The sequence below is a fragment of the Panulirus ornatus genome, chromosome 20, assembly GCF_036320965.1.
Source record: "Panulirus ornatus isolate Po-2019 chromosome 20, ASM3632096v1, whole genome shotgun sequence".
In the NCBI taxonomy this organism is placed as follows: Eukaryota; Metazoa; Arthropoda; class Malacostraca; order Decapoda; family Palinuridae; genus Panulirus; species Panulirus ornatus.
In genome coordinates, this window is record NC_092243.1 from 42,571,091 (window position 1) to 42,715,269 (window position 144,179).

The 144,179-nt window shown below is 42.7% G+C and overlaps 2 protein-coding genes across 4 annotated transcripts in view; both read right to left on the bottom strand.

The window, feature by feature from the left end:
- Positions 1-3,875: 3,875 nt before the first annotated feature.
- Positions 3,876-85,548, bottom strand: Uch-L5 (ubiquitin carboxy-terminal hydrolase L5). Its single transcript, XM_071674804.1, has 7 exons — positions 85,371-85,548; positions 81,521-81,584; positions 62,649-62,754; positions 50,473-50,660; positions 32,660-32,857; positions 4,853-4,952; positions 3,876-4,690 (listed from the first exon to the last, which is right to left on the bottom strand). Exons 1-7 carry the CDS (start codon positions 85,447-85,449, stop codon positions 4,430-4,432), a joined length of 996 nt encoding a protein of 331 aa, XP_071530905.1. The 5' UTR covers positions 85,450-85,548; the 3' UTR covers positions 3,876-4,429.
- A 13,284-nt stretch (positions 85,549-98,832) lies between these two features.
- LOC139755968 (uncharacterized) overlaps positions 98,833-144,179 on the bottom strand; it is a 155,964-nt gene continuing 110,617 nt past the window's right edge. For 2 of the 3 annotated variants that reach the window (XM_071674812.1, XM_071674814.1), the window contains exons 3-6: positions 117,465-117,623; positions 103,685-103,823; positions 102,823-102,912; positions 98,833-99,835 (exon numbers count right to left, since the gene is read on the bottom strand). In XM_071674812.1, coding sequence (XP_071530913.1) covers positions 99,615-99,835; positions 102,823-102,912; positions 103,685-103,823; positions 117,465-117,623 — 609 coding nt within the window. In that variant the 3' untranslated portion in view covers positions 98,833-99,614. The remainder of the gene's footprint in view (positions 99,836-102,822; positions 102,913-103,684; positions 103,824-117,464; positions 117,624-144,179) is intronic. The other variant, XM_071674815.1, reaches the window with a different exon arrangement.

The following is a 144,179-nucleotide window of genomic DNA, read 5'->3' on the forward strand; positions in this document are numbered from 1 at the left end:
ACACCAAATAGGAAGTGGAAAGATGGAGTGAAAAAGATTTTGAGTGATCGGGGCCTGAACATGCAGGAGGGTGAAAGGCGTGCAAAGAATAGAGTGAATTGGAATGATGTGGTATACCGGGGTCGACGTGCTGTCAATGAATTGAACCAGGGCATGTGAAGTGTCTGGGGTAAACCATGGAAAGTTCTGTGGGGCCTGGATGTAGAAAGGGAGCTGTGGTTTCAGAGCATTATACATGACAGCTAGAGACTGAGTGTGAACGAATGTGGCCTTTGTTGTCTTTTCCTAGTGCTACCTCGCGCACATGCAGGGGGAGGGGGTTGTTATTTCATGTGTGGTGGGGTGGCGATGGGAATGAATTAAGGCAGACTATGAATTATGTACATGTGTATATATGTATATGTCTGTGTGTGTATATATATGTATACGTTGAGATGTATGGGTATGTATATTTGCGTGTGTGGACGTATATGTATATACATGTGTATGTTGGTGGGTTCGGCCATTTTTTCATCAGTTTCCTTGCACTACCTCGCTAACGCAAGAGACAGTGACAAAGTAAAATGTATAAATAAATAAATAAATAAATAAACATATATTTTATATTATACTTTGTCGCTGTCTCCTGTGTCAGCGAGGAAGCGCAAGGAAACAGACAAAAGTATGGCCCAACCCACCCACATACACATGTATATACATATACGTCCACACACGCACATATACATACCTATACATCTCAGTGTATACATATACATACACACACACAGGCATATACATTTATACACATGTACATAATCTATAGTCTGCGCTTATTCATTCCTGTCGCCACCCCGCCACACATGAAATGCCAACCCTATCCCCCCGCATGTGCGCAAGGTAGCGCTAGGAAAAGACAACAAAGGCCACATTCCTTCACACTCAGTTTCTAGCTGTCATGTATAATGCACTGAAACCACAGCTTCCTTTCCACATCCAAGCCCTGCAATACTTTCCATGGTTTACCCCAGACGCTTCACATGCCCTGGTTCAATCCATTTACAGCACGTCGACCCCAGTATACCACATCATTCCAATTCACTCTATTCCTTGCACGCCTTTCACCCTCCCGCATGTTCAGGCCCTGATCACTCAAAATCTTTTTCACTCCATTTTTCCACCTCCAATTTGGTCTCCCACTTCTCCTCGTTCCTTGCACCTCTGACATATATATCCTCTTTGTCAATCTTTCCTCACTCATTCTCTCCATGTGACCAAACCATTTCAAAGCACCCTCTTCTGCTCTCAACTGCACATCTCTCTAACCCTTTCATTACTTACTCGATCAAACCACCTCACACCACATATTGTCCTCAAACATCTCATTTCCAGCACATCCACCCTCCTCCACACAACTCTATCTATAGCCCACGCCTCGCGACCATATAACATTGCTGGAACCACTATTCCCTCAAACATACCCATTTTTGCTTTCCAAGATAACGTTCTTGACTTCCACACATTTTTCCACGCTCCCAGAACTTTTGCCCCCTCCCCCACCCTATGATTCACTTCTGCTTCCATGGTTCCATCCGCTGCCAAATCCACTCCCAGATATCTAAAACACTTCACTTCCTCCAGTTTTTCTCCATTCAAACTTACCTCCCAGTTGACTTGTCCTCAACCCTACTGTACCTAATAACCTTGCTCTTATTCACATTTACTCTCAGCTTTCTTCTTTCACACACTTTACCGGACTCGGTCACCAGCTTCCACAGTTCCTCACCTGAATCAGCCACCAGTGCTGTATCATCAGCGAACAACAACTGACTCACTTCCCAAGCTCTCTCATGCACAACAGACTGCATACTTGCCTCTCTCTCCAAAACTCTTGCATTCACCTCCCAAACAACCCCATCCATAAACAAATGAAAAACCCATGGAGACATCATGCACCCCTGCCACAAACCAACATTCACTGAGAACCAATCACTTTCCTCTCTTCCTTCTCATACACATGCCTCACATTCTCGATAAAAACTTTTCACTGCTTCTAACAACTTGCCTCCCACACCATATATCCTTAATACCTTCCACAGAGCATCTCTATCAACTCGTATCATATGCTTTCTCCAGATCCATAAATGCTACATACAAATCCATTTGCTTTTCTAAGTATTTCTCACATACATTCTTCAAAGCAAACACCTGATCCAGGTGTACATGCCTTCACTCTCTCAATCAATACCCTCCTATAAAATTTCCCAGGAAAACTCAATATACTTATACCTCTGTAATTTAGCACTCACCTTAATCTCCTTTGCCTTTGTACAATGGCACTATGCAAGCATTCCACCAATCCCCAGGCACCTCACTATGAGTCATACATACATTAAATAACCTTACCAACCAGTCAACAACACAGTCACCCCCTTTTTTTAATAAATTCCATTGCAATACCATCCAAACCCGCTGCCTTTCCGGCTTTCATCTTCCGCAAAGCTTTCACAACCTCTTCTCTTTTTACCAAATCATTCTCCCTAACCCTGTCACTTTGCACACCACCCCGACTAAAACACCCTATATCTGCCACTCTATCATCAAACACATTCAACAAACCTTCAAAATACTCACTCCATCTCCTCACATCACCACTACTTGTTATTACCTCCCCATTAGCCCCCTTCACTGATGTTCCCATTTGTTCCCTTCTTACCTTCTTCCAAAACATCTTTTTATTCTCCCTAAAATTTAATGATACTCTCTCACCCCAACTCTCATTTGCCCTTTTTTCACCTCTTGCACCTTTCTCTTGACCTCCTGCCTCTTTCTTTTATACATCTCCCACTCATTTGCATTATTTCCCTGCAAAAATCATCCAAATGCCTCTCTCTTCTCTTTCACTAATAATCTTACTTCTTCATCCCACCACTCACTACCTTTTCTACTCTGCCCACCTCCCATGCTTCTCATGCCACAAGCATCTTTTGCGCAAGCCATCGCTGCTTCCCTGAATACATCCCATTCCAACCCCCCCACTCCCCTTACGTCCTTTGCTCTCACCTTTTTCCATTCTGCACTCAGTCTCTCCTGGTACTTCCTCACACAAGTCTCCTTCCCAAGCTCACTTACTCTCACCACTCTCTTCACCCCCAACATTCTCTCTTCTTTTCTGAAAACCTCTACAAATCTTCACCTTCGCCTCCACAAGATAATAATCAGACATCCCTCCAGTTGCACCTCTCAGCACAGTAACATCCATAAGTCTCTCTTTTGCACGCCTATCAAGTAACACGTAATCCAATAATGATCTCTGACCATCTTTCCTACTTACATACGTATACTTATGTATATCTCTCTTTTTAAACCAAGTATTCCCAATCACCAGTCCTTTTTCAGCACATAAATCTACAAGCTCTTCACCACTTACATTTACAACACTGATGATACTGATGATAAGCAAAGATCTTTAGAGGAAGCTCCATACATGAGAGTTAGATTGGGTAAATTTGTTATTGCAGACACCCCCCACCCCACCCCCCCATGACAAGGGTGTTAAAGACTTGCTTAACATTCTGCCATAACATATCTCCATGGACATAACATTTCATTATACTAAGGTCCCAGTAATAAGTTCTTGATTTTCTGTATCCCAACATTCCTCTTTGCCCTGGTATAATAACACATGAGAAGCGCCTCTCATATAAATTGTAGATAAATGAGCATAATTTTCACTACTGAATGCTTATTCAATGTGGAAATATCTTTGTAAAAGATTCTAAGCTCTTTTGTTGGGTTCCACTTTTCAAAAGTGATGTTGCATTGACAAAAATTCTCAGAAGATTGAGGAAGTAATACTATATTTCATAAAAGGATATGGCATAAATAACATGCATAGATGCACTTTTTCATTTATGAACTTCCACACATAAAATGTTAAAACAAATATATATGAAAGACAATAACCTGACAATTTTAGACCCAAATAGTGACTGCCTAAATATACATAAAAATAAAATATACATGGTTTTACTCAAGAACTGGCATGATTATCATTAAACAAGATATATGTCATTAGATATCAATAAAAAGTTATAAATTATCATGGTATGATACATTTGTACAGAAGGAAATCAATGTAACCCACCCAATTCACAGAAATACTTTTAAAGCAAAGGTAAATATCCTAAAAGAATGTATGTAGTTCTAAATTATAAACAATGACCTTTTAGTGTCTTTAAGAGAAATCGTAAATTTCTTAAGTATTCTAAATTTCCTGGTAGTGTCACTAAATCTCTCTTGGAAAGGTATTTCATAAAGGCAAATACATGCAAGCTTCCAATGTTCAGTATGCTTTGGACAGTTTATCACAATGATCAACACCTGTACACTCCATTTTCTGTACTTTATTCACACATTGCTCCCAGTTTAATTATAATTTGTGATGCTCCTGTCATGCACTACTTTTTTCCTTTGATTTTTCTTTAGATTTCTCATGACGTGCCCGAGCCTTTTCCCGAGCATTATGATATATAGGCAATAACTTTCCTTCCTCTGCCAATATTTTCATCATATTAACAATAAGTGGCAAGTAATTGTGTTTGCGGCGAATGTTCTCCACCTGCCATCGAGCTCGTTTATTTTCCTCAGACACAAGGGATGCTCGAAGACGTGTCAGTTCTTCCACTTCACCCGAAACATCCATTCCACCTTCCTTAAAATAGAGGTATCATCCATTACCTTCAAGAAAATGTTACATACATCATGATACCCTAAATCATATCAGGACATTTTCAAAGATCAATATTATTATCAATAACAATAGATTTATATCCATTCAAAGACAAGAATACAATCCACAATAGGGAAAACTTACTTCTATATCCCTCTGCAACTGTGCAATGTTCCTTTCAATAACCATCTTGCGGTCACTGACAAGAGCCATGAGATTAAAGTGAATTTCACCTTCACTATACCTGAAAAGTAAAGCATCACATTCTAACCATAAATGTTCATAACCTGCCAAAAACTTTTATACACAAATAATAATCTGAAATTAGTATGTAGCACTCATAGCTGTAGTCAAAATAATTATACAAATTGAAAAGAAAACCATCTATATCTCTGATGCCCATTCCCTCCGAAAACTCTCTCGAGGGGGTAGCTGCAGCAAAAGTCTCTCCAATCCTAGTGAACTCCAGTGTTGCTGCCTTAGCCTTTAAGGCTCCTGGTAGAGGTCAACTTTAGCAGTGTTTCCAGTCTCTCCTACCTAATGTTACAACCTACTACTACTATCTATTGCTCCTAACAAGGATAGAGCACAGTGCTCACCACAGGAAAATCTACATCTGTATTCAAGAACCATACAATGGGCAGTCAACTTTGCGAAGGCAACGAAGGTTCGTATTGTCATATTCAAGAATGTGATAATGCGACAGGTCTACGCTGATTGGCTGGCAGGTATGGTTCTGCAATGGAATTATTGGAACGTTATGAAGGTAGCCTTTGTAATGAGACTTTACAATGGAAAATAAGATCATGCTAAAGAGATGTGAATTCAAATAAAAGTTACAGGAAAATATTTTTTCAAGACTGGTGCGAGTCGTACTGCTACTTGAGAATATTCATATTTTGCCAATGCCTATGTTATGTAGTCTTTGATGTTTTGCCAAAAACATTCTCAAGTAGCGGTATGACTCAAACCAGTCTTGAAAAATGATCTTCCTGTAACTTTTATTTGAATTCCCATCTCTTTGGCATAAGATAGTAATATTTTTGAATGTGTTTATTGAATCAAGAGATTTCTTTGTTTTACTTTGTCGCTGTCTCCCACATTAGTGAGGTAGTGCAAGAAACAGACGAAAGAATGGCCCAACCCACCCACATACACATGTATATACATACACGTCCACACACACAAATATACTTACCTATACATCTTAACATATACATATATATACACACACAGACATATACATATATACACAAGTACATAATTCATACTGTCTGCCTTTATTAATTCCCATCGCCACCCCGCCACACATGAAATAACAACCCCCCTCCCCCCACATGTGCATGAGGTAGCGCCAGGAAAAGACAACAAAGGCCACATTCGTTCACACACAGTCTCTAGCTGTCATGTATAATGCACCAAAACCACAGCTCCCTTTCCACATCCAGGCCCCATAGAACTTTCCATGGTTTACCCCAGACACTTCACATGCCCTGGTTCCATCCTTTGACAGCACATCGACCCCGGTATACCATATTGTTCCAATTCACTTTATTCCTTGCATGCCTTTCACTCTCCTGCATGTTTAGGCCCTGATCACTCAATATCTTTTTCACTCCATCTTTCCATCTCCAATTTGGTCTCCCACTTCTCCTCGTTCCCTCCACCTCTGAGTCATATATCCTCTTGGTCAATCTTTCCTCACTCATTCTCTCCATGTGACCAAACCATTTCAAAACACCCTCTTCTGCTCTCTCAACCACACACATTTTAATTCCACACATCTCTCTTACCCTATTATTACTTACTCGATCAAACCACCTCACACCATATATTGTCCTTAAACATCTCATTTCCAGCACATCCACCCTCCTCTTCACAACGCTATCAATAGCCCATGCCTCGCAACCATATAACATTGTTGGAACCACCATCCCTTCAAACATACCCATTTTTGCCCTCCGAGATAATGTTCTCGACTTCCACACATTCTTCAATGCTCCCAGAAATTTTGCCCCCTCCCCCGCCCTATGATTCACTTCCACTTCCATGGTTCCATCCGCTGCCAGATCCACTCCCAGATATCTAAAACACTTCACTTCCTCCAGTTTTTCTCCATTCAAACTTACCTCCCAATTTACTCGTCCCTTAACCCTACTGTACCTGATAACCTTGCTCTAATTCACATTTACTCTCAGCTTTCTTCTTTCACACACTTTACCAAACTCAGTCACCAGCTTCTGCAGTTTCTCACACGACTCAGCCACCAGCATTGTATCATCAACAAACAACAACTGACTCACTTCCCAAGCTCTCTCATCCACAACAGACTGCATACTTGCCCCTCTTTCCAAAATTCTTGCATTCACCTCCCTAACAACCCCATCCATAAACAAATTAAACAACCATCCCTGCCGCAAACCAACATTCACTGAGAACCAATCACTTTCCTCTCTTCCTACATGTACACATGCCTTACATCCTCGATAAAAACTTTTCACTGCTTCTAACAACTTGCCTCCCATACCATATATTCTTAATACCTTCCACAGAGCATCTCTATCAACTCTATCATATGCCTTCTCCAGATCCATAAATGCTACATACAAATCCATTTGCTTTTCTAAGTATTTCTCACATACATTCTTCAAAGCAAACAACTGATCCACACATCCTCTACCACTTCTGAAACCACACTGCTCTTCCCCAGTCTGATGCTCTGTACATGCCTTCAACCTCTCAATCAATACCCTCCCATACAATTTCCCAGGAATACTGAACAAACTTATACCTCTGTAATTTGAGCACTCACTTTTATTCCCTTTGCCTTTGTACAATGGCACTATGCAAGCATTCCGCCAATCCTCAGGCACCTCACCATGCGTCATACATACATGAAATAACTTCACCAACCAGTCAACAATACAGTCATCCCCCTTTTTAATAAATTCCTCTGCAATACAATCCAAACCCGCTGCCTTGCTGGCTTTCATCTTCCGCAAAGCTTTTACTACCTCTTCTCTGTTTACCAAATCATTCTCCCAACCCTCTCACTTTGCACACCACCTCGACCAAAACACCCTATATCTGCCACTCTATCATCAAACACATTCAACAAACCTTCAAAATACTCACTCCATCTCCTTCTCGCATCACCACTACTTGTTATCACCTCCCCATTAGCCCCCTTCACTGAAGCTCCCATTTGTTCCCTTGTCTTAACGCACTTTATTTACTTCCTTCCAAGACATCTTTTTATTCAAGAGATAAAATATATAATTGTTAACAATTATTTTCTGTCGTAAAGTCTCATTGCAAGGGGGTACCCTTGCGAAGGCCACCACCTTTGCAACATCCCAATAATTCCATCGCATAGTCATACCAGCCAGTCAATCAACTTCAACCTGTGTCGCATTACCACATTCTTGAATACGATGATGTGAAGCTTCATCACCTTTGCAAAGTCAACCGCTCGTCATATAGTTCTTGAATACGGGCCCTAAGAGTTACATAGAGGAAGTTGTGTAAATTAAATGTTGTCAAATGTTATGTGTGACTAGGAGAGATTGTATACTTGTGGACAGAGTGCCAACAGTTCATGTGGCGGTGAGGCAGAATGAAAAGACAGCTACCTGGGTCTGAGAAATGCAACTTGACAACCACTGAAGTGTTGGCTCACTCAGCAGCCAGCAATGACCCTCCCGATACCTAGGCAGATAGTACTGGTAATATACCTCCCTGGTCAGTGGCTGCCTACCAACTACTATCTAGAAAGAAAACTGTCATCAAATAATTCTTACGTCAAAATAAGTCATGTATATCAAGTTGAACGTCTCTAAGCTGGTAACTCTGGGACATAAGTGATGTTGAATTATGGAATTATCTGGTGTCTTGTTCAGGTTAATTATGGTTAGAAAAAAAAAAAAAGTGTGGATGGAGATAACATCGTCTAGGATAGCAAAAATGGGCATTTGAAGGAATAGTAGTTCCAACAATGTTATATGGTTGCTAGACATGGGCCATTGATAGGATTGTACAGAGGAGGGTGGATGTGTTGGAAATGAAATGTTTGAGGACAATATGTGGTGTAAGGTGGTTTGATTAAGTAATGAAAGGGTAAGAGAGATGTGAGGAATTAAAAAAGAGTGTGGTTGAGAGAGCAGAATAGGGTGTGTCGCAATGGTTTGGACATATGGAGGGAATAAATGAGGAAAAATTAACAAAGAGGATATATGTGTCCGGGGTGGAGGCAACAAGAAGCGGGAGACCACACTGGAGGTGGAAGGATGGAGTGAAAAAGATTTTGAGCAATCGGGCCTGAATGTACAAGAGGGTGAGAGACGTGCAAGGAATAGAGTGAACTGTGACCATGTGGTATACCGGAGTCCAATTTGGTCTCCGACTTCTCTTTGTTCCCTCCACCTGACAAATATTATCTTATTTGTCAATCTCTCCTTACTCATTCTCTCCATGTGACCAAACCATTTCAATACACCCTCTTCTGCTCTCTCAACCACACTCTTTTCATAACCACACATCTCTCTTACCCTTTCATTACTTACTCGATCATACCACCTCACACCACATATTGTCTTCAAACATTTCATTTCCAAGACATCCATCCTCCTCCGCACAACCCTATCTATAGCCCATGCCTCACAACCATATAACATTGTTGGAACCACTATTCCTTCAAACATACCCATTTTCGCTCTCCAAGATAATATTCTCTCCAACACATTCTTCAACACTCCCAGAACCTTTGCCCCCTCCCCCACTCTGTGACTCATTTCCACTTCCATGGTTCCATCCGCTGCTAAATCCACTCCCATACATCTAAAACACTTCACTTCCTCCAGGTTTTCTCCATTCAAACTTACCTCCCAAACAGCTTGTCCCTCAACCCTATTGAACCTAATAACCTAACTCTTATTTACATTTACTCTCAGCTTTCTTCTTTCACACACGTTACCAAACTCAGCCAAAAACTTCTGAAGTTTCTCATCTGAATGTCACGAGCACTGTATCATCCGTGAACGAGAAATGACCCATTTCCCAAGGCCTCTCATCCACAACAGACTGCATACTTACCCCTCACTCCAAACTCTTGCATTCACCTCCATAACAACCCCATCCATACACAAATTAAATAACCATGGAGACATCACGCACCCCTGCTGCAAACCGACATTAACTGGGAACCAATCACTTTCCTCTCTTCCTACTCGTACACATGCCTTACATCCTTGATTAAAACTTTCGACTGCTTCTGACAACTTGCCTCCCACACCATATACTCTTAATACCTTCCACAAAGCATCTCTATCAACTCTATCATATGCCTTCTCCAGATCCATAAATGATACATACAAATCCATCTGTTTTTCTAAGTATTTCTCACATACATTCCTCAAAGCAAACACCTGATCCAAACATCCTCTACCACTTCTGAAGCCACACTGCTCTTCCCCAATCTGATGCTCTGTACATGCCTTTACCCTCTAAATCAATACCTTCCCATATAATTTCCCAGGAATACTCAACAAACTTATACCTCTGAAATTTGAACACTCACCTTTATCCCCTTTGCCTTTGTACAATGACACTATGCATGCATTCTGCCAATCCTCAGGCACTTCACCATGAACCATACTTACATACCAACCAGTCAGCAACACAGTCACCCCTTTTTTAATAAATTCCACTGCAATACCATATAAACCCGCCGCCTTGCCAGCTTTCATCTTCTGCAAAGCTTTCACTACCTCTTCTCTGTTTACCAAACCATTCTCCCTGACCCCTCTAACTTCACACACCACCTTGACCAAAACACCCTATACCTGCCACTCTATCATCTAACACATTCAACAAACCTTCGAAATACTCACTCCATCTCCATCTCACTTCACCACTACTTGTTATTACCTCCCCATTTGCCCCCTTCACCGATTTTCCCATTTGTTCTCTTGTCTTACGCACTTTATTTACCTCCTTGCAAAACATCTTTTATTCTCCATAAATTTAATGATACTCTCACACCCCAACTCTCACTTGCCCTCTTTTTCATCTCTTGCACCTTTCTCTTGACCTCTTGCCTCTTTCTCTTATACATCTCCCACTCATTCACAATACTTCCCTGCAAAAATCATCCAAACACCTCTTTCTTCTCTTTCACTGACAATCTTACTTCTTCATCCTACCACTCACTACCCTTTCTAATCTGCCCACCTCCCACCTTTCTCATCCCACAGGCATCTTTTGCACAAGCCATCACTGCTTCCCGTAATACATCCCATTCCTCCTCCACTCCCCTTGCATCATTTGCTCTCACCTTTTTCCATTCTGCACTCCATCTCTCCAGGTACATCCTCACACAAGTCTCCTTTCCAAGCTCACTTACGCTCACCACTCTCTTAACCCCAACATTCTCTCATTTTTCTGAAAACCTCTACAAATCTTCACCTTCGCCTCCACAAGATAATGATCAGACATCCCTCCAGTTGCCCCTCTCAGCACATTAACATCCAAAAGTCTCTCTTTCACATGCCTATCAATTAACATGTAATCCAATAATGCTCTCCGGCCATCTCTCCTACTTACATACGTATCTCTCTTTATAAAGCAGGTATTCCCAATCACCAGTCCTTTTTCAGCATGCAAATCTACAAGCTCTTCACCATTTGCACTTACAACACAACACCCCTTGTACATCAATTATACCCTCAACTGCCACATTACTCACCTTTACATTCAAATCACCTATCCTATAACCCGGTCTCATGCATCAAAGCTGCTAACACACTCAACTGCTAACTCAGCTGCTCCCAAAACACTTGCCTGTCATGATCTTCTCATGACCAGGTGCACAGGCACCAATAATCACCCATCTCTCCCCATCAACTTTCAGTTTTACCCATATCAATCTAGAGTTTACTTTCTTATACTCTTTCACATACTCTCACAACTCCTGCTTCATAAGTAGTGCTACTCCTTCATTTGGGCTTGTCCTCTACCAACCCCTGACTTTACTCTCAAGACATTCCCAAACCACTCTTTCCCTCTACCCTTGAGCTTCGTTTCACTCAAGAGCCAATACATCTAGGTTCCTTTCCTCAAACATATTACTTATCTCTCCTTTTTTCTCATCTCGGTTACATCCACACATTTAGACACTCCAATCTGAGACTTCGAGGAGGGTGAGCACTCCTCGCATGACTCCTTCTGTTTCCCCCCCCCTTTTTTTTTTTGCTTTGTCGCTGTCTCCTGCGTTTGCGAGGTAGCGCAAGGAAACAGACGAAAGAAATGGCCCAACCCACCCCCATACACATGTATATACATACACGTCCACACACGCAAATATACATACCTATACATCTCAATGTACACATATATATACACACACAGACACATACATATATACCCATGCGCACAATTCACACTGTCTGCCTTTATTCATTCCCATCACCACCTCGCCACACATGGAATACCATCCCCCTCCCCCCTCATGTGTGCGAGGTAGCGCTAGGAAAAGACAACAAAGGCCCCATTCGTTCACACTCAGTCTCTAGCTGTCATGCAATAATGCCCGAAACCACAGCTCCCTTTCCACATCCAGGTCCCACACAACTTTCCATGGTTTACCCCAGACACTTCACATGCCCTTATTCAATCCACTGACAGCACGTCAACCCCGGTATACCACATCGATCCAATTCACTCTATTCCTTACCCGCCTTTCACCCTCCTGCATGTTCAAGCCCCGATCACTCAAAATCTTTTTCACTCCATCTTTCCACCTCCAATTTGGTCTCCCACTTCTCCTCGTTCCCTCCACCACCAACACATATATCCTCTTGGTCAATCTTTCCTCACTCATTCTCTCCATGTGCCCAAACCATTTCAAAACACCCTCTTCTGCTCTCTCAACCACGCTCTTTTTATTTCCACACATCTCTCTTACCCTTACATTACTTACTCAATCAAACCACCTCACACCACACATTGTCCTCAAACATCTCATTTCCAGCACATCCACCCTCCTGCACACAACTCTATCCATAGCCCACGCCTCGCAACCATACAACATTGTTGGAACCACTATTCCTTCAAACATACCCATTTTTGCTTTCTGAAATAATGTTCTCGACTTCCAAACATGCTTGTGGCATGAGAAGCGTGGGAGGTGGGTTGATTAGAAAGGGTAGTGAGTGGTGGGATGAAGTAAGATTATTAGTGAAAGAGAAGAGAGAGGCATTTGGATGATTTTGCAGGGAAAAAATGCAATTGAGTGGGAGATGTATAAAAGAAAGAGACAGGAGGTCAAGAGAAAGGGGCAAGAGATGAAAAAGAGGGCAAAGGAGAGTTGGGGTGAGAGAGTATCATTAAATTTTAGGGAGAATAAAAAGATGTTCTGGAAGGAGGTAAATAAAAAGCGTAAGACAAGGGAGCAAATGGGAACTTCAGTGAAGGGGGCTAACAAGTAGTGGTGATGTGAGAAGGAGATGGAGTGAGAATTTTGAAGGTCTGTTGAATGTGTTTGATGATAGAGTGGCAGATATAGGGAGTTTAGGTCGAGGTGGTGTGCAAAGTGAGAGGGTTAGGGAAAATGATTTGGTAAACAGAGAAGAGGTAGTAAAAGCTTTGCGGAAGATGAAAGCCGGCAAGGCAGCAGGTTTGGATGGTATTGCAGTGGAATCTATTAAAAAAGGGGGTGACTGTACTGTTGACTGGTTGGTAAGGTTATTTAATGTATGTATGACTCACGCTTTTTTCCATAGCCAGAGGTTGAACCATTATGTGACATTCATTTTTTTCATTCATTTCAAGCTAGAAGTTTCAGTTTTCTAAATTGTTTCTTACATTTTTCATATGTATATATATGTATGTGTGTGTGTGTGTATATGTGCGTATGTATGTGTATGTGTGTGTATGTGTATATGTATGTATATATGTATATTATCCCTGGGGATAGGGGTGAAAGAATACTTCCCACGTATTCCTCGCGTGTCGTAGAAAGCGACTAGAGGGGACGGGAGCGGGGGGCCAGAAATCCTCCCCTCCTTGTATTAACTTTCTAAAATGGGAAACAGAAGAGGAGTCACGCGGGGAGTGCTCATCCTCCTCGAAGGCTCAGAGTGGGGTGCCTAAATGTGTGTGGATGTAACCAAGATGTGAAAAAAGGAGAGATAGGTAGTATGTTTGAGGAAAGGAACCTGGATGTTTTGGCTCTGAGTGAAACGAAGCTCAAGGGTAAAGGGGAAGAGTGGTTTGGGAATGTCTGGGGAGTAAAGTCAGGGGTTAGTGAGAGGACAAGAGCAAGGGAAGGAGTAGCAATACTCCTGAAACAGGAGTTGTGGGAGTATGTGATAGAGTGTAAGAAAGTAAATTCTCGATTAATATGGGTAAAACTGAAAGTTGATGGAGAGAGGTGGGTGATTATTGGTGCATATGCACCTGGGCATGAGAAGAAAGATCAAGAGAGGCAAGTGTTTTGGGAGCAGCTGAATGAGTGTGTTAGTGGTTTTGATGCACGAGACCGGGTCATAGTGATGGGTGATTTGAATGCAAAGGTGAGTAATGTGGCAGTTGAGGGAATAATTGGTATACATGGGGTGTTCAGTGTTGTAAATGGAAATGGTGAAGAGCTTGTAGATTTATGTGCTGAAAAAGGACTGATGATTGGGAATACCTGGTTTAAAAAGCGAGATATACATAAGTATACTTATGTAAGTAGGAGAGATGGCCAGAGAGCGTTATTGGATTACGTGTTAATTGACAGGCGTGCGAAAGAGAGACTTTTGGATGTTAATGTGCTGAGAGGTGCAACTGGAGGGATGTCTGATCATTATCTTGTGGAGGCTAAGGTGAAGATTTGTATGGGTTTTCAGAAAAGAAGAGTGAATGTTGGGGTGAAGAGGGTGGTGAGAGTAAGTGAGCTTGAGAAGGAGACCTGTGTGAGGAAGTACCAGGAGAGACTGAGTACAGAATGGATAAAGGTGAGAACAATGGAAGTAAGGGGAGTGGGGGAGGAATGGGATGTATTTAGGGAATCAGTGATGGATTGCGCAAAAGATGCTTGTGGCATGAGAAGAGTGGGAGGTGGGTTGATTAGAAAGGGTAGTGAGTGGTGGGATGAAGAAGTAAGAGTATTAGTGAAAGAGAAGAGAGAGGCATTTGGACGATTTTTGCAGGGAAAAAATGCAATTGAGTGGGAGATGTATAAAAGAAAGAGACAGGAGGTCAAGAGAAAGGTGCAAGAGGTGAAAAAAAGGGCAAATGAGAGTTGGGGTGAGAGAGTATCATTAAATTTTAGGGAGAATAAAAAGATGTTCTGGAAGGAGGTAAATAAAGTGCGTAAGACAAGGGAGCAAATGGGAACTTCAGTGAAGGGCGCAAGTGGGGAGGTGATAACAAGTAGTGGTGATGTGAGAAGGAGATGGAGTGAGTATTTTGAAGGTTTGTTGAATGTGTTTGATGATAGAGTGGCAGATATAGGGTGTTTTGGTCGAGGTGGTGTGCAAAGTGAGAGGGTTAGGGAAAATGATTTGGTAAACAGAGAAGAGGTAGTGAAAGCTTTGCGGAAGATGAAAGCCGGCAAGGCAGCAGGTTTGGATGGTATTGCAGTGGAATTTATTAAAAAAGGGGGTGACTGTATTGTTGACTGGTTGGTAAGGTTATTTAATGTATGTATGACTCATGGTGAGGTGCCTGAGGATTGGCGGAATGCGTGCATAGTGCCATTGTACAAAGGCAAAGGGGATAAGAGTGAGTGCTCAAATTACAGAGGTATAAGTTTGTTGAGTATTCCTGGTAAATTATATGGGAGGGTATTGATTGAGAGGGTGAAGGCATGTACAGAGCATCAGATTGGGGAAGAGCAGTGTGGTTTCAGAAGTGGTAGAGGATGTATGGATCAGGTGTTTGCTTTGAAGAATGTATGTGAGAAATACTTAGAAAAGCAAATGGATTTGTATGTAGCATTTATGGATCTGGAGAAGGCATATGATAGAGTTGATAGAGATGCTCTGTGGAAGGTATTAAGAATATATGGTGTGGGAGGAAAGTTGTTAGAAGCAGTGAAAAGTTTTTATCTAGGATGTAAGGCATGTGTACGTGTAGGAAGAGAGGAAAGTGATTGGTTCTCAGTGAATGTAGGTTTGCGGCAGGGGTGTGTGATGTCTCCATGGTTGTTTAATTTGTTTATGGATGGGGTTGTTGGGGAGGTAAATGCAAGAGTTTTGGAAAGAGGGGCAAGTATGAAGTCTGTTGGGGATGAGAGAGCTTGGGAAGTGAGTCAGTTGTTGTTCGCTGATGATAGAGCACTGGTGGCTGATTCATGTGAGAAACTGCAGAAGCTGGTGACTGAGTCTGGAAAAGTGTGTGGAAGAAGAAAGTTAAGAGTAAATGTGAATAAGAGCAAGGTTATTAGGTACAGTAGGGTTGAGGGTCAAGTCAATTGGGAGGTGAGTTTGAATGGAGAAAAACTGGAGGAAGTGAAGTGTTTTAGATATCTGGGAGTGGATCTGGCAGCGGATGGAACCATGGAAGCGGAAGTGGATCATAGGGTGGGGGAGGGGGCGAAAATCCTGGGGGCCTTGAAGAGTGTGTGGAAGTCGAGAACATTATCTCGGAAAGCAAAAATGGGTATGTTTGAAGGAATAGTGGTTCCAACAATGTTGTATGGTTGCGAGGCATGGGCTATGGATAGAGTTGTGCACAAGAGGATGGATGTGCTGGAAATGAGATGTTTGAGGACAATGTGTGGTGTGAGGTGGTTTGATCGAGTGAGTAACGTAAGGGTAAGAGAGATGTGTGGAAATAAAAAGAGCGTGGTTGAGAGAGCAGAGGAGGGTGTTTTGAAGTGGTTTGGGCACATGGAGAGGATGAGTGAGGAAAGATTGACCAAGAGTATATATGTGTCGGAGGTGGAGGGAACAAGGAGAAGAGGGAGACCAAATTGGAGGTGGAAAGATGGAGTGAAGAAGATTTTGTGTGATCGGGGTCTGAACATGCAGGAGGGTGAAAGGAGGGCAAGGAATAGAGTGAATTGGAGCGATGTGGTATACCGGGGTTGACGTGCTGTCAGTGGATTGAAGCAGGGCATGTGAAGCGTCTGGGGTAAACCATGGAAAGCTGTGTAGGTATGTATATTTGCGTGTGTGGACGTATGTATATACATGTGTATGGGGGGGGGGGGTTGGGCCATTTCTTTCGTCTGTTTCCTTGCGCTACCTCGCAAACGCGGGAGACAGCGACAAAGTATACTAAAAAAAAAAAAAATGACTCATGGTGAGGTGCCTGAGGATTGGCGGAATGCGTGCATAGTGCCATTGTACAAAGGCAAAGGGGATAAGAGTGAGTGCTCAAATTACAGAGGTATAAGTTTGTTGAGTATTCCTGGTAAATTATATGGGAGGGTATTGATTGAGAGGGTGAAGGCATGTACAAAGCATCAGACTGGGGAAGAGCAGTGTGGTTTCAGAAGTGGTAGAGGATGTGTGGATCAGGTGTTTGCTTTGAAGAATGTATGTGAGAAATACTTAGAAAAGCAAATGGATTTGTATGTAGCATTTATGGATCTGGAGAAGGCATATGATAAGAGTTGATACGGATGCTTTGTGGAAGGTATTAAGAATATATGGTGTGGGAGGCAAGTTGTTAGAAGCGGTGAAAAGTTTTTATCGAGGATGTAAGGCATGTGTACGTGTAGGAAGAGAGGAAAGTGATTGGTTCTCAGTGAATGTAGGTTTGCGGCAGGGGTGTGTGATGTCTCCATGGTTGTTTAATTTGTTTATGGATGGGGTTGTTAGAAAGGTGAATGCAAGAGCTTTGGAAAGAGGGGCAAGTATGAAGTCTGTTGTGGATGAGAGAGCTTGGGAAGTGAGTCAGCTGTTGTTCGCTGATGATACAGCGCTGGTGGCTGATTCATGTGAGAAACTGCAGAAGCTGGTGACTGAGTTTGGTAAAGTGTGTGAAAGAAGAAAGTTAAGAGTAAACGTGAATAAGAGCAAGGTTATTAGGTACAGTAGGGTTGAGGGTCAAGTCAATTGGGAGGCAAGTTTGAAGGGAGAAAAACTGGAGGAAGTGAAGTGTTTTAGATATCTGGGAGTGGATCTGGCAGCGGATGGAACCATGGAAGCGGAAGTGGATCATAGGGTGGGGGAGGGGGCGAAAATTCTGGGAGCCTTGAAGAATGTGTGGAAGTCGAGAACATTATCTCGGAAAGCAAAAATGGGTATGTTTGAAGGAATAGTGGTTCCAACAGTGTTGTATGGTTGCGAGGCGTAGGCTATGGATAGAGTTGTGCGCAGGAGGATGGATGTGCTGGAAATGAGATGTTTGAGGACAATGTGTGGTGTGAGGTGGTTTGATCGAGTAAGTAACGTAAGGGTAAGAGAGATGTGTGGAAATAAAAAGAGCGTGGTTGAGAGAGCAGAAGAGGGTGTTTTGAAATGGTTCGGGCACATGGAGAGAATGAGTGAGGAAAGATTGACCTAGAGAATATATGTGTCGGAGGTGGAGGGAACGAGGAGAAGAGGGAGACCAAATTGGAGGTGGAAAGATGGAGTGAAAAAGATTTTGTGTGATCAGGGCCTGAACATGCAGGAGGGTGAAAGGAGGGCAAGGAATAGAGTGAATTGGAGCGATGTGGTATACCGGGGTTGACGTGCTGTCAGTGGATTGAATCAAGGCATGTGAAGCGTCTGGGGTAAACCATGGAGAGCTGTGTAGGTATGTATATTTGCGTGTGTGGACGTATGTATATACATGTGTATGGGGGCGGGTTGGGCCATTTCTTTCGTCTGTTTCCTTGCGCTACCTCGCAAACGCGGGAGACAGAAAAAAAAAAAAAATATATATATATATATATATATATATATATATATATATATATATATATGAAAGCCATACAGTCACCCCCTTTTTAATAAATTCCACTGCAATACCATCCAAACCCGCTGCCTTGCCGGCTTTCATCTTCCGCAAAGCTTTTACCACCTCTTCTTTGTTTACCAAATCATTTTCCCTAACCCTCTCACTTTGCACACCACCTCGACCAAAACACTCTATATATCCCACTCTATCATCAAACACATTTAACAAAACTTCAAAATACTCACTCCATCTCCTTCTCACATCACCACTACTTGTTATCACCTCCCATTAGCCCCCTTCACTGAAGTTCCCATTTGCTCCCTTGTCTTACGCACTTTATTTACCTCCTTCCAAAGCATCTTTTTATTCTCCCTAAAATTTAATGACACTCTCTCACCCCAACTCTCATTTGCCCTCTTTTTCACCTCTTGCACCTTTCTCATGACCTTCTGCCTCATTCTTTTATACATCTCCCACTCATTTGCATTATTTCCCTGCAAAAATCGTCCAAATGCCTCTCTCTTCTCTATCACTAATAATCTTACTTCTTCATCCCACCACTCACTACCCTTTCTAATTTGCCCACCTACCAAGCTTATGCCACAAGCATCTTCTCGTGCAAGCCATCACTGCTTCCCTAAATACATCCCATTCCTCCCCCACTCCCCTTACCTTCTTTGTTCTCACCTTTTTCCATTCTGTACTCAGTCTTTCCTGGTACTTCCTCATGCAAGTCTCCTTCCCAAGTCTCCTAACTCTCACCACTCTCTTCACCCCAACATTCTCTCTTCTTTTCTGAAAACCCATACAAATCTTCACCTTCGCCTCCACAAGATAATGATCAGACATCCCTCCAGTTGCACCTCTCAGCACATTAACATCCAAAAGTCTCTCTTTCGTGCACCTATCAATTAACACGTAATCCAACAACGCTCTCTGGCCATCTCTCCTACTTACATACGTATAATTATGTATATCGCTCTTTTTAAACCAGGTATTCCCAATCACCAGTCCTTTTTCAGCACATAAATCTACAAGCTCTTCACCACTTCCATTTACAACACTGAACACCCCATGTATACCAATTATTCCCTCAACTGCCACATTACTCACCTTTGCATTCAAATCACCCATCATCATAACCCGGTCTCGTGCATCAAAACCACTAGCACACTCATTCAGCTGCTCCCAAAACACTTGCCTCTCATGATCTTTCTTCTCATGCCCAGGTGCATATGCACCAATAATCACCTCTCTCTCTCTCCATCAACTTTCAGTTTTACCCATATCAATCTAGAGTTTACTTTCTTACACTCTATCACATACTCCCACCACTCCTGTTTCAGGAGTAGTGCTACTCCTTCCCTTGCTCTTGTCCTCTCACTAACCCCTGACTTTACTCCCAAGACTTTCCCAAACCACTCTTCCCCTTTACCCTTGGGCTTGGTAAGGTTATTTAATGTTTGTATCATTCATGGTGAGGTGCCTGAGGATTGGCGGAATGCTTGCATAGTGCCATTGTACAAAGGCAAAGGGGATAAAGGTGAGTGCTCAAATTACAGAGGCAAAAGTTTGTTGAGTATTCCTGGGAAATTATATGGGAGGGTATTGACTGAGAGGGTGAAGGCATGTACAGAGCATCAGATTGGGGAAGAGCAGTGTGGTTTCAGAAGTGGTAGAGGATGTGTGGTTCAGGTGTTTGCTTTGAAGAATGTATGTGAGAAATACTTAGAAAAGCAAATGAATTTGTATGTAACATTTATGGATCTGGAGAAGTCATATGATAGAGCTGATAGAGATGCTCTGTGGAAGATATTAAGAATATATGGTGTGGGAGGCAAGTTGTTAGAAACAGTGAGAAGTTATTATCGAGGATGTAAGGCATGTGTACGTGTAGGAAGAGAGGATAGTGATTGGTTCTCAGTGAATGTAGGTTTGCGGCAGGGGTGTGTGATGTCTCCATGGTTGTTTAATTTGTTTATGGATGGGGTTGTTAGGGAGGTGAATGCAAGAGTTTTGGAAAGAGGGGCAAGTATGCAGTCTGTTGGGGATGAGAGAGCTTGGGAAGTGAGTCAGTTGTTGTTCGCTGATGATACAGCGCTGGTGGCTGATTCATGTGAGAAACTGCAGAGCTGGTGACTGAGTTTCGTAAAGTGTGTGAAAGAAGAAAGTTGAGAGTAAATGTGAATACGAGCAAGGTTATTAGGTACAGGTGGGTTGAGGGTCAAGTCAATTGGGAGGTAAGTTTGAATGGAGAAAAACTGGAGGAAGTAAAGTGTTTTAGATATCTGGGAGTGGATTTGGCAGCGAATGGAACCATGGAAGCATAAGTGAATCATAGGGTGGGGGAGGGGGCGAAAATTCTGGGAGCCTTGAAGAAGGTGTGGAAGTCAAGAACATTATCTCGGAAAGTAAAAATGGGTATGTTTGACGGAATAGTGGTTCCAACAATGTTGTATGGTTGCGAGGCGTGGGCTATGGATAGAGTTGTGCGCAGGAGAGTGGATGTGCTGGAAATTAAATGTTTGAGGACAATACGTAGTGTGAGGTGGTTTGATCGAGTAAGTAATGTAAGGGTAAGAGAGATGTGTGGAAATAAAAAGAGCGTGGTTGAGAGAGAAGAGGGTGTTTCGAAATGGTTTGGGCACATGGAGAGAATGAGTGAGGAAAGATTGACCAAGAGGATATATGTGTCAGAGGTGGAGGGAACGAGGAGAAGTGGGAGACCAAACTGGAGGTGGAAAGATGGAGTGATAAAGATTTTGAGTGACCAGGGCCTGAACATGCAGGAGGGTGAAAGGCGGGCAAGGAATAGAGTGAATTGGATCGATGTGGTATACCGGGGTCGTCGTGCTGTCAATGGATTGAATCAGGGCATGTGAAGCTTCTGGGGTAAACCATGGAAAGTTCTGTGGGGCCTGGATGTGGAAAGGGAGCTGTGGTTTCGGGCATTATTACATGGCAGTTAGAGACTGAGTGTGAACGAATGGGGCCTTTGTTGTCTTTTCCTAGCGCTACCTCGCACACATGAGGGGGGGAGGGGGATGTTATTCCATGTGTGGCAAGGTGGCGATTGGAATAAATACGGGCAGACAGTATGAATTATGTACATGTGTATATATGTATATGTCTGTGTGTGTATATATATGTGTACATTGAGATGTATAGGTATGTATATTTGCGTGTGTGGACGTGTATGTACATACATGTGTATGGTGGTGGGTTGGGCCATTTCTTTCGTCTGTTTCCTTGCGCTACCTCACAAATGCGGGAGACAGCGACAAAGCAAAATAAATAAATAATTAAATAATATATATATGGAGATGGAGTGAGTATTTTGAAGGTTTTTTGAAAGTGTTAGATGATAGAGTGGCAGATATAGGGTGTTTTGGTTGAGGTGGTGGGTGAAGTGAGAGGGGTCAGGGAGAATGATTTGGTAAACAGAGAAGAGGTAGTGAAAGCTTTGCGGAAGATGAAAGCCAGCAAGGCGGCGGGTTTGGAAGATATTGTAGTGGAACTTACTGTAAAAGAAGGTGACTGTGTTGTTGACTGGTTGGTGAGGATATTCATTGTATGCATGGTTCATGGTGAAGTGCCTGAGGATTGACCGAATGCATGCGTAGTGCCAATGTGCAAAGGCAAAGGGGATAAAGGTGAGTGTTCAAATTACAGATGTATAAGTTTGCTGAGTATTCCTGGGAAATTATATGGGAAGGTATTGAGTGAAAGGGTAAATGCATGTACAGAGCATCAGACTGGGGAAGAGCAGCGTGGTTTCAGAAGTGGTACACGATGTGTGGAACAGGTGTTTGCTTTGAAGAATCTATGTGAGAAATACTTAGAAAAGCAAATGGATTTGTATGTAGCGCTTATGGATCTGGAGACGGCATATGATAAAGTTGATAGAGATACTCTGTGGAAGGTATTAAGAGTATATGGTGTGGTAGGTAAACTGCTAGAAGCAGTGAAAATTTTTTATCGAGGTAAGGCATGTGTACTTAGTAGGAAGAGAGAGAGGAGAGTGATTGGTTCCCAGTGAATGTTGGTTTGTGGCAGGGGCATATGATGTCTCCATGGTTGTTTAATTTGTTTATGGATGGGATTGTTAGGGAGGTAAAATGCAAGTTTCGGAGAGATGGGCAAGTATGCAGTCTGTTGTGGATGAGAGGGCTTGGAAAGTGAGTCAACTGTTGTTCGCTGATGATACAGCATTAATGGCCAATTCAGGTGTAAAACTGCAGAAGTTGGTGACTGAGTTTGGTAAAGTGTGTGAAAGAAGAAAGCTAAGAGTAAATGTGAATAAGAGCAAGGTTATTAGGTTCAGTAGGGTTGAATAGACAAGTCAGTTGGGAGGTAAGTTTGAATGGAGAAGAACTGGAGAAAGTGAAGTGTTTTAGGTATCCGGGAGTGGATTTGGCAGCGGATGGAACCATGGAAGCGGAAGTGAGTCAAAAGGTGGGGGAGAGGGCGAAGGTTCTGGTAGCATTGAAGACTGTGTGGAAGGGGAGAACGCTATCTTGGAGAGTAAAAATGGGTATGTTTGAAGGAATAGTGGTTCCAACAATGTTATATGGTTGTGATTATGGGATATAGATAGGGTTGTGCAGAGGGTGGATGTGTTGGAAATGAGATGTTTGAGGACAATATGTAGTGTGAGGTGGTTTGATCAAGTAAGTAATGAAAGGGTAAGAGAGCTGTGTGGTAATAAAAAGAGTGTGGTTGAGAGAGCAGAAGAGGGTGTACTGAAATGGTCTGGTCACTTGGAGAGAATGAGTGAGGAAAGATTGATAAAGAGGATATATGAGTCAGAGGTGGAGGGCACAAGGAGAAGTGGGGGACCAAATTGGAGGTGGAAGGATGGAGTGAAAGAGATTTTGAGCAATCGGGGTCTGAACATACAGGAGGGAGAAAGGCGTGCAAGGAACAGGGTGAATTGGAACGATGTGGTATACCGGGGTCGACGTGCTGTCTATAAATTGAACCAGGGCATGTGAAGCATCTCGGGTAAACCATGGAAAGTTTTCTGGGGCCTGAATGTGGAAAGGGAGCTGTGGTTTCATTGCATTACACATGACAGCTAGAGACTGAGTGTGACTGAATGTGGCCTTTGTTGTCTTTTCCTAGCACTACCTCGTGCACATGTATGGGGAGGGGGTGTCATTTCATGAGTGGCGGGGTGGCAACGGGTATGAATAAAGGCAGACAGTATGAATTATGTACATGTGTATATATATGTATATGTCTGTGTGTGTATATATATATATGTATACGTTGAGGTGTATAGGTATGTATATGTGCATGTCTGGACGTGTATGTATATGCACGTGTATGTGGGTGGGTTGGGCCATTCTTTCGTCTGTTTCCTTGTGCTACCTCGCTAATGCGGGAGAGTGACAAAGTATAAAATAAAGAATAAATATTATTATTATTATTACTATTATACTCAATAGCTATTCCTTGCATCAGCAAGGTAGCACTGGAAAACAGACAAAGAATGGCCCATCCACTCATATACACATATGTACACATAAACATCCATACACGCACATTTTTTTTTTTTTATACTTTGTTGCTGTCTCCCGCGTTTGCGAGGTAGCGCAAGGAAACAGACGAAAGAAATGGCCCCCCCCCCCCCATACACATGTACATACACATGTCCACACACGCAAATATACATACCTACACAGCTTTCCATGGTCCACCCCAGACGCCTCACATGCCTTGATTCACTCCACTGACAGCACGTCAACCCCTGTATACCACATCGCTCCAATTCACTCTATTCCTTGCCCTCCTTACACCCTCCTGCATGTTCAGGCCCCGATCACACAAAATCTTTTTCACTCCATCTTTCCACCTCCAATTTGGTCTCCCTCTTCTCCTCGTTCCCTCCACCTCCGACACATATATCCTCTTGGTCAATCTTTCCTCACTCATTCTCTCCATGTGCCCAAACCATTTCAAAACACACTCTTCTGCTCTCTCAACCACGCTCTTTTTATTTCCACACATCTCTCTTACCCTTACGTTACTTACTCGATCAAACCACCTCACACCACACATTGTCCTCAAACATCTCATTTCCATCACATCCATCCTCCTGCGCACAACTCTATCCATAGCCCACGCCTCGCAACCATACAACATTGTTGGAACCACTATTCCTTCAAACATACCCATTTTTGCTTTCCGAGATAATGTTCTCGACTTCCACACATTTTTCAAGGCTCCCAAAATTTTCGCCCCCTCCCCCACCCTATGATCCACTTCCGCTTCCATGGTTCCATCCGCTGCCAGATCCACTCCCAGATATCTAAAACACTTCACTTCCTCCAGTTTTTCTCCATTCAAACTCACCTCCCAATTGACTTGACCCTCAACCCTACTGTACCTAATAACCTTGCTCTTATTCACATTTACTCTTAACTTTCTTCTTCCACACACTTTACCAAACTCAGTCACCAGCTTCTGCAGTTTCTCACATGAATCAGCCACCAGCGCTGTATCATCAGCGAACAACAACTGACTCACTTCCCAAGCTCTCTCATCCCCAACAGACTTCATACTTGCCCCTCTTTCCAAAACTCTTGCATTTACCTCCCTAACAACCCCATCCATAAACAAATTAAACAACCATGGAGACATCACACACCCCTGCCGCAAACCTACATTCACTGAGAACCAATCACTTTCCTCTCTTCCTACACGTACACATGCCTTACATCCTCGATAAAAACTTTTCACTGCTTCTAACAACTTGCCTCCCACACCATATATTCTTAATACCTTCCACAGAGCATCTCTATCAACTCTATCATATGCCTTCTCCAGATCCATAAATGCTACATACAAATCCATTTGCTTTTCTAAGTATTTCTCACATACATTCTTCAAAGCAAACACCTGATCCACACATCCTCTACCACTTCTGAAACCGCACTGCTCTTCCCCAATCTGATGCTCTGTACATGCCTTCACCCTCTCAATCAATACCCTCCCATATAATTTACCAGGAATACTCAACAAACTTATACCTCTGTAATTTGAGCACTCACTCTTATCCCCTTTGCCTTTGTACAATGGCACTATGCACGCATTCCGCCAATCCTCAGGCACCTCACCATGAGTCATACATACATTAAATAACCTTACCAACCAGTCAACAATACAGTCACCCCCTTTTTTAATAAATTCCACTGCAATACCATCCAAACCTGCTGCCTTGCCGGCTTTCATCTTCCGCAAAGCTTTTACTACCTCTTCTCTGTTTACCAAATCATTTTCCCTAACCCTCTCACTTTGCACACCACCTCGACCAAAACACCCTATATCTGCCACTCTGTCATCAGACACATTCAACAAACCTTCAAAATACTCATTCCATCTCCTTCTCACATCACCACTACTTGTTATCACCTCCCCATTTACGCCCTTCACTGAAGTTCCCATTTGCTCCCTTGTCTTACGCACCCTATTTACCTCCTTCCAGAACATCTTTTTATTCTCCCTAAAATTTACTGATAGTCTCTCACCCCAACTCTCATTTGCCCTTTTTTTCACCTCTTGCACCTTTCTCTTGACCTCCTGTCTCTTTCTTTTATACTTCTCCCACTCAATTGCATTTTTTCCCTGCAAAAATTGTCCAAATGCCTCTCTCTTCTCTTTCACTAATACTCTTACTTCTTCATCCCACCACTCACTACCCTTTCTAAACAGCCCACCTCCCACTCTTCTCATGCCACAAGCATCTTTTGCGCAATCCATCACTGATTCCCTAAATACATCCCATTCCTCCCCCACTCCCCTTACTTCCATTGTCCTCACCTTTTTCCATTCTGTACACAGTCTCTCCTGGTACTTCCCCACACAGGTCTCCTTCCCAAGCTCACTTACTCTCACCACCTTCTTCACCCCAACATTCACTCCTCTTTTCTGAAAACCCATACTAATCTTCACCTTAGCCTCCACAAGATAATGATCAGACATCCCTCCAGTTGCACCTCTCAGCACATTAACATCCAAAAGTCTCTCTTTCGCACGCCTGTCAATTAACACGTAATCCAATAACGCTCTCTGGCCATCTCTCCTACTTACATAAGTATACTTATGTATATCTCGCTTTTTAAACCAGGTATTCCCAATCATCAGTCCTTTTTCAGCACATAAATCTACAAGCTCTTCACCATTTCCATTTACAACACTGAACACCCCATGCATACCAATTATTCCCTCAACTGCCACATTACTCACCTTTGCATTCAAATCACCCATCACTATAACCCGGTCTCGTGCATCAAAACCGCTAACACACTCATTCAGCTGCTCCCAAAACACTTGCCTCTCATGATCTTTCTTCTCATGCCCAGGTGCACATATAAATATATATACATATCATCATATGTACATACACATACACATACACATACACAGACATATACATGTATACACATGTACATATTCATACTTGCTTGCCTTCATATACTCCTGGAGCTAACCCACCACACAGGAAACAGCATCGCCACCCCCACTTCAGTGAGGTAGCAAAAGGAAAAACACAAAAATAGGCCACATTCATTCACACACTCTAACTGTCATGTGAAATGCACCGAAACCACAGCTCCCTATCCACAGCCAGACTCCACAGACCTTTCCATGGTTTACCTAAGACACTTCAGATGCCCTGGTTCAGTCCATTGACACTATGTTGACCCCGGTGTACCACACTGTTCTAATTCACTCTATTCCTGACACACCTCTCACCCTCCTGCATGTTCAAGCCCCAATCGCTCAAAATCTTTTTCACTTCATCCTTCCACCTCTAATTGGTCTCCCGCTTCTCCTTGTTCCCTCCACCTCTTTGTCAATCTTTCCTCACTCATTCTCTTCATATGTCCAAATCATTTCAACACAACCCCTCTTTTGCTCTCTCAACCACACTCTTTTAATTTCCACACATCTCTCTTACCCTTTCATTACTTACTTGATCAAACCACTTCATACCACATATTGCCCTCAAACATTTCATTTCCAACACATCCACCCTCCTCCGTACAACCCTATCTATAGCCCAGGCCTCACAACCATATAACATTGGTGGAACTACTATTCCTTTAAACATTCCCATTTTTGCTCTCCGAGATAATGTTCTCTCCTTCCACACATTCACCATTGCTCCTAAAACCTTCACCCCCTCCCCCACCCTGTGACTCACTCCCACTTCCATGGTTCCATTTGCTGCCAAGTCCACTCCCAGACATCTAAAACACTTCATTTCCTCCAATTTTTCTCCATTCAAACTTACATCCCAATTAACATGTCCCTCAACCCTAATGCACCTAATAACCCTGATCTAGTTCACATTTACTCTCAACTTTCTCTTTTCACACACTTTCCCAAACTCAGTCACTAACTTCTGCAGTTTCTCACTAGAATCAACCAACAAAGCTGTATCATTGGCGAACAACAACTGACTGACTTTCCAGGCCCTCTCATCCCTAACAGACTGCATACTCGTCCCTCTCTCCAACACTCTTGCATTTACCTACCTAACCACTCCATCAATAAACAAATTAAACAACCATGAGAACATCACACACTCCTGGTGCAGACCAACCCTCACCAGGAGCCAACCACTCTTCTCTCCTTCCACTCGTATACATGCCACACATCCCTAGTAAAAAACCCTTACCATCCTTAACAACTCACCCCCCACACCACACACTCTCAAGACCCTCCACAAAGCATCTCCATCAACCCCATCATATATGCCTTCTCCAGATCCAGAAATGCAACACACAAATCCATCTGGTTTTCCAAGTATTTCTCACACACGCCCTTCAAAGCAATCACCTGATCCACACATCCTCCACCACCTCTAAACCCACGCTGCTCCTCGCTAACCTGACACTGCACCCCCCCCCCCCCCTTCCAACCAACACCTTCCCAGGAACACTCAATAAACCCATGCCTCTGCAGTTTGAACACTCACCCCCATCCCCCCTGCCCCCATACAATGGCACTATGCATGCACTCTTCCAATCCTCATGTGACTCTCCATGATCCACACATACACTGAACATCATCACCAACCAATCAACAACACAGCCACCCACCTTCTTAACAAATTCCACTGCAACACCATCCAAACCTGCTGCCTTGCTGAATTTCATCTTCTGCAAAGCTTTCACTAGCTTTTCTCTCTTAACCAAACCATTCTCCTTGACCCTCTCACTTTGCACACCACCCTGTCCAAAACATCCTACATCTGCCACTCTATCATCAACACATATATGTACCTCTTTTTTGTGATGGCATGGTACCACCAGGAACAGATGACAAACACTCATTCACTCAAATCCAATCTCTGGCTGTCATGTGTAATGAAATGAAACCACAGCCCCATCCACAACTAGGCCCCCACACACTTTTCCGTGGATCCCCTCGACTGTTCATATGCTCTAACCTAGTCCACTGACAGCATGTCACCTGTATTCCTAATCACCCCAGTTCACTCTATCTTGTGCATGTCTTTCACCCTCCAGCATGTTCAGCAGTGAGCACTCAAAATCTTGTTCATTCCATCCTTCCATCTCCAATTTACTTTCCCCATTCTCTAAGTCCCCTCCACTTCTAGTACATATAATCTCTATGTTAACCTCTCCTCACTCACTATCTTTGTATGTCCAAACAATTTCAGGACAACATTTGTAGCTCTCTGAACCACACTATTTTTTATTACCATACCTCTTTTTTTCTCCTTTATTACTTACTCATTCAAAACCCCCTCACATCACATATTGTCCTCAAACATTTCATTTCCAACACATCCACTCTCCTCCACACATTCTCTTCAACAGCCCATGCCTTGCATCCATACATTACTGCTGGGATTACTATACCTTCAAACGACCATATTCACCCTTCCAGATATCAACCTCTCTTCCCACACATTCCTCAAGTCTCCCAAATTTGCTCCCTCACCTACCCTAAGCCTCACTTTGCCTCCATGGTTCCAATTGATGCCATATCTACTCCCAACTATCTAAAACACTTCACTTGCTGCAGGTTTTCTCCATTCAAAGTCCCACCCTTACTAACTTGTCTCTTTGTATTTCTAAACCAAATAACCTTGCCTTTGTTCACATTTACTCCCAACTTCCTCGTTCCACACACTCTCTCAAACTCAGACACTAACTTCAGCAGTTTCTCACTTGAATCTACAACTATTTCCTTGTCATCAGCAAACAACTCACTTCCCCCACACACAGATTGCATAATGGCCCCTCTCTCTAAGACCTTTTCCTTAAGCTCCCTCACCACACCATCCATAAACAAATTATAAAGCTATAAAGACAACACACATCCCTGCTCCAGACCCACCTTCACCTGGAACCACTCACCCTACTCTCAAGCTACTTGCCCAAATGCCTTAAACTCTTGATAAAACTTCTTGCTGCTACAAGTAACTTCCCTCCAATACCATATATTCATTTAACCTCATTATTCATGGTGTTTTCTAAGAATGTAACACCCACAAATGATGAGGAAATGCTGTGAAAAAGAGAACTGCAACAATATCTACACATTTTTGTCGTAAGGATACGCAAGAATTGAAGTTTTATGAATTGACTAATGTCACAGAAATTCTAACTGTAATTTCATTAGAATGGTAATTCTTTGTGAACTTCAGTATCTTAACTTGGGTTCTTAGAAGTAGGGTTAGTTTTGGCATCTGATTAAACAAAAAAAATATTTCTTCAAAATTTATGACAAAAAAATTTAGTTCTAGTTGCTGAGCATGTGAAATGGGATTGCTGAGAGTTAATATGAATATAAGGTATTGATTGAGAGGGTGAAGGCATGTACAGAACATCAGATTGGGAAACAGGAGCAGCGTGGTTTCAGAAGTGGTAGAGGATGTGTGCATCAGGTGTTTGCTTTGAAGAATGCAGGTGAGAAATACTTAGAAAAGCAAATGGATTTGTATGTAGCATTAATGGATCTGGAGAAGGCATATGATAGAGTTGATAGAGATGCTCTGTGGAAGGTATTAAGAATATATGGTGTGGGAGGCAAATTGTTAGAAGCAGCAAAAAGTTTTTATCGAGGATGTAAGGCATGTGTATGTGTAGGAAGAGAGGAAAGTGATTGGTTCTCCATGAATGTAGGTCTGCGGCAGGGGTGTATGGTCTCCATGGTTGTTTAATTTGTTTATGGATGGAGTCGTTAGGAAGGTGAATGCAAGAGTTTTGGAAAGAGGGGCAAGTATGCAGTCTGTTGTGGATGAGAGAGCTTGGGAAGTGAGTCAGTTGTTGTTCGCTGATGATACAGCGCTGGTGGTTGATTCGTGTGAGAAACTGCAGAAGCTGGTGACTGAGTTTGGTAAAGTGTGTGAAAGAAGAAAGCTGAGAGTAAATGTGAATAAGAGCAAGGTTATTAGGTACAGTAGGGTTGAGGGACAAGTCAATTGGGAGGTAAGTTTTAATGGAGAAAACCTGGAGGAAGTGAAGTGTCTTAGATATATGGGAGTGGATTTGGCAGCAGATGGAAACATGGAAGCGGAAGTGAATCATAGGGTGGGGGAGGGGGCGAAAGTTCTGGGAGCCTTGAAGAATGTGTGGAAGTCAAGAACATTATCTCGGAAAGAAAAAATGGGTATGTTTGAAGGAACAGTGGTTCCAACAATGTTTTATGGTTGTGATTATGGGCTATAGATAGAGTTGTGCAGAGGAGGGTGGATGTGCTGGAAATGAGATGTTTGAGGACAATATGTGGTGTGAGGTGGTTTGATCAAGTAAGTAATGACAGGGTAAGAGATGTGTGGTTAATAAAATGAGTGTGGTTGAGAGAGCAGAAGAGGGTGTTTTGAAATGGTTTGGTCACATGGAGAGAATGAGTGAGGAAAGATTGACCAAGAGGATATATGTGTCAAGAGGTGGAGGGAACAAGAAGTGGGAGACCAAATTGGAGGTGAAAAGATGAAGTGAAGAAGATTTTGAGTGATCGGGGCCTGAACATGCAGGAGGGTGAAAGGCGTGCAAGGAATAGAGTGAATTGGAACGATGTGGTATACCGGGGTCGACATGCTGTTAATGGATTGAACCAGGGTATAAGAAGCATCTAGGGTAAACCATGGAAAGTTCTGTGGGGCCTGGATGTGGAAAGGGAGCTTTGGTTTCGGTGCATTATTACATGACAGCTAGAGACTGAATGTGAACGAATGTGGCCTTTGTTGTCTTTTCGTAGCGCTACCTCACGCATATGATGGGGGAGGGGGTTGTTATTTCATGTGTGGCGGGTGGTGATGGGAATGAATAAAGGCAGACTATGAATTATGTACATGTGTATATATGTATATGTCTGTGTGTGTATATATATGTATACTTTGAGATATAGGTATGTATATTTGCATGTGTGGACAGGTATGTATATACATGTGTATGTGGGTGGGTTGGGCCATTCTTTCGTCTGTTTCCTTGTGTTACCTCGCTAATGCAGGAGATAGCAACAAAGCAAAAAATAAAAAAAGTAAGGTTATGAGGTTTTGGCAGGGGATAGAGACAAGTTAGTCTGAGCATGAGTCTGAAAGGAGAAAACCTTGGGGAAATGATGTTTTAAATGTATAGGAGGGGACACACCACTGGATGGAACAAGGGAAGCTGAAGTGAACCACAGGATGATCAAAGGGAAAAAGGTCCTAGGTGCAGTGAAGAGTGTGTGGAAAGAGAGGTCTCTGTCTGTGAGGGTACAGATGGGTTTATTTGATGGTAGAGTAAGTCCAATGATGCTGTACATATGTTCCCTAATTACAAAAGAGTGAAAGATGGTTGACGTGTTGGAGACGAAATTCATGAGGACAGCATATGGTGTGAGAAGGGGCTGATTGTGTGAGGAATGACAAGTGTTCTATGAAGAGGATCAAGTGCATAAAAATATGCATTTTTTCTAAAACATCATTACATGTATCAGTGAATTATGCATAAGCAATTAAAAAAAAACTGATAAGTTAATGCAACTACAAAACTACATAACTTAAAATACTTCTGCTACAGAATAATATAACAAAGAACAACCTACTTTTGGATCCTTCGCTGAATAACAGGCTGGACAACTGTAAGCCAATCTGTTCCAGGAGGTATGGGCCCTAGATCTATTGGACCATCCTTGAGACCATCCAGTTCATACAAGCGACCTTCAATGGGAATATAACCCACAAAGTGAAACACATCATCATCTTCTGAGGGCTGCTGTTTGTCAAACTCAAAAAGAGTCTGTCTGTGAGAATAAACGTTAGTTGTAACTATTTTCTTCTAACTAAAATTATTTGCCTCCTTTCCTATATGTAAAATAGACTGGTACAAAAAGGGTCTTCCCATAAATATTATGGTTATCACATAATTCAGCATCTTCCAATGTTGAATATCACATACAAAACCTTTAAAACAAATTATTAAGAATTCTGCATGTTTGCCTATTATCTAAATGAATAAGGAATGGAAAGACAGGGGAACATCACTGTTATATGTTGAAAAATGTGCCAGCCATAGTTGCTCACACTGGAATCACTCACATGGAATATCTGAGTTGAGTTTGTAAGTTGGTATGGCTTAAGGGAAGGAGTGGACCAGCCTACTCTACTGTATGGAAATGAAACTTAAATATTTAGCAACAAATGATGTGGAGAATAAAAATGGGGGAAACAGGTCTCTAGAGATCTATATGTGCATTAAAACGTGCTTACAAGTGAAAAATGGGGACAATAAGAAGAAAAAAAGGGAGGGAGGGTTTTGAAGGAGTACAGTAAACCCATTCAAATGGACCTCACTGTAAGGATATTTGTCTTCAAACAGACCCTTTGGACCCCACTGGCCTAAATTTGGGGTTCACTGGACATTTCTGTAAAAAGTCTGTTACATAAAAAATTTAGTCTGTTAAGCTTGGGGCCCATCAGAATGAGTTTGGAATGTAATGGAACAGTCCATTATTTCCTGACCTTGGTCTGGAAGCTAGCATTAGGAAAATATGTGACAGCCTGCTGCACATCATCATAGTGCATTTTTTCTTTATTTTACTAACATACAATGTTCTCTTTGCACACACACAGTTTTACACTGATTTGAATTAATCTAAAAGTGCAATATTATTATTTGTGCCTTAACACTTACAAAGTGTTAGAAATTTCAAGAAAAAAAAAAAAAAAGAGAGCTTGATTACTGTGTGCTAGTATGAAATAAGTGCCCTCTTAGTCAACACATAAGCTTGATACCTGTGGTCAACACATACATAACTTGATGCCTATGTTCTCACATGATTGCGGCTTTTTTTATGATACAAACGCATATCTCATTGTATCAAACAATGGCAGATAAAAGTGCTATCAGTTCTGCATGTGCTACGAGCTCCAAGAAACACCTTGTGCTGAAAAGGATTGAGCATCAAGAGCATGAGGAAAGTAACCTGCATCTTCAGCAAACCCAGTTTCTGCCCAAGGGTGATTCAGGTGACTCCTGGTGACCTTGGAGTTAATTCCTTCTGAATGAGAGTAGTCTTTGCTACACCGTGAATAATGTGATAGACCTTGGAGCAATAATGTCTACTGACCTAACTCTCAGTGAACATAAGACAATAATGATTGCCTCAGGCAGAAGGATGGTAGGCTTGATCCTGTTGACCTTTAACAAAAGGGAAGAAAAAATATCATTCAAGGCTCTAATTTTTTCATGAACTCAATATTGCTGCATTTTAACATCACACTACAAGGGAGGCAAAACTTTAGAATCAGAAAGTGTTCAGAGATCTTTCAAAGCCCATATTAATGTGGTAAAGGAGCAAAATTACTGGGAATGGCTGAAATTTCTGAGGTTATTACTCCACGAAGTGCATGTATATCATCATCTATACCTGGAAAATCCTTGAAGATACGGTTCCCAACTTTATTTCTTCATAATTGATCGCTGTTTCCCCACATCAGTGAGCCAATGCCTGGTACAGACATAAAAAGGCCACATCTGCTCACATCCAGTCTCTAGCTGTCATGTGTAATGCACTAAATCCATAACACCCTATCCCCAACAAGGCTCCATAGACCCAACTTTCATTCCAAAATAACATTCTACTGGCAAGGAACATTTTGTAGAATATTACCTCTTGATATCCAAAAGTGCAATATGCAAAAAAAAGGGAGAACACCTTAAATATCAGGGGCCCAAGGCTCTTCAACACCTCCCCTCCTACCATCAGAAACAATGAGATGCACATCAGAGTGCACTGGACAGGTACCTAAAAAGTGTAACAGATCAGCCACACTGGGAGGGGGTATGTGGGATTGGTCAACGAATGACCCAATCCTGCAGCCTGGGCCCGCCCTATACTGTGGGGATGGAGACCCTGAAGACTTCACCAAATATTCCCTGAACACCTGCAGCCTTAAGGAACAAGGCAAGTTTCCATTGAACTTGTGAATATTTCATTTATTAATGTTGTATCTATCTATATCTCATATACCCATTCCCTATGGGAACTCCCTAAAGGAGGAGGCCATACCAAAAGGCATCTCCAAAACTGTTGAACAACAGTGCCGCTTCTTAGCTTTAGTGCCTCACCCATAACAGGCCACTGGCAGAGAGCAACTCTAGTGCAGAGATTACAAAGAGTCCTAAATAATGTTCTTATCAACTACTGTCTAATGTGTCTACCTAATATTCCAACTACTACTTCTACCTAATGCTCCTACCAACTACTTCAATGTATTGCTTCTACCATTTTGCCCAAAGGCAGGGCGAGAGTATAGTGTTCACCACTCACTGCAGGAAAATCATGAGTTACAAAGAGTGTGTTTGAGTTTAGTGTTGTCAAGTGTTATGTGACAAAGAGAGATTGTATGTCTGTGGACAGAATGCCAGCAGTCCATGAGTTGGTGAGGCAGAAAGAAAAGACAGCTACCTGGGTCAAATGAGTACAACTTGACAACTACTGAAGCTTTGGGTGACTAAACAGCTGTCACAAACCTTCCCAATACCCAGGTGGGTGGAATCACTGGTAAACCTCCCTGACCCAGTGGCTGCCTACGAACTACTATCTCAATGTTCCTTTGGCTTCTAACGGACCATACTCCCTAAACAGCTGTCACAAACCTTCCCAATACCCAGGTGGGTGGAATCACTGGTAAACCTCCCTGACCCAGTGGCTGCCTACGAACTACTATCTCAATGTTCCTTTGGCTTCTAATGGACCATGCTCCCGCCCCCAGTTAGTCCACAAGGAACAGGGGTTTACTATAAAGGACTGAGTTTTATGGCACAGACAACTGGAAATGCAAGAAAATAGTAAAAGGATGGAAACAGAGAATGAGACAAAGTCAGATGAATGAAAGGAAACTCTGTGGATATGAGGAATATTAGCATGAAGAAGAAAATGAGTTGTAAGAGAGTTTAGAGGAGACTCTACATAGATCAGTCCTCTATGAAGAATGTCCTGGATAAACATTTTCAGAGTCTACAAGAACATCCAGGTTGTGTATGTAGGCCTGCAGGCCATGATTTCTAACACTTAGGTGATCAATGACCCAACTTGGCCTGAGCTGTAGAGGTTAGAGACCTATGAAGTCAATGCCAGGAAAACACCAATGCCGGGGGGAGGGGGGGTAATGTATAAGACAGTTACAAATAAGGCTTAATTAGTAACTGGTAATCTGAGGTTGATTTAATGGCAACACTCATTTTTTTGTAGTTCACCAGTTGCAAGCACACCTTACCCATGTGCCCATGTGGTTCTACATAGTCTTCTCACTTTGTTAGACTCGAATGGAGGTGGAACAATGTGCTGGTGCTCCATATAATTTTTGTGGTAGGGTACCTGGGGTGTTTTAGACCCCTAATCATCCATAACCTGTGTGAAATCTTCTACTGGTAGTTTTCAGCATATTTTATACACAAGAGGTTTCCAGTTGCATGGGTGCTGGGGCATCACTTCATTCTAAGAATTGGAGCATAAGACATTTTTTAAGTACATATTTATTTTCTACTTCTAGAAGGAAAATTTACCATTCTACCAACTTTTTTAGTGGATCACATGAGAAGTTAAATGCCTTTATTTTCAAATGCTTTGGCCTCAGTAACTTTCCTTGAAGATTAATAAGATTTATACTATACATAAACATTTCATTTACAAACATGTTTTCTTTCCATTCTTTTTTGTTTTTTCCTATCCTACTCTACCTGTTCTGTGAAAGTTTTTGAAGTTACCTATATTAGATTAACTTTAAATTATAATAATAGGATATGTGTGAAAAGAATGAATAATGGTCTCAACAAGAGAGGAAGTAGCATGGAGACAAGAATTTTTTTTTGTGTGGAGAAAAGATGTAAATTGAAAGAGCTATGAGATACAGCAATTCTCCCGATGAATACAGCTGGAGAATACTTGGAATACACCATGTGCATGTGTGCATACATCTTACACAGCCTAAAAGCATGACACTAGCTGTGCTACAAAAATATATTTCAAGAAGACTGTATAATCTATTCTATTCCTGTGCACCTTTAGTGGAAATCAATTCTGCAGAACTGCAGTCCTACAACTCACCCTGACTGGCTGTAAAAAAAATAATACCCTCAAGAGCTTGTCCTTGAAATAACTGGAAGCTATACAAATATTTTGTGCCTCTCAAAATGGCTATGCTACTGTAAGTTCTAATACAACAAATGATGGTGGTAAATATAGCTAGGTGGTAAGATAGCTAGCTGGCCTTGGTCATCAAGAAAAGCAATACCATACAGAAACGCCATTTTCTTCCACATTCATGCTGCAGAAACACTTGATGGTCTGCCATACATGCTCATACTCTGCACTATCTTTTACAATGCCAACCCCCACATCACTTTTCCATTTTCCCTTAATAATATCTTTCAAAAAATTCCTTTACTATCATGTTTTCCTTCCACTCTACTTTGTGCTAAATGAAATTTTCATACGGTATGAGACTCATGCCTAAAAGGCACTAAAACAGCACCAAACTCGTGAAACTAAGCTACAAAATGTATAGAGACTATTATTCAAAAATGTTACAGAGTAACACATGATGCATTGCTCTCACTCACCAGTATAGCAGTGATTATTCTAAATTTTCTAAATCCTAAATCTTCTAAATTACTGTGATCATTCCCTTGATGTTGATGGTTGAGATGACAACTGATTTGAATCCACAGAGCCAATTTTCCTGCATAAGTAGGGAGTTTGTAATCATGGTAGCATTTACAATGCCTTAGTCCAAATTTAATAGCCAAAGTAGGCTCTGAAACTCTTGATATTCGACTGGTTAAGCAGTTCTGTCTTAACAGTGCTCAGAATGAGCACATGTTCCAAATCATTATCAGAAAGAGGTAAAGCAAGCACTGTCAAAGCTGAATCAAAAAGATTCTGGAAAGGAATTTCTCCTGTGGCATTCCGTATGAAGTTATTTCTGTCCACAGTTGAAGTGTGTCAGAGGTCTGTGCTCACTGTATGAGATGAAGTTTCCTCCACTGGAACCTGATGCATGTGAGAGTTGCAACATCTTCAACAAACATTACTTTAAGGTACATTACGCAAAGATGACTACATCATTCCACTACAAACTGTATACACCTTCCATGAATATCTTTCTCGTCAGGAAAATTGCAGTCTGACATTTCCTTTTCTGATTCAATATGTAGTTATTGCTTAGGGTCCAAATGGCCTTGAACAGCATCATCCTGTATTTTTTTTCATAGGATAACAACCTTTGAACTGATGGAATTAATGAGATAGACAAGATCACTTAGCGATTTAGTTGGATCATGTATTTTTGCTTAGAATTTTATATTTACACTTTCAACTTTTCTAAGAATATGTTTCAGAAACATGAGAAGCACATAGTTTACTTTGTCACAAAACAATGAATAAATAAGTTCAGATTAAAAACACTTGATCATTTCTTGTGAAATCAAAATGGATTTTGAGCTCAACTCACTACTGCAATATTCTTGCACTGGGAGATTCAAAGAACATTTCCTTTTAAGTGAGATGCCTCACAACCATATAACATTGTCAGAACTACTATTCCTTCAAACATACCCATTTTTGCTCCGAGATAATGTTCTCTCCTTCCACACATTCTTCATTGTTCCCAGAACCTTTGCTCTCTCCCTGACCCTGTGACTCACTTCTGCTTCCATGGTTCCATCCACTACTAAGTCCACTCCCAGATATATAAAGCATCTCACTTCCCCCAATTTTTCTCCATTCAAACTTACCTCCCACTTAACTAGTTCCTCAACCCAACTGAACCTAATAACCTTGCTTTTATTCACATTTACTCTCAACTTTCACACAATTTACCAAACTTAGTCAACAACCTCTGCAGTTTCTCACCCGAATCAGCCAACAGAGCTGTATGATCAGCAAATAACTGACTTACTTCCCAGGCCCTCTCATCCCCAACAGACTGCATACTTGCCCCTCTCTTCAATACTCTTGCATTTACCTACCCAACCACCCCATTCATAAACAAATTAAACAACCATGGGGACATCACACACCCCTGCCACAAACCAACATTCACTGGGAACCAATCACTTTCCTCTCTTCCTACTCACACACATGCTTTACATCCTTGGTAAAAACTTTTCACTGCTTCTAGCAACTTACCTCCCACATCATATACTTTTAAAACCTTACACTTGACCTTAGAAGTCTTCCTTACATCATACCTCCACTTCTCCCTAATCCTCATCCCTACAAGAACTGTGCAATAGTCAGTGTCTCCAAAGAATCATCTTGGAACTCTAACATATAGCACAACCTTTCTCAATCTCTCATCCACTGACACATAGTCAATCAAAGCTTTTTGCTCTTCTATTCCACCATTCCTTACTATGCATATCTGAGGATCATCTAGTGCTGAAAAAACCTGTTTACAAGGAATAAACCCCTCTCAGCACAAAATTCACAAGATAACTTCCATTCACATTTACTCCAGGCACTCCCCATTTACCAACTATCTCACCAATTTCATTGCATCCCACTTTTGCATTCATTTTATCCAATTCAACCAAGCTTCTCTCATTCTCAAAACTGTTTATAGTCATTCAAATTTCTCTAGAAAAGCTTCATTTCATCCTTACCTATTAAAGTCCTGTATAGTCTTCATATTCACATACCCATTCCTACTTCACAATCCTAATCTTTCCCTCACCCTAACTCTTGGTCCATTTTGGAATCTCAAGTCACTGAGCTATTAGTCTCTGAAATGCTGAGTATATTTCTTTTCTCATGATGAATACAGTCAGGTAAGGAGGACAAGAGTAACAATCTGTAAGGGTGACTGACACAGCATAAGTGAGGGTCTAAACAGAACTGGTGACGTGGACATACTCTGGTGACACTCACCAAGTGGAGGAATCACTCACCCACATTGGACCTGTTTATCAACCTGATGGCAAGAATCATTACCTAGCATAGTTTTTATGTTTTCCTTTTTTCGTTCAGGCTTTTGTTCATTACATATATGCTTGGCTAGCTATCAAAAATCATTCTGTTGCAAAAAAGAGCTAAATTTGGTGCTAAATAAAGCAAAAAGCACTAAAATAATGCAGTGGCACTGAATGCAAAAAATAAGAGTTACAGAATGTGAAAAAGCACTAAATCTTGTGTGGAAAGCACAAGGTTGGCATCTCTAAGAATTATTATCATTTCTGTTTATTATACTCTGTCGCTGTCTCCCACGTTAGCAAGGTAGCACAAAGAAACAGAAATGGCCCAACCCACCCACATACACAAGTATATACATACACGTCCAAACACGCACATATACATATATACACATGTACATAATTCATACTGTCTGCCCTTATTCATTCCTGTCACCACCCCGCCACACATGAAATGACAACCCCCTCCCACCCGCATATGCGCGAGGTAGCGCTAGGAAAAGACAACAAAGGCCACATTCATTCACACTCAGTCTCTAGCTATCATGTATAATGCACCGAAACCACAGCTCCCTTTCCACATCCAGGCCCAACAAAACTTTCCATGGTTTACCCCAGACGCTTCACATGCCCTGGTTCAATCCAGTGACAGCACATTGATCCCGGTATACCACATCGTTCAAATTCACTCTATTCCTTACATGCCTCTCACTCTCCAGCATGTTCAGGCCCCGATCACTCAAAATCTTTTCCACTCCATCTTTCCACCTCCAATTGGGTCTCCCACTTCTCCTCGTTCCCTCCATCTCTGACACATATATCCTCTTTGTCAATCTTTCCTCACTCATTCTCTCCATGTGACCAAACCATTTCAAAACACCCTCTTCTGCTCTCTCAACCACACTCATTTTATTACCACACATCTCTTACCCTGTCATTACTTTCTTGATCAAACCACCTCACACCACATATTGTCCTCAAACATCTCATTTCCAGCACATCCACCCTTCTCCGCACAACTCTAGCTATAGCCCATGCCTTGCCTCACAGCTTTAATTACATGACTGTGAACCTAATATGCATAATTCTTCAGAAAATGTTTCTGACACTGGTTGTTGAGCATGTTGTCACTGGAGATGGTCAGTGATCTGAGTGTCTGTTAAGATACTGCGAACATTATCATGTTCAGAATACCAGAAAGGGAATAAAATACAAAACATAAGAGCCAAGGGAGCAAATGGGAACTTCAGTGAAGGGCACAAATGGGGAGGTGATAACAAGTAGTGGTGATGTGAGAAGGAGATGGAGTGAGTACTTTGAAGGTTTGTTGAATGTGTTTGATGATAGAGTGGCAGATATAGGGTGTTTTGGTCGAGGTGGTGTGCAAAGTGAGAGGGTTAGGGAAAATGGTTTGGTAAACAGAGAAGAGGTAGTAAAAGCTTTGCGGAAGATGAAAGCCGGCAAGGCAGCAGGTTTGGATGGTATTGCAGTGGACTTTATTAAAAAAGGGGGTGACTGTATTATTGACTCGTTGGTAAGGTTATTTAATGTATGTATGACTCATGGTGAGGTGCCTGAGGATTGGCAGAATGCATGCATAGTGCCATTGTACAAAGGCAAAGGGGATAAGAGTGAGTGCTCAAATTACAGAGGTATAAGTTTGTTGAGTATTCCTGGTAAATTATATGGGAGGGTATTGATTGAGAGGGTGAAGGCATGTACAGAGCATCAGTTTGGGGAAGAGCAGTGTGGTTTCAGAAGTGGTAGAGGATGTGTGGATCAGGTGTTTGCTTTGAAGAATGTATGTGAGAAATACTTAGAAAAGCTAATGGATTTGTATGTAGCATTTATGGATCTGGAGAAGGCATATGATAGAGTTGATAGAGATGCTCTGTGGAAGGTATTAAGAATATATGGTGTGGGAGGCAAGTTGTTAGAAGCAGTGAAAAGTTTTTATCGAGGATGTAAGGCATGTGTACGTATAGGAAGAGAGGAAAGTGATTGGTTCTCAGTGAATGTAGGTTTGCGGCAGGGGTGTGTGATGTCTCCATGGTTGTTTAATTTGTTTATGGATGGGGTTGTTAGGGAGGTGAATGCATGAGTTTTGGAAAGAGGGGCAAGTATGAAGTCTGTTGTGGATGAGAGAGCTTGGGAAGTGAGTCAGTTGTTGTTCGCTGATGATACAGCGCTGGTGGCTGATTCATGTGAGAAACTGCAGAAGCTGGTGACTGAGTTTGGTAAAGTGTGTGAAAGAAGAAAGTTAAGAGTAAATGTGAATAAGAGCAAGGTTATTAGGTACAGTAGGGTTGAGGGTCAAGTCAATTGGGAGGTAAGTTTGAATGGAGAAAAACTGGAGGAAGTAAAGTGTTTTAGATATCTGGGAGTGGATCTGGCAGCAGATGGAACCATGGAAGCGGAAGTGGATCATAGGGTGGGGGAGGGGGCAAAAATCCTGGGAGCCTTGAAGAATGTGTGGAAGTCGAGAACATTATCTCGGAAAGCAAAAATGGGTATGTTTGAAGGAATAGTGTTTCCAACAATGTTGTATGGTTGCGAGGCGTGGGCTATGGATAGAGTTGTGCGCAGGAGGATGGATGTGCTGGAAATGAGATGTTTGAGGACAATGTGTGGTGTGAGGTGGTTTGATCGAGTAAGTAACGTACGGGTAAGAGAGATGTGTGGAAATAAAAAGAGCATGGTTGAGAGAGCAGAAGAGGGTGTTTTGAAATGGTTTGGGCACATGGAGAGAATGAGTGAGGAAAGATTGACCAAGAGGATATGTGTGTCGGAGGTGGAGGGAACGAGAAGTGGGAGACCAAATTGGAGGTGGAAAGATGGAGTGAAAAAGATTTTGTGTGATCGGGGCCTGAACATGCAGGAGGGTGAAAGGAGGGCAAGGAGTAGAGTGAATTGGATCGATGTGGTATACCGGTGTTGACATGCTGTCAGTGGATTGAATCAGGGCATGTGAAGCGTCTGGGGTAAACCATGGAAAGCTGTGTAGGTATGTATATTTGTGAGTGTGGACATATGTATATACATGTGTAAGGGGGTGGGTTGGGCCATTTCTTTTGTCTGTTTCCTTGTGCTACCTCGCAAACGTGGGAGACAGTGGGAAAAAAAAAAAAAAAAAAAAAAAAAAAAAAAAAAAAAAAAAAGGAATACAAATTTATTTCAGAGAAAATATATACGATGCTGATCAACAACCTTAAAAATAAAGAACTTTAAGTGCTAAACTTTATAATAAATCCTCCTGTTCAAACTGAGAGACTCTTCATCCACAATGATACCTCCAAAAATTTTCTACATCATAAATATAAACAGTAATTTGGGATATGTAAGGTTTTTTAACATATGACAGTAATAGCATAATGTCATCTGTACTCTGAAGTTGATACCTAACTAGAAACATCATCATAAAGATACTGATGTGTTTAGATGGCTGCAGTACATTCCTATGTGACCATATAAATTACATTACTCCCAGAAAAATCTGTTAGGTCTATTATGTCAACAATATCATTAAAATGTCAAGGTTAAGGTGAAGCTATATGCAAGCTTCTATTACAAAGTGAAAATAAAGATAATCTGTGCTGCATAAAAACTGTGCATTCAATCGACAAAATCAATAAAAAGTCAAATAACCTGGAACACTGGAATATACTAACTCATCTCTGTGGACTGGGGAGAAAGAATTCAACTCACTAATCCCTGTGTGTTGCCGAAGGCAACTCAGAGGGGCAGGAGTTGGGGAGTGGAAATCCTCCCCTTCTTGTTTCAACCCATAAAATGTGGAGCATAGGAAGGAGCCAAGCAAGGTATGTTAATCCTCCACAAAAGTTCAAGCTGGGTGCCTGAATGTGTGTCAGAGTAAGCAAGATGAGAGGAAAAGTGAGATGCTGTATGTTTGGGGAAAGGAACCTGAATGTTCTAGTTCCAAGTGAGACAAAGTTCAAGTGTTAAGGGGAAGAACAGATTGGGAATGTCTTACAAGTAAAGTCAAGGGTTAGTTGATGTGGTTATGAAAAAAGCATGGTTGAGAGCTGAAGACAGTGTGCTGAAAAGGTTTGAAGAGCATGAGAGAGGAGAGGATGACAAAGAGGAGGTAAGTGTCAAGAGTGGAGAGGACAAGGAGAAGGGGTAGACCAAACTGGTGATGGAAAGATGGGGATCAAAAGATTAGGAGTGACTGGGGCCTGAATAAGCAGGAGGGTAAAATGTGTGCACAAGATAAGAGTGAACTGGAGTGATGTGGTATAGAGGGGAAGAAGTGCTGTCAATGACCTGAGTTAGGACATGTGAGGTAGCCGGGGTAAACAACAGAAAGGTCTGCTGAGCCTGGATGTGAACAGGGGGCTGTGGTTTTGGAACATTATACTTGACAGCAAGAGAATAGATGTGAGCAAATTAAGCTTTTTCTTTACCTGTTCCAGGCACTACTTCAGTAGCACAAGAAATGGCAAATTAGTATGAAAAAAAAACTTACCTGGCAAAAGAGTTGTGAACATTGCGAATGGTGTCTGAATTTGAAAGTGCTAAGCCTTTCATATGGGCATCAAAGGTCTGTGTAAACTCTTTGAACTCAGTGAGCGTAGGTCCAAGCTGTAGATCTACATGCTTTGTATTGAGCAATATAGAAAGGATTGCTTGTGTGGCACAAGCATTGTTTATCATCTGAAAAGAAAGGATTCAAATAAATTTTCATGCATATTCTAATTATCATGAAAACTAGTTAAACCTTAAAAGCATCTTTTCCATAATTCTGTTCACTGGAAAGGTCCATGCAGAACCTCATCATAGCACAAGAGTTAATGAATGTCGCTACATTTATCCACAAAGATTCCTCTGATATACATATGCATTCTCACTCTGCCCCTCCAATGTATCTTTAGTCTTTCTCTTTTCCTAACCACATTCACATTAATGCACTAATTGAAGCCTACATTTCTGCTTATGTCAGTCAAAAAATTTTCCATCTAAACTATAACTTTAAAACATCAACAAATCCTTATTGAATGCTGTATTTTCCTCATTCCTCACCTAACCCTTTAACTGTGTTGGGACATTTATAGTTGGATACTGTGAGGTGTGCTAAGCTACATTTGTGCATCTAAGCCTTCATGCCCTCATTTGAATTCCCAGCTGATGCATAATTCCACATCTTACTGTGTCCGCAAATAATAATGTCCAAATAATGTTCAAAGACAATACATGACCAATGAATTCTGTGGGTACAAGCATAAGAGGCTCTCTGGGTGAATCATCATACATCTGGCTATTGAAACTAGTGTTTCTAATGATTTGGGCACCAGCAACCCGCCACAATTTGCCTCAGGCAATCTTGAAAGAAGGATGTTCTTTCTTTACTCTTCCCAGCTGCCACTTAATTTTGGGAAACTCACTTTTGGGCACGGTATTTCATTCCCCTGTGCTACAAGATGGTTTATTCTTGCCTTTCTATGGAGGGGAAAGTCCAAATTCTCACTTGGAAGCAAGAAAATGCAAGTAAACTTTAGATTTCTATCAGCAGTGGCTGCTCAGAATGCACAATCAGGCAGCTGCTTCCTGCATCACCTCATCAGTGCTGTAGCTCAAGACCATAAGGAACCACAACACAGACTAAGAATACTACATGAACCTTGCCTCTTCCATGTCTAGATATTTGCAGATGGTAATCAAGGCCAAGGGAGAGATGAAAAATTTCTAAAATGTTGTAAGTATGTGCCTCAGAAAATATATGAGAGGCAGGAAAAGGTTTTCTGTAGACACTATATCTATAGATGTAATAGCAACCTAACGATAGCTGGAGAATATACAGTAACTCCTCAACTTAACGGACTCCTATGTGATGGATTTGGGATTTTAAAAGACAAATAACATAACTACATTAATAATAATAATAAAAAAATGATATTTTTTCATACATATTTGTCATTTCCCACATTAGCAAGGTAGTGTTAAGAACAGAGGACTGAGCTTTGGAGGGAATATCCTCTGTTCCTTCTTTTGGAAAAAAAAAATGGGAGGGAAGGATTTACAGCCACCCGCTCCCTTCCCTTTTAGTCGCCTTCTACAACACGCAGGGAGGAAGTGGGAAGTATCCTTTCTCCCCTATCCCCAGGAATAAATCAATATTATTACTACTACTACTACTACTACTAATATTTTTATTTTGCTTTGTCGCTGTCTCCCGCGTTTGCGAGGTAGCGCAAAGAAACAGACGAAAGAAATGGCCCAACCCACCCCCATACACATGTATATACATACACGTCCACACATGCAAATATACATACCCATAAACCTCAATGTACACACATATATACACACACAGACACATACATATATATACACATGCACACAATTCACACAGTCTGCCTTTATTCATTCCCACTGCCACCTCGCCATACATGGAATGACATCCCCCTCCCCCCTCATGTGTGTGAGGTAGCGCTAGGAAAAGACAACAAAGGCCCCATTCGTTCACACTCAGTCTCTAGCTGTCATGCAATAATGCCCGAAACCACAGCCCCCTTTCTACATCCAGGCCCAACAGAACTTTCCATGGTTTACCCCAGACGCTTCACATGCCCTGATTCAATCCATTGACAGCACGTCGACCCCGGTATACCACATCGATCCAATTCACTCTATTCCTTGCCCGCCTTTCACCCTCCTGCATGTTCAGGCCCCGATCACTCAAAATCTTTTTCACTCCATCTTTCCACCTCCAATTTGGTCTCCCACTTCTCCTCGTTCCCTCCACCTCCGACACATATATCCTCTAGGTCAATCTTTCCTCACTCATTCTCTCCATGTGCCCAAACCATTTCAAAACACCCTCTTCTGCTCTTTCAACCACGCTCTTTTTATTTCCACACATCTCTCTTACCCTTACATTACTTACTCGATCAAACCACCTCACACCACATATTGTCCTCAAACATCTCATTTCCAGCACATCCACCCTTCTCCGCACAACTCTAGCTATAGCCCATGCCTTGCCTCACAGCTTTAATTACATGACTGTGAACCTAATATGCATAATTCTTCAGAAAATGTTTCTGACACTGGTTGTTGAGCATGTTGTCACTGGAGATGGTCAGTGATCTGAGTGTCTGTTAAGATACTGCGAACATTATCATGTTCAGAATACCAGAAAGGGAATAAAATACAAAACATAAGAGCCAAGGGAGCAAATGGGAACTTCAGTGAAGGGCACAAATGGGGAGGTGATAACAAGTAGTGGTGATGTGAGAAGGAGATGGAGTGAGTATTTTGAAGGTTTGTTGAATGTGTTTGATGATAGAGTGGCAGATATAGGGTGTTTTGGTCGAGGTGGTGTGCAAAGTGAGAGGGTTAGGGAAAATGGTTTGGTAAACAGAGAAGAGGTAGTAAAAGCTTTGCGGAAGATGAAAGCCGGCAAGGCAGCAGGTTTGGATGGTATTGCAGTGGACTTTATTAAAAAAGGGGGTGACTGTATTATTGACTCGTTGGTAAGGTTATTTAATGTATGTATGACTCATGGTGAGGTGCCTGAGGATTGGCAGAATGCATGCATAGTGCCATTGTACAAAGGCAAAGGGGATAAGAGTGAGTGCTCAAATTACAGAGGTATAAGTTTGTTGAGTATTCCTGGTAAATTATATGGGAGGGTATTGATTGAGAGGGTGAAGGCATGTACAGAGCATGAGTTTGGGGAAGAGCAGTGTGGTTTCAGAAGTGGTAGAGGATGTGTGGATCAGGTGTTTGCTTTGAAGAATGTATGTGAGAAATACTTAGAAAAGCTAATGGATTTGTATGTAGCATTTATGGATCTGGAGAAGGCATATGATAGAGTTGATAGAGATGCTCTGTGGAAGGTATTAAGAATATATGGTGTGGGAGGCAAGTTGTTAGAAGCAGTGAAAAGTTTTTATCGAGGATGTAAGGCATGTGTACGTATAGGAAGAGAGGAAAGTGATTGGTTCTCAGTGAATGTAGGTTTGCGGCAGGGGTGTGTGATGTCTCCATGGTTGTTTAATTTGTTTATGGATGGGGTTGTTAGGGAGGTGAATGCATGAGTTTTGGAAAGAGGGGCAAGTATGAAGTCTGTTGTGGATGAGAGAGCTTGGGAAGTGAGTCAGTTGTTGTTCGCTGATGATACAGCGCTGGTGGCTGATTCATGTGAGAAACTGCAGAAGCTGGTGACTGAGTTTGGTAAAGTGTGTGAAAGAAGAAAGTTAAGAGTAAATGTGAATAAGAGCAAGGTTATTAGGTACAGTAGGGTTGAGGGTCAAGTCAATTTGGAGGTAAGTTTGAATGGAGAAAAACTGGAGGAAGTAAAGTGTTTTAGATATCTGGGAGTGGATCTGGCAGCAGATGGAACCATGGAAGCGGAAGTGGATCATAGGGTGGGGGAGGGGGCAAAAATCCTGGGAGCCTTGAAGAATGTGTGGAAGTCGAGAACATTATCTCGGAAAGCAAAAATGGGTATGTTTGAAGGAATAGTGGTTCCAACAATGTTGTATGGTTGCGAGGCGTGGGCTATGGATAGAGTTGTGCGCAGGAGGATGGATGTGCTGGAAATGAGATGTTTGAGGACAATGTGTGGTGTGAGGTGGTTTGATCGAGTAAGTAACGTACGGGTAAGAGAGATGTGTGGAAATAAAAAGAGCATGGTTGAGAGAGCAGAAGAGGGTGTTTTGAAATGGTTTGGGCACATGGAGAGAATGAGTGAGGAAAGATTGACCAAGAGGATATGTGTGTCGGAGGTGGAGGGAACGAGAAGTGGGAGACCAAATTGGAGGTGGAAAGATGGAGTGAAAAAGATTTTGTGTGATCGGGGCCTGAACATGCAGGAGGGTGAAAGGAGGGCAAGGAGTAGAGTGAATTGGATCGATGTGGTATACCGGGGTTGACATGCTGTCAGTGGATTGAATCAGGGCATGTGAAGCGTCTGGGGTAAACCATGGAAAGCTGTGTAGGTATGTATATTTGTGAGTGTGGACATATGTATATACATGTGTAAGGGGGTGGGTTGGGCCATTTCTTTTGTCTGTTTCCTTGTGCTACCTCGCAAACGCGGGAGACAGTGGCAAAAAAAAAAAAAAAAAAAAAAAAAAAAAAAAAAAAAAAAGGAATACAAATTTATTTCAGAGAAAGTATATACGATGCTGATCAACAACCTTAAAAATAAAGAACTTTAAGTGCTAAACTTTATAATAAATCCTCCTGTTCAAACTGAGAGACTCTTCATCCACAATGATACCTCCAAAAATTTTCTACATCATAAATATAAACAGTAATTTGGGATATGTAAGGTTTTTTAACATATGACAGTAATAGCATAATGTCATCTGTACTCTGAAGTTGATACCTAACTAGAAACATCATCATAAAGATACTGATGTGTTTAGATGGCTGCAGTACATTCCTATGTGACCATATAAATTACATTACTCCCAGAAAAATCTGTTAGGTCTATTATGTCAACAATATCATTAAAATGTCAAGGTTAAGGTGAAGCTATATGCAAGCTTCTATTACAAAGTGAAAATAAAGATAATCTGTGCTGCATAAAAACTGTGCATTCAATCGACAAAATCAATAAAAAGTCAAATAACCTGGAACACTGGAATATACTAACTCATCTCTGTGGACTGGGGAGAAAGAATTCAACTCACTAATCCCTGTGTGTTGCCGAAGGCAACTCAGAGGGGCAGGAGTTGGGGAGTGGAAATCCTCCCCTTCTTGTTTCAACCCATAAAATGTGGAGCATAGGAAGGAGCCAAGCAAGGTATGTTAATCCTCCACAAAAGTTCAAGCTGGGTGCCTGAATGTGTGTCAGAGTAAGCAAGATGAGAGGAAAAGTGAGATGCTGTATGTTTGGGGAAAGGAACCTGAATGTTCTAGTTCCAAGTGAGACAAAGTTCAAGTGTTAAGGGGAAGAACAGATTGGGAATGTCTTACAAGTAAAGTCAAGGGTTAGTTGATGTGGTTATGAAAAAAGCATGGTTGAGAGCTGAAGACAGTGTGCTGAAAAGGTTTGAAGAGCATGAGAGAGGAGAGGATGACAAAGAGGAGATAAGTGTCAAGAGTGGAGAGGACAAGGAGAAGGGGTAGACCAAACTGGTGATGGAAAGATGGGGATCAAAAGATTAGGAGTGACTGGGGCCTGAATAAGCAGGAGGGTAAAATGTGTGCACAAGATAAGAGTGAACTGGAGTGATGTGGTATAGAGGGGAAGAAGTGCTGTCAATGACCTGAGTTAGGACATGTGAGGTAGCCGGGGTAAACAACAGAAAGGTCTGCTGAGCCTGGATGTGAACAGGGGGCTGTGGTTTTGGAACATTATACTTGACAGCTAGAGAATAGATGTGAGCAAATTAAGCTTTTTCTTTACCTGTTCCAGGCACTACTTCAGTAGCACAAGAAATGGCAAATTAGTATGAAAAAAAAACTTACCTGGCAAAAGAGTTGTGAACATTGCGAATGGTGTCTGAATTTGAAAGTGCTAAGCCTTTCATATGGGCATCAAAGGTCTGTGTAAACTCTTTGAACTCAGTGAGCGTAGGTCCAAGCTGTAGATCTACATGCTTTGTATTGAGCAATATAGAAAGGATTGCTTGTGTGGCACAAGCATTGTTTATCATCTGAAAAGAAAGGATTCAAATAAATTTTCATGCATATTCTAATTATCATGAAAACTAGTTAAACCTTAAAAGCATCTTTTCCATAATTCTGTTCACTGGAAAGGTCCATGCAGAACCTCATCATAGCACAAGAGTAAATGAATGTCGCTACATTTATCCACAAAGATTCCTCTGATATACATATGCATTCTCACTCTGCCCCTCCAATGTATCTTTAGTCTTTCTCTTTTCCTAACCACATTCACATTAATGCACTAATTGAAGCCTACATTTCTGCTTATGTCAGTCAAAAAATTTTCCATCTAAACTATAACTTTAAAACATCAACAAATCCTTATTGAATGCTGTATTTTCCTCATTCCTCATCTAACCCTTTAACTGTGTTGGGACATTTATAGTTGGATACTGTGAGGTGTGCTAAGCTACATTTGTGCATCTAAGCCTTCATGCCCTCATTTGAATTCCCAGCTGATGCATAATTCCACATCTTACTGTGTCCGCAAATAATAATGTCCAAATAATGTTCAAAGACAATACATGACCAATGAATTCTGTGGGTACAAGCATAAGAGGCTCTCTGGGTGAATCATCATACATATGGCTATTGAAACTAGTGTTTCTAATGATTTGGGCACCAGCAACCCGCCACAATTTGCCTCAGGCAATCTTGAAAGAAGGATGTTCTTTCTTTACTCTTCCCAGCTGCCACTTAATTTTGGGAAACTCACTTTTGGGCACGGTATTTCATTCCCCTGTGCTACAAGATGGTTTATTCTTGCCTTTCTATGGAGGGGAAAGTCCAAATTCTCACTTGGAAGCAAGAAAATGCAAGTAAACTTTAGATTTCTATCAGCAGTGGCTGCTCAGAATGCACAATCAGGCAGCTGCTTCCTGCATCACCTCATCAGTGCTGTAGCTCAAGACCATAAGGAACCGCAACACAGACTAAGAATACTACATGAACCTTGCCTCTTCCATGTCTAGATATTTGCAGATGGTAATCAAGGCCAAGGGAGAGATGAAAAATTTCTAAAATGTTGTAAGTATGTGCCTCAGAAAATATATGAGAGGGAAGAAAAGGTTTTCTGTAGACACTATATCTATAGATGTAATAGCAACCTAACGATAGCTGGAGAATATACAGTAACTCCTCAACTTAACGGACTCCTATGTGATGGATTTGGGATTTTAAAAGACAAATAATATAACTACATTAATAATAATAATAAAAAAAATGATATTTTTTCATACATATTTGTCATTTCCCACATTAGCAAGGTAGTGTTAAGAACAGAGGACTGAGCTTTGGAGGGAATATCCTCTGTTCCTTCTTTTGGAAAAAAAAAATGGGAGGGAAGGATTTACAGCCACCCGCTCCCTTCCCTTTTAGTCGCCTTCTACAACACGCAGGGAGGAAGTGGGAAGTATCCTTTCTCCCCTATCCCCAGGAATAAATCAATATTATTACTACTACTACTACTACTACTAATATTTTTATTTTGCTTTGTCGCTGTCTCCCGCGTTTGCGAGGTAGCGCAAAGAAACAGACGAAAGAAATGGCCCAACCCACCCCCATACACATGTATATACATACACGTCCACACATGCAAATATACATACCCATAAATCTCAATGTACACACATATATACACACACAGACACATACATATATATACACATGCACACAATTCACACAGTCTGCCTTTATTCATTCCCACTGCCACCTCGCCATACATGGAATGACATCCCCCTCCCCCCTCATGTGTGTGAGGTAGCGCTAGGAAAAGACAACAAAGGCCCCATTCGTTCACACTCAGTCTCTAGCTGTCATGCAATAATGCCCGAAACCACAGCCCCCTTTCTACATCCAGGCCCAACAGAACTTTCCATGGTTTACCCCAGACGCTTCACATGCCCTGATTCAATCCATTGACAGCACGTCGACCCCGGTATACCACATCGATCCAATTCACTCTATTCCTTGCCCGCCTTTCACCCTCCTGCATGTTCAGGCCCCGATCACTCAAAATCTTTTTCACTCCATCTTTCCACCTCCAATTTGGTCTCCCACTTCTCCTCGTTCCCTCCACCTCCGACACATATATCCTCTAGGTCAATCTTTCCTCACTCATTCTCTCCATGTGCTCAAACCATTTCAAAACACCCTCTTCTGCTCTTTCAACCATGCTCTTTTTATTTCCACACATCTCTCTTACCCTTACATTACTTACTCGATCAAACCACCTCACACCACATATTGTCCTCAAACATCTCATTTCCAGCACATCCACCCTCCTGCACACAACTCTATCCATAGCCCACGCCTTGCAACCATACAACATTGTTGGAACCACTATTCCTTCAAACATACCCATTTTTGCTTTCCGAGATAATGTTCTCGACTTCTACACATTCTTCAAGGCTCCCAGGATTTTCGCCCCCTCCCCCACCCTGTGATTCACTTCCGCTTCCATGGTTCCATCCGCTGCCAGATCCACTCCCAGATATCTAAAACACTTTACTTCCTCCAGTTTTTCTCCATTCAAACTTACCTCCCAATTGACTTGACCCTCAACCCTACTGTACCTAATAACCTTGCTCTTATTCACATTTACTCTTAACTTTCTTCTTTCACACACTTTACCAAACTCAGTCACCAACTTCTGCAGTTTCTCACATGAATCAGCCACCAGCGCTGTATCATCAGCGAACAACAACTGACTCACTTCCCAAGCTCTCTCATCCCCAACAGACTGCATACTTGCACCTCTTTCCAAAACTCTTGCATTCACCTCCCTAACAACCCCATCCATAAACAAATTAAACAACCATGGAGACATCACACACCCCTGCCGCAAACCTACATTCACTGAGAACCAATCACTTTCCTCTCTTCCTACACGTACACATGCCTTACATCCTCGATAAAAACTTTTCACTGCCTCTAAAAACTTGCCTCCCACACCATATATTCTTAATACCTTCCACAGAGCATCTCTATCAACTCTATCATATGCCTTCTCCAGATCCATTATTTAAATGCTACATACAAATCCATTTGCTTTTCTAAGTATTTCTCACATACATTCTTCAAAGCAAACACCTGATCCACACATCCTCTACCACTTCTGAAACCACACTGCTCTTCCCCAATCTGATGCTCTGTACATACTTTCACCCTCTCAATCAATACCCTCCCATATAATTTACCAGGAATACTCAACAAACTTATACCTCTGTAATTTGAGCACTCACTCTTATCCCCTTTGCCTTTGTACAATGGCACTATGCACGCATTCCGCCAATTCTAAGGCACCTCACCATGAATCATACATACATTAAATAACCTTACCAACCAGTCAACTATACAGTCACCCCCTTTTTCAATAAATTCCACTACAATACCATACAGAGGCATAAGTTTAAGTATTCCTGGGAAATTATATGGGAGGGCATTGATTGAGGGGGTGAAGGCATGAATATAGCAACGAATTGGGGAAGAGCAGTGTGGTTTCAGAAGTGGTAGAGGATGTGTGGATCAGGTGTTTGTGTTGAAGAATGTGTATGAGTAATACTTAGAAAAACAGATGGATTTATATGTAGCATTTATGGATCAGGATTTTTTTTATTTTTATTTTCCAAAAGAAGGAACAGAGAAGGGGGCCAGGTGAGGATATTCCCTCAGAGGCCCAGTCCTCTGTTCTTAACGCTACCTTGCTAATGCAGGAAATGGCGAATAGTTTGAAAGAAAGAAAGATTTATGGATCAGGAGAAGGCATATGATAGGGTTGATAGAGATGCTTTGTGAAAGGTCTTAAGAGAATATGGTGTGGGAGGTAAGCTGCTAGAAGCATTGAAAAGTTTTTACCAAGAATGTAAGGCATGAGTAAGAGTAGGAAGAGAGGAGAGTGACTGGTTCCCAGTAAAGGTCAGTTTGCAGCAGGGGTGTGTGATGTCCCCATGGTTGTTTAATTTGTTTGTGGATGGAGTAGTTAGGGAGATAAGTGCAAGAGTTTTGGAGAGAGGGGCGAGTATGCAGTATGTTGTGGATGAGAAAGGCCTGGGAAGTGAGTCAGTTGTTCCCCAATGATACAGTTCTGATGGCTAATTTGTAGGAGAAACTGCATAAGTTGGTGACTGAGCTTGGAAAAGCATGTGAAAGGAGAAAGTTGAGAGGAAATGTGAATAAGAGCAAGGCTATTAGGTTCAGTAGGGTTGAGGGAAAAGTTAACTGGGATGCAAGTTTGAATGGAGAAAAATTGGAGGGGTAAAGAGTTTTAAATATCTGGGAGTGGACTTAGCAGCGAAAGGAACCATGGAAGCGGAAATAAGTCACATGGTGGGGGAGGGGGCAAAGGTTTTGGGAGCGATGAAGAATGTGTGGAAAGAGAGAATGATATCTTGGAGAGCAAAAATGGGTATGTTTGAAGGAATAATAGTTCCAACAATATTATATGGTTGAGAGGCATGGACTATGGATAGGGATGTACTGAGGAAGGTGGATGAATTGGAAATGAAATGTTTGAGGATAATAAGTCTCATTAGGTGGTTTGATTGAGTAAGTAATGAAAGGGTAAGAGAGATGTGTGGAAATAAAAGGTGTGGTTGAGAAAGCAGAAAAGCATGTGTTGGAATGGTTTGGTCATATAGAGAGAATGAGTGTGGAAATATTGACAAAGAGGATATATGTGTCAGAGGTGGAGGGAACAAATAACTATGTTTTTCTAAGTATTTCTCACAAACATTCTTCAAAACAAACACCTGATCCACACATCCTCTAAAACGTCTGAAAACACACTGCTCTTCCCCAATCTGATGCTCTATACATGCCTTCACCCTCTCAATCAAGACCCTTCCATATATAATATATAAAAAACATGTAAATCATACAGAGCACTTCTGTTGAGGTAGGACTTGTGGGAGTGCAGAAAAGTGCTAAGGGAGTGAACCCCAAACTGAAGTGCGTAAAAATGTGGGTGTATTAACAGAGTTGGGTGATTACTAGTGCTTTTGTACCTGGCCATTAGAAGTTCAAGGTAGAGATGCAAGTGTTTTGGGATAAGCTGTGCATGTGTGTCAGCAGTTTTGATGTGAGAGACTGGGTGTTAGTGATACGGGATTTGAATGCAAAAGTAGGTAGTGTGGTAACTGAGAGTACAATTGTGGGGCATGAGGTATTCAGTGATGTGAAAAAACTTGGTGAACAGTCTGTGGAGTTGTATGCTGAAAAAGGATTGGTTATTGGGAATACCTTGTTTAAATTGAGGGAAATGCCTATATATTCAAGGGTACGTAGGAATGATGGTAAGCAGGCACTACTGTAGTATATAATAACTGATGGGTAAGGTGTGCAAAAGACTCTTGGATGTGAATGTGCTGAGTCAGTTAGCTGGCGGAATGTCTGATCATTACTTGATGGATGCGAGGATGAAGATCTGTGCAAGCTTTCGGAAATGATGAAATGATAAGATGAGAAGGGTGTAGCAAAAGTTAGTGAGCTTGGAAAACAGGCCTGTGTGAAGTGACACTAGAAGAGATTTTTTTATAATGACTTACAAGGCATGGGCAAAATATCTTAACTGAAAGACTGAGAGAAAAAGAAAAAGACAGTACATATCAATCTGGGCTATACAGGTGTTTGTTGATCAGATTCTTAAAGGAAACATGCTTATTTGAAGAAGGAAAGACAAAAAAAAAAAGAAAAAAAAGAGAGAATTCCACAACTTAGCTGTTTGAGGGAAGGAGGCATCATAATAGTATACTTTGAGATACAAGGTATCACATGACAGACACATAACATTCACTTGCCACACCATAATCATCAACAAAGATGCCATAAACATACTTCATACCCTCAGAACTCCTACAAATAGCAGATCTGGAGAAAAAATCACTGGTATTCCTCTACATACAAATCATTCACTACAAACAAAGCTCTCTCAATAATCGATGGCAGCACAGTGACAACAAATGTTCAACACCTACACTAGATCCTTTGAATTCAAACCAATTACCATCCCCTAAACAGAAACAAAAAACTTATTCATACTTCACACATCAGCAACCTACTCTTACAGATCACCCATCCCCCCAAAAATATGAAACAAATAAAACAAATACTCACTGAAATGCCCTCCCAACCCTGTTCTATACACTGCACTACACTTCCCTTAAATACACCAGCTACTCTTTCTTCTCTGTTCTGGACACAAGCCACCTTTCTAGCACGACAAAAACCAATTCAACATATAAGACCTCAAATGCCCAAAATGCAACTACCACACATAACACTTACTTCTTAAATGTCATGAGGTCACTCCACAAGACACATACAGATTACCACACTTCTCAACCTCTGGCCCTGCCCCGTGGATGTAACAAGCTTCCTAAGTGCATTGGGAGCTCCCTTATGGGGGATCCTGAAGCAGGAAGGTTACTAAGGCACAGTGAAAAAAAGCACAGTGAAAAAAAAAGGATAAATAGGGAGGAGCAGAAAATGAAAATAAAAGATGATTAAAAAAAGTCAATTAGTGCCTGTCCCCTCTGGGAACTCTCATCAAGGGGTGGCCACAGCAAAAAGTCTCCACTTATCCCTGTCCTTGCATGCCTCCCTCGCATACAACATTCCATGCATTCTTCCTCTTGTTTCTCTCCCTCCAGTATTCCTCCACCCTATTTTCAATTTTGCCCTAGGTGGTCTTCCACTAACACCAACCCCTTTAATTGTACTATCATACACTCTCCTTGTAAACTCCCAGTCTTGCATTCTTTCCACATGCCCAAACAACCTCAAAGTATGAAGTTTCACCCATTCTACCACTCCACAATTAGTTCCCTTTGCATTCCTTCCCATAGCACATCTCTCACACACTCTCATTTTTTCTTCATTTCATAGAGGCACACTACATGCTCTTCTCAAATACCTCATTTCCACAGCCTGGATTCTTGACCTCTGTGCTTCATTCCACATCCATGTTTTCACAGCATAGGTCGGGGTTGGGAGGAATATGCTGTCCCTCAATCCTCTCTTCACTTCCATACTTACACCTCTACACTTCATTATTCTATTAAGGGACCCAATGACTCTTCTACCCTATACTGCTCTCTCCCTTGTTTCTCCTTCCATATCATGACACTTACCCAAGACAGCTCCCAGATAATTAAAAATTCCCTCACTTCCAGTCTCCCCACCCCATATCCACAGCACAATTTAGTACACTTTCTCCTTTCACTCTATAAGGTTTTACAAAATCTATACTTTCACTCCATTTCCTTTCAAACACCATTACTTTACTTTTACTTGCATTTACCTTCAAACTCCTCTGCTTACACACATCATAAACAAACTTACAAGCTTCAGCAACTCCTCTTCACTCTCTGCAAACAACATGGTATCATCTGCAAATAGGCTTGCCACTAGCCACCTTATCTCACTGGTACATTCCATCTCTGATTCCCTTTTCCCTAGTTTTGCTTTCATCTCTCATATCACTCCATCCATATATATTTCATAAAGCCATGGTGACATCACACAATCCTGCCACACCTGCACGTATCCCAAAACTTTGTTCAGCTCTCCATCCACTCTTACACATGTATTTGCTCCTCTATAGAAGGCTTTTCACCATCCCACAGTTTACCCCTACATCATATATCCTTAATACATCCCACAAAGCATTCCAATCAACTCTGTCATATGCTTTCTCCAGATCCATATAAGCTGCATACAACTGCTTGTCTTTTACTAAATACTTTTCCACAGTCATCTTTACTACAAAAATCTAATCCACACATCCCTACCTTTCCTAAAACCCCCTTGCTCTTCACTTATTCTGCATTCAGTCACTTCCATCACTGTCAATCTTAATAATTTTCTATCACTTTCCTTAAACTTAAACGACTATTCTTATACATTCTACATCATGCATTCCCACTTTGCTTTAATTAAGGAACAATAATACTCTTCATCAATCCTCAGAACAACCTTCTTTTCATCAAATTTAACTATAATACATTCACCTTATCCACTTCCTTGTCCTCCCTACTTCCATTCAAGCCAAATGCATCTCCAAAGAGTGCCTTTCCTACTTGCACTTTTATCCACCATGCATTGCCCATTTTACACTCGCCAATAGGTCGGTTTTAAAGGGTAGTATTGTGGATGAAGAAGTAAAGTATTAGTGAAAGCAAGAGACATGTTGGGACATCTGTTTAGGGAAAAACAAGATAATCGCGTTCAGAAAAATAATACAAAGAAGCAGCGATCAGATAAGGCTGCAAGAGTGAAAAAAACGCAAATGATTCGGGTCAGTAAACACCTTAAAATTTAGGAGAACTCAAATGTACTCTTTCTGGAAGGAGGTTAAGTGCGTCAAATCAAGGGAGCAAATTGTCACTTTCAGTGAAGGGCTAAATGGGGAGGTGATAACAAGTAGCCATGCATGATTTGACAAGATGCCAAGTTTTTTTTACCAATTTTGTTACATGTCTATCTGACAATGGCAGATAACGCTGTTATTGTCTAGTGAGTTGCAGAAGTTGAGAGGCTTAGTGTAAAATTTGATTTTAAACAATGAACAGTATAACAAATGCTTTCGAAGATAAAGCCGTCAAGAGCAGTTTGGATTAGTACATTGCCAAGAATTGATTACCAAAGTGGTGACGTATTCACTGAACTTTGGTATTCTTCACAATGTCTACTTATATCCTAGCCTGACGATATGGAATGCTCACTATGCACATCGTTACAAGTGCAAACGGGATAAGAGTGAGTGACTCAGTTACAAGGTATATGGCTTTTGGTATTCCTGTAAATTCTAGGGAGGGAATTGCAAGAGGTTTACAGGAGAAGCTCAATTTGGAAAGCAGACTATAGTCAGTGTTGTAAAGTAAATTTGTCGTGTTTGACTTGCAAAGATTGTTAGTTCCACCTAAAGCGAATGGATTATGTCATGAGAAATGGTGGAAGGAGGCCATATGAAAGTTATAAGACTGCTCAGTGTGGAAGTATTAACGAATATTGGTTGGGTACGGCCATTAGAAGCAGTGACAAGTTATTTACGATGTCAAGCTTGTGACTGTAGTTAAATCAGAAGAGAAACGTGTTAAGTTAACAGTATGTTGCAGGAATAGAAGTGTGTTCCATGTGGTATTAGTTACTAATGATGGTTGTAAGAGTAACATGAGAGAAATCCTGAAAGAGGGAAGTTTAAAAAAGTCTGGGATGATGACAGTTGGAATGATGATAGCAGTTTATGCATCGATGAAATATACAACTGGTGAGCTGATTCATGTGAAACTGCAAACTGAAATGATCTAAAATGTTTAAAGTGTGTGAGAAGAAAGTTTGAAAAATGTATAGAGCAATATTAGGTACAGTAGGGTGAGGGTCAAGTCAATTGGGAGGTGAGTTTGAATGGAGAAAAACTGGAGGAAGTGAAGTGTTTTAGATATCTGGGAGTGGATCTGTCAGCGGATGGAACCATGGAAGCGGAAGTGGATCATAGGGTGGGGGAGGGGGCGAAAATTTTGGGAGCCTTGAAAAATGTGTGGAAGTCGAGAACATTATCTCGGAAAGCAAAAATGGGTATGTTTGAGGGAATAGTGGTTCCAACAATGTTGTATGGTTGCGAGGCGTGGGCTATGGATAGAGATGTGCGCAGGAGGATGGATGTGCTGGAAATGAGATGTTTGAGGACAATGTGTGGTGTGAGGTGGTTTGATCGAGTAAGTAACGTAAGGGTAAGAGAGATGTGTGGAAATAAAAAAGAGCGTGGTTGAGAGAGCAGAAGAGGGTGTTTTGAAATGGTTTGGGCACATGGAGAGAATGAGTGAGGAGAGATTGACCAAGAGGATATATGTGTCGGAGGTGGAGGGAACGAGGAGAAGAGGGAGACCAAATTGGAGGTGGAAAGATGGAGTGAAAAAGATTTTGTGTGATCGGGGCCTGAACATGCAGGAGGGTGAAAGGAGGGCAAGAAATAGAGTGAATTGGAGTCATGTGGTATACAGGGGTTGACGTGCTGTCAGTGGATTGAAGCAAGGCATGTGAAGCGTCTGGGGTAAACCATGGAAAGCTGTGTAGGTATGTATATTTGCGTGTGTGGACGTGTGTATGTATATGTGTATGGGGGGGGGGGTTGGGCCATTTCTTTCGTCTGTTTCCTTGCGCTACCTCGCAAACGCGGGAGACAGCGACAAAGTATAAAAAAAAAAAAAAAAAAAAAAAAAAAATTTCACTACCTTGTATCCAACAACTGATTCTACAACCTTTCCTAGTATTTCTCTAAACATTTTAAACACATCATTCACATATGACTGCATTCCTACATTCACTGCACTTCCACTTAGGCTTTCAGTTACCTTCCTTTCATTCTCCTCCCTGTAGTTTTCCCGATTCACTTTCTCGTTTACCAACATCTTTACCTCACCAATCTTCATTACACCATATATCCACTTCCCCATGATCCTCGTCCCTACAAGAACCACAAAATGGTCAGTCTCCAAAGAATCCTCTCTCAACTATAGCATCTAGCACATCCTTTCTCAATCTTTCAACTGCTGCCAAATAGTCAAAGTCTTTTGTTCTCTTTCATCATTCCTCATCCATATATGTCTGTGGATCATCTTGTGCTGAAAAAAGGTGTACACAAGGAATAAACCCCTCTCAGAACAAATATTCACAAGATAGCTTCCATTTTCATTTACTCTAGGCACTCCCCATCTACCAACTATCTCACCAATCCCATTACAAACCACCTTCAACCAATACGACCTCATGTCTCTCATTCTCAAAACCATTTACAGTCATTCACAATTCTCCAGAAAAGCTTAATTTCATCCTTACTTCATACAGTCTTCATATTCACAAGTGCATATACACATACCCATGCATATTTCACAATCCCAATTTTTCCTTTCACCCACACTTTTCTTGATCCATTCCATCCTACTCTATAGCTCTATAACACCCTCCCATACTTTTAGTGATTGCAGAATTGCACACCCTTCTTTTCCTCTTCCTGATAATTTTCACTCATACCCGTCCATAACACACCTTCCATGCCCTCCCATAACTTGCATTCACCATTTCCATTTGCACTCTACATACACTGCCCAAGAATATGGGCTTCCCCAATCCCTAGCACATCCACACTAAAACTTTTACATCTCTCCACAATGTCCCTCCTTATATTCTCCCCAATCATCCCATTCATATAAAGTATCATCACCCTCAATCACTCGTTCCTTTTAACCCTTGGCATAACTGGTAGACTTCACTACCACTCCTTGGCCTTTTGTGCCTCATCCTTGACAGGTTGCTGGCAGAGGGCAATTCCAACGCAGTGTTTCCAGAGGCAAAGGCTCAAAAATTTCAAACTAAACATAACTACACCACAGGTGTTTGTCAAAATCTAAAACTATTGCCCTGATGTAACTGGGCAAAGCTTCCCCCTTTAGTTCCACCCCTAAGGGGTGTACTGACGAGGTCACCATGAGAAAGTGGGGTAAGACTTGCCTACTCCAGTAAAACTTAAGTACCCCTCGAGATGCTGAAACAATACCTTTCCCAATTCTGAGCTTTTTACTTTCCACAGCAGCAGTGCCTCCTACCTCATTAGTTACGATACTGCCACTGCTCTTACTGCACTTTGTAAGTTATATATCATTAGAGTACACCGGTTAAAAGTTAAGCAGTCATAGCTGACCAGGTGAATTACAAAAAGTGTGTACCATGAGGTGGATTAAGCTTACCATCAATGCAATCTATAATAAAATCAACCACTGCATGTAGAGAAAATTACTACAGCAATTTTCAAAACAAAGTCAATGAATCAACTGTACAGTATAATGTACAATAATACAGCAGTCTAATAATCAAACTCCAGTGAATTATATCAACTATTCACCTTTATTTCTTTACATGGCTAAACATGAATACCAAATAAATCTAAAATGTTTAGAACCTGAATTGTTGTGACTACTCACCTGCTTTGCAAAGAATATCTTATCTAATCGGTTATCCTGCACAATTGTTCCAGAAGGCTGCTCCTCTTGTTGCCACTTGAACAAAAAGATGAGACCATGCACAGGCCTGAGGGACAAGAAAAATCTTAAATTTTCATGTAACAACACACACTATGTTTAATCAGTTGCACCTAAATCACACTTTAGTGGAAATAATCTTAAAAAAAAATATGTGTAATGTCCTATCTAGTGTATTCAAAGTCTATTAAATTATATCTGAGATTCCTCTCTTTCAGTATATCTCATTCAAACACTTTTTCATCCATTTTGCTATGGGTTACCTTATATAACAATTTTCACCCACCTCAAATACATTTGGTGTTTGTTAATTTTCTCATGTCGCTTATTCTAACACAGCCAATGACCTGGGAGGCATATTACCAATACTACGCACCTGGGTATCAGGAGAGTTAGTGACAGCACTTTAGTGGATGTCAAGTTGCACTCCTCTGACCCAAGTAGCTATACATTCTTTCTGCCTCACTAACATGTGGACTACTGGCATTCTGTCAACAAACATACAATCTCTCCTTATCATTGTAACACCTGACAAAATTTAACTCACGCAGCTCATTCTTCGTAACTCTAGATTTTCCTGTAGTGAGCACCATGCGCTTGCCCTGATCCTCATATCCCCTACCTTTCTTAAAATTCCCTAGCTCCTAACTTATTCTGCATTCAGTCACTTCCATCAATCTATCAATCAACACTTGTACCTACACTTTTCCTGGTCTACTTCACAGATATATTCCCCTATAATTGGTACATAAATAATTTGCACCTTTTCATTTGAATAAAGGAACAATAATACCTTTCATTCAGGTCTCAGGCACAAACTTCTGTTCCCATGCTAATTACATATAAAATACATCCACTATATCACAATTTCTCCTCCATGCTTCAAAATTTCAACCATAATCCCATTGACCTCAGGTGTGTTTTCTAACTTCAACCTCATTATCAACCTTTTTAACTCCCTTCTTGCTACAGGCCTCTGCACTTGTATCGTTTCCTTCCATACTCTTTTGATCTTACTTTCATTCCCTCCTTCTGATTCAGCAACTCCCCTTCCTTACTTCTCACATTAACATATCCAGTCTCCCATCCACTTCTTTCCTTTTTGACCTTATTATAGAAAAATTTCTTATTTTCCCTCAACTTTTTGCTTAATTTTCTTCCAAAATCTTCATCTACTTTTCCTTTGATTTTCTCTATCGACTTCTTAGCATTTCACTTACACATCTTATACTCTTCCCTCCACCTTTACTAAACTTCCATTGGTACATCTCTTTAGAGAAATCTACCATATGCCCTTTTCTTCTCTTCTACAGCATTTCTAAACTCATCCATCCACCATTCATTTTCCTTTTCACTCTTGTCTCACATCCTTGTATTCAATTACAAATTCTACAACCTTGAACAGTATTTTTCAAAACATTTAAAACACCTCAACATCAAATGACTGCATCCCATTGCCAACATTTTTAACCTTTCATTATTCCTTACACCATATCTCCGCTTCTCCCTGATCCTCATCCCCACAAGAACTGCAAAATGGTCAGAATATCCAAAGAATCCTCTCACAAATCCATCACACAACACAATTTTTCTCAATGTTTCACCCAAGGCCACATAGTCAATTGAACTCTTTTGTTCTCTTCTATCATTTCTCATCCATGTATTCCTGTGGATTATCTTGAGCTGAAAAAAGTGTTTGCAAGGGAAAACCACCATTCAAGAGAAATCCACAAGATAACTTATTATAAATAAATTGAATAAATTGTTATAAATAACCACATGGGAAGAAATGCATAATGAACATAGAGGTAGAGGAAATTCCAAATTCAGAGTGACCTCCCTACATGTCACAGGGAGTTATGTCTCTATGTCAACTGACTCACTTCCCAAGCCCTCTCATCCACAACAGATGGCATACTTGCCCCTCTCTCCAAAACTCTTGCATTCACCTCCCTAACAACCTCATCCATAAACAAATTAAACAACCATGGAGACATCACGCACCCTGCCACAAACCGACATTCACTGAGAACCAATCACTTTCCTCTCTTCCTACTCATACACATGCCTTACATCCTCGATAAAAACTTTTCACTGCTTCTAGCAACTTGCCTTCCACGCCATATACTCTTAATACCTTCCATAGAGCATCTCTATCAACTCTATCATATGCCTTCTCCAGATCCATAAATGCTACATACAAATCCATTTGCTTTTCTAAGTATTTCTCACATACATTCTTCAAAGCAAACATCTGATCCACACATCCTCTACCACTTCTGAAACCACACTGCTCTTCCCCAATCTGATGCTCTGTACATGCCTTCACCCTCTCAATCAATACCCTCCCAAATAATTTCCCAAGAATACTTAACAAATTTATACCTCTGTAATTTGAGCACTCACCTTTATCCCATTTGCCTTTGTACAATGGCACTATGCATACATTCCACCAATCCTCAGGCACTTCACCACGAGCCATACATAGATTAAACATCCTCACCAACCAGTCAACAACAGTCACCCCCTTTGTAATAAATTTCACTGTAACACCATCCAAACCCTGCCACCTTACTGGCTTTCATCTTCCGCAAAGCTACCACTAACTCTTTTATGTTTACCAAATCATTCTCCCTAACCCTCACACTTTGCACACCACCTCGACCAAAGCACCCCATATCTGCCACTCTATCATCAAACACATTCAACAAACCTTCAAAATACTCACTCCATCTTCTCACATCACTACTACTTGTTATTACCTCCCCATTAGCCCCCTTCACTGATGTTCCCTTTTGTTCTCTTGTCTTTCGCACTTTATTTATCTTCTTCCAAAACATCTTTTTATTCTCCCTAAAATCTAATGATACTCTCTCATCCCAACTCTCATTTGCCCTCATTTTCACCTCTTACATCTTTCTCTTGACCTCCTGCCTCTTTCTTTTATACATCTCACAGTCATTTGCACTATTTCCCTGCAAAAATAGACCAAATGCCTGTCTCTTCTCTTTCACTAATAATCTTATTTCTTCATCACACCACTCACTACCCTTTCTAATCTGCCAATCTCCCACCTTTCTCATGCCACAAGCATCTTTTGCACATGCCATCACTGCTTCCCAAAATACATCCCATTCCTTCCCCACTCCCCTTACGCCCTTTGTTCTCACCTTTTTCCATTCTACGCTCAGTCTCTCCTAATACTTCCTCACAAAAGTCTCTTTCCCAAGCTCACTTATTTTCACCACTCTCTTCAACCCAACATTCTCTCTTCTTTTCTGAAAATCACTACAATTCTTCACCTTTGCCTCCACAAGATAATGATCGGACATCCCTCCAGTTGCACCTCTCAGCTCATTAACATCCAAAAGTCTCTCTTTTGTGTGCCTATCAATTAACACGTAATCCAACAACACTCTCTGGCCATCTTCCTACTAACATACGTATACTTATGTATATCTCTCTTTTTAAACCAGGTATTCCCAATCACCAGTCCTTTTTCACCACACAAATCTACAAGTTCTTCACCATTTCCATTTACAACACTAAACACCAAATGTACACCAATTATTCCCTCAACTGCCACATTACTCACCTTTGCATTCAAATAACCATCACTATAACCCAGTCTCATGCATCAAAACTACTAACACACTCACTCAGCTGGTTCCAAAACACTTGCCTCTCATGATCTTTCTTCTCATGCCCAGGTGCATAGGCACCAATAATCACCCATCTCTCTCCATCCACTTTCAGTTTTACCCACATCATTCTAGAGTTTACTTTCTTATACTCTATCACATACTCCTGTTTCTGGAGTAGTGCTATTCCTTCCTTTGCTCTTGTCCTCTAACCAACCCATGACTTTACTTCCAAAACATTCCCAAACCACTCTTCCCCTTTACCCTTGAGCTTCGTTTCACTCAGAGCCAAAACATCAAGGTTCCTTTCCTCAAACATTCTACATTTCTCTCTTTTTTTCTAATCTTGGTTACATCCACACACATTTAGACATCCCAATCTGAGCCTTCGAGGAGGATGAGCACTCCCTGCGTGACTCCTTCCGTTTCCCTTTTAGAAAGTAAAAATTCAAGGAAAGGAGGATTTCTAGCCCCACACTCCTATCCCATTTACTCGCCTTCTATGACAAGCTGGGAATGCATGGGAAGTATTCTTTCTCCCCTATCCCCAGGGAAATATATATCATCATTATTATACTTTGTCGCTGTCCCCCGCAATAGCGAGGTAGCGCAAGAAAACAGAGAGGAAAAATTATTTGGTAAAAAGAGAAGAGGTAGTAAAAGCATTGCGGAAGATGAAAACTGGCAAGGCAGCGGGTTTGGATGGTATTGCAGTGGACTTTATTAAAAAAGGGGGTAACTGTATTGTTCACTGGTTGGTAAGGTTATTTAATGTATGTATGATTCATGGTGAGGTGCCGGAGGATTGGCGGCATGCTTGCACAGTGCCATTGTACAAAGGCAAAGGGGATAAGAGTGAGTGCTCAAGTTACAGAGGTATAAGTTTGTTCAGTATTCCTGGTAAATTATATGGGAGGGTGAAGGCATGTACAGAGCATCAGATTGGGGAAGAGCAGTGTGGTTTCAGAAGTGGTAGAGGATATGTGGATCAGGTGTTTGCTTTGAAGAATGTATGTGAGAAATACTTAGAAAAGCGAATGGATTTGTATGTAGCATTTATGGATCTGGAGAAGGCATATGATAGAGTTGATAGAGATGCTCTATGGAAGGTATTAAGAATATATGGGGTGGGAGGCAAGTTGTTAGAAGCAGTGAAAAGTTTTTATCAAGGATGTAAGGCATGTGTACGTGTAGGAAGAGAGGAAAGTGATTGGTTCTCAGTGAATGTAGGTTTGCAGCAGGGGTGTGTGATGTCTTCATGGTTGTTTAATTTGTTTATGGATGGGGTTGTTAGGGAGGTGAATGCAAGAGTTTTGGAAAGAGGGGCAAGTATGCAGTCTGTTGTGGATAAGAGAGCTTGGGAAGTGAGTCAGTTGTTGTTCGCTGATGATACAGCGCTGGTGGCTGATTCATGTGAGAAACTGCAGAAGCTGGTGACTGAGTTTGATAAAGTGTGTGAAAGAACAAAGTTGAGAGTAAATGTGAATAAGAGCAAGGTTATTAGGTACAGTAGGGTTGAGGGTCAAGTCAATTGGGAGGTAAGTTTGAATGGAGAAAAACCAGAGGAAGTGAAGTATTTTTGATATCTGGGAGTGGATTTGGCAGCGGATGGAACCATGGAAGAGGAAGTGAATCATAGGGTGGGGGAGGGGGCGAAAATTCTGGGAGCCTTGAAGAATGTGTGGAAGTCGAGAACATTATCTCGGAAAGCAAAAATGGGTATGTTTGAAGGAATAGTGGTTCCAACAATGTTGTATGGTTGCGAGGTGTGGGCTATGGATAGAGTTGTGCGCAGGAGGGTGGATGTGCTGGAAATGAGATGATTGAGGACAATATGTGGTGTACGGTGGTTTGATCGAGTAAGTAATAATAGGGTAAGAGAGATGTGTGGTAAAAAAAAGAGTGTGGTTGAGAGAGCAGAAGAGGGAATTTTGAAATGGTTTGGTCACATGGAGAGAATGAGTGAGGAAAGATTGACCAAGAGGATATATGTGTCAGAGGTGGAGGGAACAAGAAGTGGGAGACCATATTGGAGGTGGAAAGAAGGAGTGAAAAAGATTTTGAGTGATTGGGGCCTGAACATGCAGGAGGGTGAAAGGCGTGCAAGGAATAGAGTGAATTGGAATGATGTGGTATACCAGGGTTGACATGCTGTCAATGGATTGAATCAGGGCATGTGAAGCGTCTGGGGTAAACCATGGAAAGTTCTGTGGGGCATGGATGTGGAAAGGGAGCTGTGGTTTCAGTGCATTATTACATGACAGCTAGAGACTGAGTGTGAACAAATGGGGCCTTTGTTGTCTTTCCTCGCGCTACCTCACACACATGAGGGGGGAGGGGGTTGTTATTCCATGTGTGGCGAGGTGGCGATGGGAATGAATAAAGGCAGACAGTATGAATTATGTACATGTGCATATATGTATATGTCTGTGTGTATATATATGTATACATTGAGATGTATAGGTATGTATATTTCCGTGCGTGGACATGTATGTATATATATGTGTATGTGGGTGGGTTGGGCCATTCGTTCATTTGTTTCCTTGCGCTACCTCGCTAACACGGGAGACAGCGACAAAGCAAAATAAATAAATAAATAAATAAATAGATAAATAAATAAATAATATATGTATTTTTTTTTTGCTTTGTCGCTGTCTCCCGCGTTTGCGAGGTAGCGCAAGGAAACAGACGAAAGAAATGGCCAAACCCACCCCCATACACAATGTATATACATACACGTCCACACACGCAAATATACATACCTATACATCTCAATGTACACATATATATACAAACACAAGACACATACATATATACACATGCACACAATTCACACTGTCTGCCCCCATTCACTCCCATTGCCACCTCGCACACTTGGAATACCTTCCCCCTCCCCCCTCATGTGTGCGAGGTAGCACTAGGAAAAGACAACAAAGGCCCCATTCGTTCACACTCAGTCTCTAGCTGTCATGCAATAATGCCCGAAACCACAGCTCCCTTTCCACATCCAGGCCCCACACAACTTTCCATGGTTTACCCCAGACGCTTCACATGCCCTGATTTAATCCACTGACAGCACATCAACCCCGGTATACCACATCGATCCAATTCATTCTATTCCTTGCCCTCCTTTCACCCTCCTGCATGTTCAGGCCCCAATCACTCAAAATCTTTTTCACTCCATCTTTCCACCTCCAATTTGGTCTCCCTCTTCTCCTCGTTCCCTCCACCTCCGACACATATATTCTCTTGGTCAATCTTTCCTCACTCATTCTCTCCATGTGCCCAAACCATTTCAAAACACCCTCTTCTGCTCTCTCAACCACGCTCTTTTTATTTCCACACATCTCTCTTACCCTTACATTACTTACTCGATCAAACCACCTCACACCACACATTGTCCTCAAACATCTCATTTCCAGCACATCCACCCTCCTGCGCACAACTCTATCCATAGCCTACGCCTCGCAACCATACAACATTGTTGGAACCACTATTCCTTCAAACATACCCATTTTTGCTTTCCGAGATAATGTTCTCGGCTTCCACACATTCTTCAAGGCTCCCAGGATTTTCGCCCCCTCCCCCACCCTATGATTCACTTCCGCTTCCATGGTTCCATCCGCTGCCAGATCCACTCCCAGATATCTAAAACACTTTACTTCCTCTGGTTTTTCTCCATTCAAACTTACCTCCCAATTGACTTGACCCTCAACCCTACTGTACCTAATAACCTTGCTCTTATTCACATTTACTCTTATCTTTCTTCTTTCACGCACTTTACCAAACTCAGTTACCAGCTTCTGTAGTTTCTCACATGAATCAGCCACCAGCGCTGTATCATCAGCGAACAACAACTGACTCACTTCCCAAGCTCTCTCATCCACAACAGACTGCATACTTGCCCCTCTTTCCAAAACTCTTGCATTCACCTCCCTAACAACCCCATCCATAAACAAATTAAACAACCATGAAGACATCACACACCCCTGCCGCAAACCTACATTCACTGAGAACCAATCACTTTCCTCTCTTCCTACACGTACACATGCCTTACATCCTCGATAAAAACTTTTCACTGCTTCTAACAACTTGCCTCCCACACCATATATTCTTAGTACCTTCCACAGAGCATCTCTATCAACTCTATCATATGCCTTCTCCAGATCCATAAATGCTACATACAAATCTATTTGCTTTTCTAAGTATTTCTCACATACATTCTTCAAAGCAAACACCTGATCTACACATCCTCTACCACTTCTGAAACCACACTGCTCTTCCCCAATCTGATGCTCTGTACATGCCTTCACCCTCTCAATCAATACCCTCCCATACAATTTACCAGGAATACTCAACAAACTTATACCTCTGTAATTTGAGCACTCACTCTTATCCCCTTTGCCTTTGTACAATGGCACTATGCAAGCATTCCGCCAATCCTCAGGCACCTCACCATGAGTCACACATACATTAAATAACCTTACCAACCAGTCAACAATACAGTCACTCCCTTTTTTAATAAATTCCACTGCAATACCATCCAAACCTGCTGCCTTGCTGGTTTTAATCCTCCGTAAAGCTTTTACTACCTCTTCTCTGTTTACCAAACCATTCTCACTTTGCACACCACCTCGACCAAAACACCCTATATAACTGCCACTCTAACATCAAACACATTCAACAAACCTTCAAAATACTCACTCCATCTCCTTCTCACATCACCACTACTTGTTATCACCTCCCCATTAGCCCCCTTCACTGATGTTCCCATTTGTTCCCTTGTCTTACGCACTTTATTTACATCCTTCCAAAACAACTTTTTATTCTCCCTAAAATTTAATGATACTCTCACCCCAACTCTCATTTGCCCTCTTTTCCGCCGCTTGCACCTTTCTCTTGACCTCCTGCCTCTTTCTTTTATACATCTCCCACTCATATGAATAAATATTATATTTATTTATTATACTTTGTCACTGTCCCCCACATTAGTGAGGTAGCGCAAGGACAAAGGAAAATAAATAAATAAATAAATATATATATATATATATATATATATATATATGGCAAGGAAATTGCCCATCGCTGAACAACACTTCCACTGGACCTCTATCATCACCTCGTTAAGATCATCGTGTGTCAAGACATCATATAAAGCGCCTCTTCGCAAATGGAACTACCTTGGCCCACCAGTGATGCTACTACGTTTGTGAATCGGGAACCATTGCAACACAAACCTCGCCAGGTGGTAGAGTTTCCCGCAGTGTATCGAGACAGACTTCCCCAGAACTTTTTTTAAAGGGGAAGTAAATGTTTATAGTTGTGTTACTGGAGTGATAGTTTTCATACATGTTGTTTTGACAAGAAAATAGTGAAATTGGAGAAAAATGTAGCTTAGACATTGAAGCTTATTGATACAGTGGTTAAATTGATGAGAACTGCTATTGACGTTTGTGTAAATAAATTATACATTTCCTTTTTCCATAGCCAGAGGTTGAACCATTATGTGACATTCATTTTTTTCATTCATTTCAAGCTAGAAGTTTCAGTTTTCTAAATTGTTTCTTACATTTTTCATATGTATATATATGTATGTGTGTGTGTGTGTATATGTGCGTATGTATGTGTATGTGTGTGTATATGTATATGTATATATATATGTATATTATCCCTGGGGATAGGGGTGAAAGAATACTTCCCACGTATTCCTCGCGTGTCGTAGAAAGCGACTAGAGGGGACAGGAGCGGGGGGCCAGAAATCCTCCCCTCCTTGTATTAACTTTCTAAAATGGGAAACAGAAGGAGTCACGCGGGGAGTGCTCATCCTCCTCGAAGGCTCAGAGTGGGGTGCCTAAATGTGTGTGGATGTAACCAAGATGTGAAAAAAGGAGAGATAGGTAGTATGTTTGAGGAAAGGAACCTGGATGTTTTGGCTCTGAGTGAAATGAAGCTCAAGGGTAAAGGGGAAGAGTGGTTTGGGAATGTCTGGGGAGTAAAGTCAGGGGTTAGTGAGAGGACAAGAGCAAGGGAAGGAGTAGCAATACTCCTGAAACAGGAGTTGTGGGAGTATGTGATTGAATGTAAGAAAGTAAATTCTCGATTAATATGGGTAAAACTGAAAGTTGATGGAGAGAGGTGGGTGATTATTGGTGCATATGCACCTGGGCATGAGAAGAAAGATCATGAGAGGCAAGTGTTTTGGGAGCAGCTGAATGAGTGTGTTAGTGGTTTTGATGCACGAGACCGGGTTATAGTGATGGGTGATTTGAATGCAAAGGTGAGTAATGTGGCAGTTGAGGGAATAATTGGTATACATGGGGTGTTCAGTGTTGTAAATGGAAATGGTGAAGAGCTTGTAGATTTATGTGCTGAAAAAGGACTGATGATTGGGAATACCTGGTTTAAAAAGCGAGATATACATAAGTATACTTATGTAAGTAGGAGAGATAGCCAGAGAGCGTTATTGGATTACGTGTTAATTGACAGGCATGCGAAAGAGAGACTTTTGGATGTTAATGTGCTGAGAGGTGCAACTGGAGGGATGTCTGATCATTATCTTGTGGAGGCTAAGGTGAAGATTTGTATGGGTTTTCAGAAAAGAAGAGTGAATGTTGGGGTGAAGAGGGTGGTGAGAGTAAGTGAGCTTGGGAAGGAGACCTGTGCGAGGAAGTACCAGGAGAGACTGAGTACAGAATGGAAAAAGGTGAGAACAATGGAAATAAGGGGAGTGGGGGAGGAATGGGATGTATTTAGGGAATCAGTGATGGATTGCGCAAAAGATGCTTGTGGCATGAGAAGAGTGGGAGGTGGGTTGATTAGAAAGGGTAGTGAGTGGTGGGATGAAGAAGTAAGAGTATTAGTGAAAGAGAAGAGAGAGGCATTTGGACGATTTTTGCAGGGAAAAAATGCAATTGAGTGGGAGATGTATAAAAGAAAGAGACAGGAGGTCAAGAGAAAGGTGCAAGAGGTGAAAAAAAGGGCAAATGAGAGTTGGGGTGAGAATCATTAAATTTTAGGGAGAATAAAAAGATGTTCTGGAAGGAGGTAAATAAAGTGCGTAAGACAAGGGAGCAAATGGGAACTTCAGTGAAGGGCGCAAATGGGGAGGTGATAACAAGTAGTGGTGATGTGAGAAGGAGATGGAGTGAGTATTTTGAAGGTTTGTTGAATGTGTTTGATGATAGAGTGGCAGATATAGGGTGTTTTGGTCGAGGTGGTGTGCAAAGTGAGAGGGTTAGGGAAAATGATTTGGTAAACAGAGAAGAGGTAGTGAAAGCTTTGCGGAGGATGAAAGCCGGCAAGGCAGCAGGTTTGGATGGTATTGCAGTGGAATTTATTAAAAAAGGGGGTGACTGTATTGTTGACTGGTTGGTAAGGTTATTTAATGTATGTATGACTCATGGTGAGGTGCCTGAGGATTGGCGGAATGCTTGCATAGTGCCATTGTACAAAGGCAAAGGGGATAAGAGTGAGTGCTCAAATTACAGAGGTATAAGTTTGTTGAGTATTCCTGGTAAATTATATGGGAGGGTATTGATTGAGAGGGTGAAGGCATGTACAGAGCATCAGATTGGGGAAGAGCAGTGTGGTTTCAGAAGTGGTAGAGGATGTGTGGATCAGGTGTTTGCTTTGAAGAATGTATGTGAGAAATACTTAGAAAAGCAAATGGATTTGTATGTAGCATTTATGGATCTGGAGAAGGCATATGATAGAGTTGATAGAGATGCTCTGTGGAAGGTATTAAGAATATATGGGGTGGGAGGAAAGTTGTTAGAAGCAGTGAAAAGTTTTTATCGAGGATGTAAGGCATGTGTACGTGTAGGAAGAGAGGAAAGTGATTGGTTCTCAGTGAATGTAGGTTTGCGGCAGGGGTGTGTGATGTCTCCATGGTTGTTTAATTTGTTTATGGATGGGGTTGTAAGGGAGGTAAATGCAAGAGTTTTGGAAAGAGGGGCAAGTATGAAGTCTGTTGGGGATGAGAGAGCTTGGGAAGTGAGTCAGTTGTTGTTCGCTGATGATACAGCGCTGGTGGCTGATTCATGTGAGAAACTGCAGAAGCTGGTGACTGAGTTTGGTAAAGTGTGTGGAAGAAGAAAGTTAAGAGTAAATGTGAATAAGAGCAAGGTTATTAGGTACAGTAGGGTTGAGGGTCAAGTCAAACTGGAGAAAAACTGGAGGAAGTGAAGTGTTTTAGATATCTGGGAGTGGATCTGGCAGCGGATGGAACCATGGAAGCGGAAGTGGATCATAGGGTGGGGGAGGGGGCGAAAATTCTGGGGGCCTTGAAGAATGTGTGGAAGTCGAGAACATTATCTCGGAAAGCAAAAATGGGTATGTTTGAAGGAATAGTGGTTCCAACAATGTTGTATGGTTGCGAGGCGTGGGCTATGGATAGAGTTGTGCGCAGGAGGATGGATGTGCTGGAAATGAGATGTTTGAGGACAATGTGTGGTGTGAGGTGGTTTGATCGAGTGAGTAACGTAAGGGTAAGAGAGATGTGTGGAAATAAAAAGAGCGTGGTTGAGAGAGCAGAAGAGGGTGTTTTGAAGTGGTTTGGGCACATGGAGAGGATGAGTGAGGAAAGATTGACCAAGAGGATATATGTGTCGGAGGTGGAGGGAGCAAGGAGAAGAGGGAGACCAAATTGGAGGTGGAAAGATGGAGTGAAAAAGATTTTGTGTGATCGGGGCCTGAACATGCAGGAGGGTGAAAGGAGGGCAAGGAATAGAGTGAATTGGAGCGATGTGGTATACCGGGGTTGACGTGCTGTCAGTGGATTGAATCAAGGCATGTGAAGCATCTGGGGTAAACCATGGAAAGCTGTGTAGGTATGTATATTTGCGTGTGTGGACGTATGTATATACATGTGTATGGGGGGGGGGGGTTGGGCCATTTCTTTCGTCTGTTTCCTTGCGCTACCTCGCAAACGCGGGAGACAGCGACAAAGTATATAAAAAAAAAAAAAATATATATATATATATATATATATATATATATATATATATATATATATATTATTATTTTTTATTTTGCTTTGTCACTACCACGTTAGCGAGGTAGCGCAAGGAAACAGACGAAAGAATGGCCCAACCCACCCACCCACATATGTATATACATACACGTCCATACACGCAAATATACATACCTATACATCTCAACGTATACATATATATACGCAAACAGACATATATATATATACACATGTACATAATTCATACTGTCTGCCTTCATTCATTCCCATCGCCACCCATGAAATAACAACCCCCTCCCCCCTTATGTGTGCGAGGTAGCGCTAGGAAAGGACAACAAAGGCCCCATTCGTTCACACTCAGTCTCTAGCTGTCATGTAATAATGCACCGAAACAACAGCTCCCTTTACACATCCAGGCCCAACAGAACTTTCCATGGATTTATATGTAGCATTTATGGATCTGGAGAAGGCATGTGATAGAGTTGATAGAGATGCTCTGTGGAAGGTATTAAGAATATATGGTGTGGGAGGCAAGTTGTTAGAAGCAGTGAAAAGTTTTTATCAAGGCTGTAAAGCATGTGTACGTGTAGGAAGAGAGGAAAGTGATTGGTTCTCAGTGAATGTAGGTTTGCGGGAGGGGTGTGTGATGTCTCCATGGCTGTTTAATTTGTTTATGGATGGGGTTGTTAGGGAGGTGAATGCAAGAGTTTTGGAAAGAGGGGCAAGTATGCAATCTGTTGTGGATGATAGAGCATGGGAAGTGAGTCAGTTGTTGTTTGCTGGTGATACAGCGCTGGTGGATGATTCTGGTGAGAAACTGCAGAAGCTGGTGACTGAGTTTGGTAAAGTGTGTGAAAGAAGAAAGCTGAGAGTAAATGTGAATAAGAGCAAGGTTATTAGGTACAATAGGGTTGAGGGACAAGTCAATTGGGATGTTAAGTTTGAATGGAGAAAAACCAGAGGAAGTGAAGTGTTTTAGATATCTGAGAGTGGATTTGGCAGTGGATGGAACCATGGAAGCAGAAGTGAATCATAGGGCGGGGTAGGGGGCAAAAGTTCTGAGAGCATTGAAAAATGTGTGGAAGTCAAGAACATTATCTTGGAAAGCAAAAATGGGTATGTTTGAAGGAATAGTGGTTCCAACAATGTTATATGGTTGCTAGGCATGGGCTATAGATGAAATTGTGCGGAGGAGGGTGGATGTGCTGGGAATGAGATGTTTGAGGACAATATGTGGTGTAAAGTGTTTTGATGGAGTAAGTAATGAAAGGATGACAGAGATGTGGTAATAAAAAGAGTGTGGTTGAGAGAGCAGAAGAGGGTGTTTTGAAATGGTTTGGTTACATGGAGAGAATGAGTGAGGAAAGATTGACCAAGTGGATATATGTGTCAGAGGTGGAGGGAATGAGGAAAAGTGGGAGACCAAATTGGAGGTGGAAAGATGGAGTGAAAAAGATTTTGAGTGATCGGGGCCTGAGCATGCAGGAGGGTGAAAGGCGTGCAAGGAATAGAATGAATTGGATCGATGTGGTATACCGGGGTTGACGTGCTGTCAGTGGATTGAACCAGGGCATGTGAAGCGTCTGGGGTAAACCATGGAAAGCTGTGTAGGTATGTATATTTGCATGTGTGGACGTATGTATATACATGTGTATGGGGGTGGGTTGGGCCATTTCTTTCGTCTGTTTCCATGCGCTACCTCGCAAACGCAGGAGACAGCGGAAAAAAAAAAAAAAAAAATATATATATATATATATATATATATATATATATATATATATATATATATATATATATATATTATCCCTGGGGATAGGGGAGAAAGAATACTTCCCACGTATTCCCTGCTTGTCGTAGAAGGCGACTAAAAGGGGAGGGAGCGGGGTATATATATATATAAATAATTATCATTATTACACTTAACTGCCGTCTCCCACATTAGCGAGGAAGTGCAAGGAAACTGATGAAAGAATGGCCCAACCTACCTACAAACATATGTATATACATAAATACCCATACACGCAAATATACAGACCTATATATTTCAACGTATATATATACATGTACACTATTCATACTTGCTGCCTTCATCCATTCCTGCTGCCACCCTGCCACACATGAAATAGCATCCCGCCGCGAGGTAGCACTGGGAAACGACAACAAAGACCACATTTGTTCAAACTCAGTCTCTGGCTGTCATGTAATAATGCACCAAAACCACAGCTCCCTCTCCACATCCAGGCCCCACAAAACTTTCCATGGTTTACCCCAGATGCTTCACATGCCCTGGTTCAATCCAATGACATGTCGACCCCAGTATACCACATTGTTCCAATTCACTCTATTCCTTGCATGTTTTTCACCCTCCTGTATGTTCAGGCCCCAATTGCCCAAAATCTTTTTCACTCCATCCTTCCACCTTCAATTTGGTCTCCCACTTCTCCTCGTTCCCTCTACCTCTGACACATATATCCTCTTTATCAATCTTTCCTCACTCATTCTCTCCATGTGACTAAACCATTTCAATACACCCTCTTCAGCTCTCTCAACCACACTCTTTTTTTCACCAAACATCTCTCTTACCCTTTCATTACTTACTCGATCAAACCACCTTACACCACATACTGTCCTCAAACATTTCATTTCCAACACATCCACCCTCCTCCGCACAACCCTATCTATAGCCCATGCCTCACTACCATATAACATTTTGAGAACCACTATTCCTTCAAACATACCCATTTTTGCTCTCCGAGATAACGCTCTCGCCTTCCACACATTCTTCAACGCCACCAGTACCTTCGCCCCCTCCCCCAACCTGTGACCCACTTCTGTTTCCATGATTCCATTTGCAGCTAAATCCACTCCCAGATATCTAAAACACTTTACCTCCTCCAGCTTATCTCCATTCAAACTTACCTCCCAATTAACTCGTCCCTCAACCCTACTAATCCTAGTAACCTTGCTCTTATTCACAATTACTCTCAACTTTCTTCTTTCACAGACTTTACCATACTCAGTCACCAACTTCTACAGTTTCTCACCTGAATCAGCCACCAGCACTGTATCATCAATGAACAACAACTGACTCACTTCCCAAGCCCTCTCATCCACAACAAACTGCATACTTGCCCCTCTCTCCAAAACTCTTGCATTCACCTCCCTAACCACTCAATCCATAAACAAATTAAACAATCATAGAGACATTACGCAACCCTGCTGCAAACCGACATTCACTGGGAATCAATCACTTTCCTCTCTTCCTACTTGTACACATGCCTTACGTTCTTGGAAAAAAATTTTCACTGCTTCTAGCAGCTTACCTCCCACACAATATACTCTTAATACCTTCCATAAAGCACCTCTATCAACCCTATTATATGCCTTCTCGAGATCCATAAATGCTACATACAGATCCATCTGTTTTTCTAAGTATTTCTCGCATACATTCTTCAAAGCATACACCTGATCCACACATCCTGTACTACTTCTGAAGTCACACTGCTCTTCCCCAATCTGATGCTCTGTACATGACTTTACCCTCCTAAATAATTTCCTAGGAACACTCAACAAACTTAAACCTCTGTAATCTGAACATTCACCTTTATCCTCTTTTCTTTTGTACAATTGCAGTATGCATTTAATGATACTCTCTCACCCCAACTCTTATGTGCCCTCTTTTTCACCTCTTGCACCTTTCTCTTGACCTCCTGCCACTTTCTTATATACATCTCCCAGTCATTTGCACTACTTCCCTTTGACCATCTCTCCTACTCACATATGTATACCTCTCTTTTTAAACCAGGTATTCCAATCACCGGTCATCTTTTGGCACACATATCCACAAGCTCTTCACCAATTCCATCTACAACAATGAACACCCCATGTACACCCTTATACCCTCCATTGCCACATTACTCACCTTCGCATTTAAATCACCCATCACTATAACCCGGTCTCATGCATCAAAGCTGCTAATACACTCACTCAACTGCTCCCAGAATCCCTGCCTCTCCTGATCTTTCTTCTCATGACCAGGTGCATAGGCACCAATAATCACACATCTCTCTCCACCCACTTTCTGTTTTATCCACATCAATCTAAATTAATTTTCTTACACTCTATCACATACTCCCACAACTCCTGCTTCATGAGTATTGCTACTCCTGCCTTAGCTCTTGTCCTTTCACCCACCCCTGACTTTACTACCAAGACTTTCCCAAACCACTCTTCCCCTTTACCCTTGAGCTTCATTTCACTTAGAGCCAAAACATCCAAGTTCCTCTCCTCAAACATACTACCTATCTTCTTTCTTCTCATTTTGGTTACATCAACACACATTCAGACATCCCAATCTGAGCCTTTGAGAAGGATGACCACTCCTTGCTTGACTCCTTCTTCTGTTTCCCTTCTGAGAAATCTAAATACAAGGTTTTTTCCAGCCCCCTTCTCCCACCCCCATTAGTCACCTTCTATAACATGTAGGGAATATTTGGGAAGTATTCTTTCTCCTCCATCCCTGGGGATAGGGGAAAAAGTTTTGGAGACAGGGGCAAGTATGCAGTAAGTTAGGGATGAGAAGGTGTGGGAAGTGAGTCAGTTGTTGTTCGCCGATGATACAGCTCTAGAGGCAAATTCATGTGAGAAACTGCAGAAGTTGGTGACTGAGTTTGGAAAGTGTGTGATAGGAGAAAGTTGAGAGTAGCTGTGAATAAGAGCAAGGTTATTAGGTTTAGTAGGGTTGAGACAAGTTAACTGGGATGTTAGTTTGAATGGAGAAAAATTAAAGGAACTGAAGTGTTTTAGATATCCAGGAGTGGACTTAGCAGCAGATGGAACCATGGAAGTGAAAGTGAGTCACAGGGTGGGGAAGAAGGCAAAGGTTCTGGGAGCAATGAAAAATGTGTGGAAGGAGAGAACGTTATCTCGGAGCAAAAATGGGTATGTCTGAAGGAATAGTGAGTTCCAACAATGGTAAGGTTGCAAGGCATGGGCTATACATAGGGTTGCATGGAAGAGGGTGGATGTGCTGGAAATGAAATGTTTGAGGGCAATATGTGGTTGAGGGTGTCTGATTAAGTAATGTAAGGGTAAGAGAAATGTGTGGAAATAAAAAGAGTATGGTTGAGGGAGCAGAAGAGGGTGTGATGAAATGGTTTGGACTTATGGAGAGAATGAGTGAGGATAGATTGACAAAAAGGATATAGGGTCAGAGGTGGAGGGAAAAAGGAGAAGCGGGAGACCAACAGCATCGCTATCCCCTGCTTCAGCGAGGTAGCACCAGAAATACAGACAAAAAGGCCACATTCGTTCACACTCAGTCTCTAGCTGTCGTGTAATGCACCGAAACCACAGCTCCCTATCTACATCCAGGCCCCACATACTTTTCCATAGTTTACCCCAGATGCTTCACAGGCCCTTGTTCAGTCCACTGACAGCACATCGACCCCAGTATACCACATCCTTCTAATTCACTCTATTTCTTGCATGCCTCTCACCCTCCAGTATATTCAGGCCCCAATTGCTTAAAATCTTTTTCACTCCATCCTTCCACCTCCAATTTGGTCTCCTGCTTCTCTTTGTTCCCTCCACCTCTGACACATATATTCTCTTTGTCAATCTTTCCTCGCTTATTCTCCCCATATGCCCAAACCATTTCAACACACCCTCTTCTGCTCTGTCGACCAAACTCTTTTTATTTCCAAACATATCTCTTACCCTTTCATTATTTACCTGGTCAAACCACCTCACACCACATACTGTCCTTAAACATTTCATTTCCAACACATCCACCCTCCTCTGCACAACCCTATGTATGTACATGCAAATATTCCAAAATAAAAAAAAATCCAAAACCTGAACACCTCTGGTCCCTGGCATGTCAGATAAGGGATACTCAACCTGTACCAACTAACTTTAAATGTAAAATATATATCATCTCTAATTACAAAGTTTCTCCCCTAAGGTAAGAAATGTATGGTAAGTCAAGGTGATCCACTTTTGGTGGGATGCAGAACTCACCAACATGCTTTTGCATACAAATGTACATTACCATACATCAAAAAGCAACAAAGACTGAAATGAAATTCAAAACTTAACCAAAGATAAGACACATGTTTAGGCAGACATGGATGTGAGCATTGAGGGTAGTGCAATAGTTGTACTTTGTAGAGGAGAGAGAGAGAAAAAAAGAGTATACATACTTGAGGTCTGTGAAGGAATCTTCATCCAAGCTCCATATTTCTTCCATCTGGACACCTTTCACACCTGAAGAATAAAATAATCTCCTGTAGATCCTTATGCTCACATGAAACAGACCAACGTAATTCCCTAACCAATAATTTCCCTGGGTACAAGTAGCAACTGAAGCTTGGCTAATCTCTGATTTCAAATTTCTCCTTTGAGAAATGAAATGTAGGTCTGAGAGACCTACTTTAGGTGGGATGCTGAAGTGCTCATCGATAGGCACCTGCCAAATGGTCACATAACTGTACATCAAACAGTGCCTGAAAATTGAAATCTGACCTAAAACTCAAAAGTTCTTCCACTACTTCCTACATATGGTTTACCATGTTGTTTCTTATCTTTTTGTTACACTTATAGTGCAAAGAAATAATCTATTATTTCTTCAATCTGTTTAGCTATCATTCCTATAAAATATTTTTCAGTTTCTTCTTAACCGTTAATCAAGTTCTTTCTTTCACTGGTTGTCCCTCCCTCCATCACTATCTGGGCCCAGGCTGCTACATCTTTACAACTTATTCACCGAGTTCCTCTACATATGAATGATGCATAACTGAAAAAGCACAAATATCTTAAGATGCCAGACACTGAAGTCCTTTGCAAGTGTTTGTCCCCTGGTATTTACCAACCCTTCGATTCCTACTAAAGACAGTCCCCTACCACTCATAAACACTTCAGTAAATATAACAACTGACACGAACGTGACCTAACCATACCAAACCTAACATTACTCAATCTATAGTCGGGGTCAAACTGTTGGAAATCTTGGAGGATGAAGTTCCTATTGGAGCAAAAACATCTGTCTACCATGTCTTAACACCACATATTACCATATATATATATATATATATATATATATATATATATATATATATATATATATATATATATATATATATATATATATATATATATATATATATATATATATATCTTTTTTTTTGCTTTGTCGCTGTCTCCCGCGTTTGCGAGGTAGCGCAAGGAAACAGACGAAAGAAATGGCCCAACCCACCCCCATACACATGTATATACATACGTCCACACACGCAAATATACATACCTACACAGCTTTCCATGGTTTACCCCAGACGCTTCACATGCCCTGATTCAATCCACTGACAGCACGTCAACCCCGGTATATCACATCGCTCCAATTCACTCTATTCCTTGCCCTCCTTTCACCCTCCTGCATGTTCAGGCCCCGATCACACAAAATCTTTTCACTCCATCTTTCCACCTCCAATTTGGTCTCCCTCTTCTCCTTGTTCCCTCCACCTCCGACACATATATCCTCTTGGTCAATCTTTCCTCACTCATTCTCTCCATGTGCCCAAACCATTTCAAAACACCCTCTTCTGCTCTCTCAACCACGCTCTTTTTATTTCCACACATCTCTCTTACCCTTACGTTACTTACTCGATCAAACCACCTCACACCACACATTGTCCTCAAACATCTCATTTCCAGCACATCCATATATAAATATTTATATATATCCTCGCCAATGCGGGAAATGGCAAATAGTATGAGAAAAAAAAAAAAAAAATTTATATATATGTTAGGGAGGTGAATGCAAGAGTTTTGGAAAGAGGGGCAAGTATGAAGTCTGTTGGGGATGAGAGCTTGGGAAGTGAGTCAGTTGTTGTTCACTGATGATACAGCGCTGGTGGCTGATTCATGTGAGAAACTGCAGAAGCTGGTGACTGAGTTTGGTAAAGTGTGTGAAAGAAGAAAGTTAAGAGTAAATGGAATAAGAGCAAGGTTATTAGGTACAGTAGGGTTGAGGGTCAAGTCAATTGGGAGGTGAGTTTGAATGGAGAAAAACTGGAGGAAGTAAAGTGTTTTAGATATCTGGGAGTGGACCTAGCAGCAGATGGAAACATGGAAGCGGAAGTGGATCATAGGGTGGGGGAGGGGGCGAAAATTCTGGGAGCCTTGAAGAATGTGTGGAAGTCGAGAACATTATCTCGGAAAGCAAAAATGGGTATGTTTGAAGGAATAGTGGTTCCAACAATGTTGTATGGTTGCGAGGCGTGGACTATGGATAGAGTTGTGCGCAGGAGGATGGATGTGCTGGAAATGAGATGTTTGAGGACAATGTGTGGTGTGAGGTGGTTTGATCGAGTAAGTAACGTAAGGGTAAGAGAGATGTGTGGAAATAAAAAGAGCGTGGTTGAGAGAGCAGAAGAGGGTGTTTTGAAATGGTTTGGTCACATGGAGAGAATGAGTGAGGAAAGATTGACCAAGAGGATATATGTGTCGGAGGTGGAGGGAACGAGGAGAAGAGGGAGACCAAATTGGAGGTGGAAAGATGGAGTGAAAAAGATTTTGTGTGATCGGGGCCTGAACATGCAGGAGGGTGAAAGGAGGGCAAGGAATAGAGTGAATTGGAGCGATGTGGTATACCGGGGTTGACGTGCTGTCAGTGGATTGAATCAAGGCATGTGAAGCGTCTGGGGTAAACCATGGAAAGCTGTGTAGGTATGTATATTTGCGTGTGTGGACGTATGTATATACATGTGTATGGGGGTGGGTTGGGCCATTTCTTTCGTCTGTTTCCTTGCGCTACCTCGCAAACGCAGGAGACAGCAACAAAAAAAAAAATATATATATATATATATATATATATATATATATATATATATATATATATATAATTGAATCTTGGACTGTATAAGTTCTGCATTCCACATTAATTGTTTCTTCAGGCACAGATTGTGACTGGACTCTTAAGAATATCATTACAGAATTTGGTGATCCAGACAAAAGGCATATGGTTAAAAGGTTTCTCTGTCAAGATGTTCGGGCCACTATTTCTACCTATATTTGCAGGAAATAATACTTAGCAAACTATCAGAAAGTCCACATTAGTTCTATTTCCGTCTGAGAGATTTTACCTTTTTTCTTTAGTTTTGGCATAGTAACTTTACTCTCTAAATATGTTAAGCTTCACATTTTTTACCTCATATTTTCTGTTAGCTTGAGTGACCTGCCCACTTTTGTGGGATCTTAGTTGCTAAATAACGTTTCCCCATCATCTCCCCATACCTAATCATAAGAAGTGGAACTGTCATTAACGTAATTTTTTCACGTTTCTATTGATTAAAAATGAAGCAGAGCTAGCCTTTCATAAAGAAAATAACAAATGTTCATTACAAGTGACTATATTCACTGAAATGGGCTTGTGAAGAAGATATACAGCACCCAAACCTCCCAGTTCATAAGTACATTCACAAGTCAATATTTTTTCCATGTAACTCTAAAAATAAGGCTAATTTCGGCTGCTTAGAAAAGTTAGGTGAGGTTTCCATTGGTTCTATGGCTTTAAACAAGTGTTTCTCTTCTCTTCCCCAAATTTTCCCTAATCTTCACAGCCCTCCCTACTATCAACTATTTACCACTGAAGATTATTCAATGTTATTGTACTTCATCAACACCCTACTAAACCTCTTCGACCGTGCTGGTCCAACGATACACTTTTCTTACACTTCAGCAAGGTACTTCTGTTATGCCCTTAAATTACAGGTCCATTTCTACCTGATGCTCTTTCGCAAGAATACATGAAAACTATTTCATATATATATATATATATATATATATATATATATATATATATATATATATATATATATATACTTCTCTGCAGATGGCTTGTTACATTTACAAAACACGAGTCATTCCGATTCACTTGGGTCAGGCCGTTACTCCACGTAAGAGAAAAAACTCATGCCTTTCGTCTACGTTTAAATAAAATACCGCCTGACTTAATTACTATACATCTTCCAGGTACAGCCTAATTTAAGAACTGACCAAATTTATGTATCAGGTCAGTGAAGACCCCAGGGTCACTTTCAATGAGACACCAGTTGCCTGCGTCTGACACCACCATGATGACTCTCCTCTTCAAGGGTTGTCAACAACTGCCGCCCGCACTGCTGGGGGTGGGGACCGGCGCCCCAGGCTGGCTGGGGTAGGTAGGGGAAACGGACGGCTGGGGGAAGGGGTAACGGAAGGCTGGGAAGGGAAGGAACGGATAATGGAAGGTTGAGCAGGGAAGGAAGGGGTAACGGAAGATTGGAAAAAACAGTGGCAGGGGTAAAGGAAGGCTAAGGAGGGAAGCGGGGGATAACGGATGAACGGGGAGGGAAGGGAGGGGTAAAGGGAATAGTGAGGAAGGAGCCCTTCTCCAACTTCTCTATCCAACATACAATATATATATATATATATATATATATATATATATATATATATATATATATATATATATATATATATATATTCAGAGAGGAGGGTCTTTCGTTTTCAGGATGGATTTTGGGAGTAAATGTGCACGCATCATTTGTACACAGTACATCACAAAATATGTTTTAAATGACGTTTCTGATAATAATTTCGGGAAACTCGGTGGTCTGCCTGAGCCATCAGTGGTACATGACAAAAACTTTTCCGAGACAAAATGGGGTTCATTCCACTCCTGGAAGAGAGAGAGGGGTCATGGGGGTCATGAAGGCGGGGTTGTGGGAAGTTGGGGAGGGAAGGGCAAGGATAAAATGACGTTGAGGGAGGGAAAAGGAAAGAATACGCTTAAGCTAAGGAAGTTTGGGTAAGGAGGAGAGGACCTAGGGTGTTGCTTTCCTCACCCTCTCCTTTAGTTGACTACTATTTTCAAGGTTATCATTGAGAAAATCATCATTTTTCTTGTCTATGTGGGTACAGGTGCCGAGGCTCCACTTAAAGAGAATGTAATTTGACGATATAGTGCATGCAATAACCATGTGTATTACGAGGAGAGTTTTACACACGTGTCGCCCAGTCTCGTAACCTTGTCTATATATATATAGACACACACACACCAGCTTAAGCCAGGTGTGCATAAATAACAAAAACATATAACGGTTTTTGGATTTAGGCAGCCAACAGGCTGAAAATACATTAGTTGAGTTTAATATTAAGATATTACAAAACTGGGAGGAGGTCATAATAGTTAATAGTTAACTAATCCTACAAGATCTGGGTGAGCTGGATATTTCCACATTTTGGATAAGCACATGGATGAAGTATATCTAGATAAACAGAGTGGTAGATATACAGAGATGTTTTAAGACTAAATGGTGTGGTTTATATATTTTGAATCTGATTGAACACTGTGTGTGTGTGTGTGTGTGTGTGTGTGTGTGTGTGTGTGTGTGTGTGTGTGTGTGTGTGTGTTCGTAATTATCTATCTGTACATTAGGAGCAGGGAGTCATAAAAAGCACTTCACATCTTTTCTTAAATTTCTTGCTTATATTGAGATCAAGTCCTCTGTTCTCGACTCTGGATGTTTTATCCTCGCATCTCTCAAAGAACTGTTGTCTGTTCAGTGTCTAAAATCTTAAAGGTTGTGATCAAGTCACTCTTCACTTTTCTCTCTTTCAAGATGGTCAAATTTACGGTCACTAGCCTTTCTCTGTAACTCAACTCTTACATCTGGTACTCTCCTTGTTGCTCTCCCCTGGACCTTCTCTATCAGCCCTTTGTGCTACTTTATTCCTTAGGTTAGCTGATCAAACTTGAGGTAAATATATCAGTTTTGGCACTGTCTAGGATATCAACAGACACTGAATATCTTTTTCCCCATATTTGATCGTCGCTTCCCGCATAAGTGAAGATGCGCCAAGAACAGACGAAGCAGCATTCGCTCACATCCATTCTCTAGCTGTCACGAGTAATGTACCGAAATCACAACCAAGCCCCACAAACCTTTCTATGGTTTACGCCGGCCACTTCACACGCCCAGCTTCAATCATATCGTTCCAGTTCTCTCTATCCCACGCACGCTTTTCACCCTCCTGCACGCTCAGGCCCAGGTCACTCAAAATCTTTTTTTACTCCATCCTTCCCTCTCCAGTTTGCTCCCTCCCTTTTCTTATTTCTTCCTCCACTTCTGACACATATAATCTCTTTCTTAACTTCTCTTCACTCATTCTCTCCATATGTTCAAACTATTTCAACACACCCTCTTCAGCTCTCTCAACCACACTCTTTTTATTACCACACCTCTCTCTTACCCTTTTACTACTTTTTCGATCAAAACACTTCATACCACATACTGTCCTCAAACATTTAATTTCCAACACCTCCACCCTCCTCCGCACATATTCATTTATAGCTTATGCCACGTCCATACAACATTTTGGGACTACTAAACCTTAAAACATGCTTAATTTAGCTCTTCCACATAACGACCTCTCTTTCTACACATTCTCTTGTGCTTCCAGAAACTTCAACCCCTCACCAACCCTATGATTCACTTCCATGATTCCATTCACTGCCACGTCCCTCTCAGGTATCTACAACACTTCACTTCCTCAAAGTTTTCTCCATTCAAATTCACAACCCAACTAACCTGTCCTCCAACTCAGCTTACTATCTTATTACTTGCACTCTTAACTTCCTCTTCTCACACACTTCCAAACTCAGTTAACAACTTTTGCAGTTTCCCACTCGAATTTACCTAGTGCTGTATCATCATGAGCAGGCAACAACTGACTCAATTCCCAAGCCCTCTCATCCCCTACAAACTTCATATTCGCCCCTCTCTCCAAGACTTGCATTTACCTCCCTCACTACCCCATTCATAAACACATCAAACTGCCATTCAGAAAACACACACCCCTGCCGCAGACCAACCTTCCCTTGGAACCATTCACTCTCCTCTCTTCCCACTCATACACAAGCCCTATACCTTTGATGAAAATTTGCTCACTGCTTCTAGGTTCCCTCCCACATATATAGTTAAGACCTTCCACAAGGCACCTCTTACGACCCTATCATATGCTTTCTACTGATCCACAAATCCCACATACAAATCCCTCTGTATCTCTAAATATTTCTCACACATTCTTTAAAGCAAACACCTGATCTACACATCCTCTATCACTTCTGAAACCACATTGTTCCTGCTCAATCACCACTCTCCCAGACAACTTACCATGAACACTCAACACACTTATACCTCCGTAGTTTGAACACGCACCTTTCGCCTTTATACAGTGGCACTCTACATTCATTCCGCCAATCCTCAGGCACCTCATCAGGATCCAAAAATGTTTTGAAAATCCTAACCTACCAATCAACACAGTCACACACTTTCTTCAGAAATTCAACTGCAATACCATCCAATCCAGCCGCCTTGTCAAATCTCATCTTACGTAAGGCTTTCACCACCTCCTCTCTCTTCACTAAAGCACTCTACACGACTTTCTCACTTTGCATACCCCCCGACACAAACACCCTGCATCTGCCACTCTACATCAAACACATTTAACAATCCTTCAAAATACTTGCTATCTCCTCACTTCATCGCTACCTGTCACCACTTCCCTGTTTGCCCCCCTCCACCCATGTTACCACTTGTTCTCTTGTTTTTTCTAACAATATTAAGCCTTCAAAACATCTTTTGCTCTCTGAAGTTCATTGACTGTTTTTTAAGTTGCAGGCTCAAGTAACGGACAAAAGTCCACATCAAGACCAGGTCTTAATGAAACTATGGACAAGTTAAGGAAAAAAAAGAGAGAAAAAGAATAATTAACGAATTTTTAAGGTGAAAAGCCTGTCTTTTAAAAAGTGCCAGCTCACAGTTACTAGGAAAGACGAGAGGGTAGAGGGATTCCAAGCTTCGAGGTTTACGGAAAGAAGCACTTATAAAACGGCTCACCCTTGAGTTGTCAACGGCCACACAGTAATCATGTGACGCAGCAGCTTGCCGAGTATTGTATGGTCTAGCTAGTGGTGGGGGCACACTGGCAGCTAGCTCTCGGGAGCAAAAACCAAAGTAATACCGAGAGAAAAGGAAAAGTGAACCACCATAGCGATGTAGGGCAAATGAGTCAAGTTTTGAATTTAGCCACGGGGAAAGTGATAAGTCCAACAGTTTTCGACTCAAACTCTATCACGTAAAGTTGCAGAGACAGAACCACCCCAGCTGTGAGAGCAGTACTCCATACAAGGATGGATCATTCCTTGGGAGAAATGGAGCAACTGCTCGGAGAGGAAATGTCGACACCTAAACAGGAGTGCCAGTTCCTTAAAGGCAGACTTTATTTCCATAATGTGGGGTTTCCATGATAGAGTGGATGTTACGGTAGTACTAAGTATGTTCATTGAGTCAAGAGGTGGAATTACAGACCCGTCAAAGGAGACACAAAAGTTGAGAGGAATTTTCGAAACAGGTAAGTAAAAACAGATTCTTTGAGGTATTAACCTTAAACAGATTTCGTCTACTCAACTGAGATATCCTGTCCAAGTCTGAGTTTGCTGAGGAAGTTGTAATGAGACGATGTGCAGATCAAGTGAGAGAAGAATTGAGGAAGGTGGAGGAATGTGTTGTTGAGTAAGCAGCGTAAAAGGCATTTGGTTATTTGTAGAAAACAGGTAATTGTCGATAAAAAGAAAAAAGCATAAGTGACAGGGCAAAACACTGAGGGACACCGCTGTTTCTGGAGAAAGGGGGTAGAGGCTGATCCACAAAAAACCACGGAGATATATCGGCCAAAGAGGAAGTTAGATATGAGGGAGCAGATTGAGGGAGGGAAGCCAAAAAAGAGGAGCATAGAGATGAGACCCCAATGCCGCATCCTGTCAAAGGCTTTGGACATATCAATGTCATCTACAGAGAGCTCTTTCAGTGGTACAGATACCTATCCCTCTCTTCAAACCAGGTGTTCCCAATCACCAGTCCTTTTTCAGCACACATCTCTGCAAACTCTTCATCAATTCCTGTCACATTACTGAATAGCCCATACCTCCCAGTTATACCCTCAACTGGCAGCCACATCACCGACCATCAAATCTCACACACTCACACAGGTGTTCTTTAAATATTTACTTACTCATATATTTGAAAGCTATTATGTTTTCAAGCAGAGGGTTTGCCTCCTTAACTATTCTCCTGCAGTCAGTCTATGAGTGTGTTCTTACCTATCTGAGCTGTACGTGAAGATTTGACTGACACTCATGGGACCCCATCTCTTGAATCCTCTTTGCTATAGTACAACCTTTTAAATCTGTGTCTGCTGTCTGCATTGACCATGTCTTCAGTTAATCTGTGCCAATCATCCACCATTCTTATACTATAAAAGTATTTCTTTACATTCTTATTTTAAAGTTTCATGTTTTGGACTCTCGCTGTTCGATCCTTAAATCTCCCAAGGAACTGCGCACTTCGTTGCTCTCTTCTAAATATTAAAGGTTGAGATCAGGTCACCCCTCACTCTTCCTTCCTCCAATTTAGGTAAACTCAAAGCCACCAGCCTTCCCTTGTACCTTAACTCTCTTAATTCAGGTATTATCTTTGTTCTCTTTTGTTCTCCTCTGGACCTTCTGTATGAGCTTGTCGTGCTTCTGTAGGTGTGGTAACCAAAGATGGGAAGCAAATTCTAGTTTTGATCTTTCATAAGATAAGAATAGCTTGCTGAATATTTGTGTATGCATATCCTTGAAAGCTATTCTGTTATTTTCCGGTAGACAATTTGTCTCCTTAACTGTCTTCATAACATGAGACTCTGGTGACCGTTTAGTGACGATGTCTACTCCCGGGTCCTTCTCCCACACAGAATCCTGAAGCATATTTCTCTCTACGTAATATTCATACTGAGGCCGTCCTTTGCTTTATCCTAACCTCATCAGTTTATATTTGCTTGGACTGAATTTCATCAACAACGTTTCAGACCAAACTTGGAGTCTGTTTAGGTCCCCTTGTAAGTTGATGCAATCTTCCTCGCTTTCCACTTCCCTCATAATCTTAATATCATCTGTGAACATATCCAGGTAGGATTCCATGTCTTCAGCTAAGTCAATAATATAGATCAAGAACAGTAATGGTCCCAGAACTGAACGCTGTGGTGAGTGAGTGGAGATTATAGCTGGATATGAAAAAGGGACCAGTGAGAACATCATTAGACAGCTGTGTCTCAGAGAAAAGTATATTCTAAGAGAGGTACCAGACAGATGAAGTTCAACAGAAGAAGGGTTATAAGAGACAACACGAATGTTAGTACAGTGAACAGAAAAACAAGCGGGTCTATCACAGAGGGAAAGTTCTTGGGAGGGGCTGGTACTACTACTGTCTGAGCCCTCCCTCTCATTGGCAGTCGAGTCAGGCGGGAACCCGAAGATTCGTAGATGCCGGGGACTAGGGGCTCTATCATGATCACATTCAAAAACTATTGAACAAACAGGAGATGGCAAGAGAACCTGGGTGAACAAAACAAGCGAGGCTTGAGTAGGTGTTATGTAAGCAGAAGATGACAGGACTAGCCCAGTAGTCTCATTTAGATGAGACGGTAAGTATATATGCATGGAGGCCAGTCTTAGTCATCACTTCCTTTACCATGGTCAGACATCAATGGCCCTACTGTACCATCTACATTCTTTCTCTATCTATACATTGGAAGATTTCCTATTGGGTATATTTAACGTTCATGGAATTTCTTTATGTTCTCGTTTACTTTGTTTCATCTTGTTCTCGTTGACCTTCACTGATTCTCCACTAATCCAAATTGTTTGAATTAATTTTTCTTTTGGCGAATGAATTCTTTTGTCATCCGAGCCGAAACGGTTTGGTCTAAATTGGTTCTTTTCATCATTCTTGGTACGTTTTCCCTCTCAGTAGCTTTTGAAATACATTCCACATCTATTCCCTTTTTTTTTTTTCTAACCCAATTACTCTTGCTAAGTTCGTGTTTTTTCTTCTCTCAAAAAATGTTCATATATGATTTGGGATTAAGAGCCTGTTACCACTACGATCAAATCTTATAATCACCTTTAAACTATATAATATGATCGCTATTTGCCAGAGCCTTCCTACCCCACAGTAGTCGATCATGTGTCGTTGGTTGGGGCAAGGTGGAGGACATTCTGGTCTCTCGTAGGTTTCCTTATTCAGTGGTCTAGGAAACTGTCTTAATTAACCCAAGTAGTCTACCTACCTCTTGTTCACATACTAAAGTGAGTTTCGTCAACATTAGTTGACGCAAAATTGGGCCCTTGTAAATAAATCGCCTTTGGCTTCCAGGGGCTATAAAATAGTTGTTACACATTTGTCATCGACATCATGTTGGGTATATGGATACATACCTTGGTGCAAAGTAACAAGAACATCGGCTAAAACACGGCCAATCAAAACTAGGTACTCCTTTGATGGTCTTCGCTCGCTATAGGTCAAAAAGGAAAAAAAAAAAAAATATAGAGCGGGGTTCATGAACGGACATGTTTGCACTATATTTCATAAACACTAGCTGAAATATGGCCGAAAAATAGGGATACGTATCTTTTAAGTGATATTTGATTCGTAAATAGCTCATTCGTAAATTTGTTCCGTGCATTTTATTGGGCTTGTGGAACGTTATCTGTATGGACTGATTTGCCTCACTTGACGGAGACTGCAAAGAACATCGGTCCAAAGTCTGTGTTTGGGTTGCATGGCCTCTGACCTCGTTAAACCCTCATATATATTGAGTAAAAATCAAGGAGTATTGAATTCCAAGTCAATCTGCAAAAAAATGAAGCAATGTCGCTCTGTGTCAAAAGAATACCGGTGATGTCGGCCAGTGATTCATAGTTTAAAGAGGCAATGGACAGAAAGATGCCAGACGCACGATGTCTACCTCCACACACACACACACACACACACACACACAGTTACCATTAATTCATTTATATCCATGTCAGGAGAGAAATTCCTGGCTGCTAGGGGAAGACATAATAATCAGGAAAATAATCTACTGATGACTGGGTAAGTTGTGCTGGTTTGTGGGGGGTACAGAGAGTGGATGGAACCACGGTGCAAAGATATCCGTTGTTCAGGGTGTGGTGGCCAGGGAGGAAGGGTATGTGGTCTGGGAGTAGTGATGGTGAGGGAAGGTGTGGCTGCCAGGGTAGGTGGTAGTGAGGGGGGGGGGGGGCGAATGTGTGGCTAAGGAGGGAAGGAGTGGTAGTGGTGCAGGGTGTGGCAGCCAGGGAGGTCTAGAGTACTGGTAGTGAGGAAGAGTGTGGTAGTTATGGATGGAACGAATGGCGGTGATGAGTGAGTGAGTGGAAGTCACTGAGGGAGCTGGGGTGGTGAAGGAGGGTGTAATAACCAAGGAGACAGCGAGCGGTAGAGTATGGTGGACATAGAGGGAGGGAGTACTAGCGGTAAGGGAGGGTGTGCTGGCGAGGGAAAGCGTGGTAGCTAGGGAGAGATGGTGGTGAGATAGGGTGTAGCAGTTCGGTAGAGAGAAGGCGGTGGTGGTGGTGGTGGTGAGGGGGGGGGGTTAAGTGGTCAGGGAGGCCAAAAGTGGTGGTGGTGTGGGAGGGTGTGACGGCCAGGAAGTCAAGTAGTGATTGTGAGGGAAGATGTAGTGGTCAGGAAGGGTGCGGGTGTGGTAGCCCTCCAATGGAGCGAGCAGACGTGGGCCCTTATTTTCCTAATGCTCAAGAACAAAAGTCCACATCAAGGTCGGGCCTACATTGATATAAAATGGTTAATTAAAGGGGAAAGGAAGAGGCAAGGAAAACTATTTACGAATTTTATAGGAAGCGAAAAACATTTTAAAAATCCCGGGTCATAGTTTTTAGAGAGACGTGAGCGGGTAGAGAATTCCAAAAGCTGTAAGGTGTAGAGAAAGTTATTAAAAGAGCCCACCCTTGAGATGCCAACAGTTACCGTGTGACGCAGTAGCTTGCCAAGCATTGCGTAGTCAAAATAATGGTGGGGGAACACAAGCAGCCAACTCTCGGAGCAAAAAACAAATAAAGAAGGAATTCGAACCAAAATTACGGCGCAGAGCAAGGGGATCAAGTTTTGAAGTTAGTCTGAGACAGTTTATAAGTCGGACAGCTCTCGACTCTGTCAAGTAAGGATGCAGTGCTACAACCTATTGCAGATGTGAGTGTAGTACTCCATACAAGGACGGATCAATCCTTTATATAAACGGAGCAACTGTTCGGACGATAAGCAGTTTCGACATGAGATCCTTTATGATCTAATTAGAGAATAAAAAAACTGAGAAAAATGGTATCTTGCTGTATTCAACATAGGTACTCCATGTCTACCAAGTTTCAAGGACGTAGGAGGAAGACTTAAATGCATAGTTCACTATTTGCAGGAAGCACAAGTCAAGAAGAAGAGCACTCTTGTGCGAGAAACAAATTTAATGTAGATCTCGACCTATAATGAGTGTTAGATTCTCATATCTCTTATCTGTTTTCTTTACGTTATGTCTCGCCACATTTTCTGTATCCTCAAAGCCCTTCTCACCTTTGGTAAACTAAACAGTAAAACTGTTAAACTTGATTAAAAGTAATTCCTGCAGATAATACTCGATATTCTTCAACTTCAAATCGTTGCGTCGTTTTAGTAAAGTGTTGCCCAAGGAACAGCCAAGGTAGCCTCCAATATGATAATCAATATACAGAAGTTGATCATGCAGAGTCCTTATAAATCATTCTATTCTTCAATCGAAAATCTGTTACTAGCTGCAATATAAATTTCTTTACAGTATACTAAAGTCAGTAAAATGCAAGATTCAACTGGTTCTCCGTGCCTGAGTTTCCCTTCTAACAGTGTGTTGTTTAGAATACCAATAAGTATTTTGTAAAATTACGCAATTTGTGTGTGAAGATTTCTGGGCGAATGAGCAATCAGTAGCCGATAGCCATTTAATCCAATCCAACAACAAACAACGTGCCATATCATCTTTAGATCTATCGGCCTTATTTCAAACTACGATAGAGATCTTTATGTATGAGAAAAATATAAAGTAAAAAAATGTCAACTTGAATACATAAAAAAGGCATATATATCCATCCATATCTAATGAAGCTAAAAAATTAATAACTGTACAGTTTAATGTCCCATATATTATGGATGTTACATGTTTACTATTTTGTCCGTTTATTAAGAAAATGTTTATATGGATATAGTAAATAATATGCTTTTTACATCCGTATTCCCTAGAGCAAGTAATTTAACCTGTAGTATTTTCACGTTCCTCAGCTCATATTGAATAAATTATACACTTAATTAAAAAAAGAATATCAAACAAGATGCAAGAACTGAGAAGGTTTAAGTACCAGTTTAGCGGCAGCACTGATATAACTTATGGATTCCGGAAGGTCTCATAATAGTGGAAGTCTTAACTTTATTACAATGATGCAGAGTGGGGGAATATGGTGAATATCTGCTGAGCTGTTTTATTTACGTCCTGTATTAGAGAGGAGAGCTGGTACTACATGTCTCTTGATATATTTCTGTCGTGTAAGTGACAAATTACTCACAAAGTGGGCAGGGCTGTAAATTTGGGGTAATTGTATTGTAAAAGCACTTTGTAACACCTGTTTACATTGTAAAGAACCCACAGGTAACTATTAATTATAAGAGGAAGGGTGTCTGAGGCGACCCAAAGTAATTTTGGACATTGAAAAATAATATAATCCATGGTGCTCAGATTTTAAAGAGCTTTACTCCATTTGAAAAGCATAATACCACCCAAATAATCTTACCTTATCGAGGAATGACACATGAGCTGCGAGCAGAACGACGTGGTGGATTCTCTCACACTTTCATTTAGATTTTCAGATGAGACTTTTTAAAGCGTGACCGAGTGACGTTCATATGGTCAGTCTTGTTCCAACGAAACTGCAGGGAATTACCATGTATAGGAACCATAGAACGATACTAATCACTTTCAAACACTGGGGCAATTGTGTACAAACATGAATGCAGTAATTCTATCGTGCTCTTGGGAAGTGTTATTGAGCCCTTGAGGTGCCCTACCACACCATAGTCACACTCGGAACAAGAGTATGTCATGGCCAGAAACATACACGCAACAAAGGTACATTTAATTCTATATTGAATGACTGAAGGACGACACTAAATGCAAATCAATCAGTCCAAAAAACAAATCCATTTCATTAATATCTACCAACATATTTACGTATTAATGACCTACGTGACAAAAATGTACATCTCAGGAACACATGAAATCTATAGAAATACGCTGCAAGTACACAAATACCATTACATCCTAAACACTTTATTGGGATGTAATGGTACAGTTTTCTTGTGACGACTGAGATCTGGTTATTGACCAGATTTCGTGAATATATTTTGAATCCCCAATTATATATATCTAGGAATGTGATTCTTGAATCACAGTTATTTAGGAATGTGACTCTTGAATCACTTTTGTTACCTAGGAATGTGATTCTTGAATCATCTAGTTATCTAAGAATGTGATTCTTGAATCATATAGTTAACTTGGAATGTGATTCTTGAATCACCTAGTTATCTAGGAATGTGATTATGAGCCAAAGCAAAATTCAAGAAGCTGGAAGTGAACACACGGAGTAAAGCCGAGCGCAAGAAGGCAGTTAGCAAGTAGCGCTGGATAATGGTAACGCCTTAATGGATGGATGGTAAGCTCCTGCGTCCTATACACAGTCAGCCACTAGACATTGCTCGAATGTGTGTGTGTGTGTGTGTGTGTGTGTAAATTACCCACTCAGTCACCTCTACATAGCAGGAGGGAGCTATATTCCGTTAGGTTCCATATCTCAGACTCTTATCTTCTCCCTGTTATCATACCAAACATTTCCTTGGTCACAGATTGGCTTACCTTTTCCATGACTTGTCTGATGTCATTCATCCACCAGCCTCCTTTGTTGCTGTACATCACATCTTTTCTAACTTTTCTTCTGCTTAGCATCACGCTAGTGATGATCGTTCGTCTTTTTCTTAATTTCAAATAAGTATTCACTCTGGACAGGTGTGACTTGGGTCCAGAAACTTGAAATCTGTATTCATTCCTTCCGTGTTTTTGTGTCAACTGATTTAAATCAGCTGCATATACGAGACCTAAGATTTTGGTGCCTTCACAGAGTGCAAGCCTTTAAAATCTTCAGTACTGGTAGTGATTACTTCTATACGTAACTTGTGTCAAGTGTTCTGTACTGCTAAGTGTGTACTCTCTTATGTACTGTATATTCCCATGCTACATATCCTGAACTTCCTCCTACGTTAGTCGTGTCTCCAGGTGAGCAACTGATTTATATTCGCATGACCAAACACGTGAACGTACGTAGGAATTTATCGGTACAGAGATCATGTTCATTTCTGATCATCCTCAATATCTGAGCGAGTAGATCAACTTACTTTGAAATATGTGAAAAGTTATGAATGGAGTAGCGTGCATCCGAAAACAAGCTTAAATCGTTGACTTGGGCGACCGTTGTTATTCAATTCATACTTACCAACACATTACTTCATAATCTCTTTACTCGTTAGCATTATCAATTGACATGACATATATCTGAAGGAGAAATTTGCGTTAGTAAATAAGTTTCGATTCACATTATTTGGTAATTATTTGCAATACAACGATGTTATTCGGACGTGTTGCATTCAGCCAATCATCATTAACCTGTCGAGTGCATATTCGCCTCGCGAAAAAAAAAAAAAAAATCAAAACTAAGTATAATGTTGGAGGCACGCAAACAGCCAGCTCTCGGGAGCAAAAACCAAACTAATACCTATAGAAGAGGCAAAGTAAAGCAATATTGCGGCGTAGGACAAGAGGGTCGAGTCTATAAGTCGGACAGCTTTCGACTCCACTGTCAGGTAAGGAGGCAGCACTAGACCCACGGTGCCCAGATGTGAGAGCAGTACTCCATACAAGGACGGATCAATCCCATGTAAAATCGGAGCAGTTGTTCAGAAGAAATGTTTCGACATCTAAAGAGGACACCCAGTTTCTTAGAAGCAGACTTAGCTATTCCCGTAATGTGGATTTTCTATTGCAAAATATTCATTGGTTCTTTATCAGTATTTCATTCACAGCTGCTTAACCAGTCTTGCAGCATCTTACATATTATGGACTACATATGATAGCATTTTATTCAAAAGTAAATGGTAACCTTAAGGAAAATATCTGATCCTCGTTTTTGTGTCGTGTGTCAGTTAACTTGGTAGATCTGTACTGTTTCCATTCAGAAACTTTAAGAACACGTGAAATTATATAATTTTTACTTCAAGAAATGCCATCTCGTTGGGTTAGGAGAGATTTCTTTTTACGTAAATGTCTTACATATGAACTACGTTAATTACCATTCATGTAAAGTTGTCACACGTCACCAGCACATGATGATCGTGTCATAATTATGTTTCTTATTCTTAAATGCTGAAATTTATTGTCGGCAATGCTTTTGGTAGATGCAGTTCTCCGTTCATAAAGGTAAGGTCAAAATGCTCAAATCAAGACATATCACACAGTGTTTATTTATAAATATGGGCATGAGGAAGTTACAGTGTAACATTACTGTAAAGTTTAACATTATTGTACAATGTAACATTACTGTACAGTGTAACTACTGTACAGTGTAACATTATTGTACAATGTAACATTACTGTACAGTGTAACATTATTGTACAATGTAACATTATTGTACAATGTAACATTACTGTAGTGTAACATTATTGTACAATGTAACATTATTGTACAATGTAACATTACTGTACAGTGTAACTACTGTACAGTGTAACATTATTGTACAATGTAACATTACTGTACAGTGTAACATTATTGTACAATGTAACATTATTGTACAATGTAACATTACTGTACAGTGTAACATTGCTGTACAGACTCTGTTCAAGCGACCCCTGACACAGCACAGCTCCAGTAAATATCTTGTACTGTCACTATGGTCGTCGGTCAGTTAACTAACTTATATGAAGTAAGCCTCATGTACTGCCACCATATATGTCCATTAATCACATCAAGTAAACCTCTTGGACTGGCACCAGAGTCGTTACTCCATTAATTGTACTTTACTCTTATTTTCATCAAGTTTCCTTAAGATAACCGAACCTTAGATGCACATATTGCCTTATAGCATGCAAGTGCCGCATGCGGCCGAGGTACACATTGGCCATCAGGAGGAAGACGCCGCAGTTTACACGTCGAGATGTAACTGAAACATCTTAATTATTCATAGTGATGGGTGACGGCTGGTGTGCCGGGGATGTCCTGTCAGTAGTTGGATGAATAGGCTCGGGTTTTGTTGGTGGAGGCACCGCCAGTGTTGGAGGAACGCCGCTGGTGTTGGGTCATCTCTCTGTTGGTGAGGAAAGGCACCTTGACCTCCTGGGTGCCACTGGGCAGGGTTATGGCACTGTCTGGGAAGCTCACACGGATCTGTGCCTTCTTCAGGAAGTCGACGCCCAGCACCAGGTCTGCAGGCAGGTCTCGGGCTGTGGGTAGATGACAAATGATGGGATGAGTTGGACTAAGTTACTGCAGAAATTAATAGAATGTTATACTTGTAAAGGTTCATTATATTCTTGTGAATATACAAATAATGACAATAGAAATATATCAAAAGAATCAAAGATGACGTAGGCATGGAGATCATAACACTGCGTTATAGTGATGTTCAGGTAATACAACAAATAATACACCCAATTTTCTCTATCATTTATCATCTTGCAGTATTGATATCTTGCTGTATCATCCTGATTTTTTGTATTACTTTTGAAACTTCCTTCCATAGTGTAAAATTTATCTAAACTTTTGTGATTACTTTTTGTTGTTTTCCTACGTGTACACATCACACACCACTACAGCAGGAAACGAAATAAAGCAACAGGTTCGAGGCCGCAGTCACCCTCGCCTAACTGCCAGTAACTAATCTAACTGCAGGTCCTGCCCTGCCTGCCAGAGCACCATCTAGTCAGCCTGGGAAACAGGTATATCGTATATGTAACTCATCCAAAACTGTCGAGCTGTGACAGTGTTGGTAACTAGCAAATGTCCCTAATATAAACTGCTGATTGTGTTTGAACCAGCTTCATAGAGTGAAGTATTTATGAGATATCGCCAGAGAATATATAATGGGTAATATGAACACTTTGGTATATGGTAACTCAACGACTGTTTCTTGCCATGTTTTTGGGTTCTTGTAGAACAATCGAACGTAAATACAGGTTGACTATTCCTTATAAGTATTTCGGATTTGGACTTTTCTTTAGGATTTTGGAATGTCTGCATATACTTAATGACTTATCAAAAACAGGGTGGTATGAAAACAAACGGATTGGAGCAGAGACACCTCAGCGTTTCGACCGTTAACCGTCTTCCTCAGGCAAGAAACTGCACGAAGGCTTCAGCAATCAAATAAGAAAGACATTAGAAGCGGCTTATATCGCTACCACAGGCAAGGTTAACACAAGGTCTGGGTATATCTGCTGGTCACGTCAGGCAGCGGAGATAGCTGTGAAAGGGTGGAGGCAGCGGGACAAGCGGGCCAATCGGAGAACGAGACACACCAAGGCGTCCGACCGCGTGACCATTACTTGCTACGGAATATGGCCCCGCCGAATGCTGGAGTCGGTATCTCCTGAGGAAGACCGTTGAACAGTCGAAACGTTGAGGGCTGTCTTAGCTCTAACCCAGTTGTTTCCATACCATACTGTTTTCCACATTTGACATGATGGATAATAGATAATGAAATATCTTGGTGATGGGCCCCAAGGCTAAACACAAAATCCATTTGTTTCATATATATCTTATACACATAGCCTGAAGGTGATTTATACAATATTTTCAGTAATTTTGAGCATGAAACAAAGTTTGTGTAACATTGAATCATCACAAAGCTAAGTTGCCATAATCTCAGCTTTTTTAAATGTTTTCTCTAAAGTTATCTGCTTCATAAACAATGGTTTTCTTAGAAATCTCTCTTTGATTTTAACTGACATGATATCTAGCTCTGTTTTGAATGCACGCTGCTCTAGTCGTTCAGTAACTCCATCACACATTTCTACCTTGTCTATAGGCACTTCTCTGCAGTGTTAACAATCATTTTCAACGTCTCTTACTACCATCACCTTGACCCAGGAACATTTCAACTCTCACTATCGGTCAGTGAGGGTACAACTGGACCCTCATTATCTGCAGGTCTTTTTAACATTTTCAACAATATTTTTGTACCACAGAGCAGAGAATAAGAAACAATCCAGAGTAATGTACGTGGTATTGGCGTTGACGATGGTTTGTAACAAACTGGCGCCAACAGAGCATGAGAGCCCAGCATGGGCAAGTGAAGTCAAGTGTGGAATTTTTCACTTGTCATGTCGTTGCTCAATTTTTCGGATTTTGGAGCATTTCGGATTTTCGCATTAGGGATGCTCAACCTGTATTAGATATCTCTTGTAGTTCACATTCTTGTGCATGCAAGACTTATACATTTATATGCGTACTACGCCGTTGGAGTTTCTTGAGCATTACCGTATAGTCCACCAACTCTGTACTAATGGTGTTTCGTTATGTTTGCTCACCACCAAAATTTTACTGAATGTCGTAGAACTGTGATATATTGAAAGCATACCAAACTTTCTTCCCCAACAATGAGCCCTAACTAATGACATAAAAAAAGCTGGAATAAAGCAGTGGTTAAAAGTTCACAAGATTTGCCAATTCGTGGCAGCAGTCATTTACATATGACTCATTACTTTGAAAGCTGTTGTTACTGAGCATCTTCCATTGCCTGGCTGGGACTCTTCTCTCAGGGCGTCCTCCAGTATCATCAACGAGGAGCATGAGTCATACATACGCTCTGTTCGACTCGTTTTAAGTCAGATAACGTAAGTTCACATAAAAGTTTTATACACTATATTCGCACCGTATTTTTATCGTGTATAGTGTCCATACCTTCTTGTAATATCTCAATACTTCTAATGTAGCACCAATGAGTAAGTACTAGTTTGTTGTTTGATGGGTAATTCCCACCACTATCACATTTACTTAAGAGCACCAGACGGCTCCCGCAGCCGAGATCAGACCCATGACATTGAACAGCCCAAGAGCACTTCATCCAGTACACGATAACTCACTGCATCCCAGCCCAGCCAACCTGGGCAGCTGGTGATCGCCCATGATATGAACTGAAATTGCGTCTCTATCTATCTCTGGATCAAATGGTGGAAAATCATAGATGAAATGTTTATGTTGTACGTGTTGGCGCCACCAGGGGTTACTATCGTCCTGGTTGACTGTGGTCGATGTTATAGCTGTTTCACTCGTTGAGGAGGTCTATCCCTATCTTGGCTGCATAATGACTACCTAATAATAATCACTCTGTTGACTCATAACCCGCGATCTATCCATAATAATTAGTTCTGATAACGAAAAGTGTTTTCAGGCATACGAGACAGATCGCTCACAGAACAAAGCCACTGACCAACATGGAGTTGAGTGACGTGTTTAGATCCTTTGAGGGAGAGTTCCACGTACCGGAGCTTCCCCTCCACCAGCCATGGTGATCCGTTACCTGTAATGATACACTCACTTATAATCTGGAAGGATAGTTCCTGTATTAGGAGAGGAAAGAAAATGACAAAGATAATATAATCCGCTTTTGTTTTCATTTTGGCATGAGCCTGCGTTATTATTACTAAGAATAAATCGATAAAACGACGATCCTCTCACAGCTAACTGGAAACAAAGACGAGACAAAGATGAGACAGTAGGTGGTTTTTGAGTGGAAGTGTAGGATGAAGAGAAACGAGTGGAAATGTGGGAGAAGTAGACAAAAGATGGTATAATAGTTTACCGTGGTGAGGAGGTCAGCCTCCTCCCGACCCCTGGTGCAGAAGGGGTGTGTGCTGGAACCCCGTTACCTGCGATATATTTCCTTAACCTCTTTTGACCCGATGTGTGTAGATCTGACCTCGAGTGACCTAAGGGGTGTTTGTATTAACCTGTTCATTCTTCCTAAATTTTCTTGACCTGGCTGGCATCTTCCTAACCTCTGCTGACCCCTGATAACGATGGAAGCGTTTGAGTGAGCCCTGATGGCATCGGGAGCGTCTGTTTGATCCTTGATGACCTGGGGAGCTTCTACCTAATCTCCATTGACTTTGAGGGCGTTTAAGTGACCCATGATGACCTGCAGAGCATCTGTCTGACCTCTGATGACCTGGCGAGCGTCTGTGACCTGGAGATCGTCTACCTAACCCTTTTTTATTTTGAAAGCGTCCAAGTGACTCCTGGTGACCTGGGACGCGTCTGTATGACCTCAGGTAACCCAGGGAGCCTCTGACCTGTGTTGAGCGGTGAGGGCGGGACGGAGGTGTCGGGGAGGACGTCCTGTCTGACGCCCAGCTCCTGCACCAGGGAGGTGGACATGAGGGAGATGTGGCAGGCCGTGTGGACGAGCGCCGCCACCTCCGTGCCCTGGACCTGCCGAGGAGCCGAGTCTTAATCCATGACGGGGATTAGTTCGTACAGGTGTGGACGAGTTAGTACAAGCTTAACTAGCCAGTGCAGGGGTAGGGAGTTAGTACAAGCACAACTAGCCAGTGCAAGGGTAGGGAGTTAGTACAAGCTTAACTAGCCAGTGCAGGGGTAGGGAGTTAGTGCAAGCATAACTAGCCAATGTAAGGGTAGGGAGTTAGTGCAAAGGTGAGTTATTATCTCCTAGTATTGACGTCAACGTATTTACAAAGGTAATTATTATAGATGTTATTTCATCAATAATTTGGTAGATGATGACGTTTGACGTGTCTCTCCCTCACCATCATTACCTGTGCTCACAACAGCTACACACAAGATGTCCCTCACTCTAATCTTACCCATCCTTGACTCATTACTACCCTGACCCACCAACCAAACCGTGCCAGCTGACCCACCAAACACACTGTACTGTCTGACCCACCAACCACACCGTGCCATCTGACCCACCAACCACACCATGCCATCTGACTCACCAAACACACTGTACCGTCTGACCCACCAACCACACCGTGCCATCTGACTCACCAAACACACTGTACTGTCTGACCCACCAACCACACCGTGCCAGCTGACCCACCAAACACACTGTACTGTCTGACCCACCAACCACACCGTGCCATCTGACTCACCAAACACACTGTACCGTCTGACCTACTAACCACACCGTGCCATCTGACCCACCAACCACACCATGCCATCTGACTCACCAAACACACTGTACCGTCTGACCCACCAAACACATTGCACCATCTGACCCACCAAACATACTGTACCGTCTGACCCACCAACCACACCGTGCCATCTGACTCACCAAACACACTGTACCGTCTGACCCACCAACCACACCATGCCATCTGACCCACCAAACACACTGTACCGTCTGACCCACCAACCACACCATGCCATCTGACCCACCAAACACACTGTACCGTCTGACCCACCAACCACACCGTGCCATCTGACTCATCAAACACACTATACCGTCTGACCCACCAAACACATTGCACCATCTGACCCACCAAACACACTGTACCGTCTGACCCACCAAAGACATCGTGCCATCTAACCTACCAAGCACACTGTACCGTCTGACCCACCAACCACACCGTGCCATCTGACTCACCAAACACACTGTACCGTCTGACCCACTAAACACACTGTACCGTCTGACCCACTAAACACACTGTACCGTCTGACCCACCAAGCACACTGTACCGTCTGACCCACCAAACACACTGTACTATCTGACCCACTAAACACACTGTACCGTCTGACCCACCAAACACACTGTACCGTCTGACCCATCAAAATACACTGTACCGTCTGACCCACCAAACACACTGTACCGTCTGACCCATCAACCACACTGTACCGTCTGGCCCACCAAACACACTGTACCATCTGACCCACCAAACACATCGTGCCATCTGACTCACCAACCACACCGTACCATATGACCCACCAAACATATTGTACCGTCTGACCCACCAAACGGTGTACCGTCTGACCCACCAAAGACACCGTACCATCTGACCCACCAAACATACTGTACCGTCTGACTCACCAAACACATTGCACTATTTGACCCACCAAACACACTGTACCGTCTGACTCACCAAACACATTGCACTATTTGACCCACCAAACACACTGTACCGTCTGACCCACCAAAGACATCGTGCCATCTAACCTACCAAGCACACTGTACCATCTGACCCACCAAACATACTGTACCGTCTGACTCACCAAACACATTGTACCATCTGACCCACCAAACACACTTTACCGTATGACCCGCCAAACATAGGTCACATGATCCCGTCCGTTTAAATTATTATATGTCTCTTTTCAAACCATTCGTGTAATTTCACTAATCTGTACCTCACTACATGTTTACTTTATTATCTATTTAGTCACGAGTGAAAGATAATGTTTATTATCTTCTTTACTAACCCCTGTCATACTGTAATTGTTCGGTAATTTCAATTATCAGACGGTGGAGCAAGTATTATGATGTCACAGATGATATATATCTATAGCTAAGCGCAATATATATATATATATATATATATATATATATATATATATATATATATACTGCGCTTAGCTATAGATATATATCATCTGTGACATTATAATACTTGCTCCACCGTCTGATAATTGAAATATATATATATATATATATATATATATATATATATATATATATATATATATATATATATATATATATGATTTTATGTATTATACTTAATCGCCGTCTCCCGTGTTAGCGAGGAGGCACAAAGAAACAAACGAGGAATGACCCAACCCACCCACATACACATGTATATACATAAACGCCCACACATGCACATATACATACATATACATTTCAACGTATACATACACAGACAAATACATATTATATATATATATATATATATATATATATATATATATATATATATATATATATATATATATACATATATATATATATATACTTGGTACCTTCATCCATTCTCGTCGCCACCCTGCCACCTCGCCACACATGAAACAGCATCCTCTCCCCTCCTCTCCAGCGAGGCAACGACAAGAACAGACAACAAAGGCCACATTCGTTCACACTCAGTCTTTAGCTGTCATGTAATAATGCACCGAAACCACAGCTCCCTTTCCACATCCAGGCCCCACAAAACTTTCCATGGTTTACCCCAGACGCTTCACATGTCCTGGTTCAATTCATTGATAGCACGTCGACCCCGGTACACCACATCGTTCCAATTCACTATATTCCTTGCACGCCTTTCACCCTCTTGTATGTTCAGGCCCCGATCACTCAAAATCTTTTTCACTCCATCCTTCCACCTCCAATTTGGTCTCCCGCTTCTCCTTCTTCCCTCCACCTCTGACACATATATCCTCTTTGTCAATCTTTCCTCACTCATTCTATCCATGTGACCCAACCATTTCAAGACATCCTCTTCTGCTCTCTCAACCACACTCTTTTTATTACCACACACATCTCTTACCCTTTCGTTACTTACTCGATCAAGCCACCTCACACCACATATTGTCCTCAAACATGTAATTTCCAACACATCCACCCTTCGCACAACCCCATCTATAGCCCAAGCCTCGCAACCATAAAACTTGTTGGAACCACTATTCCCTTAAACATACCCATTTTTGCTCTCCGAGATAACGCTTTCACCTTCAACACATTCTTCAACGCTCCAAGAACCTTCACTCCCCACCGAACTCTGTGACTCACTTCCGCTTCCATGGTTCCATCTGCTGCTAAGTCCACTCCCAGATATCTTCTCTTCCTCCAGTTTTTCTCCATTCAAACTTACATCCCAATTAACTTGGCCCTCAACCCTATTGAACTTAATAACCTTGCTCTTATTCACATTTACTCTCAACTTTCCTCTTTCACACACTACCAAACTCAGTCACCAATTTCTACAGTTTCTGACCCGAATCAGCTACCAGCGTTGCATCATCAGCGAATATTTGACTCACTTTCTAAGCCCTTTCATCCACAACAGACTGCATACTTACCCCTCTCTCCAAAACTCTTGCATTCACCTCCGTAATCACCCCATCCATAAACAAATTAAACAACCATGGAGACATCCCGCACCCCTGCCGCAAACCGACATTCACTGAGAACCAATCACTTTCCTCTCTTCCTACTCGTACACATGCCTTACATCCTTGGTAAAAACTTTTCACTACTTCTAATAGCTTACCTCCCACACCGTATACTTTTAAAACCTTCCACAATGCATCTCTATCCACTCTATCATATGCCCTCTCCAGATCCATAAATGCTAAATACAAATTCATCTGTTTTTCTAAGTATTTCTCACATACATTCTTCAAAGCAAACACCTGATCTACACATCCTCTACCACTTCTGAAACCACACTGCTCTTCTCCAATCTGATGCTCAGTACATGCCTTCACCCTCTCAATCAATACCCTCCTACATAATTTCCTAGGAATACTCAACAAACCTATGGCTCTGTAGTCTAAACACTCACCTTTATCCCCTTTGCCTTTGCACAATGGCACTATGCAAGCATTCCGCCATTCCTCAGGCACCTCACCATGATCCATATATACAATGAATATCCTTACCAACCAATTACAACACATTTTTTGATAAATTTCACTGCAATACCATCCAAACCCACCGCCTTGCAGGCTTTCATCTTCCGCAAAGCTTTCACTACCTCCTCTCTTAACCAAACCATTCTCTCTGACCCTCTCACTTCACACACCACCTCGACCAAACTCCCTGTATTTGCAATTCTATCATCAAACACATTCAACAAACCTTCAAAATACTCATTTCATCTCCTCGCTTCATCACTGCTTGTTATTACCTCCCACCTTGTCCCCTTCAATGATGTTCCCATTTGTTCCCCTGTCTTACGCACGTTATTTACCTCATTCCAAAACATCTTTTTATTCTCCTTAATATTTAATGATAATCTCACCTCAACTCTAATTTGTACTCTTTCCTCTTGCACCTTTCTCTTGTCCTCCTGCCACTTTCTTTTATACATCTCTCAGTCATTTGCACTACTTCCTTGCAAACATCGTCCAAACGCCCCTCTTTTCTCTTTCACTAACAACCTCACTTCTTCATCCCACCACTCACCACCCTTTCTAATCTGCCCACCTCCCATCTTTCTCATACTACATGCATGTTTTGCGGAAGCCATCACTGCTTCCCGAAATGCATCCCATTTCTCACCCACTCCCCTCATATCATTTACTCTCACCTTTTGTCATTCTACACTCAATTTCTACTGGCACTTCCTTACATAAGTCTCCTTTCCAAGCTCAATTACTCTCACCACACTCATCTCCTCAAGATACTCTCTTCCTTTCTGGGAACCACTACAAATCTTCACCTTCGCCTCCAAAAGATAGTGATCAGACATCCCTACAGCTGCCCATCTCAGTACATTAACATCCAAAAGTCTCTCTTTTACACGCCTATCAAAGAACACATAATCCAATAATACCCTTTGACCATCTCTCCTACAAATCCACAAGCTCTTCACCATTTCCATTTACAACACGGAACACCCCATGTACACCAGTTATACCCTCAACTGCCACATTACTCACCTTTGCATTCAAATCACCCATCACTATAACCCGGTCTCGTGCATCAAAGCTGCTAACACACTCACTCACTTACCTCTCACGATCCCTCATGACCAGGTGCACAGGCACCAATAATCACTTAATATATATATATATATATAAGTGTACTCAGATGGTAGATTAGTTGATAGTGAGACTGAAACGTGTGAAGTTTTCAACAATCACTTCATATCAGCATTTACGCAGGAGGAGAATACAAATATTCCGGTTCCAGAACAAATTTCCAGGTGGGACGAAACCGGAAAGCTATGCGATATGAAAATAAATAGATTTGTTATTTTGAAAGAAATAGAACGATTTAAAGTAAACAAGAGTCCTGGACCAGATGGTATTTATGCAAAGGTCTTGGCGGAATGTAAGCAAGAAGGAAGTTTTCCGCTTTTAAATGTATTTATACAGTTTCTGGAATCAGGTGTAGTTCTTAAGCAATGGAGGACAGCAAATGTCGTTCCCATTTTTAAGAAAGGGGATAGATCCATCGCCTCCTATCAACTTGACATCTATTGTGGAGAAAATCTCTCAAATCAACTATACAGGACAAAATACGGGAACATTTGGAAAATCATGATCTCATCAGGGATTCTCAACATGGGTTTACGAAAGTGAAGTTATGTCTCAGTAACCTTCTCTCCTTTAATAAAGTATTTGAAACTGTTGATCAGGGTATGCGTTATGGTACTGTAGACTTGGACTTAAGTAAGGCTTTTGGCAGAGTACCTCATCAACGTCTACTTAGAAAAATAGCGGCACACGTCATCGGGGGATGTGTACCTAACTGGATTAGGGCGAGGCTCACACTGACAGAAAACAGAGGGTCTACATCAACGGCATTACATCGGACTGGGCCAATAGAGCCAGTGGTGTTCCTCAGGGGTCAGTCTTGGGAAAACTGTTGTTCGTTATATAAATCAACGATCTGGATATGGGACTAAACAGCGACTCATGTAAATTTGCCAATTATACAAAAATAGGAGCCATAATTGACTCGTATGAAAAAAAAAAAAATCAATGCATTGGCAGAGGGACTTAAATAGATTATCAGAATGGGCGGGTACATGGAAATGAAATTTAACAGAAATAAATGCACAAAACTTAGTGTGGGTAAAGACAGGAACACTGATTACACACTGGATAATATTACTATTGGTCAATCAGAATGCGAAAGAGATTTAGGGATGTGGTGAGCAAGGATCTTAAACCGCGGCAACAATGTATTAAAGTGTGTGACTAGGCTAATGGGATGTTAGGGTTCATTGACAGGCTATAAGCAATAAAACTCCTAGAGTATCATTGCAGCTTTATCTTGCGTTGGTGAGACCACTTTTGGATGATGCGGTACAGTTCTGGGCTCCATACTATGCAGTTGACATGGATTGTTTAGAGAGAGTACAAAGGCGAATGACAAAAATGATCTCTGGAATTAGAAACCTCACTGATGAAGAAAGGTAAAAATGACTGAATCTAGACTCACTTAAAAGAAGGAGGGCTAGGGAGGATATGATTGAAGTTTATAAATGGGTGAAGGGCATTAATAAAGGTGACATGAATAAAGTTCTCAGAATAGCGCCACCGGACAGGACAAGAAATAATGGAGTTAAATGAGAAAAAAATAGATTCAGGTCCGACGTGAGTAAATATTGGTTCAGGAATAGGGTAATAGATTTATGGAACAAGCTGCCAAGTACAGTAGTGGAAGCTACGTGGGTATTTAGGTAGCTTTACACGAAGGTTGGATGATGTGTTGATGGGTTCAAGCGGCTGGTTGTAGGGTGGACAGACTCAAGACCTGCCTAGCATGGGCCAATAGACCTACTGCAGTGGCCTCACTTCTTATGCTTTTATCTATAGATGAGTGTACAGAGATGATATATATCTATAGGTAAGTGAACACAGATAATATATATATATATATATATATATATATATATATATATATATATATATATATATATATATATATATAGCTAAGTGTATGATATATATCTATAGCAAAGTGCAAGCTATATATGTACAGGTAAGCATGCTATATAATCAGACGCTGGCAGACATGTGTGCATCATCATGGTTCGTAAAGTTGAGTCAGGCTGACGACCCTCACTGTACAGTACAGCGTCAACCACTGCAGGAGGCACGTGCCCTACTTCACTGCTGATGGTCAGATGTTACAGTAGTGTTACGAGGAGGACGTGCGCTCCCACGACCGTCACCAACCAGCGAATCCGTCATGTCGGCGTCCGTCACTGTGGTCCACTGCGCGCGCAGGTCACAACTCAGTCTAGTGGTGATGACGGTGTGTGTGTGTGTGTGTGTGTGTGTGTGATTACCTTATCCTCCAACACAGGAAGGGAGAGCAACAGTTGTGTCTGGCTTGTATCTTAACATGTTCCATTCCTTCACCTGTGATCACACACGGCAGTATTACATTACGTCTTCTCTCTCGCTTATCTCCAGACGAGTTCCTCATCATACGTCCTCGCGTGTGGCGTTACATTCCAGCGTGTGTGTCGTTAACGTAGTTGATCACGAAGGTTCTAATATTTCTGTCGTCCTTCTTCAAGTGTAAGGCAGGTCAGTGGTCGCTGTCCCCGACCTGTGACACAGTTCCTTTGTCTCTAATATGCATGGTGTTGGCTGCCATGCACTAGCCTCCTGCTGGCAGATCTCTATGTGGACTCAGGTGAGGGTGACCCAGCTGGTGAGGTGTACACTGGTCTGGGTCCTGTACATTCTGCAGACAATGTTCTGGGTACGTTCTCGTCCAGGTACGGAAGGCAATTTTGATTTTAACTAATTCATGAATTACCTGTGTGATGATCATCCCAGTGTGTTGGGTGACAGACTGGGTGTCATGTCTGTCTCAAGTTGGAGTCTCGCATAGATTCCCGGACGTTGTCTCTCTCTCTCTCTCTCTCTCTCTCTCTCTCTCTCTCTCTCTCTCTCTCTCTCTCTCTCTCTCTCAATATGACCACCATCTGCTGTGTTCGATCTTCATCAGCACAGTATTTGGTTAGATATTACGTCATCAGGCATTTCACCAACCATGGCTGCAGGTTTTCCAAGTCTCTTTCCAAGTTGTCGTCAGCATGGACGCTCCTCATGTCCCTCGTGATCCCAGCCTCTCACACTCCTTTATACGTGGTGTAAGAGTGGCGACAAGACTGACTGATGCCCTGTGGGGTGAGGAGTGTGTTGACTGATGCTGTACACTACGTGTCGTGTACCACTGTACTTGCGCATACAGGACGAGGGGAAAATTCAACGAGAACACGATTTTGCTTCACGTTCCAGTTCTTGGTAAACCAGAGGTGTCTTGCAGCGTGATATGATAGCATATCAGTAGCCTCCGTGAAGGTCAAGAGTTCCCCAGTAACACCAGCCGATCATGAGACGTACGCGCTGGAGGCGAGTGATTGTTGAGGTGGCGTCAATCACTGACACGGTCACAGATCAGACGACTCATGTTGCTGGCATGATAAACCTGGTTGTAACGTCCAGCCTGGAGTGTCTCCTCCCCAGCGCACGCCACCAACAGATGAGCCACGGTCACGTGAGAGGATATGGACTGTTTCTACCTTCAGGACATGAACACATCCTTAACGACCCTCCCCAGCCAGAGGAGACCTGACCTCCCACACATTGATGGTACCTGCAACATATTCAGTATTTGAACAAGAAGGGGAACTGTTTACAAATCTTAACGATAAAGCTATCCAATTTGTATAGACCTTCACAAATATTAATGTTAAAATTCTATGTGTATCTAATAATAGAAGATTCAATGATATTTCTCATGGTACAGGAGTTGTGTTGATAACTGAGATGGCATTACTCCGGTCAATACAATGATCATAATTTTTAATATGATTAAACAAGGCATTTCATTCTTGTCCTGTCCTTATATTATAGTTATGTTGCTTAAGTCTAACAGAAAGATCCTTACCAGTTTGACCAACATACGATTTTTTACCATTTCTACATGGTACTCAATAGATGCATCCTGCATAACTTTCTGGCGAGTCTCTAACTGAGATATTCTTTATAATGTTATTGTTGCTGAAGACAATATATATATTATAGGATTTAAGTAACATGGGAAATAAAGAAAGATTATTACTAAAAGATTCTTGATGTCAATGGGGGGTTTGGGTACCTTCTATCAACTTTACTGTAGAAATTGAAAGTAATGGTATGTTACCATTTTCATATTGCATGATCCATAGGGATGAAAATAAGTTTAAGTCTAGCATATACAGAAAACCTACCACTGTATGCTCATATATCCATTATTACTCTGCTCAACATTACAAAGTGAAATCATCATCATTCCAGTCTATGTTCCTTAGGGCATTAGGTATCTGCAGTCCAGAGTTTATTGATGATGAGTTTGAGAAGATATATTCTATTGGATCCAAGTTAAAGTATCCTAGATCTTTCACTGATAAATCACTTAAATTAGCAAAGAAATCATTTTATAGTTATACCTCCCACTGACACCAAGAACCTTTCAGTTCTCCCTCTTAGTAATTATTTTACTTTACTTCCCATGTTACATAAATTCTTTAATGAAAATGCTGCCTTCAGCAACAACAACACTATAAATAATATCTTAAACAGGAACTCACCAGAAAGTTCTGCAGGATGCATCTATAAAGCACCATGTAGAAATTGTGATAAGTTTTGCGTTGGGCAGACCGGTAAGGATCTTTCTGTTAGACTTAAACAACATGAATATAGCATAAGAACAGAACAAGAATCAAATGTCATGTTAAAATTTATGATCAGTGTATTGAATGGAGTAATGTCATCTCAATTATTAACTAACTCTTGTAGAAATATCATTGAATCTTCTATCATTAAATACATAAAGAATTGTAACATTAATATTTGAGAATGTTTATACAAATTGGATTGCTTTATTGTTGACAGAATTTGTAAACAGTTCCCCTTCTTGTTCAAATAATGAATTTATTATACGCATGTTTCCAGACTTGAACGCACCCGACCTACATTCGGGTAGTCACTTTTTACCAAATGGCGTCGTAGCTATGTCTCTTCGTCGTATATCAAATAACTGTTATATTTCTTTCTTGTATCTCCCCTGATGATGTGATCATTACACGAAAGTGCACTTGGGAACTTACTGTGTTTCATTTCCCAGTGGGCTCATTGGAATATATATATATATATATATATATATATATATATATATATATATATATATATATATATATATATATATATATATATATATATATATATCTTTACTTATTCATTTACTTATCATACTTTGTCGCTGTCTCCCGCGTTAGCGAGACAGCGCAAGAAAACACACAAGTGGCCCAACCCACACACATACACACGTATATACATACACGTCCAGACACGCACATATACATACCTATACATCTCAACGTATACATATATATATATACACACATATACATATATACACATGTACATAATTCATACTGTCTGCCCTTATTCATTTCAGTCGCCACCCCACCACACATGAAATAACAACCCCCTCCCCCCACATGTGTGCGAGGTAGCGCTAGGAAAAGACAACAAAGGCCACATTCCTTCACACTCAGTCTCTAGCTGTCATGTATAATGCACCGAAACCACAGCTCCATTTCCACATCTAGGCCCCACAAAACTTTCCTTGGTTTACCCCGGACGCTTCACATGCCCTGGTTTAATCCATTGACAGCACGTCAACCCCGGTATACCACATACTTCCAATTCACTCTATTCCTTGCACGCCTTTCACCCTCCTGTATGTTCAGGCCCCGATCGCTCAAAATCTTTTTCACTCCATCCTTCCACCTCCAATTTGGTCTCCCGCTTCTTCTTCCCTCCACCTCAACACAAGTATCCTCTTTGTCAACCTTTCTTCACTCATTCTCTCCATGTGACCCAACCATTCCAACACACCCTCTTCTGCTCTCTCAACCACGCTCTTTTTATCACCACACATCTCTCTTACCCTTTCATTACTTACTCGATCAAGCCACCTCACACCACATATTGTCCTCAAACATTTCATTTCCAGCACATCCACCCTCCTCCGCACAACCCTATCTATAGCCCATGCCTCGCAACCATATAACATTGTTGTAACCACTATTCCTTCAAACATACCCATTTTTGCTCTCCGAGATAACGTTCTCGCCTTCCACACATTCTTCAACGCTCAAAGAACCTTTGCCCCCTCCCCCAACCCTGTGACTAACTTCGCTTCCATGGTTCCATCCTCTGCCAAGTCCACTCCCGATAACTAAAACACTTCACTTCTCCAGTTTTTCTCCATTAAAACTTACCTCAGGCAACTTGTCCCTCAACCCTACTGAACCTAATAACCTTACTCTTATTCACATTTACCCTCAACTTTCTTCTTTCACACACTTTACGAAACTCAGTCACCAACTTCTGCAGTTTCTCACCCGAATCAGCCACCAGCGATGTATCATCAGCGAACAACAACTGACTCACTTCCCAAGCTCTCTTATCCACAACAGACTGCATACTTGCCCCTCTTGCATTCACCTCCCTAAGCACCCCATCCATAAACAAATTAAACAACCATGGAGACATCACGCACCCCTGCCGCAAACCGACATTCATTGGGAACCACTCACTTTCCTCTCTTCCTACTCGTACACATGCCTTACATCCATGATAGAAAAATTTCACTGCTAGCAACTTACCTCCCACACCATATACTCTGAAAACCTTCTACAAAGCATTTCTATCCACCCTGTCATATGCCTTCTCCAGATCCATAAATGCTATATCCATAGCCATCTGTTTTTCTAAGTATTTCTCACATACATTCTTCAAAGCAAACACCTGATCCACACATCCTCTACCACTTCTGAAACCACACTGCTCTTCCCTAATCTGATGCTCTGTACATGCCTTTACCCTCGCAGTCAATACCCTCCGATATAATCTCCCAGGAATACTCAACTAACTTATACCTCTGTAATTTGAACACACCTTTATCCCCTTTGCCTTTGTACAATGGCACTATGCATGCATTCCGCCAATCCTCAGGCACTTCACCAAGATCCATACATACATTGAATATCCTTACCAACCAAACAACAACACAGTCACCCCCTTTATAATAAATTCCACTGCAGTACTATCCAAACCCACCACCTTGCCGGCTCTCATCTTCCGCAAAGCATTCGCTACCTCTTCTCTGTTTACCAAACCATTCTCCCTGACCCTCTCACTTCGCACACCAACCCCACCCAAACATCTATATCTACCACTCTATCATCAAACACATTCAACAAACCTTCAAAATACTCACTCCATCTCCTTCTCACTTCATCACTACTTGTTATCACCTCCCCATTTGCCCCTTCACCGATGTTTCCATTTGTTCTCTTGTCTTACGCACTTTTTTATCTCTTTCTAAAACATCTTTTTATTCTCCCAAAATCTTAACGATACTCTCTCACCCCAACTCTCATTTGCCCTGTTTTTCAGCTCTTGCACCTTTCTCTTGACCTCCAGCCTGATTACTTTTATACATCTAGTCATTTGCACTAATTCCTGCAAGTATCGTCCAAACGCCTCTCCCTTCTCTTTCACTTAGAATCTTACTTTTTCATCCCACCATTCACTACCCTTTCTAACCTGCCAACCTCCCACCTTTCTCATGCTACATGCATCTTTTGCTCAAGCCATCACTGCTTCCCGAAATACATCCCATTCCTCCCTGACTCCCCTTACGTCATTTATGCCACCACGCGGCAACCCCTGTACAGTACAGCAGACAGTCGTTAACCATGGTGTATCATCTGGAGGTAATCATTTCACAGCTCTAGCGGCAGCGCTGCCCCGGGGCTCCTGTGGTGCAGCAGTTAATTATAAGTATTTATTGTAGTAACGTCCTTAAGCCTCCGTCGTTTTAAAATTATTTTGTGTATGTTTATTTTGGTGTCTGACACTTGCTCAGAACAATTAATTGGGTTGTTAGTCATGACTCTGTGTCAGGTGTGAACACCTGGTGTGTGGGTCTGGAGGTCAGGTGTCGGCTCCTGTTGTCACCATGTGGCTCATCTCGAGACCATGTGTGGCTAAGATAAGGTCACTGATAATGTCCAGCCAGAATTCTGCCTCGTACATGTGGTCGAGTCTCGGGTGTGTGTGTGTGTGTGTGTGTGTGTGTGTGTGTGTGTGTGTGTCACCAACACGGCTCTGTCCTGGCCAGCAGCGTCACACTGTACACCTGGTTACTGTAAGTGAAGTCACATCCGCCAGACGGCGAGAACACAAAGCATACGAGTAGTTCATCATGGTGTGTGGTGTGCTGTGGGCGGGAAGCGAGGGTTGGGTGCGTGAACTATATCATGCAGGAGGGCGGGGCAGGCCGTGTGGGTGACGGAGATCAGGACTACTAACAGGATATGGGCTGCTGGGGTTCCTTACTTCGACAGGCACGAGCGGCGGGAGGGAGATGCGGCTGTAAGGCACCTCCTCCAGGAACAGAGGCATCGACACCCGAGGCTCGCGACGCCTCTCGTTCGCCACCTCCGCCACGAACCCCTTAGGCTCGTAGGTCTGCAGGGGAGACAACAGCAGGGGTTATGGTTGTGGTCAGCTGATTATAGTTATAATAAGGTTATGGTTGTGGTCACAAGGTTATGGTGGTCAAGAGGTTATGGTTGTGGTCACAAGGTTGTGGTGGTCAAGAGGTTATGGTCGTGGTCACAAGGTTGTGGTGGTCAAGAGGTTATGGTTGTGGTCACAAGGTTATGGTGGTCAAGAGGTTATGGTTGTGGTCACAAGGTTGTGGTGGTCAAGAAGTTATGGTTGTGGTCACAAGGTTATGGTGGTCAAGAAGGTTATGGTTGTGGTCACAAGGTTATGGTGGTCAAGAGGTTATGGTCGTGGTCACAAGGTTGTGGTGGTCGAGGTTATGGTTGTGGTTACAAGATTGTGGTGGTCACGAGGTTATGGTTGTGGTCACAAGGTTGTGGTGGTCACGAGGTTATGGTTGTGGTCACAAGATTGTGGTGGTCAAGGTTATGGTTGTGGTCACAAGATTGTGGTGGTCAAGGTTATGGTAATCATCATGATATTATTATGATCATGATATCATAACTTTTGCAAAGTTATGGTGCTGGTTACCAAGTTATGGAGCTGTTTAGCAGGTTATGATAGTGGTCACAAGGTTATGGTGCTGGTTGCCATGTTATGGTAGTGGCCATAAGGTTATGGTGTTTTTACCTGGTTATGGTAATGAATACAAGGTTATGGTGGACGCCAGAGTTATCAGGTTATGGTGATGGTCACAAGGTTATGGTGGCCGCCACAGTTACCAGGATATGGTGATGGTCACAAGGTTATGGTGAGGGTCAAAAGGTTATGGTGAGGGTCAAATGGTTATGGTGAATGCTACAGTGTCATGGTGGATGATGACACCATCAGCTCATCATAAGACAGTGGGACCCATTAGCTGGGTTGAGCACAAATGACTTAATGTCCCACGTATTTGTGTGTGTGTGTGTGTGTGTGTGTGTGTGTGTGTGTGTGTGTGTGTGTGTGTGTGTGTGTGTGCGCGTGTGTGTGCGTGTGTGTGTGTGTGTGTGTGTGTGTAAACAGTCTTTAACAGATGGTATATGAGTAGGTTTGCTGAATTTGTTGCCTTGTAGGTGAAGTGAAAATTCTCCTAAATAATCACAAGTCGAATATAAGTACCACTGCCACAGATAGCGTGTGTTGTAGTACATGCAGGTACAGTGTTGGTAAGGTGTTGTAGTACATGCAGGTACAGCGTGGGTAAGGTGTTGTAGTACATGCAGGTACAGTGTGGGTAAGGTGTTGTAGTACATGCAGGTACAGTGTTGGTAAGGTGTTGTAGTACATGCAGGTACAGTGTGGGTAAGGTGTTGTAGTACATGCAGGTACAGTGTGGGTAAGGTGTTGTAGTACATGCAGGTACAGTGTGGGTAAGGTGTTGTAGTACATGCAGGTACAGTGTGGGTAAGGTGTTGTAGTACATGCAGGTACAGTGTGGGTAAGGTGTTGTAGTACATGCAGGTACAGTGTGGGTAAGGTGTTGTAGTACATGCAGGTACAGTGTGGGTAAGGTGTTGTAGTACATGCAGGTACAGTGTGGGTAAGGTGTTGTAGTACATGCAGGTACAGTGTGGGTAAGGTGTTGTAGTACATGCAGGTACAGTGTGGGTAAGGTGTTGTAGTACATGCAGGTACAGTGTGGGTAAGGTGTTGTAGTACATGCAGGTACAGTGTGGGTAAGGTGTTGTAGTACATGCAGGTACAGTGTGGGTAAGGTGTTGTAGTACATGCAGGTACAGTGTGGGTAAGGTGTTGTAGTACATGCAGGTACAGTGTGGGTAAGGTGTTGTAGTACATGCAGGTACAGTGTGGGTAAGGTGTTGTAGTACATGCAGGTACAGTGTGGGTAAGGTGTTGTAGTACATGCAGGTACAGTGTGGGTAACGTGTTGTAGTACATGCAGGTACAGTGTGGGTAAGGTGTTGTATTACATGCAGGTACAGTGTGGGTAAGGTGTTGTATTACATGCAGGTACAGTGTGGGTAAGGTGTTGTATTACATGCAGGTACAGTGTTGGTAAGGTGTTGTATTACATGCAGGTACAGTGTGGGTAAGGTGTTGTAGTACATGCAGGTACAGTGCTGGTAAGGTGTTGTAGTACATGCAGGTACAGTGTGGGTAAGGTGTTGTAGTACATGCAGGTACAGTGTGGGTAAGGTGTTGTAGTACATGCAGGTACAGTGCTGGTAAGGTGTTGTAGTACATGCAGGTACAGTGTGGGTAAGGTGTTGTAGTACATGCAGGTACAGTGCTGGGTAAGGTGTTGTAGTACATGCAGGTACAGTGTTGGTAAGGTGTTGTAGTACATGCAGGTACAGTGTTGGTAAGGTGTTGTAGTACATGCAGGTACAGTGCTGGTAAGGTGTTGTAGTACATGCAGGTACAGTGCTGGTAAGGTGTTGTAGTACATGCAGGTACAGTGTTGGTAAGGTGTTGTAGTACATGCAGGTACAGTGTTGGTAAGGTGTTGTAGTACATGCAGGTACAGTGCTGGTAAGGTGTTGTAGTACATGCAGGTACAGTGCTGGTAAGGTGTTGTAGTACATGCAGGTACAGTGTGGGTAAGGTGTTGTAGTACATGCAGGTACAGTGTGGTAAGGTGTTGTAGTACATGCAGGTACAGTGCTGGTAAGGTGTTGTAGTACATGCAGGTACAGTGTGGGTAAGGTGTTGTAGTACATGCAGGTACAGTGTGGGTAAGGTGTTGTAGTACATGCAGGTACAGTGCTGGTAAGGTGTTGTAGTACATGCAGGTACAGTGCTGGTAAGGTGTTGTAGTACGTGCAGGTACAGTGTGGGTAAGGTGTTGTAGTACATGCAGGTACAGTGTGGGTAAGGTGTTGTAGTACATGCAGGTACAGTGCTGGTAAGGTGTTGTAGTACATGCAGGTACAGTGTGGGTAAGGTGTTGTATTACATGCAGGTACAGTGTGGGTAAGGTGTTGTAGTACATGCAGGTACAGTGCTGGGTAAGGTGTTGTAGTACATGCAGGTACAGTGTGGGTAAGGTGTTGTATTACATGCAGGTACAGTGCTGGTAAGGTGTTGTAGTACATGCAGGTACAGTGTGGGTAAGGTGTTGTAGTACATGCAGGTACAGTGTGGGTAAGGTGTTGTAGTACATGCAGGTACAGTGTTGGTAAGGTGTTGTAGTACATGCAGGTACAGTGTTGGTAAGGTGTTGTAGTACATGCAGGTACAGTGTGGGTAAGGTGTTGTAGTACATGCAGGTACAGTGTGGGTAAGGTGTTGTAATACATGCAGGTACAGTGTTGGTAAGGTGTTGTAGTACATGCAGGTACAGTGTGGGTAAGGTGTTGTAGTACATGCAGGTACAGTGTGGGTAAGGTGTTGTAGTACATGCAGGTACAGTGTTGGTAAGGTGTTGTAGTACATGCAGGTACAGTGTTGGTAAGGTGTTGTAGTACATGCAGGTACAGTGTGGGTAAGGTGTTGTAATACATGCAGGTACAGTGTGGGTAAGGTGTTGTAGTACATGCAGGTACAGTGTGGGTAAGGTGTTGTAGTACATGCAGGTACAGTGTGGGTAAGGTGTTGTATTACATGCAGGTACAGTGTGGGTAAGGTGTTGTAGTACATGCAGGTACAGTGTTGGTAAGGTGTTGTAGTACATGCAGGTACAGTGTGGGTAAGGTGTTGTATTACATGCAGGTACAGTGTGGGTAAGGTGTTGTAGTACATGCAGGCACAGTGTGGGTAAGGTGTTGTATTACATGCAGGTACAGTGCTGGTAAGGTGTTGTAGTACATGCAGGTACAGTGTGGGTAAGGTGTTGTAGTACATGCAGGTACAGTGTGGGTAAGGTGTTGTAGTACATGCAGGTACAGTGTGGGTAAGGTGTTGTAGTACATGCAGGTACAGTGTTGGTAAGGTGTTGTAGTACATGCAGGTACAGTGCTGGTAAGGTGTTGTAGTACATGCAGGTACAGTGTGGGTAAGGTGTTGTAGTACATGCAGGTACAGTGCTGGTAAGGTGTTGTAGTACATGCAGGTACAGTGTGGGTAAGGTGTTGTACTACATGCAGGTACAGTGTTGGTAAGGTGTTGTAGTACATGCAGGTACAGTGCTGGTAAGGTGTTGTAGTACATGCAGGTACAGTGCTGGTAAGGTGTTGTAGTACATGCAGGTACAGTGTGGGTAAGGTGTTGTAGTACATGCAGGTACAGTGTGGGTAAGGTGTTGTAGTACATGCAGGTACAGTGCTGGGTAAGGTGTTGTAGTACATGCAGGTACAGTGTGGGTAAGGTGTTGTAGTACATGCAGGTACAGTGTGGGTAAGGTGTTGTAGTACATGCAGGTACAGTGTGGGTAAGGTGTTGTAGTACATGCAGGTACAGTGTGGGTAAGGTGTTGTAGTACATGCAGGTACAGTGTGGGTAAGGTGTTGTAGTACATGCAGGTACAGTGTGGGTAAGGTGTTGTAGTACATGCAGGTACAGTGTGGGTAAGGTGTTGTAGTACATGCAGGTACAGTGTGGGTAAGGTGTTGTAGTACATGCAGGTACAGTGTTGGTAAGGTGTTGTAGTACATGCAGGTACAGTGTGGGTAAGGTGTTGTAGTACATGCAGGTACAGTGTGGGTAAGGTGTTGTAGTACATGCAGGTACAGTGTTGGTAAGGTGTTGTAGTACATGCAGGTACAGTGTGGGTAAGGTGTTGTAGTACATGCAGGTACAGTGTGGGTAAGGTGTTGTAGTACATGCAGGTACAGTGTGGTAAGGTGTTGTAGTACATGCAGGTACAGTGTGGGTAAGGTGTTGTAGTACATGCAGGTACAGTGTGGGTAAGGTGTTGTAGTACATGCAGGTACAGTGTGGGGTAAGGTGTTTATGCTGTTTTGTAGTACATGCAGGTACAGTGTGGGTAAGGTGTTTGTAGTACATGCAGGTACAGTGTGGGTAAGGTGTTGTAGTACATGCAGGTACAGTGTTGGTAAGGTGTTGTAGTACATGCAGGTACAGTGTGGTAAGGTGTTGTAGTACATGCAGGTACAGTGTGGTAAGGTGTTGTAGTACATGCAGGTACAGTGTGGGTAAGGTGTTGTAGTACATGCAGGTACAGTGTGGGTAAGGTGTTGTAGTACATGCAGGTACAGTGTGGGTAAGGTGTTGTAGTACATGCAGGTACAGTGTTGGTAAGGTGTTGTAGTACATGCAGGTACAGTGTGGGTAAGGTGTTGTAGTACATGCAGGTACAGTGTGGGTAAGGTGTTGTAGTACATGCAGGTACTGTGTGGGTAAGGTGTTGTAGTACATGCAGGTACAGTGTGGGTAAGGTGTTGTAGTACATGCAGGTACAGTGTGGGTAAGGTGTTGTAGTACATGCAGGTACAGTGTGGGTAAGGTGTTGTAGTACATGCAGGTACAGAGTTGGTAAGGTGTTGTAGTACGTGCAGGTACAGTGTGGGTGAGGTGTTGTAGTACATGCAGGTACAGTGTTGGTAAGGCGTTGTAGTACATGCAGGCACAGTGTGGGTAAAGTGTTGTATTACATGCAGGTACAGTGCTGGTAAGGTGTTGTATTACATGCAGGTACAGTGTGGGTAAGGTGATGTAGTACATGCAGGTACAGTACTGGTAAGGTGTTGTAGTACATGCAGGTACAGTGTGGTAAGGTGTTGTAATACATGCAGGTACAGTGTGGGTAAGGTGATGTAGTACATGCAGGTACAGTGTGGGTAAGGTGTTGTAGTACATGCAGGTACACTGTGGGTAAGGTGTTGTAGTACATGCAGGTACAGAGTTGGCAAGGTGTTGTAGTACGTGCAGGTACAGTGTGGGTGAGGTGTTGTAGTACATGCAGGTACAGTTTGGGTAAGGTGTTGTAGTACATGCAGGCACAGTGTGGGTAAAGTGTTGTATTACATGCAGGCACAGTGTGGGTAAAGTGTTGTATTACATGCAGGTACAGTGCTGGTAAGGTGTTGTATTACATGCAGGTACAGTGTGGGTAAGGTGATGTAGTACATGCAGGTACAGTGCTGGTAAGGTGTTGTAGTACATGCAGGTACAGTGCTGGTAAGGTGTTGTAGTACATGCAGGTACAGTGTTATTACGGTGTTGTCGTACATGCAGGTACAGTGTGGGTAAGGTGTTGTAGTACATGCAGGTACAGTGCTGGTAAGGTGTTGTAGTACATGCAGGTACAGTGCTGGTAAGGTGTTGTAGTACATGCAGGTACAGTGTTATTACGGTGTTGTCGTACATGCAGGTACAGTGTGGGTAAGGTGTTGTAGTACATGCAGGTACAGTGCTGGTAAGGTGTTGTAGTACATGCAGGTACAGTGCTGGTAAGGTGTTGTAGTACATGCAGGTACAGTGTTATTACGGTGTTGTCGTACATGCAGGTACAGTGTGGGTAAGGTGTTGTAGTACATGCAGGTACAGGCGCAGGTGTTGTAGCACTGAGGAATCAGTACACAGGTATAACAACAAATCCAAAGTTTCAAAAGTAACTTGAGAAGACTAGCAATGTCCGGAGCACTGCATAACTGAGGTTTTCTAAGACCCGAAAAACGCGTATTAACGAGAGGTTAAAATAAATATGTTCTACGAGGGAAAAGGCATTCATGCTAGACATTATCTAAGTCTCAGGGGAAAAGTTTCTATAATGCATCACAGGTTCTGATGATTCAAAGCATCAGTCTCCCATCCTTCCAGCTCGTCCTCGAAATGAATAACCTCAGGAACTTCAGCAGGTGAGCACGGCGTAGGCCAACAGCTCCTCTGTTACCTGTGTATCCACCCGTTGTCTAACGGCACCTGTTGTCATGCCGTCTGATATCACGTATTACACCTGCTGTTTTGTACCACGTGATACACCCGCAGTCCAGTGCCACGTGATACAGCTGCCAACTGGTACTACGTTATACTGCTGGTGTCTGGTACTATGTGATACAGCCGCCGTCTGGTACCACGTTATACAGCTGCCGACAAGTACCACGTAATACAGCTACTGTCTGTTACCACGTGATACAGCAGCCATCTGATACCACGTGATACACATGGGGTATGGAACCATGATGACACAGGTATCATATGGCACAAGGTGATACAGCTGCAGTCTGGTACCACGTGACACAGCCACCTTCTGGTATCACATGATACAGCCACCGTCTGGCAACACAATATGATACAGCTGTCGTTTGATACCATGAGACACAGGTGCCTTTGGTACCACATCATACAGCCGCCATCTGGTATGACGTGATACACTTGCCGTATGGTAACACGTAATCAACTACTCCTCTCACTCTACAGATGACTTTAGAAGTTTATTTGACATTAGAAAAATGCGAATTTCACAGTATTTGTGTACAGTCTTTGGCAATCATGTGACAAGTTCTACATTACTAAAGTTATACCTTAAACATTCTCTCTTATGAAATCATGAGAGAAAATGGTAAATATTTTATGAGGGACTTGCTGTGAAGTTCGAATAATACCACCCCACACTATTATTGTTTTATGGAACACTACTCATGAATTTACTTTCAGTTATAGCAAATTTTTGTGCGTAAATTATCCAGGTGACATTAACTTTTACTATTAAGAGGGTCATATTGCATCTTGATGGTTTGTCAATAATAATGGTTGCTCTCTCACGGCAGTGTTGACGTGTTAAGAATGAGTATTACAAAAACTTCACCACTGAGAAGAAGCAAGGTCACGTGACCGAGGTCATATTTAGATTTATTGATTCTGTTGCTTTACTGCTCACACACACACACACACACACACACACACACACACACACACACGAAGACATGGTACATATATACAAGGTTAAGAAGACGGGGCAACACGAGTGTACAAGTCTCTCCCTGTAAAACACAAATAGTAATCACGCACGTACACTTGGCCAGGGCTGGTGTGTGTGTGTGTGTGTGTACAGGAGTAAAGACGTAGTACATATATACATGGTTAAGAGGCGGGGCAACACGAGTGTAGAGTCTCTCCCCGTAACACACAAACAATTAGTCATCACACATACATATACAGATTTATGAGAGCTAAGTCAGACGGAGAGTTTGCCAGCCTTGAAGAGAGGAGTGACCCGATCACAACGTATGATTTTAAGAAAGGTCAATAATATGGACAGTGAACAGTTCTTCGACAGATGTACAGATAAAACAACCAGAGAACAGAACATGGAACTGAGAGACTTGCTAAAAAAGTTATGAAGTACTTTAATAGCATAAGATTGGTGTATGAACTGAACAAAATACTGAGGAACATGGTTAGTGTAGACACCATACATAAATGTTGAAAAGTTTCTTAATAGTAGAGAATGTTCAAATTACTTTGAAATGGAAGCCCAGCAAGGCGTATGTAGCTGATACAATTAGTGGTTACCACAGCGATGACACCTGTCGACAGTTGTGAGGTACCATCAGCTGGCTGGCTGGTGATGCACTGAAATGATTGACAGTCCCGCCCGCAAAGTGGCTGTTCCCATGAGCATTTTACCCCCCCTCCGCGTACTGTCTATATAGAAAGTTTATCAGTTACGTAATGATATGGGATATATCTAGCCTGTACAAACCGTAGTTTATTGTCAATTGTGCTCTATGTTTGGTGTCATTTGTTTCTGTTTACTTTATATTCGTTACAAAGCAAAGAAATAATAAATAACACTTCATTCGAAAACAATGGTGTCCTTGACTTCGACCGTATGTGGTACATGTTTAACATTTCTAACATCCTATCTAAAGTGCTAATGCCTTAAAATCATTAACATCTTTATGTTACTAATTTCTAACATCATTATAGAGAAACAAAGTCTAATTATAAACTATAAACACACTTGGTGTGAATAAATGGATAGACACGAACATAGTAGCTCTGGAAGAGGGGCGTGGTTACTGAGCCAATTTAGCGTACGATGACTAGTTACTGTTATGACCTTCCAGTTCTGTGATTTATGTAATACCTTACAGGAGTATTTTCGACCGAATGGTTGCCCACATTCAAATTACGTTTTCTTTATTTGTACACACACACACACACACACACATACACACAAACACTCATCGACGGAAAACTAAATGGGAGGGGAAACGAGACAATAGGAAAAAAAAGAATGAATAATGAAAGGACACGAACAAAGAATCGAAGTACACAAGGGGATTTAGAAGGAATGTACGTAGTCAGGGTAGAGATGGCACAATACATGAAAGCGCCCCAGAAAGGGATGTCTATGGGTGTCCCATCCACATGCACCATACTGATTATATATCAGTTGTTGATTAGTTGCATTGGCTGATAAAAACTCCTCTAGAATCGATTAACAAGACTTGATACCCGTATAACACAGACCTGTGACTAGCAATAGAAGAGGCCAGGGAACACTAACTGCTGAAGTGGAAGACGGACCTGTGGGGGGGGGGGGGGGGTACACAGGTGGTTATCAGCTGTTCCTGTTGAGGGAACATTACGAAGCGTTTGTGACAGAACATATCTGAGAGATATATGGTGTGTTAGATGGTAGGATTAAGTAAAGTTCAGAGTATTTAGGGTCAGTATTTGATGCGGGAAAAGGAGACATCTAGTTGAAATAAGAGATGAGGAGGACAATTCAGCACCGAGTGATTTATCCAACATATGGGTGACAACATATCAAAAAGATTTGCGAAGCAGGAGGTTGGTATACGTAAATCACTGAGCATTTTCAGACTAGAAGATCATTTTCCAGACGAAGAGAATAGGATGAGGAAGGAAGAAATGCTGCTTAAAACACCAATCAAGACCATTGACACGTCAGACGCATTTACTGTGACGAAAGAAACAAGAGGAGTTCTTTGAATATGGTCAAGTTGTAACCAGTAATGATTATGTTCGGTGTGGAGGTATGAGGTCAGGAGGTACTGAGGTTGTCTTACATATATGACAGCATTTAGTAGTCTTTATCAGAGAGATGATAAACCAAGGGTATAAATGTACGAGTGGTTCCCAGTGGAGGTCGGTCTGCAGCTGAGGTGTGTGATGTCACCATGGTTGTTTGATTTGTTTATGGATGGGTTGGTGATGGAGGAAAATACGAGTGTTGGAGAGGGAGGAAATGCGAGTGTTAGAGAGAGGGGCGAGTATGAGTCTACTGGGGATGAAAGGGCTTGGGATATGAGTCAGATGTCGTTTGCTGATGACACAGCACTAGTGCCAGATTCGAGTGAGAAACTGTAGAAACTGGTGACTGAGGTTGGAAGATTGTGAATAGAGGAAATTGAGAGTGAATATAAATACAAAGTAAGGTTATTAGGTTTAGCAGCGTAAAGGGAGTGGTTAGCTGGAGTGTGAGTTTGATTGGAGATGAATTGGAGAAAGTGAAGTGCTTTGCATACCTGGGGGAGGACATGGTCGTGACTGGCACCGTGGAGGCGGAAATGAGTCATAAGGTGGGTAAAGGTTTGCGTAGGTTCTGGGAGCATCGAAGAATGTACGGAGAGAGAATTTGTTATGTGGGACGGCAAAAATGCGTGTGTTCGAAGGTATAGAAGTCCCAACAATGTTATGCGGATGCAAGGCATGGGCCTTGGATGAGAATGTGCGGAGGAGGGTGGATGCGTTGGAAATGAAATATTTGAGGACAATATGTGGTGTGAGGTGGTTTGATCGAGTAATCAAAAAAATGGTAAGAGAGATGTGTGGTAATGTAAAGAGCGCGGTAGAGAGAGTGAAGAAGGTGTGTTGAAATAGTTTGAACATAAGGAGAGAATGAGTGAGAAGATGACAGAGGTTTTAGAAGAGGAGGGAAGAAGGAGAAGAGGTAAACCAAATTAGAGATGAAAAGATCTTTAGTGATTAGGGCCAGAACATGCAGGAGGGTGAAAGGCGTACATGGGCTAAAATGAATTGGAGCAATAAGGTATACAGGAGTCGACGTACTATCAATGGACTGAACCAGGGCATGTGAAACGGCTAAGGTAAACCAAGGAAGGGTCTGTGGGGCCTGGTGGATAGGAAGCTGTGGTTTTGGTGCATTACACATGACAGATAGAGAACGGATGTGAGCCATGCGGCCATTCTTCGTCTGAGCCTGATGCTACCTCGCTAACGCGGAAAATGGTGATTATATATATATATATATATATATATATATATATATATATATATATATATATATATATATATATATATATATATATATATTGGAAGGGCTCACAATTTTGCGCGTGATCAAGATATTCCTATGAGTCCACGGGAAAAAATGAAACACTTTTCGTGTTTCATTTTTCCCCGTGGACTCATAGGAATATATATATATATATATATATATATATATATATATATATATATATATACACACACACACACATATATATTATATATATATATATATATATATATATATATATATATATATATATATATATATATATATATATATATATATATATATATATATATAAGAACTAATAGAGAAGACTGGTGCCTGAATAATGAGAGCTGAGTTACAGGGAAAGGTTAGAGGCCTAAAATTTGTTAACAATGTAAGAGAGAAGAGTAAAGGGAGGCCTGATCACAACCTTAAAGTTTTTAAACAAAATTGATGATGAAGACGGTGAATAGTTCTTCAATAGATGTACGGATAGAGCAACTAAAGACCATAACATGAAATTAAACAAAAAACAATGGAAACTATACAGACGGCAGTCCAACCAGCCAGCATCTGGAAGATGCAAGAGAGCAGGGAACAGATTGACCAAGACAAAATATGAGGAACTAGACAGAAACTTTGAAAGAATATATTGTGGTCAAGGTGGGGAAACAACCCATGACTTTTGAACGAATCAAACTGTCAGTTGAGGAGCAGCTAGTGAAGCCAAGCGAGTCAGAGGGAAGTGCTGTAGAGGATGAGGTACGGGTAGGCGAGGATGTGGATGAGGTGAAAAGTGTTTTCATAATGGAAGACATTGTAGCCCAAGGACCAGCGAGATGGTGAGGGGAATATGTCTTAGAAAGCATTGAGACATCTAGAAAAGACATAAACAAAATACTGAATATTCCTCACTCGTGTTAGGCTCCTGGTCTTCAAGAAATGTCTCTATATGTGCAGATGTGTCTACATACACTATATGTGCAGATGTGTCTACATACACTATATGTGCAGATGTGTCTACATACACATGTCAGACCATATGAACGTTGTTGAATTGAAGAAGCGTAGTTTGTAAAGTGCTGGAATGATCATCAGAAAACGAATGTATGACTTCTTACACAAACATAATTACCGAAGTGAGAGACATTTCTCAACGATTCCCACGAGAGTCAGGGTCTGTTTTAGATATAAGAGAAATGCTGAGTGAATTGTCTGCACCTAGACTGCTAGAAAGCATTTGACTCTATACCACGTAGGAGGATAGCAAGAAACCTAAGTTTTATGGTAGGAATAACGGGGGAACGCAGTTGATGGGTAAAATATCATCTTAGTGGAAAAGAGCACAAGATGCACGTCAGGCCAGCCTTCTCAACATGGGACGTCACCACTAGCATGATGTAAGGCTCTGGTTTGCGACTTTGTTCTTAATGATCCATGTGAACGACTTGCCAGAAGATCGGACTCTCACCTATATTCGCGGGTGATCCCAGAGGTCACGAGGGAAGCAAAAAAGCGAAGAGGACTGCATGAACTCACAAGTGGACTTAGACAAACGCGCAAGTTGTTCCAATAAATGGCTGATGCTATTCAACCTGAGTAGATGTAGAGGAGTGAGGATGGGACACAGTGAGAAAAGGCCTCAATGTGAATATTATCTGTGAATATCATTTGGAGTCGACATCGAGCTGAAGGAGTGGCTAGAGTCTCACCTTAGGAGAACAGTGAGGGAGACAAACTATCTGTAAACAAATATTAGGTTTGGATTCAATTACACGGGTACAGAAATATTCAGAAATCTATTCACATCGTACATAAGAAGACCGAAACTATATCACTCTTTTCAGATCTGGTCACGACGATTGTAGAAGCACAAAGTCTACTACAGAGAGCCTGTCGTGATATCATAACAGTTGTCGTTAATGAAGAATTCCTTTCTCTGCCAATCGAATACATCGACACCAGTCAGCATAGAAATGCTTAGCATGTCGCGACACACGACACCCTGTAGAACATGACCCTGAGCACACTGCGTCAGGAGGACATCCTGTAGAACATGACCCTGAGCACACTGCGTCAGGAAGACATTCTGTAGAACAAGACCCTGAGCACATTGCGTCAGGAGGACATCCTGTAGAACATGACCCTGAGCACACTGCGTCAGGAGGACATCCTGTAGAACATGACCCTGAGCACACTGCGTCAGGAGGACATCCTGTAGAACATGACCCTGAGCACACTGCGTCAGGAGGACATCCTGTAGAACATGACCCTGAGAACACTGCGTCAGGAGGACATCCTGTAGAACATGACCCTGAGAACACTGCGTCAGGAGACTCAAACATCCTGGGCTCCTCATGAACAGGTTGGTTGTGGTTTGAGTGCACGAAGGATGAGTGACTCCCCCTGTCCCTGCTGCAGGTTCTGGGGCACTGGTCATGATTCATGATACTGCAGGCCATCATGACCCTGGCAGATATAAACATTGCCTCCAAGCTTCGCTGGAATCAGCCTCATGAATACCTGGCAGCGTCCAGGTTTTCTTGACAGTGTTCCAGGCGCCATATGGCAGGAGTTTCCGTTTGACCAAACTTAACCTTCTTCAACACATAACCCAACCACTTCACCTTTTTTACCGACAGCTCAGCCCATTAGACAGAGTACATCAGCATTACTTAACACTTGTCGTGGAAATAGAGACACTCAGGACACTGCAGGTGTAGTGAAGGCCGGAATTCACCTAAATAATTCCACTCAAGCCACTCCATCGACCATCTTTTTTTATGCTAGTCTGTCACCCTCCTCCTCCTCCTCCTCCTCCTCCTCGTCTTCGTCTACCTGAGGTGTGATTTATGGAACAAATAATGACAGTTTGCTGTCCTACATCGTCAGGCACCACAACACTCCTACATCTCACACACAAAAAACTTTGAACTTCAGCTCCAAAGTAACCCTATATGTCTTTCCAAGAATGATTTTGCTCCTCAGCCACAGACCAGCCCTGCACCTCAGCCACAGAATAGCCCTGCACCTCAGCCACAGAACAGCCCTGCACCTCAGCCACAGAGCAGCCCTGCACCTCAAACACAGAACAGCCCTACACCTCAGCCACAGAGCACCCCTGCACCTCAGCCACAGACCAGCCCTGCACCTCAGCCACAGAACAGCCCTACACCTCAGCCACAGAGCACCCCTGCACCTCAGCCACAGAGCAGCCCTGCACCTCAAACACAGAACAGCCCTACACCTCAGCCACAGAGCAGCCCTGCACCTCAGCCACAGAACAGCCCTACACCTCAGCCACAGAGCAGCCCTGCACCTCAGCTTCAGAACAGCCCTGCAACTCAGCCACAGAACAGCCCTGCACCTCAGCCACAGAGCAGCCCTGCACCTCAGCCACAGACCAGCCCTGCACCTCAGCCACAGAACAGCCCTACACCTCAGCCACAGAGCAGCCCTGCACCTCAGCCACAGAGCAGCCCTGCACCTCAGCCACAGAACAGCCCTGCACCTCAGCCACAGAGCAGCCCTGCACCTCAGCCACAGAACAGCCCTGCACCTCAGCCACAGAACAGCCCTGCACCTCAGCTTCAGAACAGCCCTGCAACTCAGCCACAGAACAGCCCTGCACCTCAGCCACAGAACAGCCCTGCACCTCAGCTTCAGAACAGCCCTGCACCTCAGCTTCAGAACAGCTCGGCACCTCAGCCACAGAACAGCCCTGCACCTCATTCACAGAGCAGCCCTGCACCTCAGCCACAGAACAGCCCTGCACCTCAGTCACAGAGCAGCCCTGCACCTCAGCCACAGAACAGCTCGGCACCTCAGCTTCAGAACAGCCCTGCACCTCAGCTTCAGAACAGCTCGGCACCTCAGTTACGGAACAGCCCTTCACCTCAGCCACAGAACAGCCCTGCACCTCAGCTTCAGAACAGCTCGGCACCTCAGCCACAGAACAGCCCTGCACCTCAGTCCCAGAGCAGCCCTGCACCTCAGCCACAGAACAAGCCCTGCACCTCAGCCACAGAACAGCCCTGCACCTCAGTCACAGAACAGCCCTGCACCTCAGTCATAGAGCAGCCCTGCACCTCAGCCACAGAACAAGCCCTGCACCCCAGCCACAGAACAGCCCTGCACCTCAGCCACAGAACAGCCCTGTACCTCGGCTTTAGAACAGCTCGGCACCTCAGCCACAGAGCAGCCCTGCACCTCAGCTTCAGAACAGCCTTGAATCCTCAGCCACAGAACAGCCCTGCACCTCAGCTTCAGAACAGCACTGCACTTCAGCTTCAGAACAGCCCTGCACCTCAGCCACAGAACAGCCCTACACCTCAGCTTCAGAACAGCCCTGCACCTCAGCTTCAGAACAGCCCTGCACCTCAGCTTCAGAACAGCTCGGCACCTCAGCCACAGAACAGCCCTGCACCTCAGCTTCAGAACAGCTCGGCACCTACGCCACAGAACAGCCCTGCACCTCAGCTTCAGAACAGCCCTGCACCTCAGCTTCAGAACAGCCCTGCACCTCAGCTTCAGAACAGCTCGGCACCTCAGCTTCAGAACAGCCCTGCATCTCAGCCACGGAACAGCCCTTCACCTCAGCCACAGAACAGCCCTGCACCTCAGCCACAGAACAGCTCGGCACCTCAGCTTCAGAACAGCCATGCACCTCAGCCACAGACCAGCCCTGCACCTCAGCCACAGAACAGCCCTGCACCTCAGCCACAGAACAGCCCTGCACCTCAGCCACAGAACAGCCCTGCACCTCAGCCACAGAACAGCCCTTCACCTCAGCCACAGAACAGCCCTGCACCTCAGCTTCAGAACAGCTCGGCACCTCAGCTTCAGAACAGCCCTGCACCTCAGCTTCAGAACAGCTCGGCACCTCAGTTACGGAACAGCCCTGCACCTCAGCCACAGAACAGCCCTGCACCTCAGCTTCAGAACAGCTCGGCACCTCAGCCACAGAACAGCCCTGCACCTCAGCCACAGAACAGCCCTGCACCTCAGCTACAGAACAGCCCTGCACCTCAGCCACAGAGAGGCCCTGCACCTCAGCCACAGAACAGCCCTACACCTCATCCACAGAACAGCCCTGCACCTCAGCCACAGAACAGCCCTACACCTCATCCACAGAACAGCCCTGCAACTTAGACACAGAACAGCCCTGCACCTCAGCCACAGAACAGCCCTGCACCTCAGCTTCAGAACAGCTCGGCACCTCAGCCACAGACCAGCCCTGCACCTCAGCCACAGACCAGCCGTGCACCTCAACCACAGACCAGCCTTGCACCTCAGCCACAGAACAGCCCTGCACCTCAGCTTCAGACAGCCTTGCACCTCAGCTTTAGAACAACCCTGCACCTCAGCCACAGAACAGCCCTGCACCTCAGCCACAGACCAGCCCTGCACCTCCATGCACTCAAACCCCAGACATTCAACACACGCCCATGATCTCTCCCCCAGAAACGGTCCAACAACAGCTGTTTCAACAACTCTTGACCGAAATCAGAGACGTGAAGTTTTTATCCAAATATTTGGACTTCAGCTGACGCAACCAGGGACAACACAATGACTACCGAGAATGGCCAGGTTCATCTGCCTCTGATGCGCCCGAAACAATGTCCGCTGCGCAGCATGACCCGCCAGGCGCAGTAAGCCGGTCGCTGAGGATTACTGGTATTGCATGGGAATGTACGTTGTCTTATTGTGTTAGATTCATGATTGTTATGACACCATGATGCACCCCTGGCCTACCGCAGTGGCACGTCCGGCGAAACCCGAGTTCCAGTGGTGTATCTAACTACCAAGGTCAAGTTGAGGAAGGGTCATTATATGAGTATTATGAGTATCATTATACTGTGTGGGTGTCAACAACCCACTCTCACACCACACGGTAGGGGGTGGATGTCAACACCCACACACCACACGGTAGTGGGTGGGTGTCAACACCCACACCCGCACACCACACGGTAGGGGGTGGGTGTCAACACCCACACCCACACACCACACGGTAGTGGGTGGGTGTCAACACCCACACCCACACACCACACGGTAGTGGGTGGGTGTCAACACCCACACCCACACACCACACGGTAGTGGGTGGGTGTCAACACCCACACCCACAACATCCCATGATAACATAAGGCCGTTAATGTGAGTATAGATATTTTGGCAATCCTGTGCGGTGTACATACCTTCGTATGTACTGTAGAATCTACTACAGAAAGATCACGGTAGGTACACAGCGGTACTGTGTCCCGTGGTGCCCGGATATAGTCTATTGCTTTGCTAGGAAGGAGAACCAGCATATAATAACAACTACTTCGGTTTAACCTGGACGTGACTGTTAAGGGAGTAACGACCATACATACTGTAGATTTACTTCAAATACAACATGATATACAATAATATACAATACGTTACCTCATGCACTATGGTTACTGTATCACACCTGCTGCTGAAGTGGTTTACACAGTGCTTACACAGTGGGTAATGTGTACTGCAGTGCAGTGTACACGGAGAGCGATGTAATGTACATTATGAATACTGATTTAATTACAGATAAAAGATTATGATTACCATTGGTTATTTCTTCCTTTCTGTCCTCGGTTAGGTTAGGTAAAAAATATTATTAGTTATTGTTATCAGGAATCGAATTAAGCCAAGCTAAAAGTATGATCACCTGCGCAAACCAACTGATCAGTTTAAAGTAAGTGAAATTATATGGGTGACGTCCGGGGACTTGCGTGACTGTCCCGGGTCCTCCCACCTTACGGGTCACGTCCGGGGACTGAGTGACTGTCCCGGGTCCTCCCACCTTACGGGTCACGTCCGGGGACTTGCGTGACTGTCCCGGGTCCTCCCACCTTACGGGTCACGTCCGGGGACTGAGTGACTGTCCCGGGTCCTCCCACCTTACGGGTCACGTCCGGGGACTGAGTGACTGTCCCGGGTCCACCAACAGAACTTGTCCTGCCATCACCATGGGAGTCACTATATACATACCGTTATCATGATATGGTATTCTTGACCTAGTGTTTCTATGGCAGGTGTCCGTCTGCCATACACCTGTCCTACCCTGCTACACTGACTGTACCATACACCTGTCCTACCCTGCTACACTGACTGTACCATACACCTGTCCTACGCTGCTACACTGACTGTACCATACACCTGTCCTACCCTGCTACACTGACTGTACCATACACCTGTCCTACCCTGCTACACTGACTGTACCATACACCTGTCCTACCCTGCTACACTGACTGTACCATACACCTGTCCTACCCTGCTACACTGGCCGGTGCCACCAGCCTGGCCAGTTAGCCAGACATCGGACAGTGACAGTAACACTGAGTGTACCGTCTCCACTAACCGGACGAGAGCACCGTGACTGCCTCAGTCACCTACCTCAGCAGACGTCACCTGGCTGGAGCCGTCCCACCATGAGTGTGTGTGTGTGTGTGTGTGTGTGTGTGTGTGTGTGTGTGTATGTGTGTGTGTGTGTGTGTGTGTGTGTGTGTGTGTGTGTGTGTGTGTGTGTGTGTGTGTGTGTGTGGCAAGAGGAGGAGGCGCTGGAAACCTGGAGTTGCAGGACAGTGTTAAGGAGAAACGTGTGGGAAGGATTAGCACATGTGACGTGTGGAGGAGGAGGAGGAGGAGGTGTGGCTGGAGGCCGGGGCTGGTGTGTTGAGCAACAGTGAGGCGGCCACTGTGGGAGTCTTGCTCCAGGTCGTTCTCCAGGGAGGGAGGGAGGGAGGGAACGTCTTGCAGTTCTCAGGTTACGGTCTTGACCCCATCCTTGACAAGAGTATGGCCTCACTACCTCAAGAGGCTTCTCCAACAGCCATCCACCCCGCCCACCCACACACCCACACACAGAAGCAGCACTCGGCCTGGCGTAACTCATAATGCTTCATCAACAGCCATACACACAGCAACGCGTCAGTACGGTCTTCCCTGCCACACTCGCGCCACCAGATGACGTCGTCAAGAGCCGACTAAGTAGAAGACCTTCTGTCACGCCCTGTTCCTTCTACAGCCCTGGCTGAGGCAGCCCCGGCGTCGGTACCTGCGCCCGACGGCTCCTTCCACCCACATCATTAACTCAGCCTCACTGAGTGTCCGGTGTACCCCACACAGGTGCAGTGGATGGACTCATTTCCCAACATGTGAGTAAGACGTGCGTCAGGAGGTCGGCCGAGAACCGTCATGACGCATTACTCAACACGGAAATATCTTCGGCCACACAGCACTAACCACCGCCAACCGCATGACGTATGTGTGACGTCACGCGCGTCTTTCCTGTAATACAAATATTTTTATGATCTGAAAAATGTTCCAGAGAGGAGGTGGCGGGGCCGGCCAGACGAGCCAGGCCGGCACGCACGCCACCCAGACCTGTGTTGTGTCCATCTCCGTCATGAACTGAACCAACGTGTCGTGTTCCTCCTGCACCACACACACACACACACACACACACACACACACACACACACACACACATGTGCCTCCGTGGTGTAGTGGTTTGCGTTGCTGACAGTCACTCATGCATGGGCTGCTTAGGATCCAATCCACATATGTTCGAATCCTGGTCGCTGTATGCGCTCCACAGTCGAAAAAACCGGTACCTAGCACACACACACACACACACATATATATATATATATATATATATATATATATATATATATATATATATATATATATATATATATATATATATATATATATATATATATATACGAATAAAGTGCATATGAACGCGCACCTTCATAGAACATACACACCTCCAACAGCCAGGATCGAACCCAGGACCCCAGTGCCACAGGCGAGAATGCTACCGCTAGGCTATGGGCCTGGCTAATAGGCTGTTGGAGGTTTGTATGTTCTATGAAGGAAGGCATTCATATGCACTTTATTCGTATTCATATACCTCCGCGTTGTACAGTTAGGTTCGGTAAAATGCTATCTGCTGGCTATGTGCGCCTGTTGGGAAATAACCGGTGTAGACCCCGTTGCTCACCAACGTGAGACGAAGGGTATTCGAGTACATAGTATTCGAATAGTTATTTCCTATTAGCCAGGCCCATAGCCTAGCGGTAGCATTTCCGCCTGTGGCACAGGGGTCCCGGGTTCGATCCTGGCTGTTGGAGGTTTGTATGTTATATATATATTTTTTTTTATCTTCTCCCATACTTGTTCACTCTAGCTGTCATGTGTAATGTAGCAAAACCACAGCTCCCTCTCCACAGCAAGACCTCACACACCTTTCCGTGGTTTATCCCGGCTGCCTCATATGCCTTGGTTTAGTCCAGTGACAGCACGTCGCGCCCTGTATAACAGATCTCACAATTTACTCTATCACATATACGTTTTGCGCCATCCTGCATGTTTAGGCCCCAAGCGCTTAATGTTTTCCCATGACATCATTCAACTCTGATTTGGTCTCCCCCCTTCTCCTTGTCCCATCTTTTTCTGACGCATCCATCCTCTTTCTCAAACTCCCTTCACTCACCCTCTCTAAGTATCCAAACCATCTTAGCGGAGCCTGTAACTTTTCTCAACAATTTTTCTTTTATACGTGGAAGTTCCAGTCACGGACAAAAGTCCTCATAAACGCTGGGCCTTTATTGAAATATAGAGGTTAACGAAAGGGTAAAAGAAGAAACAAGGAAAAAGTGTTTATAAATTTTGTGAAATGTGCCAGGTAATAGTTATTAGGAAAGACATGAGAGGGTAAACAGTTCCAAAGCTTCGAGGTGTAAGGAAAGAAATAGTTATGAAAACAGCCCACTTTTGAGTTGCTATCGAACTAGCAGAAATCATGTGACGCAGCAGCTTGCCGAGTAATGCGTGGTCTAGCTAGTGGTGGGGCATCACAAGCAGCCAACTCTCATAAGCAAAACCCAATGTAATAGCTGTAGAAGAGGGAAAGTGAACCAACATTGCGGCGTAGGGCAAGGGGGTTACGTTTGGAAATTGGCCTTGGAAATTTTATGCGTCGGGCCGCTCTCGACTTAATCCTGTCAAGTAAGGATGCAGAGCTAGAACCATTCCAGATGTGAGTGTAGTACTCCATACAAGGATGGATCAATCCTTTGTATAAACAGAACAACTGTTTGTTTCGTATCATCACGTTCTTTCTTAACATATCATTTTTCGTTCAACCAACACTCCTCATACCAAATATTTTCCTAAAACATTTTATTTCCGACACATTCATCCTCATCCGTTCCTTCTGATCTATAGCCTATGACCCGCATCCATACAACACCATCGGAACGACTATACCTTCAAACATGCCCATCTTCGCCATACTAAAAGGAAACCTCTTTTCACGCATTCATTGCTCCCAGGATCTTAACACCATCACCCGTCCTGTGACCCACTTTGGCTCTAGTGGTTCCATTTGCTGACACCTCCAATCCTAGGTATCTAAAACACGTCACTTCACCCAATTCTTCACACCCCATCTAACTTTCTCTTGCTTTTGTTCATAATTACTCTTAACTTTTTCCTTCCACACGCTCTCCAAAACTCAGACACCAAATTCTGTAGTTTCTTATTAGAATGTGCCATCAATGACGTGTCTCATCAGCAAACAATAAGTGAATCACCTCCCAGGCACCCCACCACTGGCAGACTGCAGACCTAACCCTCTCCCCAAAACCCTCGCGTTCACACTCTTCACCAGCCCAATATCGGATGAACAGATTAAACAGCCATGTTGACATCCTGCCGTAGACCCACCTTCGCCTGGAACAATTTACCTTCCTCTACCTTCTCGCATACACACTTTATTCTCTCAATAATGATGTTTCACTTTCTATTAGCTTTCCACCCAAACCAAATATTCTTAATACCTTCCACAGAGCATCTCTATCAACCCTATCATATGTCTTTCCCAGACCCATAAATGCCACCACCATTTGTGTTTCTAAGAATTTCTCACATACATTCCTCAAAGCAAACATCTGATCCACACATCCTCTTCCACTTCTGAAACCACACTGCTCCTACCCCAGTCTGATGCTCTGTACATGCCTTCACCCTCTTAATAACCCTCTCCCATACAACTTATCAGGTACACTCAACAAATTCATACCTCTGTAGCTTGAACATTTAGCTTTGTCCTCATTATCTTTATACAGTGACACTCTACACGCATTTCGTCAATCCTCTGTCACCTCACCATGATCCATTCATACATTGAAAATCGTACCTAACCAGTCGATAAGTCACCCCCTTTTCTTGAGAAATTCATTTATAGTACCGTCTACTCCAGCCGCCTTGCCACATTTCATCTTACACAAGGCCTTCACCACCTCTTCTCTCTTCACCCGATCACATTCCATGACTCACTTTGCATACCATCCCGACCCAAACACAATACATCTGCCATTCTACCATAGATTACTGACACCATCTGCTCACTTCATCAATACCTGTTACCATCTCCCTATTGGCCCCCTTTACCGATATTTCCATTTGTTCTCTTGTTTTTCTCACAATAATGACCTTTCAAATTCTTCCCAAGTTTGATGATACTTGCTCACTCCAACTCTCATTTGCCCTCCTTTTCAACTCCTGCACTCTTTTCGCAACCTCCTGCCGCTTTCACTTGTACATCTCCCAATCATTGGCACTTCTTTGTACCACCCATATACCTCTCTTTTCTCTTTCACAAGCAACTTTACTTCGTCATCCCACCACTCACTACGCTACCTGATCTGCCCACCTCCCACAAGTCACATGCTTCTCACGCGCATGGCAACACTGCTTCCCTGCTCCCCATTCCTCACCCTCTCCCCTGCTTCGTTCTTTCTCACCTTTCGCCAATCTACACTTCAGTCTTTCGTGATATTTCTTAAATAAGTCTTTTCCAACCCTATTTACTCTCACCAATCCCTTTTCAACCATATCATTTCATCTTTTCTGAAAACTTCTACAAATCTCTACCTTCGCCATCAACATGTAGTGATCAGACACACCGCCAGCTGCCACTCTCAGCACATTAACATCCACGAATCTCTTATTTCGCACACCTATGAATTGGTGTTGTAGCGACGAACTGTCGCTCCACAAAGTGTTACCTTACTTACTGCACCTTGACTTGGTGGCAGGTCACAGCAGGTGACCTCACCTGACCTAATAATTTCTAGATATATGGGTCTGGTGGGCAAGCCTATGGCTGCATCTGTGGTATTACCCCATGACATCCCATGCTCGAGGTTCGGCAGCGGCAGATCAGATGCCGATGAAATGATAGACGACCTGACTCATTCCTTGAAAAGAGCCGCTCTCAGTCCACCGGCATGATGGAGAGAGGGCAGAACCTGCGACATTCGGCTTCGACGACCTGACCTTCCTGGCTCTTATATACCCAGGTATCACCTCAGTCAGGCAGTGGACCTGCTTTAGACAAGTGTACCACTCAGGTACCTAAAGTCTTGGCCATGTGAATCCAGACGCAAGCCGCCCTCAGGGGGTCTCCTCCGTCGGTAGATGTTCCAACGTGTCATCCTCCTGGTAAGTTTCATTGTGGTGCCTCATCTACGACGTCCACTCCCTACAGGACTCGCGTGGGACATCGCCTCCGCACGTCGTGAGCAGCAGCTGTAACAACAGGGGACCTACGACCACGCCCGCGACCCTCCTGCAACCCAGGCACAACTCCAGAAGCCTCCTGCAACCCGAGCACAACTCTAAAAACCATCTGCAACCCTAGCACAACTCCAGGAGCCTCCTGCAGCCCTAGCACAACTCCAGACGCCTCCTACAACCCTAACACATCTCCAGAAGCCTCCTGCAGCCCTAGCACAACTCCAGAAGCCTCCTGCAATCCTAGCACAGCTCTAGAAACCACCTGCAACCCTAACACAACTCCAGAAGCCTCCTGCAACCCTAGCACAACTCCAGAAGCCTCCTGCAATCCTAGCACAACTCTAGAAACCACCTGCAACCCTAGCACAACTCCAGGAGCCTCCTGCAGCCCTAGCACAACTCCAGAAGCCTCCTGCAACCCTAGCACAACTCCAGAAGCCTCCTGCAACCCTAGCACAGCTCTAGAAACCACCTGCAACCCTAGCACAACTCCAGAAGCCTTCTGCAACCCTAACACAACTCTAGAAACCACCTGCAGCCCTAGCACAACTTCAGAAGCCTCCTGCAACCCTAGCACAACTCCAGAAGCCTCCTGCAACCCTAGCACAACTCCAGAAGCCTCCTGCAACCGTAGCACAGCTCTAGAAACCACCTGCAACCCTAGCACAACTCCAGAAGCCTCCTACAACCCTAACACATCTCCAGAAGCCTCCTGCAGCCCTAGCACAACTCCAGAAGCCTCCTGCAATCCTAGCACAACACCAGAAGCCTCCTGCAACCCTAGCACAACTCCAGAGCCTCTGCAACCGTACAAGCTCTGAAAACCAGCAACCCTCAGCCACACTCCAGAAGCCCCTGCAACCTGCACAACTCCAGAACCTCCTCATCCTAGCACAGCTCTAGAACCACCTGCAACCCTAGCAGAACTCCAGAAGACTCCTGCAACCCTAGCACAACTCCAGAAGCCTCCTGCAACCCTAGCACAACTTCAGAAGCCTCCTGCAATCCTAGCACAGCTCTAGAAACCACCTGCAACCCTAACACAACTCCAGAAGCCTCCTGCAATCCTAGCACAGCTCTAGAAACCACCTGCAGCCCTAGCACAACTCCAGAAGCCTCCTGCAACCCTAGCACAACTCCAGGAGCCTCCTGCAGCCCTAGCACAACTCCAGGAGCCTCCTGCAACCCTAGCACAACTCCATGAGCCTCCTGCAACCCTAGCACAACTCCAGGATCCTCCTACAACCAAAACACTGACCAGCACCCGCCGCACACTCCAGGAGACGCAGTACATGCCACACCCACCTCCTCCTACAGGAACTACACGTGCAGTCGGCAGCCAAGCAGGCTCTGACGTGTTCCTGTTTCATCTGACGCCTACCATCACCAGCCTCACAGGACCCCTGCCAAGCCTGCCTCGTATTACTCGACCTACCTTACTGTACCTCTTATCCACTACAATCGTGCGCCTCATTTAGCTCAGTGTCCCTGGGCTACCTCGCTTTATGAACTTTAAACAATGAATCCTTCCTGTTGTTTAAGGTGTTTCCGTGCGCCCCTCCCAGTTATACCACCACAACAACACTACCAGAACACCCGCTAGACTAGCAATACTCGCTCACCACTTTGCCTACATACATACGTATGCTTGTGTATGTCCCTGTTTCTAAACCAGATATTCCCAGTCGCCAGTCCTTTATGAGTACACAACCCCACAAGTCACACACACACACAAACACACACACACACACACACACACGGATCAAAGATGGTCGCTCCTCCGTGTCAGAGTGAAGGCACCGCACCCGCCTCATGCAGGTAAATCGAATCCTCCTCCTCCTCCTCCTCCTCCTCCTCCTCCTCCTCCTCCTCCTCCTCCTCCTGCATCGCCTAGACCGTCAGCATCAACCCAAACCATGACGCTTATCACGCATGCCAGCCTTCAAGTCTGCCATGACATGCCCGCCTGACATTGTGTCACTAGACCCGTGCACGTCGCTCACTCTGCCATGCTTGTCAGTGTCTCCTTAGACGACTGTTTAATCGTAAGGATAAAAGCCTCACTCCAGCCACTGCGTATATCATCAACAATTACTGGGTATCAACCTGCATGTTTACATTTGCGTAAAGACTATTTAACGCACCCTTATCGTACCCCCCTGTTTAGTGTACGCGAGGCCTGACGAGTGTAAAAGCCTCCATCACACACACACACACACACACACACACACACACACACACACACACACACACACAAGCTAAGCTGGCAGGCGAGGAGGGAAGCTTCTGGTTAATTAAAGGTTACGCGTTATTTGTACCGCCAGTGAGACGTGGTGGGGAGGGTGATGATGGACGGGCAGGACCTGGGGAGGTGGTTGGGTGGGGAGAGAGGCAAGGACATGGGGGAGATGGTGGCTTGGGAGGGAGGGGAGGACACAGGGGAGATGGTAGGGGTGTTAGGGTAGGGAGCGACGGGAGGACAAGAGGGAGGTGGTGGGGAGAGAAGGCTGGGGAGTAGGAGAGGCTGCGGGGTAAGGAGTGTGAACGGAAGAGCCGCCGGGATGCCAAGGTCAGAAGGTGACTGCAGGGGGCAGCTGCGTAGTGTGGGTGGCAGGCTCATCCTCACCCACCGGGTGTGTGTGTGTCCGTGTGTGTGTGTGTGTGTGTGTGTGTGTGTGTGTGTGTGTGTGTGTGTGTTACGGGGAGAGAGTTTTACACTCGTGTTGCCCCGTCTCTTAACCTTGTACAAATCTACCATATCTTTATTCTTATCTGGCTATTTACACACACACACACACACACACACACACACA

Excerpts from the sequence above, each read along its gene's own strand:
- Uch-L5 (XM_071674804.1), bottom strand. The coding sequence starts at position 85,449 with ATGGTGGTGTCAGACGCAGGCAACTGGTGTCTCATTGAAAGTGACCCT. Across the intron at positions 81,585-85,370 it reads TGACCTGATACATAAATTTG|GTGTGAAAGGTGTCCAGATG; the intron begins GTCAGTTCTTAA and ends TTTATTCTTCAG. Across the intron at positions 62,755-81,520 it reads GATTCCTTCACAGACCTCAA|GCCTGTGCATGGTCTCATCT; the intron begins GTATGTATACTC and ends CTTGTCCCTCAG.